This window comes from Chiloscyllium plagiosum, unplaced genomic scaffold (genome assembly GCF_037043375.1).
Source record: "Chiloscyllium plagiosum isolate Xiang-an unplaced genomic scaffold, Cpla_swu_hap1 HiC_scaffold_39, whole genome shotgun sequence".
In the NCBI taxonomy this organism is placed as follows: Eukaryota; Metazoa; Chordata; class Chondrichthyes; order Orectolobiformes; family Hemiscylliidae; genus Chiloscyllium; species Chiloscyllium plagiosum.
Window position 1 is genome coordinate 66,514,776 of NW_028270177.1, and position 144,179 is coordinate 66,658,954.

General features: G+C 47.4%; 1 protein-coding gene across 1 annotated transcript; it reads right to left on the minus strand.

Moving 5' to 3' along the window:
- Window positions 1-29,919: 29,919 nt before the first annotated feature.
- LOC148138749 (putative G protein-coupled receptor 139) lies at window positions 29,920-102,561 on the minus strand. The gene is made up of 4 exons (XM_087981364.1): window positions 102,544-102,561; window positions 101,995-102,100; window positions 84,049-84,306; window positions 29,920-30,827 (listed from the first exon to the last, which is right to left on the minus strand). The coding sequence occupies exons 1-4, from the start codon at window positions 102,559-102,561 to the stop codon at window positions 29,920-29,922; spliced, it is 1,290 nt and encodes a 429-aa protein (XP_087837490.1).
- Window positions 102,562-144,179: the final 41,618 nt, after the last annotated feature.

The window sequence follows — 144,179 nt, forward strand, 5'->3', positions numbered from 1 at the left end:
TCTCTCTCTCTCTCCCCACCTCCCATCGTTTCTCTCTTCCTGAATCTCTCTCCCTCCTGTCCCGCCCTTCCTCTCTCTCTGACACACTCTGTCCCCCTGGTTCTTCCCTCTCCCTCTGACCCAGAGTCTGGGGAGTTGGTGGTAGTGAGGCTGCGTGTGGGGGGTGGGGGTGTGATGTGGGAGGTGGGAGGAGGGAAAATTGTGGAGAGACGGAATTGTGGGACGGAGACAGAGACGGCAGGAGAGGGGGGAGGCAGACAGGGAGCAGTGAAGGCAGGTGGAGAGACTGGGGTTGGGGGGTGTGAGAGAGCGGGGGATGTGGGAGAGTAAAAGGGAGAGGTGGTGAGAAATAGAGAATGCGCAGAACGAGAGAGAGGGAGAGAATTGAGGAGGAAGAGTAGGAGAGAGGAAATGGGGAGGACAGATTGGAGTGGGGGTGACAGAGGGAGTTAAACCCTGCTCCTGAGCTCAGGGCGCGGTGCCCTCCCCTTCCCTGAGGACCAGGACATGGAGCTGAGCCTGTCTCTCTCCAGCTCAGCTTCTCCAACACAAAGACACACAACAACATCGGTCACTCTGCTGCTCGGCACGCTTTAATCAACATTTTTATTGGTTACAAATGGAAGTGATGGATACAGTCAGTGGGATGGTGCCTTTTCTCACTGCCCACCCCTTCTCTGTCCCCTCTCTCTCTGACCCCTCTCTCTCTGTCCCCTCTCTCACTGTCCCCTCTCTCTCTGACCTCCTCTCTCTGTGACCTCTCTCTCTGTCCCCTCTCTCTGTGACCTCTCTCTCTGTCCCCCTCGCTGTCCATCCTCTCTCTGTCCTCTCCCTCCCGTCCCCTCTGCCCCCTTCTGTCTCCCACTCTCCCCATCCCCCCACTCTCTGTCCCCCTCACTCTGACCCATTCTCTCTCCCCCACTCTTTCTCCCACTCTCTGTCCCCATCTCTCTGACCGCCTCTATCTCCCCTTCTCTCTCCCCCTCTCTATCTCCCCCACTTTCTGTGCCCCTCTTTCTGTCGCCCTCTCTCTGCCCCCTCTCCCTCCCACCGACCTCTCTCTGTCCCCCTCTGTCCACATCTCTCTCTCTGCACCCTCTCACTCTGCCCCCTCTCTCTGTCCCCCTCTCTCTGTCACCCTCTCTCTCCCCCGCTCTCTGCCCCCTTTCTCTGTCGCCCTCGCTCAGTCACCCTCTCTCTGTCTCCCCTCTCTGTCTCCCTCTCTCTGTCCCCCTCTCTCTGTCCCCCTCTCTCTGTCCTGCGCTCTCTGCCCCCTCTCTCTCTGTCCCTCTCTCTCTGTCCCCTCTCTCTGACCCCCTCTATCTCCCCCACTCTCTGTACCCCCTCTCTCTGTCTCCCCCTCTCTCTCCCCTCTCTCTCTGTCTCCCTCTCTCTGTCCCCCTCTCTCTGTCCCCCTCTCTCTGTCCTGCGCTCTCTGCCCCCTCTCTCTCTGTCCCTCTCTCTCTGTCCCCTCTCTCTGACCCCCTCTATCTCCCCCACTCTCTGTCCCCCCCTCTCTCTGTCCCCCCTCTCTGTCCCCCTCTCTCTGTCCTCCCCTCTCTCTGTCCCCCTCTCGCTCTGTCCCCCCTATCTCTGTCCCCCACTCTCTGGCCCCCTCTCTCTGCCCCTCTCCCTCTTTACCCCTATCTCTATCCCCACTCTGTCCCCCTCTCTCTGTCGCACTCTTTCTGCCCCCTCTCTGTCACCGTCTCACTGTTCCCCTCTCTCTGTCCCTCTCTCTCTACCCACACTCTCTCCCCCCCCTATGTCGCCCTCTCTCTGCCCCCCTCTCTGTCCCCCCCGTTGCCCTCTCTCTACCCCCTCTCTGTAAACCTTTCTCTGCCCCCCTTCTCTGTCGCCCTCTCTGTGTCCCCCCTCTCTGTGTCCCCCTCTCTCTGTCCCCTCTCTGTGTCCCCCTCTCTGTGTCCCCACTCCCTCTTCCCCCTCTCTCTGTCCCCCTTTATGTCCCCCTCTTTGTGTCCCCCTCTCTCTGTTCCCCTTCCCTCTTCCCCCTCTCTCTGAACCCCTCTCTCTGTCCCCCTCTCTCTGTCCCCCCTCTGTCTGCCCCCCTCTCTCTGTTTCCCCCTCTCTGTTCCCCCCCTCTCTGTCCCCCTCTCTCTTTCGCCCTCTCTCTGCCCCCTCTCTCTCCCCCGCTCTCTGATGCCCCCTCTCTGTCCCCCTCTCTCTGTCCCTCCTCTCTGTCCCTCTCTCTCTGCCCACCCCTCTCTCTGTCGCCCCTCTCGCTGAAACCCTCTCTCTGTCCCCGTCCTTCTGTCTCCGCCCCCACCCTACCACCTGCCCCCTTTGTCCGCCTCTCTCTCTGTCCCCCTCTCTCTCTGTCCTCCCCTCTCTCTGTCCCCCCTCCCTCTTCCCCCTCTCTCTGCCCCCCTCTCTCTGCCCCCCCCCCTCTCTGTCCCCCTCTCTCTGTTCCACCCTCTCTGTTCCCCCCTCTCGGTCCCCCTCTCTCTTTCGCCCACTCTCTGCCTCTTTCTCCCCCGCGCTCTCGGACGCCCTCTCTCGGTCGCCCTCACTGTCACCCCTCTCTGTCACCGCCTCTCTGTCCCCCCCCCCCTGTCCCCGTCGCTCTGTGCCCCTACCTCTGTCCCCCTCCCTCTGTCCCTCACCCTCTGACCCTCCTCTCTCTGTCCCTCTCTCTCTGCCCACCCCTCTCTCTGGTCCCCCTCCCTCTTCCCCCTCTCTCTGTCCCCCTCACTCTTCCCCCTCACTCTTCCCCCTCTCTCTGTCCCCCCTCTCTCTGTCCCCCTCTCTCTGTCCCCCTAACTCTGTCCTCCCTCCCTCTTATCCTTCTCTCTGTCCCCCTCTCTCTGTCCCCCTCTCTCTGTCCCCCTCTCTCTGTCCCCCCTCTGTCTGTCCCCCTCTCTCTGTTTCCCGCTCTCTGTTCCCCACTCTCTGTCCCTCTCTCTCTTTCGCCCTCTCTCCGCCCCCTCACTGTCGCCCTCTCTCTGCCCTCGCTCTGTCACTGTCTCTCTGTCCTCCCTCCCTAGTCCCCCTCCCTCTGACCCCCTCCCTCTGAGCCCCTCGCTCTGTCCCCCTCCCTCTGTCCCTCCTCTCTGTCCCTCTCTCTCTGCCCACCCGTCTCTCTGTTGTCCCTCTTGCTGAACCCCTCTCTCTGTCGCCCACTCTCTGCCCACTCTCTGTCACCGTCTCTCTGTCCCCCCTCCCTCTGTCCCCCGGCTCTGTCCCCCTCCCTCTGTCCCTCTCCCTCTGCCCACCCCTCTCTCTGTCCCCCCTCTCTGCCCCCCCCCCCCTTGGTCCCCCTCCCTCTTCCCCTCTCTCTGTTCCCCCTCTCTGTTCCCCCCTCTCTTTCGCCCTCTCTCTGCCCCCTCTCTTTCCCCCGCTCTCTGACGCCCCCTCTCGGTCGCCCTCTCTCTGCCCCCGCTCTGTCACTGTCTCTCTGTCCCCTCTCCCTCTGTCCCCCTCCCTCTATCCCTCCTCTCTCTGTACCTCTCTCTCTGCCCGCCCATCTCTGTTGCCCCTCTCGCTGAACCACTCTCTCTGTCACAGTGCTTCTGTCTCCGCCCCCCCTCCCACCCACCCCTCTCTCTGCCCCCCCGTTCCCCTCCCTCTTCCCCTCTCTCTGTGCCCCTCACTCTTCCCCCTCCCTCTTCCCCCTCTCTCTGTCCCCCCTCTCTCTGTCCCCCTCTCTCTGTCCCCCTCTCTCTGACCCCTTCTCTGTTCCCCTCTCTCTGACACCCTCTCTCTGTTGCCATCTTTCTGCTCCCTCCTCTCTCTATCCCTCTCTCTCTTTCCACCCCTCTCTCTCTGTCACCCCTCTCGCTGACCCCTCTCTCTGTCCCCATCCTTCTCACTCGATCCCCTCCCTCCCACCCGCCCACTCTGTCCCTCTCTCTCTCTGCCGCCCACTCTCTCTGTCCCTCTCATTCTGTCCCCCTCTCTGTGTCCCCCACTCTCTCTGTTCCCTCTCTCTCTGTCCCCCCTCTCTGCCCCCTCTCTCTCTGCCCCCTCTCTCTCTGCCCCCTCTCTCTCTGCCCCCATCTCTCTGTCTCCCTCGCTCAGCCCCCCATCTCCCCCTCTCTCTGCCCCCCCCCTCTCTGTCACGCGTCTATCTATCCACCCTCTCTGTCCTCTCTCTATCTGTCCATCCTCTCTGTCCTCTCTCTATCTGTCCCCCCTCTCGGTCCCGCCTCTATCTGTCCACCCTCTCTCTGCCGCCCTCTCTCTATCCCCCTCTCTCTGACGCTCTCTCTCTGTTCCCTTCTCTCTGACACCCTCTATCACCCCCAATCTCTGCCCCTCACTCTGTCCCACTCTTTCTCTGTCCCCCTCTTTCTGTCCCCCCCTCTCTGAACCCCTCTCTCTCCCCCACTCTCTGTCCTCTCTCTCTGTCCCTTCTCTCTGAAACCTTCTATATCGCCCACTCTCTGTCCCCTGTCTCTGACCCCACTCTCTGTTCCCTAATCTCTGTTCCCCTCCCTCTGTCCCTCTCTCTCTGTCCCCCTCTCTCTGTCCCCCTCTCTCTCTGTCCCCCCTCTCTCTGAACCCCCTCTCTCCCCCATTCTGTACCTCTCTCTGTGTTCCCTACTCTCTGTTCCCCCCCTCTGTACCTCTCTCTCTGTCCCCTTCTCTCTGTCCCCCTCTCTCTGTCCCCCCCTCTCTCTGTCCCCCTCTCTCTCTGTACCCCTCTCTCTCTGACCCCCTCTCTCTCCCCCACTCTATACTTCTCTCTCTGTCCCCCACTCTCTGTTCTCCCTCCCTCTGACCCCCTCTATATACCCCTCTCTCTGCCCCCTCTCTGTCACCGTCTTTCTGTCTCCCCTCCCTCTGTCCGCCTCCCTCTGACCCCCTCCCTCTGTCCCCCCTCCCTCTGTCCCTCTCTCTCTGTCCCCCTCTCTCTATCCCCCTCTCTCTATCCCCCTCTCTCTCTGCCCCCTCTCTCTCTGAACCCCCTCTCTCCCCCATTCTGTACCTCTCTCTCTGTTCCCTACTCTCTGTTCCCCCCCCTCTGTCTCTCTCTCTGTCCCCTTCTCTCTGTCCCCCTCTCTCTGTCCCCCCCTCTCTCTGTCCCCCTCTCTCTCTGTACCCCTCTCTCTCTGACCCCATCTCTCTCCCCCACTCTGTACTTCTCTCTCTGTCCCCCACTCTCTGTTCTCCCTCCCTCTGACCCCCTCTATATACCCCTCTCTCTGTTCCCCTCTCCCTCTGTCCCCCTCTCTCTGTCTCCCCCTCTCTCTATCCCCCCGTCCCCGTCTCTCTGTTCCCCCTTTCTCTGTTCCCCATCTCTCTGTCCCCCTCTCTCTGTCTCCCCCTCTCTCTATCCCCCCGTCCCCGTCTCTCTGTTCCCCCTCTCTCTGTCCCCCCTCTCACTGCACCCCTCTCAGGCCCCCCTCTCTGTCGCCCTCTCTCTGCCCCCTCTCTGTCACCGTCTTTCTGTCTCCCCTCCCTCTGTCCGCCTCCCTCTGACCCCCTCCCTCTGTCCCCCCTCCCTCTGTCGCCCTCTCTCTGTCCCCCCTCATTGTCCCTCTCTCTGTCCCCCCTCTTTCTGCTCCCTCTCTCTGTCCCCCTCTCTCTCTGGCCCCCCTCTCTGTCCACCCTCTCTCTGCCCCCCACTCTCTGTCCCTCCCCTCTCTGTCCACACTTCTTTGTCGCCCTCTCTCTGACCCTCTCTGTCATCATCTCTCTGTCCCCCCTCCCTCCGTACCCCTCTCTCTGTCCTCCCTCTCTCTGCCCCCTCTCTGTGCCCCTTCCCTCTGTCCCCCGTCTCTCTGTCCCCACTCTGTGTCGCCTCTCTTCCCCCCGTCCCCCTCTCTCTGTCCCCCCTCTTTGTCCCCTCTCTGTCCACCCTCTCTCTACCCCGCTCTCTATCCCTCCCCACTCTGTCCACCCTTCTTTGTCGCCCTCTCTCTCTGCCCCCCCCGTCATCAGCTCTCTGTCCCCCCTCCCTCTGTCCCCTCTCTCTGTCCTCCCTCTCTCTGCCCCCTCTCTGTCACCTTCTCTCTGTGCCCCCTCCCTCTGTCCATCCTCCCTCTGTCCCCCTCTCTCTCTGTCCCGCACTCTCTGTCCCCCCTCCATCTGTCCTGTGGGATATAAATGAATTAATGTTATTTCTGCAAGTATAAATTCTGATACAGAATAGGAATGAGAAAATACATATTCAGCAAAAAGAAAGGATATGTGAGCATGAGACGTGAATACAGAACAATGGTGGATATATGGGCAAACAGGAAAACATCTGTTCTCCTCGCTTGTACAGAGACACAGGAACAAACCCTAATCAAAGAGGTCAAAGTGGCCTCTGGATGGAAATAGATGCTGATAGAAGAAAAGATATGCCTAATCAATAATCTATAATAGACTGACGTCAAACACCCTTATGGGAGTCAGAGATAAGAGTTTGTCACGGACAAAACAGGATAAACAGAAGTTGTGGGATCAGTCTTAAGGAAATGAGTGACGTAAGCGAAGCAGGGAACAGACAATGGAATAAGGAAAAATATGGGGATTCAAACTGTATAAATTTCGAGAGTTTGTTGGATTTAGTGTGCATTTTGTCATTACCTTACCTGGTAATGAGACAGGGCACCCACCTATAGGTGTATAAATAAATGGCGGATTCAGATATTTGTCTCGGACTGAAATTATTAAAGTGAGTGAGCTTTTGTTTCTCACAGTCCCCTTCTCTCTGTCCTCCCCCTCACTGTACCCCCTCTCTGTCCCACTCTCTCTGTCCCCCCTCTCTCTGTCCCCCTCTCTCTCTGTCCCGCCCTCTCTGTCCCCCCTCCATCTGTCCCCCTCTCTCTGTCCTTCCTCTCTCTGCCCCCTCTCTGTCCCCCTCTCACTGGCCCTTCTCTCTATCCCCCCCTCTGTCCCCCCTCTCTCTGCCCCCCTCTCTCTGCCCCATTCTCTCTGCCCCCCCCTCTCTGCCCCCCCCTATCCCCCTCTCTCTGTCCCCCTCTCTCTGTCTCCCTCTCTATGTCCCCTCTCACTGACCCCCTCTCTGTCCCTCTCTCTGCCCCCCCCCTCTTTCTGCCCCCTCTCTCTGTCCCCCTCTCTCTCTGGCCCCCCTCTCTGTCCACCCTCTCTCTGTCCCCCTCTCCCTCTGTCCCCTCTCTCAGTCACCCTCTCCGTGCCCCCTTTCTCTCTGCTCCCCCTTCTCTGTCACCCCCTCTCTCTGTCCCCCATCTCTCTGACCCCCCTCTCCCTATCTCCACTCTCTGTCCCCCTCTCTCTGTCGCTCTCCTTCTGCCCGCCTCTGTCCCTGTCTCTCTGTCGCCCCACTCTCTCTCAGTCCCCCTCTCTCTGTCCCCTTCTCTCTGTCACCCCCTCTCTGCCCCTCTCTCTGTCCCCCTCTCTCTGTCCCCCTCCCTCTCTCTCCCTCTCTCTGTCTCCCCCTCTCTATCCCTCTCTCTGTCCCCCTCTCTCTGTCCACCCCTCTCTCTGTCTCCCCCTCTCTCTGGCCCCCTCTCTCTGTCCCTCTCTCTCTGTCACCCCCTCTCTACCCCTCTCTCTGTCTCCCACTCTCTCTGGCCCCCCTCTCTCTATCCCTCCCTCTGTCCCCCTCTCTCTGTTTCCCTCTCTCTGAACCCCTCTCTCTCCCCCACTCTCTGTCCTCGCTCTCTGTCCACCTCTCTCTGACACCCATTATCTCGCCCACTCTCTGTCCCCTCTCTCTGACCCCACTCTCTGTTCCCCACTCTCTGTTCCCCTCTCTCTGTCCCCCTCTCTCTGTCCCCCTCTCTCTCTCTGACCCCCACTCTCTGTTCTCCCTCCCTCTGACCCCCTCTCTCTCCCCCTCTCTCTGTTCCCTTCTCTCTCTGACTCCCACTCTCTGCCTCCCTCTCTGCCCCCTCTCTGTCAGCGTCTCTCTGTCCCCCTCTCTCTGCTCCCCCTCTCTATCACCGTTTCTCTGTCCCCCCTCTCTCTATCCCTCTCTCTATGCCCCCTCTCCCTCTGTTCCCCCTCTCTCATTCACTCTCTCTGTGTCCCTTTCTCTCTGCCCCTTCTCTGTCACCCCCTCTCTCTGTCCCCCATCTCTCTGTCCCCCCTCTCTCTATATCCCCACTCTGTCCCCCTCTCTCTGTCCACCCCTCTCTCTGTCTGCCCCTCTCTCTGGCCCCCTCTCTCTGTCCCTCTCTCTCTGTCACCCCCTCTTGACCCCTCTCTCTGTCCCCCTCTCTCTGTCCCTCCTCTCTCTGTCTCCCTCTCTCTCTGGCCTCCTCTCTCTATCCCTCCCTCTGTCCCCCTCTCTCTGTTTCCCTCTCTCTGTCCACCCCTTTCTCTGAACCCCTCTCTCTCCCCCAGTCTCTGTCCTCGCTCTCTGTCCACCTCTCTCTGACACCCATTATCTCGCCCACTCTCTGTCCCCTCTCTCTGACCCCACTCTCTGTTCCCCACTCTCTGTTCCCCTCTCTCTGTCCCCCACTCTCTGTCCCCCTCTCTCTGTCCCCCTCTCTCTCTGTCCCCCTCTCTCTCTGACCCCCACTCTCTGTTCTCCCTCCCTCTGACCCCCTCTATATCCCACTCTCTCTGTTCCCCTCTCTCTCTCTGACTCCCACTCTCTGCCTCCCTCTCTGCCCCCTCTCTGTCAGCGTCTCTCTGTGCCCCTCTCTCTGCTCCCCCTCTCTATCACCGTTTCTCTGTCCCCCCACTCTCTATCCCTCTCTCTATGCCCCCTCTCCCTCTGTTCCCCCTCTCTCATTCGCCCTCTCTGTGTCCCTTTCTCTCTGCCCCTTCTCTGTCACCCCCTCTCTCTGTCCCCCCTCTCTCTATCTCCCCACTCTGTCCCCCTCTATCTGTCCCCCCCTCTCTGTCACCCCCCATCCCCCTCTCTCTGTCCCCTCTCTCTACCCCCTCTCTTTGTCACCCCCTCTCTGTCACCGTCCCTCTGTCCCCCCTCCCTCTGTCCCCCCTCTCTTTGCACACCCCTCCCTCTGTCCCTCCTCTCTCTGTCCCGCACTCTCTGTCCCCCCTCCATCTGTCCCCTTCTCTCAGTCCTCCCCCTCACTGTACCTCCTCTCTGTCCCACTCTCTCTGTCTCCCCTCTCTCTGTCCCCCTCTCTCTCTGTCCCGCCCTCTCTGTCCCCACTCCATCTGTCCCCCTCTCTCTGTCCTCCCTCTCTCTGCCCCCTCTCTGTCCCCCTCTCTCTGGCCCCCTCTCTCTATCCCCCCCTCTGTCCCCCCTCTCTAAGCCCCCCTCTCTGTCCCCATCTCTCTGTCTCCCTCTCTATGTCCCCTCTCACTGACCCCCTCTCTGTTCCTCTCTCTGCCCCCCCCTCTTTCTGCTCCCTCTCTCTGTCCCCCTCTCTCTCTGGCCCCCCTCTCTGTCCACCCTCTCTCTGTCCCCCTCACCCTCTGTCCCCTCTCTCATTCGCCCTGTCTGTGCCCCCTTTCTCTCTGCTCCCCTTTCTCTGTCACCCCCTCTCTCTGTCCCCCATCTCTCTGACCCCCCTCTCCCTATCTCCTCTCTCTGTCCCCCTCTCTCTGTCGCTCTCCTTCTGCCCCCTCTCTGTCCCTGTCTCTCTGTCGCCCCTCTCTCTCTGTCCCCCTCTCTCTGTCCCCCTCTCTCTGTCACCCCCTCTCAGCCCCTCTCTCTGTCCCCCTCTCTCTGTCCCCCTCCCTCTCTCCCCCTCTCTCTGTCTCCCCCTCTCTACCCCTCTCTCTGTCCCCCTCTCTCTGTCCACCTCTCTCTGTCTCCCCCTCTCTCTGGCCCCCTCTCTCTGTCCCTCTCTCTCTGTCACCCCCTCTCTCTGGCCCCCTCTCTCTGTCCCTCTCTCTCTGTCACCCCCTCTCTACCCCTCTCTCTGTCCCCCTCTCTCTGTCCCTCCTCTCTCTGTCTCCCCCTCTCTCTGTCCCCCTCTCTCTATCCCTCCCTCTGCCCCCTCACTCTGTTTCCCTCTCTCTGTCCACCCCTCTCTCTGAACCCCTCTCTCTCCCCCACTCTCTGTCCTCGCTCTCTGTCCACCTCTCTCTGACACCCATTATCTCGCCCACTCTCTGTCCCCTCTCTCTGACCCCACTCTCTGTTCCCCACTCTCTGTTCCCCTCTCTCTGTCCCCCACTCTCTGTTCCCCTCTCTCTGTCCCCCTCTCTCTGTCCCCCTCTCTCTCTCTGACCCCCACTCTTTGTTCTCCCTCCCTCTGGCCCCCTCTATATCCCCCTCTCTCTGTTCACCTCTCTCTCTCTGACTCCCACTCTCTGCCTCCCTCTCTGCCCCCTCTCTGTCAACGTCTCTCTGTCCCCCTCTCTCTGCTCCCCCTCTCTATCACCGTTTCTCTGTCCCCCCTCTCTCTATCCCTCTCTCTATGCCCCCTCTCCCTCTGTTCCCCCTCTCTCATTCGCCCTCTCTGTGTCCCTTTCTCTCTGCCCCTTCTCTGTCACCCCCTCTCTCTGTCCCCCATCTCTCTGTCCCCCCTCTCTCTATATCCCCACTCTGTCCCCCTCTGTCTGTCCACCCCTCTCTCTGTCTTCCCCTCTCTCTGGCCCCCTCTCTCTGTCCCTCTCTCTCTGTCACCCCCTCTCGACCCCTCTCTCTGTCCCCCTCTCTCTGTCCCTCCTCTCTCTGTCTCCCCCTCTCTCTGGCCTCCTCTCTCTATCCCTCCCTCTGTCCCCCTCTCTCTGTTTCCCTCTCTCTGTCCACCCTTCTCTCTGAACCCCTCTCTCTCCCCCACTCTCTGTCCTCGCTCTCTGTCCATCTCTCTCTGACATCCATTATCTCGCCCACTCTCTGACCCCTCTCTCTGACCCCACTCTCTGTTCCCCACTCTCTGTTCCCCTCTCTCTGTCCCTCTCTCTCTGTCCCCCTCTCTCTGTCCCCCTCTCTCTCTGACCCCCACGCTCTGTTCTCCCTCCCTCTGACCCCCTCTATATCCCACTCTCTCTGTTCCCCTCTCTCTCTCTGACTCCCACTCTCTGCCTCCCTCTCTGCCCCCTCTCTGTCAGCGTCTCTCTGTCCCCCTCTCTCTGCTCCCCCTCTCTATCACCGTTTCTCTGTCCCCCCCTCTCTCTATCCCTCTCTCTATGCCCCCTCTCCCTCTGTTCCCCCTCTCTCATTCGCCCTCTCTGTGTCCCTTTCTCTCTGCCCCTTCTCTGTCACCCCCTCTCTCTGTCCCCCCTCTCTCTATCTCCCCACTCTGTCCCCCTCTCTCTGTCCCCCCCTCTCTGTCACCCCCCATCCCCCTCTCTCTGTCCCCTCTCTCTACCCCCTCTCTCTCTGTCACCCCCTCTCTGTCACCGTCCCTATGCCCCCCTCCCTCTGTCCCCCTCCCTCTGTCCCCACTCTCTTTGCACACCCCTCCCTCTGTCCCTCCTCTCTCTGTCCCCCTCTCTCTGCCCGCTCCTCTCTCTGTCAATCTTCTCGCTGAAACCCCTCTCTCTGTCCCCGTCCTTCTCTCTCCCCCGCTCTCTGTCCCCGCTCTCTCTGCCCCCTCTCTCTGTCCCCCTCTCTCTGTCCCCCACACTCTTTGTCACCCCTCTCTCTCTCCTCCTCTCTCTGCCCCATATCTGTCTCCATCTCTCTGTCCCCCCTCTCTCTTTCGCCCACTCTCTGCCCCCGCTCTCTCTGCCCGCCCTCTCTGTCACCCCATCTCTCTCTGTCCCACCTCTCTCTATCCCCCTCTCTCTATTCCCCACTCTCTGTCCCATTCTCTCTGTCGCCCTCTTTCTGCCCCCTCTCTGTCACCGTCTCTCTGTTCCCCCCTCTCTGTCCCCCGCTCTCTGACCCCCTCTATCTCACCCGATCTCTGACCCGCCCCTCTCTTTGTGCCCCCTCTATCTGTCCCCCCCGTCCACCCCCCTTGTCCCCCCTCTGTCCCCCCACCTTTGTCCCCCTCTCAATTCCCATTCTCACTGTCCCCCTCAGTCCCTTCTTCTCTGACTCTCTCTGTCCCCCCTTCTCTCTGCTCCCACACTCTCTGTTACCCCACTCTGTCCCCCTCACTCTGTCCCCCTCTCTCTGCCCCCTCCCTCTGTCCCCCTCTCTGTCACCGTTTCCCTGTCCCCCCTCTCTCTGTCCCCCCTCTCTCTGCCCCCCCTCTCTGACCCCCCCCTATCTGTTCCCCCCGCTGTCCCCCTCTCTTGTCCCCCTCACTCAGTTCCCCGGTCCCCCTTCTCTCTGTCCCCCCCTCTCTGTCCCCCCTCTCTGTCCACCCCTCTCTGCCCCCTCTCTCTGTCCCCCCTCTCTCTGTCCCCCTCTCTTGTTCCCCTCACTCAGTTCCCCGGTCCCTCCTCTCTCTGTCCCCCCCTCTCTGTTCCCCCCTCTCTGTCCACCCCTCTCTGCCCCCTCTCTCTGTCCCCCCTCTCTCTGTCCCCCCTCTCTGTCCCCCCTCTCTGTCCCCCCCTATCTGTTCCCCCCTCTGTCCCCCTCTCTTGTCCCCCTCACTCAGTTCCCCGGTCCCTCCTCTCTCTGCCCCCCCTCTCTGTCCCCCCTCTCTGTCCACCCCTCTCTGCCCTCTCTCTCTGTCCCCCCTCTCTCTGTCCCCCCTCTCTCTGTCCCCCCTCTCTCTGCCCCCCCTCTGTCACCCCTCTCTCTGTCCCCCTCTCTCTGTCCCCCTCTCTCTTTGCCCCCTCTCACTGTTCCCCCCTCTCTCTGTCCCCCTCTCTCTGTCCCCCTCTCTCTTTGCCCCCTCTCACTGTCCCCCCTCTCTCTGTCCCCACCCTCAATGTCCCCCTCCCTCTGTCCCCCCCTCTCTGTCCCCTCACTCTGCTCCCTCTCTGTCACCGTCTCTCGGTTCCCCCTCCCTCTGTCCCCCTCTATCTGTGGCCCCCTCTTTCTGTCCCCTCTATCTGTTCCCCCCTCTCTTTCCTCCCTCCCTCTGTCCCCCATCCGTCTGTCCCCATCTCTCTTCCCCATCTCTCTCTTCCCCCCTCTCTGTCCCTCTCTCTCTTTCACCCTCTCTCTGCCCCCTCTCTCTCCCCTGCTCACTGACGCCCTCTCTCTGTCGCCCTCTTTCTGCCCCCTCTCTGTCACTGTCTCTCTGTCCCCCCTCCCTCTGTCCCCCTCCCTCTGTCCACCCTCTCTCTGTACCTCTCGAACGGCCCATCCCATTCTCTGTCACCACTCTCGCTGACCCCACTCTCTGTCCCCCGTCCTTCTCTCTCCCCAGCTCTCTATCCCCCCTCCCTCTGTCCACCCTCTCTCTGTCCCTCTCGAACTGCCCACCCCATTCTCTGTCGCCTCTCTCGCTGACCCCCTCTCTGTTCCCCGTCCTTCTCTCTCCCCAGCTCTCTATCCCCCCTCTCTCTGTCCACCGCTCTCTGCTCCCGCTCTGTCACCGTCTCTCTGTTCCCTCTCTCTGTCCCCTCTCTCTGCCCCCCACTCTCTTTCGAACTCTCTCTGCCCCCTCTCCCTCTGTCCCCCTCTCTCTCTCGCCCTCTTTCTGCCACCTCTCCATCACCGTCTCTCTGTCGTCCCTCTCGCTGTCGCCATCTCTCTGTTCCCCTCTTTCTGCCCCGGCTCTCGGTCCCCCCTCGCTCTGTCCCCCCTCGCTCTGTCGCCCTTCGCTTTGTCCCCCTCTCTCTGTCCCCCCTCTCTCTATCCCCCTCTCTCTGTCCCCCCTCTCTCTGTCCCCCTCTCTGTCCCCCCTCTCTGTCCCCCCCTATCTGTCCCCCCCTCTGTCCCCCTCTCTTGTCCCCCTCACTCAGTTCCCCGGTTCCCCCTCTCTCTGTCCCCCCCTCGCTCTGACCACCCTCGCTCTGTCCCCCTCTCTCTGTCCCCCCTCTCTCTATTCCCACTTTCTCTGTCCCCCCCTCTCTGTCCCCCCTCTCTGACCCCCTCTCTCTGTCCCCCCTCTCTGTCCACCCCTCTCTGTCCCCCCCTCTCTCTGTCGCCCCTCTCTCTGTCCCCCCTCTCTATGTCCCCCTCTCTCTGACCCCTCCCTCTGTCACCCCCTCTCTGTCCCCTCTCTCTGCTCCCTCTCTGTCACCGTCTCTCTGTTCCCCCCTCCCTCTGTCCCCCTCTATCTGTGCCCCCCTCTTTCCGCCCCCTCTATCTGTTCCCCCCTCTCTTTCCCCCCTCCCTCTGACCCCCGTCCGCCTGTCCGCTCTCTCTGCCCCCCCTCTGCCCCCTCTCTCTGACCCCCTCCCTATGTCCCCATCTCTCTACCCCATCTCTCGGTTCCCCCCTCTCTGTCCCCCTTTCGCTTTCACCCTCTCTCTGCCCCCTCTCTCTCCCCGGCTCTCTGGCCCCCCTCGCTCTGTCCCCCTTTCTCTTTCCCCCCTCGCTCTGTCCATCCTCTCTCTGTCCCACCTCTCTCTGTCTCCCTCACTCTCAATCCCCTCACTCTCTGTCCCCCCTCACACTCTCCCCCTCTCTCTGCCTCCCTCTCTCTGCCCTTCTCTCTGTCGCTCTCTCTCTGCCCCCTCTCTGTCCACCTCTCTCTGCCCCCCCCCCTTTCTGCCCCCTCTCTCTGTTCCCCCTCTCTCCGGCCCCCTCTCTCTGTCCCCCCTCTCTCTGCCCCCTCTCTCTGTCGCCCCCCTCTTTGCCCCCCCCCGTCCCTCACCTCTCTGCCCCCCACCTGTCCCCCCCTCTCTGTCCCCCCGTCTGTCCCCCCCTCTCTGTCGCGCTTTCTCTGTCCTCCACTTTCTGTCCCCCTCTCTCTGCCCCCCTCTCTCTGTCCCCCTCTCTCTGGCCCCCTATCTATGTCCCCCTCTCTCTGTCCCCCTCTCTCTGTTCCTCACCTCTCTGTCCCCTCTCTCTGACCCCCTCTCCCTGTCTGCCCTCTGTCTGTCCTCCCTCTCTTTGTCCCCCGTCTCTGTCACCGTCTCTCTGCCCCCCTCTCCCTGTCCCCCTCTCTCTGTCCCCCCACTCTCTGTTCCCGTACCCTGTTCCCCCCCTCTCTGTCCTCCTCTCTGTCCCCCCTCTCTGTCCCCCCCCTCTCTGTCCCCCCCCTCTCTGTCCCCCTCTCTCTATCCCCCTCTCTCTGTCCCCCTCTCCCTGTCCCCCGTCTCTGTCACCGTCTCTCTGTCCCCCCTCCCTCTGTCCACCTCGCTCTGTCCCCCTTTCTGTCCTACCTCTCTCTGCCCACCCCTCTCTCTGTCCCCCTCCCTCTGTCCCCCCTCTCTCTGCACCCTCTCTGTGACCGTCTCTCTGTCCCCCCTCCCTCTGTCCCCCTCTCTCTGACCCCCCTCTCTCTGTCCCCTCTGTCACCGTTTCTCTGCCCCCCTCCCTCTGTCCCCCTCTCTCTGTCCCCTCTCTGTCCCCGTCTCTCTGTTCCCCTCCCTCTATCCCCCTCTCTCTCTCCCCCTCTCTCTGCCCCCTCTCTGTCACCGTCTCTCTATCCCCCTCCCTCTATCCCCCGCTCTCTGTCCCCCTCTCTCTGCCCCCTCTCTGTCACCGTCTCTCTATGCCCCTCCCTCTATCCCCCTCTCTCTGCCCACCCCTCTCTCTGTGCCTCCTCCCTCTGTCCCCCCCTCTCTCTGCCCCCTCTCTGTCCCCGTCTCTCTTTCCCCCTCCCTCTATCCCCCTCTCTCTGTCCCCCCACTCTCTGCCCACTCTCTGTCCCCCTCTCTCTATCCCCCTCCCTCTGTCCCCCTCTCTCTGTACCCCCTCGCTTTGTCCCCCGTCTCTGTCACTGTCTCTCTGTCCCTCCTCCTTCTGTCCCCCTTGCTCTGTCCCCCTTTCTGTCCTGCCTCTCTCTGCCCACCCCTCTCTCTGTCCCCCCTCCCTATATCCCCCTCTCTCTGTCCCGCCTCTCTCTGCCCCCTCTATGTCACCGTCTCTCTGTCCCCCTCCCTCTGTCCCCCTCCCTCTGTCCCCCTCTCCCTCTGTCCCCTCTCCCTCTGTCCCCCTCTCTCTGCCCACCCCTGTCTCTGTCGCTCCTCTCGCTCTACCCTCTCTCTGACCCCCCTCTCTGTCTGCCCCCCTCTATCTCCCCCATTCTCTGTGCCCTCTCTCTCTGTCCCCTCTCTCTGTCCCCCTCTCTTTGACAACCTCTATCTCCCCCCCTCTCTCTGTCACCCCCCTCTCTGTCCCCCCTCTCTCAGTTCCCCCTCTCTCTGTCCCCCCTCTCTGTCTCTCTCTGCCCCCCCATTCTCTCTGTTCCCTCTCTCTCTTTTACCCCCTCTGTCCCCCTCTCTCTGTCCGCCCCTCTCTGCCCCCCTCTCTGTCCCCCTCTCTCTCTCCCTCTCTCTCTGTCCCCCCTCTCTTTGTCCCCCGTCTCTGTCACCGTCTCTCTGTCCCCCCCACTCTCTGTTCCCACCCTCTGTTCCCCCACTCTCTGTCCTCACTCTCTGTCACCGTCTCTCTGTCCCCTCTCTCTGTCCCCCCTCTCTCTGTTCCCCCTCTCTTTGTCCCCCGTCTCTGTCACCGTCTCTCTGTCCCCCCTCCCTCTGTCCCCTCTCTCTGTCCCCCTTTCTGTCCTGCCTCTCTCTGCCCACCCCTCTCTCTGTCCACCCTCCCTCTGTCCCCCCTCTCTCTGCCCCCTTCCTGTGACCGTCTCTCTATCCCCCTCCCTCTGTCCCACTCTCTCTGAACCCCCACTCTCTGCCCCCCCTCTCTCTGCCCCCTCTCTGTCACTATCTCTCTGTCCCCTCCCTCTGTCGCCCTCTCTCTGTCCCCCCTCTCTGTCCCCCCTCTCTGTCACCGTCTCTCTGCCCCCTCTCTGTCACCGTCTCTCTGTCCCCCTCGCTCTGTCCCCCCTCTCTCTACCCCCTCTCTGTCACCGTCTCTCTGTCCCCCTCCCTCTGACCCCGCCCTCTCTGTCCCCCCTCCCTCTGTCCCCTCTCCCTCTGTCCCCCTCTCTCTGTCCCCCTCCCTCTGTCCCTCCTCTCGCTGTGCCCTCTCTCTGCACACCCCTCTCTCTATCGCCCCTCTCGCTCTACCCCTCTCTCTGTCCCCCCTCTCCGACCCCCTCTCTCTCCCCTCTCTCTCTGTCCCCCTCTGTCTCTGTCTCCCTTCTCTCTGCCCACCCTCTCTCTGTCCCCTCTCTCTCTGACCCTCGCTCTGTCCCCCTCTCTCTGTCCCCTCTCTCTCTGTCCCCCTGTCTCTCAGCCCCCCTGTTTCTCTCTCCCCCCTCTCTCTGTCCCCCTCTCTCTCTGTCATCCTCTCTCTGCCCCCCTCTCTCCGCCCCCCACTCTCTCTGTCACCCTCTCACTGTCACCCTCTCTCTGCCCCCTCTCTCTGTCGCCCTCTCTCTGCCCCCCTCTCTCTGTCCCGCTCTATCTCTGCCCCCCTCTCTCTCTGTACCCCCTTTCTCTCTCTGTCCTCCCTCTCCCTGTCCCCCTCTCTCTGTCCCCTCTCTCTGTCCCCTCTCTCTCTCTGCCCCCTCTATCTCCCCCATTCTCTGTGCCCTCTCTCTCTGTCCCCTCTCTCTCTGTCCCCCTCTTTTTGACACCCTCTATCTCCCCCTCTCTCTGTCCCGCCCCTCTGTCTGTCACCCCCCTCTCTGTCCCCCTCTCTCAGTTCCCCTCTCTCTGTCCCTCTCTCTGTCTCTCTCTCTCTCTCTCTCTCTGTCTCTCTCTGTTGCCCATTCTCTCTGTTCCCTCTCTCTTTGTTACCCCCTCTGCCCCTCCTCTCTCTGACCCCTCTCTCTGTCCCCCCTCTCTCTTTCCCCACTATCTCTGCCCCCCTCCCTTTGTCCCCCTCTCTGTCCCCCTCTCTGTCCTTCTCTCTCTGTCCCCATCTCTCTGTCCCTCTCCCTCTGTCCCCATCTCTCTGTCCCTCCTCTCTCTGCCCCCTCTGTCCCCACTTTGTCTGCCACCCTCTCTCTGTCCCCCCGTCCCCCCTCTCTGCCCCCTCTCTCTGTCTCCCCTCTCTCTTTCCCCCCTCTCTCTGCCCCCTCTCTGTCACCGTCTTTCTGTTCCCTCTCCCTCTGTCCCCCTCTATCTGTGCACCCCTCTTTCTGCCCCCTCTCTCTGTCCCCATCTCTCTGTCCCCCCTCTCTGCCCCCCTCTCAGTCTCCCCCCTCTGTCCCCCTCTCTCCCCCAATCTGTACCCCTCTCTCTGTACCCACTCTCTGCCCCGCTCATTCTGTCCCCCTCTCTCTGTCCCCCACTCTCTCTGTCCCCCCTCTCTCTGTCCCACTCTCTCTGTCCCCCTCTCTCTCTGTCAACCTCGCTCTCTGCCCCCCTCATTCTGTCTCCATCTCTCTCTGTCCCCCTCTCTCTGTTACCCCCTCCCTTGTCCCCTCCCTTTGTCCCCTCTCTCTCAGTCCCCCTCTCTCTGTCATCCTCTTTCTGTCCCTCTCTCTCTGTTGCCCTCTCTCTGACCCCTCTCGCTCCCACCCGCCTCTGTCTGTACCCCCTCACTGTCCCCCACTCTCTCTGCCCTCCCTCTCTGTCACCCTCTCTCTGCCACCCCTCTGTTCCCCCTCTCTCTGACCCCCTCTATCTCCCCCACTCTCTGTTCACTGTCTCTCTGTCCCCTCTCTCTCTGTCAGCCTCTCTCTGTCCCCCTATCTCTGTCCCCCTATCTCTGTCCCCTCTCTCTGTCGCCCTCTCTCTGACCCCATCTCTCTGCCCCTCTCTGTCTGTCCCTCTCTCTCTGTCCCCCTCTATCTCCCCCACTCTCTGCCCCCCTCTCTCTGTTGCCCTCTCTCTGCCCCCTCTCTTTCTGTCCCCCTCTCTCTCTGTCGCCCTCTCTCTGCCTCCTCTCTCTCTGTGCCCCTCTCTCTCTCTCTGTCCCCCTCTCTCGGACCCCCGCTATTTCCCCCCTTCTCTGTCGTCCTTTTTCTGCCCCCCTCTCTCTGTGTCCCTCTCTCTGTCCCCCCCTCTCTGTCCCCTCTCTCTCTGCCCCCTCTCTCTGTACCCCCTCTCTGACCCCCTCTCTCTGTCCCCCCTCTCTCTCCCCTCTCTCTCTGTCCCCCTCTCTCTATCCGCCCCTCTCTCTGACCCCCTCTCTGTCCCCCTTTCTCTGTCCCACTCTCTCTGTCGCCCTCTCTCTGCTCTCTCTCTGTCACCATCTCTCTGTCCCCCTCCCTCTGTTCTCCTCTCTCTGTCCCCTCTCTCTGTCGCACTCTCTCTCCCCCCTCTTTGTCACCATCTCTCTGTCCCCCCTCCCTCTGTCCCCTCTCTCTGTCCCCCTCTCTCTGTCTCCCCTCCCGCTGCCCCCACTCTCTCTGTCACCCCCTCTCTCTCTCCCCCCCCCCTCCCGGTCCCACCTCTCTCTGCCCCTCTCTCTCCCCCGCTCTCTGTCCCCTCCCTCTGTACCCTTCTCTCTATTCCCCCTCCTTCTGTCCCCTCTCTCTGTCCCCCCTCTCTGTCGCCCACTCTCTGCCCCGTCTCTGACACCGTCTCTCTGTCCCCGCTCTCTCTGTCCCCCCCACTCTCTGTCCCCCATCTCTCTGTCCCCCTCTCTCTGTCGCCCTCTCTCTGCCCCCTCTCTCTCTATCCCCCTCTATCTCCCCACTCTTTGTCCTCTCTCTCTCTGTCCACTCTCTCTCTGTCCCCCCTCTGTCTGTCCCCCCTCTCTCTGTTCCCCTCCCTCTGTCCCCCATTCTGTACCCCTCTCTCTGTCCCTCTCTATCTCACCCTCTCTCTGTCCCCCTTTCTCTGACCCCCTCTATCTTCCCTTCTCTCTGTGCCCCTCACTCTGTTCCCCTCTCTCTCTGCCCCCTCACTCTGTCACTCTCTCTCTGCCCCCTCTCTCTGCCGCCATCTCCCTCCCACCCACCACTCTCTTTCCACCCTCTCTCTGTCCCCCTCTCTCTGACCCCCCTATCTCCCCCTCTCTCTGTGCCCCTCACTCTGTTCCCCTCTCTCTCTCTCTGCCCCCTCACTCTATCGCCCTCTCTCTGCCCCCATTTCCCTCCCACCCGCCTCTCTCTTTCCCCCTCTCTCTGTCCCCCTCTCTCTGTCCGCCTCTCTCTGTCCCACTCACTCTCTGCCCCCTCACTCTGTCCCCCCTCTCTGTCCCCCTCTCTCTGCCCCATCTCTCTCTGCCCCTCTCTCTCTCTGTCCCCCTCTCTCTCTGTTCCCCTCTCTCTCTGTCCCCTCTCTCTCTGTCCCCCTCTATGTTCCCCACTCTCTGTGCCCCCTCTCTGTCGCCCTCTCTCTGACCCACTCTACCTCCCCCTCTTTCTGTCCCCCTCCCTCTGACCCCCTCTATCTCCCCCACTCTCTGTCACCCTCTCTCTGTCCCTCTCTCTCTCTCCTTCTCTCTGTCCCCCTCTCTCTGCCCCTCTCTCTCTGTCCCCCTCTCTCTCTGTCCCCTCTCTCTCTGTCTCCCTCTATGTCCCCCACTCTCTGTGCCCCCTCTCTGTCCCCCTCTCTCTGACCCACTCTACCTCCCCCTCTTTCTGTCACCCTCCCTCTGACCCCCTCTATCTCCACCACTCTCTGTGTCCCTCTCTCTGTCCCTCTCTCTCCCTCTCTCTGTCCCCCTCTCTCTGCCCCTCTCTCTCTGTCCCCCTCTCTCTCTGTCCCCCTCTCTCTCTGTCCCCTCTCTCTCTGTCCCCCTCTCTCTCTGTACCCTCTCTCTCTGTCCCCCTCTATGTCCCCCACTCTCTTGCCGCTCTCTCTCTCCCTCTTCCTCTGACCCCCTCCAGCTCCCCCTCTTTCTGTCCCCCTCTCTCTGACCCCTCTATCTCCCCCACTCTCTGTGCCCCTCTCTCTGTCGCTCTCTCTCTCTGATCCCCTCTACCTTCCCCTCTTTCTGTCCCCCTCTGTCTGACCCCTCTATCTCCTCCACTCTCTGTCCCCCTCTCTCTTCCCCCCTCTCTCTGATCCCCTCTCTCTTTGCCCCCTCTCTCTTTTCCCCCTCTCTGTCGCCCTCTCGCTGATCCTCTCTCTCTGCCCCCCTCTCTAACCCCCTCTCTCTCTGTACCCTCTCTCTCTGTGTCCCCACTCTCTCCATTCCCCTACTCTCTGTGCCCCTCTCTCTGACCCCCTCTATCTCCCACCCACCTCTCTCTCTCGCCTCGCTCTCTGCCCCCTCTCTCTGTCCCCACTCTCTATCACCCTCTCTCTGTCGCCCACTAACTCCCCCTCTCTCTATCCCCCTCTCTCTGTCCCCCACTATCTCCCCCTCTCTCTGTCCCCCTCTCTCTGTTCCCCCTCTCTCTCCTACCCGCCTCTCTTAATCCCCCCCATTTGTCCCCCTCTTTCTCTGTCCCCCTCTCTCTCTGTCCTGCTCTCTCTGTTCCCCGTCTCTCTGTCCCCGTCTCTCTCTCTCACCTGCCTTCTCTGACACGCTCTCTCTCACACCCACCTCTCTCTCTCTGTCACCCCTCTCTGTCCCCCTCTCTCTCTGACACCCTCTCTCTCCCTCCCACCTCTCTCTCTCCCCGCTCTCTGCCCCCTCTCTCTGTCGCCCTCTCTCTCCAACTCGCCTCTCTCTATCCCGCCTCTCTGTCCCCCTCTCTCTCTGTCCCTCTCTCTCTGTCTATCTCTCTCTCTGTCCCGCTCTCTCTGTCCCGCGCTCTCTGTTCCCCTCTCTCTGTTCCCCTCTCTCTGTTCCACTCTCTTTGTCGCCCTCTCTCTGACCCCTCTCTCTCTGTCCCCCTCTCTCTGTCCCCCTCTCTCTTTCTGTCCCCCCCTCTCTCTGACCCCCTCTCTCTGTCCTTCACTCGCTGCCCCCTCTCTCTGTCGCCCTCTCTATGTCGCCATCTCTCTGAACCCCTCTCTCTCCCACTCGCCTCTCTCTATTCCCCTCTTTGTCCCCCTCTCTCTCTGTCCCCCTCTCTCTGACCCCCGCTATCACCCCCACTCTCTGTCCCACTCTCTCTGTCGCCATCGCTCTGACCCCCTCTCTCTCACACCCGCCTCTCTATCTCCCCGCTCTCTGCCCCCTCTCTCTGTCACCCTCGCTCTCCAACCCGGATCTCTCAATCCCGCCTCTCTGTCCCCCTCTCTCTCTGTCCCCCTCTCTATCTGTCCCTCTCTCTCTCTGTCCACCTCTCTCTCTGTCCCACTCTCTCTGTTCCCCCTCTCTCTGACCCGCGCTCTCTCCCACACACCTCTCTCTGACCCACTCTCTCTCCCACGCGCCTCTCTCTCTGTCCCTCTCTCTCTTTCCCCCTCTCTCTGCCCCCTCTCTCTCTGTCCCCCTCTCTCTGTCCCCCTCTCTCTGTCCCCCACTCTCCCAACCGCCTCTCTCTATCCTCCCTCTTTGTTCCCCCTTCTCTCTGTCCCCACTATCTCTGACCCCCCCCCTCTGACCCCCTCTCTGTCTGTCCCCCCTCTCTCTGTCCCACTCTCTTTGTTCCCCCTCTCTCTGTCCCCCTCTCTCTCCCACCGGCCACTCTCTCTGTCGCCCTCTCTCTGCCCCCTCGCTCTCTGCCGCCATCTCTCTCTCTGCCCCATCTCTCTCTGCCCCTCTCGCCGTGTCCCCCTCTCTCTCTGTCCCCCTCCCTCTGACCCCCCTCCAGCTCCCCCTCTTTCTGTCCCCCTCTCTCTGACCCCCTCTATCTTCCCCATTCTCTGTGCCCCTCTCTCTGTATATCTCTCTCTGATCCCCTCTACCTCCCCCTCTTTCTGTCCCCCTCTGTCTGATCCCCTCTATCACCCCCACTCTCTGTCCCCCTCACTCTTTCCCCCTCTCTCTGTCCCCCTCTCTCTTTGCCCCCTCTCTCTGTCCCCCCCCCTCTCTGTCGCCCTCACTCTGATCCTCTCTCTCTGCCCCCCCTCTAATCCCCTCTCTCTCTGTACCCCTCTCTCTCTGTGTCCCCACTCTCTCCATCCCCCTACTCTCTGCGCCCCTCTCCCTGACCCCCTCTATCTCCCACCCGCCTCACTCTCTCCCCGCTCTCTGCCCCGTCTCTCTGTCCCCCTTTTCTGTCGCCCTCTCTCTGATCCTCTCTCTCTGCCCCCCCTCTCTAACCCCCCTCTCTCTGTACCCATCTCTCTCTGTGTCCCCACTCTCTCCATCCCCCTCTCTGTCGTCCTCTCTCTGAACCCCTCTATCTACCACCCGCCTCTCTCTCTCTCCCCGCTCTGTGCCCCCTCTCTCTGTCCCCACTCTCTATCCCCCTCTCTCTGTCCCCACTAACTCCCCCTCTATCTGCCCCCTCTCTCTGTCCCCCTCTCTCTCCTACCCGCCTCTCTTAATCCCCCCCCCCTTTGTCCCCCTCTCTCTCTGTCCCCCTCTCTCTCTGTCCTGCTCTCTCTGTTCCCCGTCTCTCTGTCCTCCTCTCTCTCTCACCTGCCTCTCTCTGACACGGTCTCTCTCACACCCACCTCTCTCTCTCTCCCCCCTCTCTGTCCCCCCTCTCTGTCCCCCTCTCTCTGTCGCCCTTTCTCTCCAACCCGCCTCTCTCTATCCCGCCTCTCTGTCCCCCTCTCTCTCTGTCCCCACTCTCTCTGTCCACCTCTCTCTCTGTCCCTCTCTCTCTGCCCCCCTCTCTCTGTCCCCCTCTCTTTCCCACCCGCCTCTCTCTGACCCCTCTCTCTCTCTTTCCCCCACTCTCTCCATCCACCCACTCTCTGTGCCCCTCTCTCTGACCCCCTCGCTCTCTCCCCCACTCTGTACCCCTCTCTCTGTCCTCCTCTATCTCCCCCTCTCTCTGTCCTCCTCTCTCTGACCCCCTCTATCTCCCCCACTCTCTGTGTCCCTTCCTCTGTCACCCTCTCTCTGCCCCATCTCCTTCCCACCCACCTCTCTCTCTTTCCCCCTCTCTCTGTCCTCCTCTCTCTTTGTCCCCCTTTCTCTCTGCCCCCTCTCTCTGTCCCCCTCTCTCTCTGCCCCCCTCACTCTGTCCCCCTCTCTCTGCCCCCATCTCTCTCTGCCCCCCTCTCCCTGCCCCCATCTCTCTCTCTGCCCGTCTCTCTCTCTCTCTGTCCTCCTCTCTCTTTGCCCCCCTTTCTCTCTGCCCCCTCTCTCTGTCCCCCTCTCTTTGTCCCCCCTCTCTCTGTCGCCCTCTCTCTCTGTTCCCCTCTCTTTTTCGCCCTCTCTCTGACCCTCTCCCTCTGTCCCTCTCTCTCTGTCGCCCTCCCTCTGTCCCTCTCTCTCTGTCCCCCTCTCTCTGTCCCCTTTCTCTCTGTCCCCCTTTCTCTCTGTCCGCCTCTCTCTCTGTCCCCCTCTCTCACTGTACCCCTCTCTCTGACCCCCGCTATCTCCCCACTCTCTGTCCCACTCTCTCTGTCGCCATCTCTCTGACCCCCTCTCTCTCCCACCCGTCTCTATCTCCCCGCTCTCTGCCCGCCTCTGTCTGTCGCCCTCTCTCTGTCCTCCTCTCTCTGCCCCATCTCTCTCCCACCTGCCTCTCTCTGTTCCTCCTCTCTTTGTCCCCCTCTCTCTCCCACCCTCCTCTCTCTGACCCCCTCTGTCTCTGTCCCCCACTCTCTTTACATCCCCCCACTCTCTGTGACCCTCTCTCTGACCCCCTCGCTCTCTCCCCCACTCTGTACCCCTCTCTCTGTCCTCCTCTATCTCCCTCTCTCTCTCTGTCCCCCTCTCTCTGACCCCCTCTATCTCCCCCACTCTCTGTGCCCCTCTCTCTGTCACCCTCTCTCTGCCCCCTCTCCCTCCCACCCGCCTCTCTCTTTCCTCTCTCTCTCTGTCCCTCTCTCTCTGTCCCCCTCTCTCTCTGCCCCCTCACTCTGTCCCCCTCTCTCTGCCCCATCTCTCTCTGTCTCACTCTATCTCCCCCATTCTCTGTGCCCCTCTCTCTGACCCAATCTACTTCCCCCTCTTTCTGTCCCCCTCTCTCTGACCCCCTCTATCTCCCCCTCTCTCTGTCCCCCTCTTACTGACCCCCTCTCTCTCTGGCCCCCTCTCTCACTGTACCCCTCTCTCTGACCCCCGCTCTCTGCCCACTCTCTGTCCCACTCTCTCTGTCGCCATCTCTCTGACCCCCTCTCTCACCCACCCGCCTCTCTCTCTCCCCCGCTCTCGGACCCCCTCTGTCTGTCGCCCTTTCTCTGTCCCCCTCTCTCTGCCCACTCTCTCTCCCACCCGCCTCTCTCTATCACCCCTCTTTGTCCCCCTCTCTCTCACCCCCTCTCTCTCTCAATCCCCCCTCTCTCTGTCCCGCTCTCTCTGCTCCCCGTCTCTCTGTCCCCCTCTCTCTCCCACCCGCCTCAATCTGTCCCCCTCTCTCTGTCCCCCTTTCTCTCTGCCCCCTCTCTCTGTCCCCCTCTGTCTGTCCCCCTCTCTCTGGCCCTTCTCTCTCTCTCCCTCTTTCTGCCCCCCTCTCTGTCGCCCTCTCGCTGCCCCCTCTCTCTCTGCCCCCCTCTCTGTTGCCCTCTCTCTGCACCCTCTCGCTCTGCCCCCCTCCCTGTCCACCTTTCTCTCTCTGTCCCCCACTCTCTCCACCCGCCCACTTTCTGTGCCCCTCTCTCTGACCCCCTTTCTCTCTCCCCCACTCTGTACCCCTCTCTCTGACCACCTCTATCTCCCCCACTCTCTGTGCTCCTCACTCTGTCGCCCTCTCTCTGCTCCCATCTCCCTCCCACCACCTCTCTCTCTTTCCCCCTCTCTCTCTTCCCCCCTCTCTCTGTCCCCCCTCTCTCTGCTACGCTCACTGTGCCCCGCTCACTCTGCCCCTCTCTCTGTCCCCTCTCTCTGTGCCCCTCTATCTCCCCCACTCTCTGTGCCCCTCTCTCTGACCCCTCTGTCTAACCCACTCTGCCTCCCTGCTTTCTGTCCCCCTCTCTCTGACCCCCTCTATCTCCCCCACTCTCTGTGCCCCGCTCTCTGTCCCCCTCCCTCTGACTCCCTCTCTCTCCCCCTCTCTCTTTCCCCCTCTCTCTGACTGCCTCTCTCTCTGTCCCTCTCTCTCTCTGTCCCCCTCTCTCTGTCCCCCTCTCTCTGTCCTCCCCTCTCTGCCGCCCTCTCTCTGTCCCCCTCTCTCTCTGTCCCAATCTCTCTGACCCCCTCTATCTCCCCCACTGTCTGTTCCCCTCTCTCTGTCGCCCTCTCTCTGACCCCCTCTGTCTCCCACCCGTCTCTCTCTCTCCCCGCTCTCTGCCCCACGCTCTCTGTCCCCCTCTCTCTGTCCCCCTCTCTTTGTCGCCCCTTCTCTGACCCCGTCTCTCTCTGTCCCTCTCTCGCTGCCCCTCTCTCTGTCCCCCTCTCTCTGTCCCCCTCTCTCTATACCCCTCTCTCTGTCCCCTCTCTCTGTTCCCTCTCTCTGACCCCCGCTATCTACCCCACTCTCTGTCCCTCTCTCTCTGTCCCCCTCTCTCTGTCCCCCTCTCTCTGTCCCCCTCTCTCTGTCCCCCTCTTTCTGTTCCCCTCTCTTTGTCGCCCTTTCTCTGACCCCGTCTCTCTCTGTCCCTCTCTCGCTGCCCCTCTCTCTGTCCCCCTCTCTCTGTCCCCCTCTCTCTATACCCCTCTCTCTGTCGCCCTCTCTCTCTGTCCCCCCTCTCTCTGTTCCCTCTCTCTGACCCCCGCTATCTACCCCACTCTCTGTCCCACTCTCTCTGTCACCATCTCTCTGACCCCCTCTCTCATCCACCCGCCTCTCTCTCTCCCCCCTCTCTGAACCGCTCTGTATGTCGCCCTCTCTCTGTCCCCCTCTCTCTGCCCCTCTCTCCCACCCGCCGGTCTCTATCCCCCCTCTTTTTCGCCCTCTCGCTCAGTCCCCCTCTCTCTCTGTCCTGTTCAATCTGTCCCCCCCTCTCTGTCCCCCTCTCTCTCCCACCCGCCTCTCTCTGACCCCTCTCTCTCCCAATCGCCTCTCTCTCTGTCCCCCTCTCTCTGTCCCATTTCTGTCTGCCCCCTCTTTGTCCCCCTCTCTCTGTCCCCCTCTCTCTGTCCCCCTCTCTCTCTGTCCCCCTCTCTCTGTCCCCTCTCTTTGTCTCCCCCTCTATCTCCACCCTCTCTGTCCCCCTCTCTCTGTCCCCTCTCTCTGTATCCCCCTCTATCTCCCCCACTCTCTGTGCCCCTCTCTCTGTCAACCTCTCTCTGCCCCATCTCCCTCCCACCCGGCTCCCTTTTTCCGCCCTCGCTCTGTCCTCGTCTCTCTCTGTCCCACTCTCTCTGTCCCTCTCTCTCTCTTCCCCCCTCACTCTGTCACCCTCTCTCTGTCCCATCTCTCTCTGCCCCCTCTCTCTCTGTCCCCCTCTATCTCCCCACTCTCTGTGCACCTCTCTCTGTCCCCCTCCCTCTGACCCTCCCTCTCTCTGTCCCTCTCTCTCTGTCCCCCTCTCTCTGTCGCCCTCTCTCTGCCCCCTCTCTCAGTGTCCCTCTCTCTCTGTCCCCATCTCTCTGACCCCCTCTATCTCCCCCACTCTCTATTCCCCTCTCTCTGTAACCCTCTCTCTGACCCCTCTCTCTGTCACCCTCTCTCTGTCCCCCCTCTCTGTCCCCTTCTCTCTCCCACCCACCTCTCTATCTGTTCCCCTCTCTCTGTCCCCCTCTTTCTGTCCCCGCTCTCTGCCCCCTCTCTGTCTCCCCCTCTATCTCCCCCACTCTCTGTGCCGCTCTCTCTGTCCCCCTCCCTCTGACTCCCTCCAGCTCCCCCTCTTTCTGTTCCCCATCTCTCTCTGACCCCCTCTACCTCCCCCTCTTTCTGTCCCCCTCTCTCTGACACCCTCTATCCCCCCCACTCTCTGTGCCCCTCTCTTTGTCCTCCTCCATCTGACCCCCTCTATCTCCCCCTCTCGCTCTCCCCCTTTCTCTGTCTCCCTCTCTCTTACACCCGCCTCTCTCTCTATCCCCCCTCTTTGTCCCCCTCTCTCTCTGTCCCCATCTCTCTTTGTCCCGCTCTCTCTGTTTCCCCTCTCTCAGTCCCCCTCTCTCTCCCACCCGCCTCTCTCTGCCCCCCTCTCTCTGCCCCCTCTATCTCTGTCCCTTCTCTCTCCCCCGCTCTCTGCCACCCCTGTCCCCCTCTCTCTCTGTCCCCCCTCTCTCTCTGTCCCCCACACTCTCCATCCCACCACTCTCTGTCCCCCTCTCTCTGTTCCCCTCTATCTCCCACTCTCTATGTCCCCTCTCTCTGACCCCCTTTATCTCCCCCACTCTCTGTCCCCCTCTCTCTGTTCCCCTCTATCTCCCGCTCTCTATGTCCCCTCTCTCTGACCCTCTTTATCTCCCCCACTCTCTGTCCCCCTCTCTCTTTCGCCCTCTCTCTGCCCCTCTCCCTCCCACACACCTCTCTCTTTCCCCCCTCTCTGTCCCGCTCTCTCTGCCCCCTCTCTCTGTCCCCCTCTCTCTGCCCAAATATCTCTCTGCTCTCTCTCTGCCCCTCTCTGTGTCCCTCTCTCTCTGTGCCTCTCTCTCTGTCTCCCTCTCTCTCTGTCCCTCTCTCTCTGTCCCCCTCTATCTCCCCCACTCTCTGTCCCGCCCTCTCTCTATTCCCCTTTCTCTCTCTCCCCCTCTCTCTGTCGCCCTCTTTCTGCCCCCTCTCTCTGTCGCCCTCTCTCTGACCCGCTCCCGCTCCCACCCGCCTCTGTCTGTACCCCCTCACTGTCACCCCCTCTCTATGTCCCCCCTCTGTTTCCCCCTCTCTTTGAACCCCTCTATCTCCCCCACTCTCTGTCCCCTCTCTCTCTGTCGTCCTCTCTCTGCCCCCCCTCTCTCTGTCCCTCTCTCTCTCTGTCCACCTTTCTCTGTCCCCCTCTCTCTGACCCCTCTCTCTGTCCCCTCTCTCTCTGTCCCTCTCTCTCTGTCCCCTCTCTCTCTGTCACCTCTCTCTCTGTCCCCCTCTCTCTCTGTCCCCCTCTCTCTACCCCCCTCTCTGTCCCCCTCTCTCTGCCCCCTCTCTCTCTGCCCCCTCTCTCTCTGTCCCCCTCTCTCTGTCCCCCTCTCTCTCTGTCCCCCTCTCTCTCTGTCCCCTTCTCTCTGTCCCTCTCTCTCGGCCCCACTCTCTGTCCCCTCTCTCTCTCTGTCCCCTCTCTCTCTGTCCCCCTCTCTCTGTCCCCCTCTCTCTCTGACCCCCTCTCTCTGGTCCCCTCTATCTCCCCCTCTCTTTGTCCCCCTCTCAGTGTCGCCCTCACTCTGACCCCCTCTATTTCCCCCCTCTCAGTCCCCCCTCTCTGTCCCCCTTCTCTTTGCCCCCTCTCTCTGTCCCCTCTCTCTCTGACCCCTCTCTCATTATGTCCTCCCCTATTTCTCTCTCTCCCTCCCTCAACTTATCTTTCCCTTCCCTCTCTCTCTCCCTCTGTCTCTCCCTGCTCCTTCACTCTCTCTCCATCTTCTCTCACTCCCGAACCCCCAACCTTGGTCTCTCTCTCTCCCCACCTCCCTCCGTTTCTCTCTGAATTAATCTCTCTCCCTCCTATCCTGCCCTTCCTCTGTCTCAGACACACTCTGTCTCCCTGGTCCTTCCCTCTCCCTCTGACCCAGAGATTGGGGGGTTGGTGGTGAGGCTGCGTGTGGGTGACATGATAAAGAGATGTCGGAAGTGGGAGGTGGGGAAAACGGGGTAGAGACGACATTGCAGGAGGGAGAGAGAGACGGCAGGAGAGAGAGTGAGGGTGAGGGGGAGAGAGAAGAATGGAGGCAGGTGGATAAACTCATGGTGGGTGTGAGAGAGAGAGAGGGAGAGTGAGGCAGAAAGAATAGTGGAGGGAGGTGGAGAAACCGGGGTTGGGGGGGTGTCTGAGAGGGGACGAGAGAGAGTGAAAGGGAGAGGAGGTGTGAGAGAGAGACAGTGTGCAGAAAGAGAGAGAGAGAGGGAGAGATTTGAGGAGGAAGAGTGGGGGTGAGGAACTGGGGAGGCCAGGTGGAGTGGGGGGGGGGGGTGACAGAGGGAGTTAAACCCAGCTCCTGAGCTCAGGGCCCGGTGCCCTTCCTTTCCCTGAGGACGAGGACTTGTTATTGAGTCTGTCTCTCTCCAGCTCAGCTTCTCCAACACAAAGACACACAACAACATCGATCACTCTGCTGCTCGGCACGCTTTAATCAACATTTTTATTGGTTACAAATGGAAGTGGTGGATACAGTCAGTGGGATGGTGCCTTTTCTCACTGGCCCCTGAGTTGTGAGAAACATTGAAATGTTTCCCTGTAACCCCCCTGTGGGATAAGGATGGACAAACCAGCGCTACCCTCAGTCTGTTACCATAGCGACAGGCTGCTCCATCGCTGAAACACTGAACTGAAATGAGAAAATCCCGGATGGATTGATTAATGAGGGAATTTGATGGATGGATGCATTTGGGTGAAGGGATATTTCAGCACATTCTTCAGCTGCTGCCTGAACTTAGTCTGGGTCACGGCATAAATCGCAGTGTTTGTGCAGCAACTGAGGAGCTGCAGCATGAAGCCCAATTCCAGCACAAAGAGATGCAGATACACAGACCGATAACCAATCCACCACATCCGGTTCCATATAGAATACAGCATGAACGTTGACCATAACAGGGTGAAATTGGCCGAGATCACAAACAGTAAAATGATGGATTTTTTTCGGTTTCTCATTTCAGTGTCAGACTGAGCGTCCCCATTGGTGTGAGCGCGGAGTCTCCTGCGGGCTCTGCTGGTCACTAAAATGTGTCTGACGGTGAGAACATTGAGCAGCAGAATCAGGAGAAATGGGACACACGGGGTTAGAATGTGGTGGAGGAACTCGATTGTGACCCAAACACTGGAGTAATAAACAGCGAGTGTTAGACCACAAAACCAGGGGGTGTTCATCAGCCCATACCGAGCCGTGAGCATAAAATACCAGAAAATGTTCTTTAAACAGCTCAGCACAGTCACTGCTCCCAGAACCACAGCCGCCGTTTTCTCACTGCAATATTTACTTTTCAGCTTCTGGCAACAAATGGCCACAAACCGATCAAAGGTGAAAGTGACGGTGAACCAGACAGAGCAGTCAGTGGCTGCATAAAGCAGGACGGCGTGGATATTACACACAGGGACGGAGTACAGGAAATAAAACTGTTCCTCATAAACAACGGGAATGTGTCTCAGGATCAGGTCGAGGATAATGACCAGGAGATCCGCCGCTGCCATGGCCCCCAGGTAACGTCTGACACATGGAGACAATCCACAATCTTTATAAAGCAGGACGTAGATGGTCACTACGTTAACTGTGAGGAAGGAAAACAAACTCATTATCCATCAGCCTGGAGGCAAAGGGACCCGTTTGATCGGGGACCCAGTGAGATTTTCAAATGTGTCCCTGCATTCAGGGATTTATTAAAATAATTGGAGCTGGAATAACAAATGGGAAGGTCGGAATTACTGACAAAAATGTGACATAAACCACAAGAAACCCTCCCTCCCCAAACACACAGAGACACATCCATAAGGTCAGATGGTTTCTAGAACATTCTCACACACTCGAGAGCAGACACAGGTCACTCCTTCCCAGTTCCTAATACGGAGGGTATCCTGAAGGATTCTGTCCCAGTTCCCTGAAGACAAACAGAGTTTGGGAATTTCTCTATTTTGGTCTAAATTGTGTTCGATCCTGGAGAAATGTAAACGCAGGGAAAACGTATTCACTCCTTTAACTGCCTGAGGGGCCTTCGGAACAGTGTCTCCTTCTCCCTGGAACGGGATCTCTTCCCTGGGGATCTTATCGTTTGTTCAATTCACTGACGTCCGACCGTTCACAAACAATGTTGGGGACAGAACGTTCCAGGGAATGGGAGTTATAGAATGTTGGGGACAGAACGTTCCGGGGATTGGCAGTTATAGAATGTTGGGGACAGAACGTTCCGGGGATTGGCAGTTATAGAATGTCAGGGACAGAACGTTCCGGGAAATGGCAGTTATAGAATGTTGGGGACAGAACGTTCCGGGAAATGGCAGTTATAGAATGTCGGGGACAGAACGTTCTGGGGAATGTCAGTTATAGAATGTTGGGGACAGAACGTTCCGGGGAATGTCAGTTATAGAGTGTCGGGGACAGAACGCTCCAGGGAACCCCTTGACCTGTCCATGACCTTTCCCCTTACCCACCCCACCAACATGATGTACTGTACCTGGGCACACTGTAACATTAATGAGGTGAGAGACGGAGGGTAAAATCACAGGGATGGGAACTAAAGGCATTGCCAGATCAGCTGAAATGGTTAGATATACCACATTCTCAATCCACCGCACAGAACCAGCCCAGACACCATCAACCCAGAGGAGATATCTGTTCACCGTGGAACACTGTGCAGACCAGGCCAGTGTCCTGCTCAGTACAACCCAGCAATCTGTCCAGATTCATCCATTGCACTGGTCAATACAAGCCATCAATCTGTCCAGAGTGGAACACTGCACAGACCACAGCAGTTCATTGATCTATAAACCCGGACTAGGTATCTATCCGTCACGGGGAGGTGTGCAGACCACAGCAGGGCACTAATGTGTGAACCTGAAACAAATATCCATCCAGCACGGGGAGCTGCACAGACCACATCATTGCAGTATCTATAAACCTCAACCAGAATGACTGACCAGCACAGTGACCTGTGCAGTGATCACCTGGGAATTAATCTGTAACCCAGGAGCAGTTACCCTCCCAGTATGTAGGGCTGTGTACCCCACCCCAGGGCATTGATCTGTAACCAACGGCAGTTACTCTCCCAGCATGTAGGGCTGTGTACACCAAACAAGTGCATTGATCTGTAACCCAGGAACAGTTACCCTCCCAGTATGTAGGGCTGTGTACCCCACCCCAGGGCATTGATCTGTAACCAACGGCAGTTACTCTCCCAGCATGTAGGGCTGTGTACACCAAACCAGGGCATTGATCTGTAACCCAGGAGCAGTTACTCTCCCAGCATGTAGGGCTGTGTACCCCACCCCAGTGCATTGATCTGTAACCCAGGAGCAGTTACCCTCCCAGTATGTAGGGCTGTGTACACCAAACCAGGGCATTGATCTGTAACCCAGGAGCAGTTACTCTCCCAGCATGTAGGGCTGTGTACCCCACCCCAGTGCATTGATCTGTAACCCAGGAGCAGCTACCCTCCCAGCATGTAGGGCTGTGTACACCAAACCAGGGCATTGATCTGTAACCCAGGAGCAGTTACTCTCCCAGCATGTAGGGCTGTGTACCCCACCCCAGTGCATTGATCTGTAACCCAGGAGCAGTTACCCTCCCAGCATGTAGGGCTGTGTACACCAAACCAGGGCATTGATCTGTAACCCAGGAGCAGTTACTCTCCCAGCATGTAGGGCTGTGTACACCACCCCAGTGCATTGATCTGTAACCCAGGAGCAGTTACTCTCCCAGCATGTAGGGCTGTGTACCCCAAACCAGGGCATTGATCTGTAACCAGGAGCAGTTAACCTCCCAGCATGTAGGGCTGTGTACACCACCCCAGTGCATTGATCTGTAACCCAGGAGCAGTTACCCTCCCAGCATGTAGGGCTGTGTACACCAAACCAGGGCCTTGATCTGTAACCCACGAGCAGTTACCCTCCCAGTATGTAGGGCTGTGTACACAAAACCAGGGCATTGATCTGTAACCCACGAGCAGTTACCCTCCCAGCATGTAGGACTGTGTACCCCAAACCAGGGCATTGATCTGTAACTCAGGAGCAGTTACCCACCCAGCATGTAGGGCTGTGTACACCAAACCAGGGCATTGATCTGTAACCCAGGAGCAGTTACCCTCCCAGCATGTAGGGCTGTGTACCCCACCCCAGTGCATTGATCTGTAACCCAGGAGCAGTTACCCTCCCAGCATGTAGGGCTGTGTACACCAAACCAGGGCATTGATCTGTAACCCAGGAGCAGTTACCCTCCCAGTATGTAGGGCTGTGTACACAAAACCAGGGCATTGATCTGTAACCCAGGAACAGTTACCCTCTCAGCATGTAGGACTGTGTACACCAAACCAGGGCATTGATCTGTAACCCTGGAGCAGTTACCCTCCCAGCATGTAGGGCTGTGTACACCAAACAAGTGCATTGATCTGTAACCCAGGAGCAGATACCCTCCCAGCATGTAGGGCTGTGTACACCAAACCAGGGCATTGATCTGTAACCCAGGAGCAGTTACCCTCCCAGCATGTAGGGCTGTGTACCCCAAACCAGGGCATTGATCTGTAACCCAGGAGCAGTTACCCTCCCAGCATGTAGGACTGTGTACCCCAAACCAGGGCATTGATCTGTATCCCAGGAGCAGTTACCCTCCCAGCATGTAGGGCTGTGTGCACCAAACCAGGGCATTGATCTGTAACCCAGGAACAGTTACCCTCCCAGCATGTAGGGCTGTGTACCCCATCCCAGTGCATTGATATGTAACCCAGGAGCAGTTACCATCCCAGAATGTAGGACTGTGTACCCCACCCCAGTACATTGATCTGTAAATCAGGAACAGTTACCTCCCAGCATGTACGACTGTGTACTCACCCCTCTGCATTCCTCAGTAACACTGTTAGATCCCTGCCCAGTGTGGGGAAACTTGCAGCCCATGCTGTGAGTGACAGGTTGTCCAGCTCCCACCCATCTACAGCTCCACATCTCCATTGTGCCCTGACAAGGGGTTGCTGTGGGTGTGGACACACCACAGGACTGTATACACCACCCCAGTGCATTAGTTGCCAGAGAGAAATGGGGGGGAAATCAGTTTAAATATCGATGAGCATTTGTTCTGCCTCTTTGTAACTGGAATTAGTTTCAACCGAATCTATGACTCATTGGGCAGATTCTAACAATAATTTATCTTTGTTTGACTTTCCTTGAGTATGACGGGGATCGTCCACATGACGCTGAGCTACTTTCCTGATGCTATCGTATCGAACTCACCTCATCAACTACCCACCCCACCCCATGGTGTCACCCTCATTCAATACCTGCCTGATTCTCCCACCCATCATGACTGGAGGTACTCACCATCGCCTGGGTGACCCTGGACATTCCGTGATCCCTGACACTGGTGCCATCTTTAAAAGGCCAATGGGCACACGGTTGAGCTTTCTCAGTAAGGAGCTGGCCTGAACAGTTTACCCCGAGCATGACAGATAAGGGGCAATTACACCACAATTAGTCGACAGGGGCACGGAGGTCCTGGTGGATGCCCAGCAATAGAGGACAAGAATCACTAACCTTCTCCGCTCTGTCAGGATAAGGGTCACCGTATTCTCTCTGCTCCCTCACACTCACTGTCCATCTGTTATAGCACGGACCCCCAAACAAGGTTCATGCTCCACCACTGTCACTGCTGCATGCAGCACCTTCCCCCTTTCCGCCTCTGTCTCTGTCTCTCTCTCTCTCCCTCCCTCCACTTTACCCCCCGCGCACACATTAATAACACTGTGGACTGACTCCCTCTGGACACCTCACCATGACCCCCTCCCCACCTGCACCAGCACTAACAGCAGGGCCACCCACTCCCACCCTCCCTCTCTCCCTCCCTTTCTCCCATTTCAGGAGAAACAGACTGGAATAGGACAGGAAGGGCCTATCCGGGTGGTGGAGTGCACATATCCTTTCCCTACCCCCCTCCCCCTGCCATGTGGGGAGGACCCTGGTATGAGCTGAAGAGGACCGGGACGCCTCGTGTGGAGATTCTGAAACATCCACGTCCCACCGACCGAGTAAGGAGCAATGTTCAGTGAAGGGCAATTCTCACTTTAAACCCACTGGCAGCTCCGTTTCCCCCCGGCACAACTTAGAAGCCATGGCCCTGATGCCATCTCCGTTTTGTGTCGAGCTGGTACAAATGGAATCCCCATGGTCTCGGTGGGCAGGAGGGTGGGCTCACAACACATCGTCACCACCACCTCCCAGGAAGGGAGCACGGAGGCTCCCTCCTACACCTCCTCCTGTAAACAGCTCAGATACTGAAACTAATCTGTGACAGTTACTGCTCTCCCCACTTCTCCTGACATCTTCAACAATCTGTGCTCATATACACGCAGTGCTCTCTGGTCCTGCAGCTCCATTGTAATGGCACAGCCTGTTTTAAACTGTCTTTCATTGTCTTTCCTACCAAAGTGTATCACCTCACACTGCTCTGCACTGATCCCCATCTGCCTTACACCTGAACACTATGTCAATGTGTGATTGTACAGTTAGAGTTCCACACTGTCCTCCATAGACTGCAGACTTCTTCCAGGTTCGGTGCCATCTACAAACATTGAGATTGTTACAGTGTCACAGTCCCCATGTAACAACTGAAATCCTGCCCCACATACACGAGTGTGAGCAAGTGAAATACTGATATATTCCCACGGACAGAGTCGAATAATGACCTGCTGTCAATGGAGCAACAAAAATCCTGACATATACGTGACAGAGTAGATGAAACATTGATGAACCACAGAGCAAAAGAAATCCGGATAGGTTCCACTTATCGATATTCATCAGGGTCTAATGTGATGAAGTTGAAAGTGTTTACTGTACTTTTAAGAGAGAGGGAATGCTGTTCTGAACTGAGAGCTTACAAGCACCTGAGATATGAGAGGATGGCAGACCCAGACACAGTATATTGCTATCGAGCTGTAATCGGGTAATAAGCAATTAAGAGAAAGGGGGTCTCAGAGTTGTGAACAGTTGATGTAAAATGTTCACTTTCAGAGTGAAAAAAATAAATTGATGTTTTTTTTATTTAAACAGTCGAATTTGGCAGATCTGTCCCTCATATTTTAACAGTTTACGAGACAAATTGAGCATTTCTTTATGTTTCATTTAAGTTACCAGATGAGCTTCACGCCGCGCCCTAACCATCCCCGTGTGTGTATCTGTGTGTCTCTGTGTGGGGCAGGTCTGGTAGTCTCTGTGGGGCTTAAAGTGATGCAATGCCACCCTCTGCTGGCCTCCACACACCACTGCACAGGCATTGGCAGAGGGTGAAAACCAACAGAGAGGGGGAGGGCGAGGGCAGCTGCTCACAGCACCATCCAAACTGATGTCTTATCCATGTACTGATTTAAATGTCCTTTAAACGTTGTAACTGTCCCTGCTTTCACCACTTCCTCTGGAAGTTCATTCCACACACAAACCAGACTCTGTCGAACACAATTACCTCTCATGACTTTTGTAAATCTTTTTTCCTCGCACCTTAAAAATCCCTCAGTTTTGAATCCTCAACTCTAGAGAAAAGACATCAGCCCTACAGCTTATCTGTACCCCTCATTATTTTATAAACCTCTGTAAAGTTACTGCTTAATCTCATATTCTTCAGTGAAAAAAGTCCCAGCCTATCCAGCCTCTCCTTATAGCTCACTCCCTCCTTTCCCAGCAACATCCAGGTTAATCTCTTCTCAATCCTCTCCAGCTTAATAATATCAAGGTCAGTAATATCAAAGTGAATAGTAAAGGTATTTCTAAGGGTATGGGGAGTCCAAAACTAGAGGACATAGGCTTAAGGTGAGAGGGGAAACATTTAAAAGTGACCTAAGGTGCAACTTTTTCACCCAGAGGGTGGTGTGCCTATGGAATGAGCGGGCAGGGTGACCAGACTGGACACAATATTCCAGAAGAGGTCTTACCAATATCCTGTACAACCTCAACATAACGTCCCAATTCTGATACTCAAAGGTCTGTGCTATGAAGGCATGTGTGTTAAACACCTTCTTAACCACACTATCTATATGAGATGCAAATTTTAAAGGATTATACCTGACAGCCTAGGTTTCTGTACTACAGCACTGCCAAAGGCTCTACTTTTAATTGTATACGTCCTGCTGTTGTTTGATTTACCAAACCCAATACCTCGCATTAATCCAAACTAAACTCCATCAGCCACCCCTCAGCCCAGTGAGTGATATTACTGTCACCTTACCCTCTCCCTTCAATTTTAAAACGCCCACCTGTCTCCAGGATGCCTGCACACTCCGGCCTTGATTTTCACAAAGACCCTGAGCTTGGTATACCTTGTATGGTTAGGGGGAGGAGGGACAGATTGCAGAAACAGTCAGTGGGGAAGAGAGGCTGGACAGTAATCAGCGGCCTGGTGTCATTTCATGGTTTTAGGAAAAAGGGAGTCGCACGTGAGAGTTGCGTAAGAGTGATCGGTGTTTTGGGGTCAGAAATTAAGCTCTTCCTTCATCTCTGATCTTCAGTAATAAATATCTATTTGAGACCCTTCATTGGGTAGAGTGTGTCTGCAGGATTTTTTCCTTAATATTGCAGACTACAGATAATAGCAATTAAAGATGTTTATAGTTAATTTCGATGGCGCAGCACATACACTCAATATCCTACAGTTGAGACAAATATCTTGCATTTGTTTAACAATACATTGTATTATTAAATTCAGTAATGGTAACCTGATTATAATAAATCCACACCAAGATGAAAGTGGGCACTAAAATATGACCCAAATCTGGGTATGGTAGTGTGCTGGGTAGTGTCCCTGTCTCTGAGCCAGAGCTCTGGATTTGATTCCAATTCCTGAACCAGTGCGGCAGTGTTCCTAGCTCAGGGCTAGAAGGTCTGGATTGAAGTCCTGCCTGTTGCAGAGGTATGTCCCATCATATCAGGACAGTCTGATGAACAAACACACAGGAGAATAATGTTACAGCTTTATGGGTATTGCTGAGTGATGCTAGTGTCCCTCGCTCCGGGCATAAAGGTCCAGGTGTAAACTCCACAGAAGTGTCTCAGGATACATCTGAACAAACTGATTAAAATTGATTTAGAATTGTGACTTGATGGAGAAGGAAGAGGTGTCAGTATTGCATTTCAGAATTTAGGCCCAGGATGACTGAAAGTACAGCCATTCGTGTTGATTGGGGTCACATTTTACAGCAGTAAAGGTTTATAAAATCAAAATGGTCATGGATAGAGTGAGTAGTCACGTGTTTTTCCCCAGGTTAGGGGCGTCCAAAACTAGAGGGCATTGGTGGAAAGTGAGAGGGGCAAGGTTTTGAGGAGGCCTTAAGGGCACCATTTCACACAGAGGGTGGTGTGCGTATGGAATGAGCTGCCAGAGGAAGTGGTGGAGTCTGGTACAACTACAGCATCTTGGTACTGAGAGACCTGGCGAGCTTTTCCAGTAATTTCTGTATTTCTTTTAAAAATGCATTCAGTTTAACACAGTTATTCTGAATAAATTTAACATTTTTATTTTTTAATGATGCAGGGACATATAAACATATCTTCAAATTGACCGAAACCATTTTCTGCTGAGGGTATGGCTCTGTGTATGACAGCAGCAATGATGCACCCACATGGAACAGGGAATGTGATGGAGACATCGTTTGGGCAATGTACAAGGAGACCTCACATGGTCCAGTTTGGGAGAGGATGACATTACTGTGGGACTCAGCTCAGAGAGGGAGAAAATGTAATCTGCCTGAGAAGGAACGGCCTATTGCACTCTCTCTCCTTCATTGTTCCTCATCACAGCAATGTGTGCGAGCTAAAAAAAAACCTCTACAGTCATCGTTACCATTCTTATTTTTATGGAATCCCTGCAGTGTTGAAACAGGCCCTTCGACCCAACAAGTCCATACCAACCTTCCCAACCCATTTCCCTATATTTACCCCTGATTATTGCACATAACCTAGAAATCCCTGAACACTACGGACAATTTAGCATGACCAATCCACCAAACCTACACAGTTTGTGATAGGAAACGGAATCACCCATTAGAAGCTCACACAGACAAGGGGAGAATGTGCAAACTCCACCCAGACAGTCACCCAAGGCTGAAATCGAACCCAAGTCCCTGGTGCTGTGAGGCAGCAGTGCTAACCACCGTGTTACCCTTTGGATGATCCCTGACCAGAATTCACTGGAATCTACTCACTACCTAAAGCAAAGGGAATTCAGCCAAATCCAAACTCTCCCAGGATGGAATCCCATTGCTAGCAGCTTGTGTGAGTACAATATCTAAAGAAGCAGAATAACGTTTTGGACAATCTCACAATTTTTCCATTGTCATGAATTCCATTAATATTTGGACCAAGCTTTTTCAAGTTAAAATTGCAGAGGTTTTGTGTGTGTATGTCAGCATTTTTAGAAAGGAAAATATTGATGATATAATTGCAATGCCCCAAACAGTTTGCCATTCGTCTTTCTAACATTGTTTGAGTAACATTGCTCTGGTTCATAAATGTGTTGTTTTAGCAGATTAAAGAAACTAGCCTGACTTGTTCCTAAAACTGACCCTGACCCAATCTGAGACCGATATCATCGGCCATAACACTGACCTGGTTACATTTAACATCTGATGTGACCAGTGGAGGAGTGGGACTAGTAAAGGGAACAGTGACCCAAAAAGCCGGGGAACTACAGGCTGGTGAGCATGATGTCAGTGGTGGGTAAGTTGATGGAGGGGATTCTGAGGAATACCTTTTGCATACATTTGGGAAGGCAAGGGCTGATCGGGGTAGACAACGAGGCTATCTGCATGGGAAATCATGGCTCGTTAATTTGGTTGAGATTTTTGAAGAGGTGACAAAGAAGATTGATGAAGGCAGTTTGGTAGATATTGTCTATATGGACTTCAGCAAGGTGTTCATTTAAAGAACAAAGACCAAAGAAAATGTACAGCCCAGGAACAGGCCCTTCGCCCTCCAAGCCTGAGCCGATCCAGGTGCACTGTCTAAATCTGTCGGTCAATCCCTAAGCATCTGTATCCCTCTGCTCCCCACCTACTCATGCATCTGTCCACACGCATCTTAAATGAATCGACCGTGCCTGCCTCTACCACCTCTGCTAGCAACGCGTTCCAAACGCCCACCACCCTCTGTGTGAAGTACTTACCGCGTGTATCCCTCTTAATCCTTCCACCTCTCACCTTGAAAGCACGACTTCTCGTTATTCAATCCTTCAACCTGGGAAAAAGCTTGTCTCTGTCCACCCTGTGTATATCCTTCATGATTTTGCAAACCTTAATCAGGTCCCCCCTCAATCTCCTTTTATCTAGTGAAAATAAACCTAACCTACTCAACCTCTCTTCATAGCTAGTATTTCATTCTGATTGGTAGGCAGATTAGTAAGTTTCAGTCACATAAGATACAAAAGAAGCTAGTCACAAATTGCTTGAAGGAAGAGGGATATTTTTCAGACTGGGAGGCTTGTGAGCAGCAGTGTGCTGTAAGAATCAGTACTGAGTTCACTGCATTTCATCATTTATGTAAAGGATTTAGATGTGAATATCGGGCCATAATTAGTAAGTATACAGTTTACATCAGAAAGGTGGTGTAGTAGAATATCTCAGAGTACAACAAGACCGCAATTAGATGGGACAAAGAGGCAAGGAGTAACAGATCAAGTTTAATTTAGATAAATATGAAGATTTGCATTTTGTGAAGGCAAATCAGGGCAGAATTTATATACTTCATGGTCAGGTCCTGGGGCATGTTGTGAAACAAAGGGGCATAGGGCTGCAGGTGCATTGTTCCTGTTCCACAGGATTTTGGTAAGGCCGCACTTGGAGTATTGTGTTCATTTTTGTCAACTTGTTATAAGGAGGATATAATGAAATTAGAAAGAGTGCAGAAGAAATTTACAAGGACATTGCCAGGACCCAATGGTCTGAGTTATAGGGAGAGGTTGGACAAGCTAGGACATTTTCTTTAGAGTGTAGGAGACTGAGGGGGGCGCCTTATAGAGCTGTATAAGATCATGTGGGATATGGATAGGGTGAATGCTCTCAGTCTTTTCCAAAGTTTAGAGAATCGAGGACGAGAGGGGATCAGTTTAAGATTAAAGGGGAAGGAATAAAAGGGAACCTGAGGGACCACTTATTTACATAAATGGCTGGTACGTGGATGAGGTGCCAGAAGATGTGGCTGAGAGGGGTGTATTAACAACATTTCAAAAGCATTTGGATAAATATGTGGATAGGAAAGGACTGGAAGGATATGGGCCAACTGCAGGGAAATGGCGTTAGTGTGGATGGACATTTACAAGGTGGAGTCGAACCCCTCTGTTAATTAAAACCAAACACCCAGAAAAGCTCGCCTCACATCGTAATCTGTTAAAATATGAGTGACACAGATCTCCTACATTCCACTATTTAAACAAAAAAATAGCAAGTTAATTTCTTTATTTAATAGTGAACACTAAACAAAAACTATTCGCAAATACAAGCCCCTCTTTTCTTTACAACTTACTATCTGACTCCAACTCTGTAAAAAATATGCTGTTCCAACAACCCAAATAATAAATGTACAATCTCAAGACCACACAGTTTCTATTTTCCCCGCTGTGTTCACTCTTTCAGCTGCTGATCTCCCTGGGTCATGTTTTTTTTAAATGCAAGTATGTTTTACATGAACATGGGTCTTTGATAGAGAGTGTTTGAGATGGTCAGTTAGCACTCCTGCTCTACAGCAGTTAATCTGTTGTTGGATGGCAGTGGCTCTCCCTCTATTTTCAAAATGCTGGCTTTATTTACTTCCTATGATACAATAATTCTCATAATTTGATTGATTTCCAGGTGTACGAACAGCAATATTCAAATTCCATTGGCTTCTGATATTCTGAGCATTATTTAAAGTCTTTGATTGCATTTGTATTGCTGTCAAAACAGAAACCATAACTCAATCTTCCATTTCCCAGCTAATTGTTACATTTGGAACAGTCTGACCTTTAGCTGGCATCTGTGGCTGTACTTTCGATTCAGCAAAATCCGTCCTATCTTAAAGTGAACAGACATTGATTAGATTCCAAGCAGTAACACACCCCGGGCTATCTGTTATTCTGTATACTAACCTCCTTGAACCCCTCGATTAGATTCCAGGCCGTAACTCACTCTGGGCTATCTGTTATTCTGTATCTTACCCACCCTGAACACCTCGTTTCGATTCCAGGCTGTAACTCACTCCGGGGTATCCGTTATTCTGTATATTATCAACCCTGAACCCCTCGATTACATTCCAGGCTGTAACTCAGTCCGGGGTATCTGTTATTCTGCATCTAAATCACACTGAACCCTTCAATTAGATTCCAGGCTGTAACACACTCCAGAATATCTGTTATTCTGTATATAAACCACCCTGAACCCCTCGATTGGATAGCAGGCTGTAACTCACTCCGGGGTGTCTGCTGACTTGTATATAAACCACCCTGAACCCCACGATTAGATTCCACGCTGTAACACACTTCGGGCTATCTGTTATTCTGTATATAACCCACCCTGAACACCTCGATTCGATTCCAGGCTGTAACTCACTGCGGGCTATCTGTTATTCTGTATATAAACCACCCTGAACCCCTCGATTCGATTCCAGGCTGTAACCCACTCCGGGCTATCTGTTATTCTGTATATAACCCACCCTGAACACCTCTATTCGATTCCAGGCTGTAACTCACTGCCTGCTATCTGTTATTCTGTAAATAAACCCCGTGATTAGATTCCAGGCTGTAACTTCCTGTCAGGGTTGAAAGGGAAGGCTGGTAGTTATAGGGAATGCTGGCTGACTAAAGAAATTGAGGGTTTCGTTCAGAAAAGGAAGGAAGCATATGTCAGGTATAGACAGGATAGACCGACTGAATCCTTAGAAGAGAATAAAGGAAGTTGGAGAACACTTAAGAGGGAAATCAGGAAGACAAAACGCAGACATGAGATAGACTATTTGCTTTGGCAAATAGAATTAAGGAGAATCCAACGTGCTTTTACAAATATATTAAGGACAAAGGGTAACTAGGGAGAGAATAGCGCCCCTCAAATATCAGCAAGGCGGCCTTTGTGTGGAGCCACAGAAAATGGGGGAGATATTAATTGAATATTTTGCATCAGTATTGACTGTGGAAAAAGATATGGAAGATATAGACTGCAGGGAAATCGATGGTGACATCTTGCAAAATGTCCAGATATACAGAGGAGGAAGTGCTGGATGTCTTGAAATGGTTAAAGGTGGATAAATCCCCAGGACCTGATCAGGTGTACCTGAGAACTTGTGGGAAGATAGAGAAGTGATTGCTGGGCCTCTTGCTGAGATATTTGTATCATCGATAGACACAGGTGAGATGCTGGAAGACTGGAGGTTGGCAAACGTGGTGCCAATGTTTAAAAAGGGCGGTAAAGACAAGCCAGGGAACTATAGAGCGGTGAGCTTGACCTCGGCGGTGGGCAAGTTGTTGGAGGGAATCCTGAGGGACAGGGTGTACATGAAGTTGGAAAGGCAAGGGCTGATTCAGGATAGTCAACATGGCTTTGTGCATGGGGAATCATGTCTCACAAACTTGATTGAGTTTTTTGAAGAAGTAACAAAGAAGATTGATGAGGGCAGAGCAGTAGATGTGATCCATATGAACTTCAGTAAGGCGTTCGACAAGGTTCCCCATGGGAGACTGGTTAGCAAGGTTAGATCTCATGGAATACAGGGGAAAGTAGCCATTTGGATACAGAACTGGCTCAAAAGTATAAGACAGAGGGTGGTGTTGGAGGGTTGTTTTTCAGACTGGAGGCCTGTGACTAGTGGATTGCCACAAGGATCGGTGCTGGGCCCTTTACTTTTTGCCATTTATATAAATGATTTGGATGCGAGCATAAGAGGTACACTTAGTAAGTTTGCAGATGACGCCAACATTGCAGGTGTAGTGGACAGCGAAGAGGATTTCCTCAGATTACAACAGGATCTGGACCAGATGGGCCAATGGGTTGAGAAGTGGCAGATGGAGTTTAATTCAAATAAACGCAAGGTGCTGCATTTTGAGAAAGCAAATCTTAGCAGGACTTCTACATTTAATGGTAATGTACTAGGGTGTGTTGCTGAACAAAGAGACCTTGGAGCGCAGGTTCATAGTTCCTTGAAAGTGGAGTCGCGGGTAGATAGGATAGTGAAGAAGGCGTTTGGTATGCTCTCCTTTATTGGTCAGAGTACCGAGTACAGGAGTTGGGAGGTCATGTTGCGGCTATACAGGACATGGGTTAGGTCACTCTTGGAATATTGCATGCAATTCCGGTCTCCTTCCTACCGGAAAGATGTTGTGAAACTTGAAAGGGTTCAGTAAAGATTTACAAGGATGTTGCCAGGGTTGGAGGATTTGAGCTACAGGGAGAGGCTGAACACTCTGGGGCTGTTTTCCCTGGAGTGTCGGAGGCTGAGGGGTGAACCTATCGAGGTTTACCCTGGGGTAAGGGAGTCCAGGACTAGAGGGCATAGGTTTAGTTTGAGAGGGGAAAGATATGAACGAGATCGAAGGGATAACTTTTTCACGCAGTAGGAGGTACGTGTATGGAGTGAGCTGCCAGAGGAAGTGGTGCAGGCTGGTACAATTGCAACATTTAAAAACAATTTGGATGAGTATATGAATAGGAAGGGTTTGGAGGGACATGGGCCAGGTGCTGGCAGGTGGAACTAGATTGGATTGGGATATCTGGTCGGCATTGACAGGTTGGACCGAAGGGTCTATTTCCATGCTTTACATCTCTATGTTTCTATGACTCTATAACTCACTCCGGACTACCTGTTATTCTGCATAAAAACCTCCCTGAAACCCTCAATTAGATTCCAGTCCGTAACTCACTCTGGAATATCTGTTATTGCACACATAATCATCCCGAATCCCATTGATAACATTCCAATCTGTAACTTACTTCCAATTTTAAGGGACTCTGTACATTAGCCACTTCAATCGTTTGATTAGATTCCAGTCTGTATCACACTCCTGGGTATCTGTTAGTCTGTGTATTAACTATTCAATCCAAACCCTGTTAAAATTGCCCACAGTGTTCAGGGATGTCTATGTGACGTGCATTGGTCAGGGGTAAATGTGGGGAAATGGGTCTGGATGGGTTATTCTTCTGACGGTCAGTGTGGTCTTGTTGGGCTGAAGGGCTTGTTTCCTCACTGTCAGGATTATATAAATCACCCGGAACCCTCTCGATTACATTCCAACGTGTAACTCACTTCCATGTATGTGTGACTGGCATGTTTCAAAAACACCCCAAAACCTTCAATTGTATTCCACTTCAATAAACACGAGGCCCTGCATTTTGGGAAAGCAAATTTGAGCAGGACTAATACCTTAATGGCCAGGTCCGAGAGAGAGTTGCTGAACAAAGAGACTTTGAAGTGCAGGTTCGTAGCTCCTTGAAAGTAGAGTGGCAGGTGGATAAGATAATGAAGGCAGCGTTTGGTATGCTTTCCTTTATTAGTCAGAGTTTTGAGAAAAGGCATTGACAGGTCATGTTGTGGCTGGACTGGACGTGGATTAGGCCACTGTTGGAATATGGCATGCAATTTTGGTCTCCTTCCTCTCGGAAGGATGTTGTGAAACTTGGAACGGTTCAGAAAAGATTTACAAGAAAGATGCCAGGGTTAGAGGATTTGAGCTATAGGGAGAGTCTGAATAGGCTGGGGTTGTTTTCCGTGGAGCATCAGAGTCTGAGGGGTGACCTTATCGAGGTTTATAAAATCATGGCTGGCATGGATCGGATAAATAGACAAAGTCTTTTCCTTGGGGTGGGGAGTCCAGAACTAGAGGGCATAGGTTTAGTGTGAGAGGGGAAAGATATGAAAGAGACCGAAGGGGCAACTTGTTCACTCAGAGGGTGGTACATGAATGGAATGAACTGTCAGAGGAAGTGGTGGAGGCTGGTACAATTGCAACATTTAAAATGCAGCTCAATGGGTATATGTGAATGGGAAGGTTTGGAGGGAGATGGGCCAAGTTCTTGAAAAAGAGACGAGAGTAGGATAGGATATCTGGTCAGCATGGACGGGTTGGACCAAAGGGTCTGTTTCCATCTATACATCTGTATGACTGTATGACTCCGCGATTTTGTGATTCACTACTTGTTATCTGTTATTCTGTATGCAAACCACCTCAAACCTCTCGATTAGATTCCACTCTGTCCCTCACTCCTGGGTATCTCTTATGCTGTATGTAAACCCTAAACCCCTCAATTAGATTCCAGTCTGGAACTCACTCCTGGGGATCTGTTATTGGATCTGTGAATTGATCCTTGTTGGATGTTAGACTGAAGACAAGATAAACTAAATGGTCAAATGTTACATTGGGAGCAGGAACACAGAAAGCTGCTGGTTCATTTCTGTTCTGTTACATATCTCCAAGTTTAAGATTGGGGCTGAATTTCTGTCACAATGGGGAAAGTCTCAAAAGCTGTTTACTGTCCTGCATGAATGCATCATCATAACATGAATTCCCTTGCAAGATAGGAAATGGAGACAGCTCCTAGAAGGTATCTGTATATCTTTGTCTGTGATTCCCTGTGTCTGTGTATGTCTGTTTGTGTGTGATTCTGTGTGCATGTTCAATGTTTTATATATTTTCATACTGTATTGATGTTGCCAGTCTCTTTTGCTTTTCCTTATTTATAAACTCAATGCCATCGTTTTATTGATATAAAATGGTGGGTGTGGACAAATCTAAAATGTCTGCCTGACTGATTTGTGTCAGGAATACTTTCAGCAAGGGAGAGGGGGCAATGTGTCAAAAGCCATTTTCATTCATTGATGCTAGCACAGATAGGAAATAGAGACAGCTCTTTGAAGGTGCTTAAAATACAAATCACAGAACCTGTTTACAGTGAATGCGGAGAGACAATGTGACATTCCAATAAGGTCTGCCTTACTTTCCAAGCTCCTAATATATGAGAGAAACATAATAGACAAAACCTGATGGAGCTCAGCCACTGAATTGTAGATTTGAAGCGTTGGATCAGAATCCTGCCTGGCTAGGCCTCATCCCAAATTGAAGGGTTTCTCAAATCCCACACTGACCTTCTGTGGTATCAAATTGTGTGTTGTCTACAAATAAAAGAAAATAATGCACCTGCAGTTGAACAAAACTCTTTCTGGAACTTTGTGCATCTGTTGGTTTAAGTATCTTTCAACAGAATTGAAGATAAATGAGTCAGTGAGAAATAGGCAGCACTGTAACCAGAATGGCAGTGCAGTATAAAAGCTATATTAATACTTTCAGTGAAAGGGGAAAACTAGGAAAGTTGGGAGTCAGTAAAGTTGTGTAGTTTGTGACTGCATTATGTTTATGTGAGTCAAGATTTGAAACCAATTGGCCAATAGTACACTTTGTGACTCACTCCCAGTTACAAGTTATTTCACATAAAAAGGATAACATATCCCTCGATTAGGTTCCAGGCTGTAACTCACTCTAGACTATTTGTTATTCTGTATATAAACCACCCTGAACTCCTCGATTAGATTCCAGTCTGTAACTCACTCGGGGCTGTTATTCTGTATATAAACCACTCTGAACTCCTCGATTAGATTCCAGTCTGGAACCCACTCCGGGCTATCTGTTATTTTGTATTTAAAACTCCCTGAACCCCTCGATTAGATTCCAAGTTGTAACTCACTCCAGGGGATCTGTTATTCTGTACACAAACCATCATAAATCCCTCGATTGGTTTCCAATCGGTAACACACTCCAGGCTATCTGTTATTCTGTATATAAACCACCCTGAAGTCCTCGGTTAGATTCCAGACTGTAACTCACTCCGTGGCATCTGTTATTCTGTACATAACCCATCCTAAACCCCTCGATTAGGTTCCAACCAGTAACACATTCCAGGCTATCTGTTAATCTGTAAATAAACCACCCTGAACCCCTCGATTGGATTCCAGGCTGTAAATCACTCTGGGCTATCTGTTATTCTGTATATAAACCACCCTGAACCCTGCAATTAGATTCCAGGCTGTAACTCACTCCGGGGTATCTGTTATTCGTATGTAAACCACCCTGAATCCCTTGATTAGATTCCAGATTGTAACTCACTCCGGGGTATCTGATATTCTGTATATTAACCACCCGAACCCCTCAATTAGATTCCAGTCTGTAACTCACTCCGGGCTATCTGTTATTTTGTATCTTAACCACCTTGAACCCATTGATTTGATTTCACTTCCTGACATTGAAAGCTCATGTTCCCAACACAATCTAATTTCAATAATGTTCAATGTATCACTGGTCTTCCAATCTGCTGAAACTACCATCATGTTAACTTTCTGATGTTTACGTACATGATTAAATGTAGCAGTGAATCGCAGGTCGACAGAGTGGTGCTGACCACATTTGGCACATTTGCCTTAATCAGTCAGAGCATTGAGTATAGGAGTTGTGGTGGCATGTTGCATCTGAACAGAATGTTGGTGAGGCCACTTTAAGAATACTACGTACAACTCGGTTTTCTGCAGAAATGACTTACATGTATGTTCCAGGACTGGAGGCTTGAGCTAGAGGGAGAGGCTGATTACGTTGAGGTGTTTCCCCCTGGAGTGTCAGAGGTAGCGGGGTAACATTATAGAGGTTTATAAAATCATCAGGGGCATGGATATTCTGAACAAACATGTTCTACTCCCCAGGTTAGGGGAGTCCAGAATAAGAGGGCATCGGTTGAAGGGGAGAGGGCGAATGATTTAGAAGGGACCTGAAGGTAAATATTTCACACAGAGAGTAGTGTGTGTCCAGAAAGTGCAGTCAGAGGAAGTGGTCAAGTCGGGTACAATCACAGGAGGAATATTGGCCAAATGCTGGCAAATGGGACTAAATCAGAATTGATATCTGATCGGAGAGAACAGATTGGACGAATGGGTCTGTTTCCGTTCTGCATGACTCTCTGATTCTAAAAGAGGGATGACGAATAATTCTGAAAGGATCTTTCAAGTCGGAATTCTCTTCAGTGGAAAGTTATCGTGACTCTAAGTTCACATTGATTGAAAGCTGCGTTAATTAAATATTTGACAAAGAAGTGAGTCGTGCACAATGGGACACAGACAGGAAAGTGGGGCTGAGACCACAACCTGATCAGCTACAATTTTAGTACCTGGTGGAGTAGGCTCAAAGTATCTAATGGCCCACTCCTGCTCCTCAGTCCCATGTTCCTGTGTTCCATTCAGCCCCTCAAACCTGCTAGACAGGAGCAGTTGGAGGCTACTCACTCCTATAACCTGTTGCACAGAAACACAGGAGACCATTCAGCCCCTGAAGGCTGTCCCACATGGTTTGAGGTGAATTGGGAAATGTAATTGTAAAACCCAGGCTGGGTACGAAAGAGGCCCCTCATCTCTCTTCACAGAGCTTCCCCTCTCTGCAACTTGTGCTTCATTTGTTGGTCATGTTGTAGACCCAGATTCAGTGCGAATACAGCCCCCATACCTCACTCGGGGATCGCTCACAAAATCCTCTAGGTTCCCTGTCTGCAACATTCAATAACAGAACATTCATAAAAATTACACCCACGAACTTTCCAATAACAGAATGTGAGAACATCAGAAACAGGGGATTGTTGTTCACCCCCAAGTCTGCCTTGCCCTTCTTTAAGATCATGACTGATCTGCTCTTCGTCTCAAATCCTCTTTCATATCCAATTCCTCACAGCCCTCAACTCTCTGACAGGTCACTTTCCATCTACCTCCTCTTCAAATACGTTCAGTCATCGAGCTCCCCAAACACCCTTGAGGAGAGAAATCCTGACATTCAATGTACCTGTTTGAAGAAAACACTTGCTGCTCATTGGCCTATTGATATGAACAAAAGAGGTTGTCACAAGGGTTCAGGTAAAAATGACTGGCCCCGATATCAAGGCAGTGGTTGACTTCTGTTGACATAAAGGAGCTTAACAAAACTGAACTTAATGGGAAACAGAGTAGACTCTCCAGTGTTTGGAGTCAAACATGGCACAAAGGAAGATGGGTCACCTCTGTGCGAGATCCTCAGTGTAGCTTCCCCTTCACAAACATCTTCACATGCTTCATCAATGTTTCCCCGCCCCCACTCTCCCCACCAGAAGATCAGAAGTGGGGATGGTCGCTGAAGATTCCACAATGTCCCCAGTCAGCTCCTGAACTGGTCTGTGTCCGTGTGTAGCAGGATCCAGACTCCATTGAGACTTATGCTGTTAACGTGTCTGGAACATTCATGTAACAACACAGCCGGACACTGCACATTGTCAAAGTTAAACAAGAGTTCATTCAGCATTTCATGCTGTTTTCACAGTAATATGAGGAAGTCGTTCAACCCATTGACACTATTGGAGAAGAACAGGGATAGCCCATTCAGTGCCTCCAAACTATTACTCATGAAGAGAAGCAGTCTAGTGTGATGGGCCACACCAGAGCCCCTCAAAAATATTTAAAGGCGGTAGCCTAGACTCTAATTTTTTTTTTTTAATTTTAAAGCAAATGTAAAGTGCCTGTTCCAGATGCAATGTAACTGGTCAAACTAGTCTCTGTGAAGCAAAACATTATTTATTTAAACACGAAAGAGAAAATGAAACCAAAGAAAGAGGAATTTAGAATAACATAATTCTATTGGACAAGTTAACAGAATAATAGATCTAGGAACTATTGCTAATAAACTGTTCCAATATAGGGAAATCCCATAAACACAGCCCCTGGCAAAAAGAAATATTCAGACACAGATTGTCACAAGCATTTCTCCAATCCAGGAATTAAAAACAGCATCAAGAGAAATTTCAGAGAGGGAGGCAGCCAGGAGACATCCACTGAAGCTTCCAACTCTGTGGAGACCCCAATAGTTTCTGATGTTGCCGAGAAACCAAAACACAGAGATCCTAATCTGTGAGAGCTGGCCACACCCATTCAGGCTGCATTAAAATAAATACAAGGCCTCCCTAACTATTACTCAAGTGGTCTTAACTAGCCAGCTTGGTAACGATCGTTCAATCTCTCTCTTAAAATAAACCAGGACAAAATAACCTCTTACAGTTGCAGCACCATCACACTAGTCAGTACAATCAGCTGTCAAACAGGAACCAGGGGTAACCAGTCAGGCCCTTGGCCCTGTCCAATTTGACGAGGTTGAAGCCAATCACTCCCTTGAGACACTTATACAGGAACAGAAGGAGGCCATTCCCACCTCAATGAACTTACACGGGGGCAGAATGAGGTAATTTATGCTGATTCCTGATGAATGTCTTATGCTCAAAACGTCGATTCTCCTGCTTCAAGGATGCTGCTTGATCCGCTGTGCTTTTCCAGCAATTGACGATCTACTCTGATCTCCAGCGTCGGCAGTCTTAAGTGCCTCCAGATTGATGCTCTAACATGCTGAACAAAAGGGACAGAGTCTGCACAGAAAGACTGCTCCACGTTGTTCCTCTTGGCTCCGTTGCTGATGATACACATATGGGACTTTAACGTGGTTTTCTAGTGGTGAGCAGGGAAGCCATGCGTTTAGTGTGAAGTCTCAAGAAGGCATCTTTCATCTCTGAGAAGACAGCCTGGTGTTCTCTATGTAGGGTGGAAGCTGGTGGGAATGGCTATCTGTTTCAGATGGAAGGTATTTGGCTGCTGCTGTGGATTGTGAGCAACCTGACGTTCAGTACGGGTGCACACGTCGACTGCACAATAACGTGAGGAGAGTTAATTTAGGCATATCAACTATTAGGAAACTCGCGTTAGACTAATGAATGGACTCTCTAAGTTCAAATAATGGTGATCTTGTTCATGTTGATCTTGTCTAGTGCATGTCCTATTCAGTGTATCCTGTATGCCTTACTCTGTCCAAGTCTATTTCCACCCTATGATCTGTCTGGCCATGCTTACTATGATCTGTCTCCAATGCTCATAAATAAAGTCATGATTTGGAGATGCTGGTGTTGGACTGGGGTGTATAAAGTTAAAAATAGCCTGGTGTTGTGTGATTTTTAACATAAATAAAGTGTTTTCCTGTACTGACGTACACGTGACAGTAAATGAAACTAATCAATCCTGGGTAAAGTATGGAATTTCTCTCCCTGTCAATGTCTGTTTTGGAAATGAAAGATCGCTGCCACTTCTCGTGTTTCAGCATCACCATTTCTTCGTCTCTCACAGCTCTACTGATTTAACACTCAGCTTATTCACTCTATGTTTGTGTGAAGATTTGTAGCACAGGTGCTCGTTGCTGTGGTTCTGTTCGCCGAGCTGGAAGTTTTTGTTGCAAACGTTTCGTCCCCTGTGATTGGGAGCCTCCTGTGAAGTGCTTCTGTGGTGTTTCCTCCGGCATTTATAGTGGCCTGTCCCTGCCGCTTCCGGTTGTCAGTTTCAGCGGTCCGCTGTAGTGGCCGATATATTGGGTCCAGGTCGATGTGTTTGTTGACTCTATCCTCATGTTACCATCACCGGTGTCTGTGGTAAGGGAATCATTCCTTACAAAGGACATCAAATCTGTACAGAGTGTCCCAAATTCTCTCTCAGCAAGGTTCTACAAAAGCCGGAAGATGGCTTTACTTATGTACTCGAATCATCTTACAATGAAGGACAGCCTACCATTGACTGCACACATTACGTACACAGGGTTTGATTCGGAACAGTCAGCATAGACTTGTCATTGGGAGATCATGCTTCCCAAATTTCATAGAGACCTTTGATGAAGTTACCAGGACGTTTGATGAGGTTTGATAAGGTTCCACATGGAAGGCTGCTCAGGAAGGTTACATCACGTAGAATGCGTGGGAACTGGCCAGTTGGATACACAGTTGGCTTGATGGTAGGAAGCAGAGGGTTGAGTGGAAGGATGTTTGTCAGACCGGAGGCTTAGCCCATTGCTGTTTGTTATCTATGATTTGGTTGAGAATGTACAAGGCATGATTAGTAAGTTTGCAGATGACACTAAAGTAAGTGGGAGCATGATCAGTGAGGAAGTTTATCAGAAATTGCAGCAGGACCTTAATCAGGTGGGAAATGGGCGGAGAAATGGCAAATGGAATTTAATATAGAAGTGTGGGGGCTTGCATTTTGGAAACTCAAATCAAGGTAGGAGTTTCACGGTGAATGGGAGGGTCTTAAGGGGTGCAGTGGGCAGAGAGACCTTGGCGTTCAGGTGCACGGTTCTCTAAGAGTGGAATCACAGGTAGACAAGTTAGTGAAGAAGGCGTTTGGCACATTGGCCTTCATCAGGCAGGATGTTGAGTATAGTAGCTGGGAATTTATGCTGCAGTTACACAGGACTTTGGTAAGGCCGCATTTGGAGTATTGTGTTCAGTTTTTTCACCTTGTTATGGGGAGGATGTTATTAAATTAGAAAGAGTGCAGAAGAAATTTACAAAGACGTTCCCAGGACCCAATGGTCTGAGTTATAGGGAGAGGTTGGACAAGCTAGGACATTTTCTTTAGCGTGTAGCAGACTGAGGGAGTCCTTATAGAACTGTATAAAATCACGAGGGGTAGGGATAGGGTTAATGCACTCAGTCTTTTTCCAAGGTGTAGGGAATCGAGGATTAGAGGGGATCAGTTTAAGGTTAGAGGGGAAGGAATAAAAGGGAACCTGAGGGGCCACTTCTTTACACAGAGGGCTGGTACATGGATGAGCTGCCAGCAGATGTGATTGAGGGGGGTATTTTAACAACATTTCAAAAGCATTCGGATAAATATGTCGATAGGAAAGGACTGGAAGGATATGGGCCAACTGCAGGGAAATGGGGTTAGCGTGGATGGACATTTACAAGGTGGAGGTGAACCATTCTGTTAATTAAAAACAAACACCCAGAAAAGCTCATCTCACCTCGTAATCTGTTAAAATATGAGTGACACAGATCTCCGACATTCCACTATTTAAACAAATATTAACAAGTTAGTTTCTTAACCTTAATAGTGAACACTAAACAATAACTATTCACAAATACAAGCCCCTGTTTTCTTCAGTTACTTACGATCTGACTCCAACTCTGTAAAAATATGTTCCAATAACCCACATATTAAACATTACAATCTCAAGACCATACAGTCTCTATCTTCCCCGCTCTGTTCACTCTTTCAACTGCTGATCTCCCTGGGTAATTTTTTTAATTGCAAATAGGTTTGCATGAACATGTGTCTTTGATAGAGAGTGTTTGATATGGCCAGTTAGCACTCATGCTCTTCAGCAGTTGCTCGACTGTTGGATGGCAGTAGCTCTCCCTGCAGTGTTCAAACTGCTGGGTTTATATACTCCCCATGATTTAATAATTCTCATAATTTGCTTGCTGTCCAGGTGTTCAAACAATAATATTCAAATTCTGTTGGCTTCTGTTATCCTGAGCGTTATTTAAACTCTTTAGTTGCATTTGAATAGCTGTCAAAACAGCAACCAAAACACAGGAATCCATTTCTCAGCTATTGGTAACATGTGGAACAGTGTGACCTTCAGCTGGCATCTGTGGCTTTAATTTCTATTCAGCAAAACTCCATCTGTCTTAAAGTGTCCGTACATGTTTTTGTCTTCATGACATCTCCCCGCTTCAGAAAATAAAATGAACCAGCAGAATGAAAAGATGGCTACATTTCATTTCCTCTAATTCCTAATCCTAATTATATGAAATACAAAGGTATTAATCTCAGTTATATCATTCATATTAATTCTGCACACCAATACAACACTGGAATAAGTCAAATCTTATCTACACTGCTTTCCTTTAAATCCGCGAAAACACATCTGCTATCACATTGTAGGAGCCACAGCATGTACATTTTGTGAGTTTAAGATCGGAAAGGTAAGACTCCAATTAAATAGTCTCATATTCTGGTCTTTAAATATTCCAAAAACTGCGAGAGATTTGTCATTGTCCACAATCATCTCCGATAATTTGTTTGTCATATACACATTAAAATATTGTCAGGCCAGTGTGAAACTTAATCATTCTTGTTCAATAATGGAGATTTTGTATTTGTTTCTGGTGGATATTGAGTTTTTTCGACAAGTAGCCAATTAGCCATTCAGAAATTCCATCATCCTCTTTCTGTATCAATACATCTCCGAGCCCTATATCCCGAGCATCAAACACAATTTTCAAAGGGTTTCAAAACATTTATTGTAGCTAAAACTTATGTGGTGATTAATCCTGCTTTAAAATTCTCAAATGCCTCCTGGCATTGTTCTGTCCACCACAATTCTGTGTTCTTCTTCAGTAAATCCATCAGTGGTGCCAAGACGCTGCAGAAGTTTGCAACAAACTTTCAATAGAATCCACTCAGTTCCAAAAATCGAAGCACCTCTTTCTTCGAGAATGGTAGTGGAAATTCCTCAAAGCCCTTCGTCTTTGTGTTCCATGGGGTCAACCTTCCATGGCCAATGTAATGCCCCAAGAACATCACCTCTGCCTTCGCAAATTCTGTTTTCTTTAAGTTTATTACCAAGTTTGCTTCTTGTAATCGTTCAAGATGCTCTGGAAACTGTAACATGTGAGCTTTCAATCACTTGCTAAAGATCACTACATCATACAGATAAACTGCACAATTTGTTCATATGGCCACACCTCTGTTCTTGAGTCTTAAATGTGGCTGGTGCATTATTCATCCTTATGAAATACTCGATAACGTTTTTTGTCATCTTCGGTATCTTTACCAGATAGTTTAACTGACTCCACATTTTTTTTAATTTGAGAGGGGCCACTAAACCTGGCTTTGAAGGGATTTCTTACCACTGGTGGTAATACTAATACGTCATTCCCACGGGAAATCGTCAAAGTTTCAGAGTTTTTATCTGCCACCTGCATCACTCTATGCTGTGCCCTCTTCAGGTGCTGTTTAGCTAACTCACCTACTCCATCTACTCTCTCACTCACCTCAGATACAAGTGTGAGATCTCCGACTTCGGTCCTGTCAATTTATATTTAATTAATTTCAAAGGACCTCTCACTTCATGTACGAATATTAACTCAAAGGAAGTAAAGTGAGTAGATTTATTTGGGGCATCTCCACTGGCAAAAAAATTAATGGGGCACCTTTATCCCAATCATTTGGCTAACCCTGACAGTACGCTGTTAACATAGTCTTCAGCGTCTGATGCTAACTTTCCAAGGCTCCCTGGGATTCAGGATGGGACGCCCTTGATTTGAAGTGCTGTATGCCTAAAACACCCATGATTTCCTTAAACAGCTGAGCGGTAAAATGAGACCTTTGGTCTAATTGAATCTCTCTGGGCAGTCCACAGTGAGTAAAGAAAGCTACCAACTCCTCCACCTCCCTTTTTGCCTTGACACTCCAATAATGGAATTGCCTGTGGAAATCTGGTAGACACATCCATTACGGTCAGCAAATATTGGTTTCCACTTTTACTTCAGAAAGGGGAGCTACACAATTAATCATAACCGACGTGCAAGGTTCTTCGAATGCAGGAATTGGCAAGGAAGGTGCTGGTTTTATTACTGCCTGTAACGTACCTACCATTTGGTATGTATGTCATGTACAACAAAAATTAACAGCGTCCTTGTGCATTCCAGGCCACTAGAAATGCTTCTGTACCTTAGCCTGTGTCTTCTGTACACCTAAGTGACCGCCTGCAGTTAGTTTATGGGCTACCAGTAACACTGTACGTTACTGCTAACACAATCTGGTGCACTTCGACCCATTTCCCTTCTACAGAAACCTATCGGAGTCTCCATTTTAATTTTATGATTCTATCTTTAAGTTAATAACGTTCAACAATATATTCTGATTCCTTTTCTGTGTGTGTGCATGTGTATGTGTGTGTGAATGTGTTTGTATATATCTGTTGTAAGTCCATTAGCCTTTCTGGACTAAACACCTCTGCCTGATCCTCTGCCTGTTCAGGTTTTTCCTGCACCGTTCCATCAAACAGGGTGTCAGTTCACTGAGCATCAACCCATTTGTCTTTTTCCTTCGTTTTTTCCTTCCTGCTGTAACTTATGACAGTGGGATCTTGTTACTATATAGTCTGGAAAAATTCCTGGGTAATTTTCTTTTAACTCACCAATTCCCTAGTCTTCCTTTGGTATCTCCACCACAACGGGTGTCTCTCCCACCTCGCCTCCTGCTAACTCGTTCCCAAGAACAAACTGTATTCCTGGAACTGACATTCTGTTACTCACTATCACTGTTACTTCCCTAATCCTGATTTGGCATTCCATCCTGATGTTACACAAGGGAATGCTTAATTTCTGTCCCATTCCACAAATTATCACGCTTTTGATTAACATGCCAGAAAGAGTGAAACAAACTTTCATCTCTTACTATTGGAGGGTGAGAGAAAGTGAGGGCTGCAGATGGTGGAGATGAGAGTTGAAAAGTGTAGGGCTGGGAAAGCACAGCACGTCGGCAGCATCCGAGGGGCAAGAGCGTTGACGTTTCAGGCATAAATGCTTCATCAGAAAAGTGGGAGGTAAGTGAGGGGGAAGGAGGTTGAGAAATAAATGGGAGGGTGGGGTGGAGCTGGGTGGAAGGGAGCTCGGAAGGCGATAGGTAGATGCAAGTGGGGTGTGTTGGTGATAGGTAGAGGAGGGTGATAGGACTCCTATCGGTGGTAGGACAGCTGGAACCCTCAAGCTGTATAGCATCAACGTTGACTTCACCAAATTCTAAATTTCCCCTCCATCAACCTTTCCCAGATCCAACCGTTCAACCTAGCACTGTCCTCTTGGACTTCCCTAACTAGCCATTTTCCTTTCCACCTATCGACTCCACCCTACCCTCCGACATATCACTATAACTCCCACCTACATCTTCTTATTGCCTTCCCGGTGACCCTCCCACCAGCTCAGCTACTACCCTCGTATTTATCTTTCAGCCCCATTGTCCCCCCACCATGTTCCTGACGATGGGTTTCTGCCTGATATTCGATTGTCCTGCTGTTTGGATGCTGCCTGATGTGTTGTGCTTTTCCGGCGCCTCAATTCTCAACTATTAGAGACTGAGCGGATCTCGTATCTCACAAAATTATAACTTCTTGTCCTTCTCCCCCTGTTCTTTCTGAGTAAACTTTATCTACAGAAGTGAATTCTTTAGAGAGATCAGGCACTGCCTCCATACCCAGTCCTTGCCAAGGCTGTGCAATTTCCTGCAGCTCCTCGGCTCCACTTGGGGTCTCCTTTACCAGTTTCACTAATGCCACTGGGCTTAGCCTCTTCTACCGCATCTTTCCCCAACGTGTCTTCCTTTAACGCCCAGCATGGTGTGTCCCAGCTTACTGCAGTGAAAACAACTTTTTCCCTGTGCCCTTCTTGAACTACCAGCACTATAATTTTATGTGTTCCACTCCCTTATAGTGAGAGCACCTGAGGCCTTTCACCATCTTTCAACCCCCTTCGGCTTCTTTCTTCACCTGTGGTAAACTATTGTGAGCCACTGTTCGCTTTGTAATGTGTGATCGTCCCTTCTCCCAATTTCTAACCCTCACAGGATGAAATTCCTGCCAGAAGCTAAATTTCATCACATGCCACAATGCATATTTACCTGCCATTTCTGCCGCAATTCTCACTTCTTGAACTTTCTATTCATTCACATGAATTCTTACTATCTCTGGAAGTAAGCCTTTTTTTCTTCTCCAGCAGAATAACCTCCCTTCAAGCCTCACAGCTCTCATCCATTTTTAAGGCCAGCACCCACCTGTCAAAATGACTGTGGTTAATTCTTTCAAACTCATAATAAGTCTGACCTGGTTCCATCTCTATTTTTCTGAACTTCTGTCTATATGCTTCTAGGACCAATTCATAACCAATCAAAATAGCCAATTTGACATCTTGATAATCTCTTGATCCCTCATCTGACAGCGCTGCACATACCTCACAAGCTGTGCCCACCAGCTTAGTCTGAACTACATTACCCACAAGTTCACTGGACACGTCATCTGCCGAGCCATTTTTTCAAATGAAATAAAAAAGTTTTGACATTTTTCTCACCGAAATATGGCAAGTTACTAACCTAGTTGCATACATCCCTACATTCTCCCTTCATCTCCACCATCCTGTTAATTTAACTTTCTTGTCTCATTCCCAAATTCTGAATTTCAAATCCCCTCTCTCTTTCTTTTTCCTCTCTTTCTCTTTCGTCTCTCTCTGTTTCCGTCCCTTTATTTACCTTCTAACTCCAGTTGCCACATTTGCAATTTAAGTTTTTATAACTCTACTGCAGTTGCCTATTTCTCTGATACATCAAAGCGCTTAACCAACTCCATTACAATTTCAACTTCCCTTTTCTCCCTGGTTAAACCCAATTCCAACCTATTTGCTAATTCTAAAAAATGTCCTCCTTCTGTCTTTCTAAACTTTTTGGAAAACTTGGGAACCTCTTTAGTAATGTTAAAAGCCATTTCCCTCACTTTTCATTTAACCAACCACAAGTAACAAAATTAAACGAATTTTCCCACTGGTCTTATTTGAAGATCAAAGTCACTAATTGCAACGAGTTGGAATTTGCTGGGACCTGTTGTATCTCAAATCTGGTCAAGTCGGTCCAAGTGCCACACGGCAAGGCCCCAGACTGTTATCAATATCGAACCGCTCTGTTAATTAAAACCACACACCTAGAAAAGCTCACCTCACATCATAATCTGATAAAACGTGAGCGACAGAGAACTCCTAAATTCCACTAATAAACAAAAAATAACAATTTATATGTGTGCAAGTTAGCTCGCTGACTTTGAAGTTTCGTCACCATGACTAGGTGACATCATCAGTGAGAGTATCTGCTGAAGTGCTGGTGGTATGTCCCGCCTCTCTATTTATAGGTCTTGGTTTCTTAAAGTGGGTAATGTCATTTCCGGTTATTTTAACAAGAGAATGTAGACAGGATCTAAATTGATGCGTTTATTGATGGACTTCTGGTTAGAATACCATTCCTCTAAGAAGGTCCTTGCGTGTCTTAGTATGTGCGTGTGCTTTGTCCCAGTCAAAGTGGTGCCCTTCTTTGTCTGTATGTATTGAACCTAGTGATAGTGCGTCATGTCTTTTGGTGGCCAGTTGGTGTTCATGTATCCTCGTAACACGAAAACAGGACAGTTTCAATGGCGGAAAAATGATGTTATATGCACTGTTTAATCAATGTGTGTGTTCAGATAAGTCGCATTTTTCACATGTGCACAACAAATTGTAAATGAACAACAGAGACACAGTTAACGAAAAATGATGCATATGGTGTATAAAATTGATCAAACATTAAAACATGATTTGATCCTCTCAACGTTCCCTCCTTTTCTGGGATTCCCAAATCTAATCTCTCATTCTTACCAGGATGTGTGCTCCAAATTCTTGATTCTGGTGTCCCAACTTATTTCAGTTAATCCCCTTTCTACCGAGACTTCAATATGTTGGCCTGCTGGGTTCTTTCCAAAGCTAGTGTCTGTCATATTATTGCAGATAAATATTCTGGCATCAGACTCAGCATTTGAATATATTACTCTGTTGCCCATGCACTGTACAAAGGACCACAGCACACAGGCATTGCCCAAACATTGGGGGATGTTCATCTACTTCTTTCAATAATGTAGTTTTCTCATTTTCCACATCTCCATATCTATATCCTCTCTCTCGTCCTCCCTTTGTATCTAGTTAAGAAATTCTTCGTGGCCCATCTCCCAAAACGCCTTAGAACATAGAACATAGAACATAGAACAATACAGCACAGAACAGGCTCTTCGGCCCACGATGTTGTTCCGAACATTTGTCCTAGCTTAAGCACCCATCCATTACCTATCCAATTGCCGCTTAAAGGTCACCAAAGATTCTGACTCGACCACTCCCACAGGCAGCGCATTCCATGCCCCCAACCACTCTCTGGGTAAAGAACCCACCCCTGACATCTCCCCTATACTTTCCACCCTTCACCTTAAATTTATGTCCCCTTGTAACACTCTGTTGTATCCGGGGAAAAAGTTTCTGACTGTCTACTCTATCTATTCCTCTGATCATCTTATAAACCTCTATCAAGTCACCCCTCATCCGTCGCCGTTCCAATGAGAAAAGGCCTAGCACTCTCAACCTATCCTCGTACAACCTATTCTACATTCCAGGCAACATCCTGGTAAATCTTCTCTGCACCCTCTCCAAAGCTTCCACATCTTTCCTAAAGTGAGGCGACCAGAGCTGCACACAGTACTCCAAGTGTGGCCTAACCAAAGTCCTGTACAGTTGCAACATCACTTCACGACTCTTGAATTCAATCCCTCTGCTAATGAACGCTAATACACCATAGGCCTTCTTACAAGCTCTATCCACCTCAGTGGCAGCTTTCAAAGACCTATGAACATAGACCCCAAGATCCCTCTGTTCCTCCACCTCACTAAGAACCCTACCGTTAACCCTGTATTCCGCATTCATATTTGTCTTTCCAAAATGGACAACCTCGCACTTGGCAGGGTTGAACTCCATCTGCCACTCCTCAGCCCACCTCTGCATCATATCCAAGTCCCTTTGCATATGACAAGAGCCCTCCTCACTATCCACAACTCCATCAATCATCTGCAAATTTACTGACCCACGCTTCGACTCCCTCATCCAAGTCATTAATAAAAATTACGAACAGCAGAGGACCCAGAACTGATCCCTGCGGAACTCAACTTGTAACTGGGCGCCAGGCTGAATATTTACCATCTACCACCACACTCTGACTTCGACCGGTTAGCCAGTTTTCTATCCAATTGGCCAAATTTCCCTCTATCCCATGCCTCCTGACTTTCCGCATAAGCCTACCATGGGGAACCTTATCAAATGCCTTGCGAAAATCCATGTATACTACATCCACTGCTCTACCCTCATCCACATGCTTGGTCACCTCCTCAAAGAATTCAATCAGACTTGTAAGGCAAGACCTACCCTTCACAAATCCGTGCTGGCTGTCCCTAATCAAGCAGTGCCTTTCCAGATACTCATAAATCCTATCCCTCAGTACCCTTTCCATTACTTTACCCACCACCGAAGTAAGACTAACTGCCCTGTAAAAACTGGCCTTCTTTCAGTTTATATCTAATACTCTCTTCAAGATGTAATGTGGTTATAATTAAGCAATGTAACTGCAAAGACATGCGGGCGTAGCCGGCCAGCGTTAATTGGAAGGGGAGCTGAGCAGGAAAGACCATGGAGCAGCAATGGGAGGAAGGTCTGGGGATGATTCGGAAGATAATACCAGAAATGCCACCCCAAGAACTTGAAACATACTCATGGGAGAACAAGGCAGCCATGAGTGATAAGACATCAAACCAAAAGAGAAAATATACAATGTGGTGAAGATGATTGGGAATCCTGAGAATTCATTGGCTCTGCAACTACATAACGCTGGCATCACTGACACTACAGAGCTCTTAGTCATGGTCAGGGAGAGAAACAGAGGAAATACATTCACTTTAAACACAGAAGATGGTATTTCTCAAGGAAAAAGATTCAGGTGAATTAAACATTTGAATTAAGATCAATTAAATGCTTTTGCAGAATGTGTCAGATTGGAATCAAGACCCGGGGAGACAGACCCTCAGCAGAATGAGAGTATGAAAATGGAAGTATTTCCACATCAGAAACCCGGTTAGGTCACTGAGTGTAGGGCTGATGGGTGAATGGGTCTCACTGAGAATTGGGGAACAGACAACAGAATTGCTTTGCAGATATTGCAGCTCGAAACTGCATATTCATATAGTGCTGTAGACCACAGCAGCAGGAGAAGCAAATCTGCATTCAACCACAACCTGTAACTTTTTGCCAGGGTAACACCTCAGTCTGTCATTACCATCAACACCATCTATGGCTCAGAGACGAGTGTGGGTGAACATATCAGAATCAGCATCACATGAACTTTAACCTGATGCTAACTCATTAAAGCTACCAGACTTGACCAACAGATCTGATCGAAGCCCTGCAGTCCTGTCACATTCAGTTATAAATGGTGATGGACGATTTAACAAATGACTGGAGGAAAGGGATCCACAAATATCCCCATCCTAAATAATGGAACAGACCTGCACATCAGTGTAAAAGAGAAGGATGTTTTGTCTGCACCATCTTTTGCCAGAAGTGTTGAGTCGATGATACACCTCATCCTCATTATGATGCCCACAAAATCACAGATGCCAGTTTTCAACTAATTTGATTCGCTGCATGTGACGTGAAGAAACAGCTGGACACAGTAAATACGACAAAGGTAATGGGCCCTGACCCCATTCCTGCAATAGAACTGAAGCCTTGTGCTGCACAACAAGCCATGTCCCTGGGGAAGCTGTTTCATTCCAGCTCCAACTCTGACATCTCCCTGGCAATGTGGAAAATTACTCAGCTAAGTCCCGTCCCCTAAAACGGGAATCATTACAATCTGACCATTTACCACCCCCTCAATTCCATCACGACAGTCACATTGGTGGGAGTTCTTTTTGACAGAGCTGTCAAGCAGCACAGAAATAACCTGTTCAGTCTGGTTTCCGACAGGTTCCCATGTGGACATTGTGCTGCTGTGGAAATGTCACTGGATTACTAATCCAGACCAGGCTAATGCTCTGGCAGTGGGTGGAAGTTAAAGACAATTAATAAAATATCGAGATCTAAAATCTGGTGAAAGTAACAGTGACCTTGAAGCCAATATCAATTGTAAACAGAATTTCCTTCTCCAATGTACTTTTAGGAGGTGAATCTCCCATGATATCCTAGGCTGGCCGAAAAGTGACTCCAAAGACCCTGACATGTGATAAACATTTCAATTGTCTCTGAAACGGCCAAGCAACGGCACTCATTTGTATCAAACTACTCCGAAGTCTGAAAGGATGAAACAGGACAGAAGACCCAGCCTCAACATCAGTATCGGAAAAGGGAATGGGAACACAGTCCTGTCGACCCTGCAGCGGCCTCCTTCCTTACACCTGAGAGCTTGTGACAACATTTACAGAGCTTTCCCACAGACTGCACAAAAACATCGGGAAAGGAGTAAGTCATACAATACATTTAGCCTCCCCATTCTAGTTCATGGGAAAAATCTCCTCAATGCACTTACCCCACATGATATACATATCCGTTACGGTGAGTAACCTTGGGAAGCTATAAAATAGGCGGTGCAGTCGTACGTTTGGTCCATCGAGTTTGCTAACCAATTCAATATAATGATGGTTGGCCTTTCATTTCCACACCGTACTTCTGCTCTCCCACCATCCCTTTACTGTCTCTAAATCCTTACTTATAATCAGTGTCTTGGTTTCCAGGTGCGAGCGAATTCCCCAGGTTCCCCTGTCAGTGAGAGAAGCCAGTTATTCTCATCTCAATGCAGAGTGACCTTCCTGTACCTAATACTATGGCCCCTTGTTTTAGATGACCCAGGCAGGGGAATTATCATCCCTGCTTTCAATCTGTCTCACCCTGTCAGAGTTTTGTCTATTTCACTGAGATCGAAACTCAATTTCCTAAACCCCATGGAATACTGGCCCAGTCTCCCAAACTCTGCTCCCACAACAAGCCCGTCATCCCAGAGACCAGTCTGGTCATCCTTCACTGCTCTCCCTCAATGTCAGGTTTGTCCTTTATTTGGTAAGGACACCAAAACTGCACACAATACTACACAATTTTCGAGATGATATCTCACCAAGGTCCTGTACAGCTGCAGTAAGACACCCTTTCTCCTGGTCTCACATCTCCCTGAAATACATTTGAAGGTCAGCACACCATTTATCTTCCTCACTGGTTTCTGTTTCTGCAATATTACTTTCAGCGACTGGTGTCCAAGGAGATGCAGATCCTTTTCAGTGTTACAGCTCCCCACTTGGTGGGTCTGTGTACACTGCTCAGCGTGCCAATGCCAAGCCCAGTATTGACTTCTGGTTACAGGACTCACTGCGCTGCAGGGGCCTCAGAGGTTTATGAAGAAGGAAACAACAAAAAGGAGCATACGTCCCTTTGTAGATCAACATGTTTCAACCAATCCCTTTCAAATGGTCGGCTGCCAATTTATCGTTTCCACCAAAGAGCACACCGTCATCTCTATCCACATTGTTCTCCCTCTGTCACGTATTTACCCATTCACTCCACTTGTCTTAGTCTTCTCGGTGCTTTTTTACATCCTCCTCACCCACTCACAATCCCACATCCGTTAGTGCTGTCAGCAGGCTGGGATATATTGTATCTGATTCCAGCAACCAAATGTTTAATGGGTATTGTGAACAGCTGGGCCCCAAGCACCGATCCCTGCGACACGTCAGCAACCGTCCTCTGTTAATTTATATTCATTTATTTCGTGAATCTAGGAGTCACCGGCTGGGCCAGCATTTATTGCCTGTCCCTAGTTGCCCTTGAGAAGGTGGTGGTGAGCTGCCTTGTTGAACGCTGCAGTCCACCAGCTGTGCTTGACCTCCAATGCCATTAGGGAGGGAATCCCAGGATTCTGACCCAGTGACTGCGAAGGAGCGGTGATATATTTCTAAGTCAGGATGGTGAATGGCTTGGAGGGAACCTGAGGATGATGGTATTCCCATACATCTGCAGCCCTTGTCCTTCTAGGTAGACATGGTCGTGAGTTAGGAAGGTGGTCTCTAAGGATCTTTGGTGAATCATTTCATTGCAGCATGTAGATAGTAAAACACTGCTGCTGCTGAGCGTCGATGGTGGAGCATTGTGGATGAAGGGACAGTCAGACTGGCTGCTTTGTCCTGGATGGTATAAAGCTTCTTGAGTGTTGTTGCGGCAAATTGGGAGTCTTCCATCGCACTTCTGACTTATGCATTTTAGATGATGGACAGACTTTTGGAAGTCAGGATGTGAGTTACTCGCCGCAGTATTCCTAGCTTCTGACTGGCTCTTGTAGTTACTGTGTTTGTGTGGCGAGTCCAGTGAGTTTCTGAGGAATGATTACTCACCAGGATTTTGATACATGGGGATTCAGTGATAGTAACATCATTGAATACCAAGGGGCAGGTTAGATTGTATTTTATTGGTGATGGTCACGGTCTGGCATTTGTGTGGCCAGTATATTACTTGCCACTTGTCAGCCTGGATACTGTCCAGATCTTGTTGCATGTGAACATGGACTGCTTCAGTATTTGAGGAGCCACCAATGTTGCAGAACATTGTACAATCATTGACGAAAATCCCCAATTCTGACCTTAAAATGGAGGGAAGGTAATTGATGAAGCAGCCCTAAAGACGTTTTTGGCCGAGACCACTGCCAGAGGGACTTCCACAGATTTTTCCTGGAGCTGAGTTGACTGACCTTCATCAACCATGAGCATCTTCCTACGTGTCAGGTATGATTCTAACCAGCGGGGTGTTTGCCCCGATACCCATTGATTGCAGTTTTGCTAAAGCCCCTTGATACCTCACTTGGTCGAAGGCAGCCTTGTTTTCTGGGACTGTCACTCTCGCCCCAACTCTGTAATTCAGCTCTGTTGTCCATGTTTGAACCAAGGTAATGATGTCAGGAGCTGACTGGCCCTGGTGGAGCCCAACCTGGGCATCATTGACCAGGGTATTGCTGAGCAAGCGCTGCTTAACAGCACTGACACCTTCCACCACTTCACTAATGATCGAAAGTAGACTTATGGGGTGGTAATTGGCCAGATTGGATTGGTTCTACTTTTTTTATAAACAGGAGATACTTGGGGTAGTTTTCCACATAATCGGGAAAAGCCATTGTAACTGTATTGAAACAGTTTGGCTAGGGGAGTGGCAAGTTATGGAGCACAAGTTTTCAGTACTATTGCCAAAATATTGTCAGAGTATGGATCCTTTGGAGTATCCAGTATATCCAACCGTTTCTGGATATCACATGGACTGAATCGAATTGGTTGATGACTGGTAACTGAATTGCTGGGGACCACTGGCGGAGGCTGAAATGGATCATCTCCTCAACACTTCTGACTGAAGATTGTTGCGAATGCATCAGCCTTATCTTATGCACTGAAGTACTGGTCTCTTCCATCATGGAGGAAGGGGTTATTTGTGGATTCTCTTCCTCCAGTGAATTGTTAAATTGTCCCCAACATTTCTCAACGAGATGTCAAAGGACTGCAGAGCTTAGATCTGATCCTTTGCTTGTGGGATCACTAAGCTCTGACTATCACTTACTGTTTATGCTGTTTGGCACACAATAGTCCTGTTTGGTGGCTTCAACAGGCTGAAACCTCATTTTCAGGTTTGCCTGATGCTGCTCCTGCCATCCTGCACACTCCATTGTACCAATGTTGATCCTGTGGATTGTTGGTAATTGTTGTGAGGGGTATATGCCAGGCCATGAGGTTGTGTGGCTGCTGCTGCTTCTGCTGCTATTGATGTTCCACAACACCTTATGGACACCCAGACTTGAGCTGCAAGATCTGTTCGAATTCTGCCCTATTTTGTACCGTGATAGTAGCACCCACAATGGTGGAGGTTATTCTCAATGTGAATGTGTGACTTTGTCTCCACAATGACTATGAGGTTGCCGCTCTTACCGATACTGTCATGGACAGATACTTCTGCAACTGGCAGAATAGTAAGGCTGTGGTCAAGTATGTATATTCCTCTTGTTGGTTCCTTCACCACCTGCCGCAGAACCAGTCTAGCAGTTATATCCTTTAGGACCAGTCCAGCTCGATCAGTAATGCTGTAACTGAGATAATCTTGGAGGTGGACATTGAAATCCTCCACCCAGAGTGCATCTTGCGTCCGTGCTACCCTCAATGCTTCCTTTTCATCAGTTGAGAGAGGCTATTACATGGTAATCAGCAGGTGGTTTCCTTTCCCATGTGCAAACTAATGCCATGAGACTTCATGGGATACAGAGACATTGTTAAGGACTCCCAGAGCAATTCCCTTCCAACTGTATCCCACTGTGCCGCCACTTCTGCTATGTCTGTCCTGCTGGTGAGACAGGAGATATCCGAGGAAGGTGATGGGCTATCTGGGATATAGTCATGCTCACAGAATCATACCTTACAGGCAATGTCAGGCTGTTGCTTCACGAATCTGTTTATTTCAATTCACTGTTTCCTGCCAGCTGTCCCATTCTAGAAACATGTGCATATACTAGCCCCAATCCACTAACAGTTACACCATAAGACCATAAGACATAGGAGTGGTAGTAAGGCCATTCAGCCCATTTAGTCCACTCCGCCATTTAATCATGGCTGATGGGCATTTCAACTCCACTTACCTGCATTCTCCCCGTAGCCCTTAATTCCTTGTGACATCAAGAAGTTATCAATCTCTGCCTTGAAGACATTTAGCATCCCAGCCTCCATTGCACTCCACGGCAATGGATTCCACAGGCCCACCACTCTCTGGCTGAAGAAATGTCTCCGCATTTCTGTTCTGAATTGACCCCCTCTAATTCTAACGCTGTGCCCACGGGTCCTAGTCTCCTCACCTAACGGAAACAATTTCCTAGCATCCACCCTTTCAAAGCCATGTATTATCTTGGAAGTTTCTATTAGATCTCCCCTTAACCTTCTAAACTCCAATGAATACAATCCCAGGATCCTCAGCCGTTCCTCATATGTTAGATCTACCATTCCAGGGATCATCCGTGTGAATCTCCGCTGGACATGCTCCAGTGCCAGTATGTCCTTCATGAGATATGGGGCCCAAAACTGGACACAGTACTCCAAATGGGGCCTAACCAGAACTTTATAAAGTCTCAGTAGCACAACGGTGCTTTTATATTCCAACCCTCTTGAAATAAATGACAACATTGCATTCGCTTTCTTAATCACGGACTCAACCTGCATGTTTACCTTTTGAAAATCCTCGATGAGCACTCCCAGATCCCTTTGTACTTTGGCTTTATGAATTTTCTCACCGTTTAGAACGTAGTCCATGCTTATTTTCTTTTTTTCAAAGTGCAAGACCTCGCATTTTCTCACATTGACTTTCATCAGCCATTTCTTGGACCACTGTCCCAAACTGTCTAGATCCTTCTGCAGCCTCCCCACTTCCTCAGTACTACCTGCCTGTCCACCTAACTTCGTATCATCAGCAACTTCGTTAGATTGCTCCAGTCCCCTCATCCAGATCATTAATATATAACGTGAACAGCTGCGGCCCCAACACTGAACCCTGTGGGACACCACTTGTTACCGGCTGCCATTCTTAAAAAGAACCTTTTATCCCAACTCTCTGCCTTCTGTCAGACAGCCAATCCTCAATCCATACCAGTAGCTCACCTCGAACACCATGGACCCTCACCTTGCTCAGCAGTCTCCCGTGTGGCACCTTATCATAGGCCTTTTGGAAGTCTAGATAGACCACATCCACTGGGTTTCCCTGGTCTAACCTACTTGTCACCTCTTCAAAGAATTCTAACAGGTTGGTCAGGCATGAGCTCCCCTTACTAAATCCATGTTGACTTCTTCTAATCCGACCCTGCCCTTCCAAGAATTTAGAAACCTCAGCCTTAACGATGGATTCTAGAATTTTACCAACAACCGAGGTTAGGCTAATTGGCCTATAATTTTCCATCTTTTGTCTTGCTCTTTTCTTGAAAAAGGCGGGTTACAACAGCGATTTTCAAATCAGCCGGGACTTTCCCTGACTCCAGTGACTTTTGATAGATCTCAACCAACGCCTCCGCTATTTCCTCAGCCACCTCCCTCAGAACTCGAGGATGTAGCCCATCGGGGCCAGGATATTTATCAATTTTAAGACCTTTTAGCTTTTCTAGCACTTTTCCTTTTGTAATGGCAACCATACTCAACTCAGCCCCCTGACTCCCTTTAATTGTTAGGAGATTCAGCATGTCTTCCACTGTGAAGACTGACGCAAAGTACTTTTTACGTTTTCCAGCTATTTCCTTATCTCCCATCACTACCCTTCCAGCATCAGTTTGAAGTGGTCCAATGTCTACTTTTGCCTGTCGTTTGTTTCTTATATATTGAAAGAAACTTTTCCTATCATTTCTGACATTACTGGCTAACCTACCTTCATATTTGATCCTTTCGTTCCTTTTTTCTATCTTTATTTTCCCCCTCCCACTCCACCAAGGACATACAGGTCCTTGGACTCCTCCATCGCCAGACCATAGCAACACGACGGCTGGAGGAAGAGTGCCAAATCTTCCGCCTACGAACCCTCCAACCACAAGGGATGAACTCAGATTTCTCCAGTTTCCTCATTTCCCCTCCCCCATCTTGTCTCAGTCAAATCCCTCAAACTCAGCACCGCCTTCCTAACCTGCAATCTTCTTCCTGACCTCTCCGCCCCCACCCCCACTCCGGCCTATCACCCTCATCTTGACCTCCCTCCACCTATCGCATTTCCAAAGCCCCTCCCCCAAGCATCTCCTCCCTACCTTTTATCTTAGCCTGCTGTACACACTTTCCTCGTTCCTGAAGAAGGGCTCATGCCCGAAACGTCGCTTCTCCTGCTCCTTGGATCTGCCTGACCTGCTGCGCTTTTACAGCAACACATTTTCGTTCCTCACTTCCTTAGTCAGCCATGGCTGTATAATCCCTCCCCGGAATGTCTTTTTTTTTCTTGGGGATGAACCTCTGTACTGTGTCCTCAATTATACCCACAAACTCCTGCCATTTTTGGTCGACTGTCTTCCCAGCTAGGCTCTGCTTCCAGTCGATTTTCGTCAGTTCCTCTCTCATGCCCTCATAGTTACCTTTATTTAACTGTAACACCATTACATCCAATTTTGCATTCCCTCTTTCAAACTGAAGACTGACCTCTACCATATTATGATCACTGCTTCCTCAGTGTTTCCTTACTTTAAGATCTTTTATAAAGTCTGGTTCATTACATAGCACGAGGTCCAGAATAGCCTGATCCCTTGTAGGCTCCATGGCAAGCTGTTCCAAAAAGCTATGCTGTAAGCATTCCATGAATTCCCTTTCTTTGGATCCAACAGCAACATTATTTACCCAGTCCACCTGCATATTGAAGTCCCCCACGATCACTGTGACCTTGCCTTTCTGACATGCCTTCTCTATTTCCCAGTACATGTTGCGCCCCTGGTCCTGACCACTTTTAGGAGGTCTGTACATAACTCCCATTCTGGTTTTTTGCCTTTGTGGTTCATGAATTCCACCCACACAGACTCCACATCATCCGACCCTTTGTCATTCAGTGCCATAGATTTAATTTTATTCTTAACTAACAAGGCAACCCCGCCCCCTCTACCCACCTCCCTGTCTTTTCGATAAGTTGTAAATCCTTGGATGTTCAACTACCAGTCCTGAACCCCTGCAACCACGTCTCTGTGATGCCTACCACATCATAATCATTCACGATCATCTGTGCCATTAGTTCATCTACTTTATTACGAATGCTACAAGCATTCAGGTAAAGTGCCCGAATGCTAACTTTCTTATCGTTAGAGATATTGGAAGTCATACGATGTCCTAAGTTATCCTTCCTTTTTGCTGTATTCCTCGTCTGCCTCAAGCTTAAATCCACCTGCACACATACTATCCTGCTGCATATCTTTCCATTAACTCCAAGCTCCCTGTCGCTTTCACTTTCCCTTCCACCCCAACTCAGAAGTTTAAAGTCCTACTGACCACCCTATTTATCCTCTTCGCTAGAACATTGGTACCTGATCGGTTCAGGTGGAGACCGTCCCAACGGTACAGATCCCCCCGGTTCCAAAACTGATGCCAATGCCCCATGAAATGGAATCCCTCTTTCCAACACAAATCCCTCAGCCAAGTGTTTACTTCCCTAATTTTCTTCTCCCTATGCCAATTGGCACATGGCTCGGGCAGTAATCTGGAGATTATGACCTTTGAGGACCTGTACTTCAAATTCCTTCCTCGTGCTTGATTATCCCCAAACAGGTCCTCCACCCTAGCTTTGCCTATGTTGTTCGTCCCAACATGGACCACAACAACTGGATCCTCCCCCTCCCGCTCCAACAGCCTTTCAAGTCAGTCGGAGATGTCCCACACCCGCAGATGTCCCGCAGTTTGATTTTGAAATCTGGGCTTGGAGCTTTACCAAAGTTTTTCTAAAAATCCACATGTTTTACATCCATTGCTTCTCTTTCGTTTGTCTCTCAGTCTGTTTCTCAAACATAATTCCCATTTCATAAATCTATGTTAGTGTTGTCTATGACCATTTCTTTCAGCCCCAATAATTTCTCCTAAACCATTTACTTACTATGTTCTATGTTCCATGTACTCTATCATTTTCCCACACCAGACTTGGTTTTCCTTGTAATGTTAGAAAGTTCTGTGAAGACAGAACTGAAGTAATATCTTCATAGTTCTGCCATTTCCCTGTTCCCCATTCAGCATTCTCTGGTTTCAAACTGTTTGGAAACTGCACTTGTTTCCTCATATTTCTCACATTGACATAATTTAACAAGTTATTACAGTTCATTCTTATAACCCTTGTGAATATACTCTTCAGAAACTCATCAATTCCTGCCTTAAACTGCTTAATAATTGACCTTCCACACCATTCACTCACAGGAGCATAGACTTTGTGCTGACAGAAGTACAGCACGATCTATATTAGTCTCACTTTCCTACAGCAGGCCCATAGCCTGGAATGATATGACACTTCCAGCTGCTTATCCAAGTACTTTTTAATGATCGTGAGATTATCCATGATAATTCCCCTCTCAGGATGTAATCCCAGAACCCAACACCCTCCAGGTGAAAAAAAGTTCATATCCTCTCTGAACCTCAAACTTTTCGCTTTAAAAGTGTGCTCCTTTGTTCTTGACCCTCTGACTAAAAGGAACAGCTGCTCTCTATCCACCCTGTCCGTGTCACTCATAATCTTATCCTTCTGAATCACTGACTCCTCAGCTTTCTCTGCTCCAAAGTAACCAACCCGAGCTTATCCAGCCTCTCTCCATAGCTGATATGCTCCATTCCAGGGAACATCCTGGTTGAATCACCCCTGCACCCTCTCCAGTACAATCACATCCTTCCTGGAATGTGGCTCCCGGAGCTACATACAGTACTCCATTTTGGCCGAACCAAAGCCCTGTATTGTTCTTATAATCTACCAAGGTCCAATTCTTAACTAGCCCATTAACCTGTCCAGCCACATTCAGGGATGTGTGGAGAAGCACACTCTGTGGCTCCCAGTGTGCTGCCATTCATTGAGTCCTCCCCTGCCTGGTTCCTTCTCCCAAAGTGCATCACCTCATATTTATCAGGGTTACATTCTATCTGCCATTGATCTGCCCATCTGGCCATTCCATCTGCATCTTCCTGTAACTTTCGGCTTTCCTCCTCACTGTTAACCACCCAGCCAATCTTTATGTCAAACATACACTTACTTATCACACCTCCCCCAATCTACACCTAGCCCCCTCCACTTTCACATCTATATATTTTTTTATGAATAACACAAACAATAAGGGACAGACCACTGATCCCTGTGGTACACCAGGGGACACTGGTCTCCAGTCACACAAACAGCCTTTTCTCACCACCCTCTGCCTCCTGCCACTAAGACAATTTTCATTGTAACTTGTCAAGTTTTGCTTCATATTGTGAGATTTTACTTTATCTTTCAGTTTGCCAGGTGGAAATTTGTCAAAGGGCTTCCTAAAAATAATCTCAAACTCATTCAATCAAACGCATTGGATGTGACTTCCTTCTGATAAAGACATCGTGATGATCCCTGATCAAACCTTGCGACTCTGATTGGAGTTCAATTTTCTCCTTTCCTATTTTCTCCAGTAGTTTCCGTAACAGGATCTAATACTCGCTCGTCTATAGTTCCCTAGTCTATCTCTCCCACCATTACTGTGAAGAGGAATCGTATTAGCAGCGCTCCAGTTCTCTGGTACCTCCCCTATGGTCAGATTCTAATTAAAATATTCAGTCAGGGTCTTTCCTCCCTTGACCCCAACAGCCGCCTGTGATACAACTCAGTCAGACATGGAGATTGGTCCAAATTTATACAGAACAAAGCCTCAAAAACCTGCTCGTATTTTACGTTCATCTGTTCAAGAGCTTCCCCGTCCACCTTCTTGAATTCTGTACCTGCATCCTCCTTCGCCCAAGTAAAATAGATGTGAAGGTCTCATGTAACAATCCGTCAATGTTCTCCAGCTTGACACACAGATTGCTCCTTTGGTTTCTCATGAACACTAACTGTTTGCTGATTATTCTGTTCTATTTGTCTGTGTAGAATATCGTGGGATTCTTCCTGATCTCGCCTACTTGTACTGCTCCATGTCCCTCTGTTCTTCAGTCCACTCTATGTTTCTAAGTTTCACTGCAATTACCTCTCAATTTTTGAAACTTGAGATCACAGGCTGAGTTTCCACATTCGACAATCTTGCCATTTTAGGGATTAATCTTGATAATACCTTTTGAAGCCCCTCTGCACTCAGTATATTCTTTGTTAGATTGGGACTCTGAACGATACACAATACCCTAAGTGTAGCCTCATGAACACTCGATGCAACTGGTGCACGACATCCGTGAATAAAGTGAAAATCCGCGATGCAATCAACATGTCTATTGCTGCTTCCTCTGAAATTCTTGCATGCAGTACATCTAGTCTGTCAGATTTATAAATACTCAATCCAGTTTTTTTTTCCAAAGTTAACCTCAACAATGATAAGAATGAACTTAGACTTTACTTACACATGGTCACTTGGTATTTCTGGAAGAATTTCTGGACATTCTTCCATGAAGATAGACGCAACAAAACTGTTTCTTTTCCCTGCGATTTCTCTGTTCTCTGCAATAAATTATCCTGAACGCACAAGAACTGTTCCACATTTGACCTTGTTTTTTTAATTTTTTTTCATACATTGATATACGCTTTTTAGCAGTCTTTATGTTTTTCTTTCGTTTGCACGCTTTTTCTCTTTTTGATTTTCTTCTCAGGTTCTTGGTCATCCTTTGCTGGGTCCTACATTTCACTGAATCCACTGGCTCACTGCAACACTTGGCATTTTTCTAAGCTGCCTCCGTTCATCTAATAGCTAGATGAAGGTGGGGTTGAAAGTGATAGTCGGAGAGCAGGGTGGACCAGCTTGATAGGAAGGGAGGTGCTGACTTGGAAGTTTGGAGTGAGATAAAGTGGGATTAGGGGAAATGGGGAAATGGTGAAATCCACTATGATCCCCTGTGGTTGGAGGGTCCCAAGGCAGAAGAGGAGGCTTTCTTCCTCCAGGCTTCTGGTGGCTCGGATTTGGTGATGGAGCAGGCCGAGGTCCCTCATGTCCTTGGCAGAGTGGGAAGGGGAGTTAATGTGCTCAGCCACAAGACGATGGCCTTGATGCTGTTTTTGCGCTCCTCCTTACGAGATTCTGTGGAATCTGAGCGACTTGGGCTCTGGGGAGGTTAATGACAAAGATCATCTTGCCACATTATTTATGATCTTCTCAAACTTTAATTGCTCCATATCTCCCGTGATGCTGATGGAGTAAAGAAGGACAATGATCTTCCAACAATGCTCTGTATTCCCCCAAAGAGCTGAGACAGCTCTAACCTGGGTGGGAACTTTACAGCAGGCTGGTAAAGTGTTGCTGCAGCTGTAGAGGGTCTTCGTGTACAGATTTAATCTCTTCAATGAAGAAAGGATGTTGTTATATTGGAAGCAGCTCAGAGATAGTTCCCTCAACTGATTCCTGCAATTAAGGTATTAGGTTATAACGAAAGGATGATTAGGTTGACGCAGTCGCCATTGGAGTTTACAAAAATAAAGGATGATCTTATTTCAACATAGATGACAGAAGGAGTCAACAAGTGAAGTGAATTACACAGATAGTGGAGGAATCCATTCTGTTCTCCAGCCTGTTACACAGGAACAACAGGAGGATATCCAGGCCTTCAAACCTGTTACACCAAAACAGGACGAGGCTATTCAGTCCCTGGAGCCTGATAAACATTTACAGAAGGAGGCCAATCAGCCACCCGAGCCTGTAACAGTAGGCCATGCTGCACCAGTATCCTGTTAAACAGCAACAGGATCAGTCCATTCAGCCTCCTCAGGTCTGTAACATAGGAACTGGAAGAGGTCACACAGTGACTGGAGATTGTTACACTGGGATAACAGGAGGCCATTCAGACTCACCGAGCCTATTGCAAGGGAATTGGATGAGGATAAAAACTATCTGAGACTTCTTTCATGAAAAAGGAAGAGGTAATTTAGACATGTGTCTGTTGTAGGGAACAAGAGAAGACCAATCAATCCCTCGGTCCCATCTCCGGGATTCATGAGGAGACCGTTCAGTATTTTCATCTGTTATGGAGAAGTATGAGAAGACCCACCAGCCTCTCAAAATGTTAGACAGCAACAGGAAGATTCCATAATCTCCCAATCCTCTAAAGCATCAACAAGAGGAGGTCATTCTGACCGTGGAGATGGCAACATGGGAACATCAGAAAGACGTCAACCCATCGACTTTGTACACCAGCTGGATGATGAGTCCATTCAGCCACACATGGCTCTTACACAGCATTTGGAGCTGTGTAAAAACGTTTGCCCATTAAATAGGAATTCAAAGAAAACGCAAAGGCTTTCGTAAGGGAAGAACTTATATTAACGGTATACATTAGGGACTAAAGTGTAACAATAAACTATTGTAATTTAAGGCAAATGGCTAGAGTCCATTGTTCAGGACATTTGCAAAGTTAAACCACAATTCGTCAGAGTCAACATAGTTTTACGAAGGCTAAATCGTGTTTGAATTGTTTGCTTGAGTTATTTGAAGATGTCACAAACAATATGGATCGTGGGAATCCTGGTGATGGAACATATCTGGTCTTCCTGAAGGCATCGGGTATGTCGCTTCTCCAAAGAGTAAGTGGTAAGATCAGACAACATGGGTTTAGGAGTAATTTATTAGCTTGCATGAAGGATTGGTTAACCAACAAAATGGAGTCAGATGGAATATATGTGTCATTTTCTTTTGGCAAATGCAATTTGTGGGGTGCCATCGATTTCAGTTCTCATGTCTCAACCATTTGCAATCGATGGTATTACTGTACTCAGTTGATGGGATAGAAAATACGGTGCCACATGTTCAGATGACACTAGCATTGGTAGGAAATTAATTCGGAATGATGATGTAAGAGATTTTAAATCTATATGGATAGGTTGGGTGAATGGGCCAACATTTAGCAAGGAAAACTAAAGTGAATAAATATGGGGCTATTCAAGTTGGCCAGTATAATAGAAAGACAAATTATTATCTAAATGGAGATAAAGTTCAAAGTGTTTAGGTGCATAGGGATCTGGGTGTCTGCTTGCATATCACACAAAACCTGCATGCGGGTACTGTGCAAGTAATGAGAAATGCAAGCATAATTTCAGTGTTTATTTATAAAAGCATAGAGTAGAAAGGTAGGGAGTGTTGGTGTAGCTATGCAAGGCATTAGTGAGGATGTAACTGGAGTACAGTTTGGGTGTCCTGCAGAATGAGGTTTTCCATTGGAGGCAATTCAGAAGATCTTCATTAGATTGATTCCATATTTGAAGTGTTTGTCTTATGAAGAGTAATTGAGCAGTTTAGGCCTATACTCTCGAGTTTATAAGAATGAAAGGAGATCTCATTGAGGTCTGTAAAATGCTAAAAGTAATTGAATGTGTAGATGTGGAGTGGATTTTGTTTCATGTGTCGTAATCTACAACAAGAGATTAGAGTTTTAGGATGGAGAGATGGCAGGAAAGTGGAACTGAGGCCGTGTAGACATCAGCCTCATCGAGGGGTTGGATTCCTCAAAGATGCTCCTTATTCTTATTCAACGCTTCTACTGTGTTGCACAGGAATGGGGGAGGAATGTGTATCATACAAGATGCAGGCACTCAGGATAAATCAGTCTCACTCAGTGAGAGAGAACGTAACCAGTAAGGTCACACAGTGACCAGCGCTGGGTTCTCAACTACTTACCATCTATATTAATGAACAGGAGGATGGAACAGATATACAGATGCTGAGTTTGGTGATGTCGTTGCGGTCAGCAAGAGATTAAATTATCAAGAGAAGGTGGAGAGTCTGCACATAGATTCAGAGAGGTAAAGGCAATAGATAATAGTTTGGAAGGTGGAATTTAAGATGATATAAACTGTCATTTCATTTACTGGAATAATAGAAAGCAATATGTTACTGAAATGGAGAGGGATTACAGGACTTAATGATACTGTGTACTGGGGGGTTCACTCAGGTCCGTTCAGACATGGGAGGTTTTTCTCCATCCCTGATCGTCAGCTCCCAGACACTCCAAGTGACCCTTTTGCTCTCCGTGCACATGGAATACTTTGTTGTGGTTGATTGGCGGTGGGGATGGTGTTTTTAAACGTGCATCAAGGGGACGTAAATTATCCAAGATGTATTCAATTCTTTCTCCGTGAAGACGCGATGACGATGGGAATGGCTGACTGCTTCTGAATGAAGAGGCCGTGACTGCTGCCAGGGCAGGGGGCATTTACCAACATGATGTACTGTGCATGGGCACGCTGCAACATTAATAGAGAAAGAGAGAGAGCTCGTTCAGTTCCTCTACCTCTCCCCATTGACAGGGATACCCTGCAGATGCCATTTACACCATTGGGAATCCCACTATACTGAATACACCCAGCAGCTCCCTGCTGAGGGAGAAACAGTGCTTCTCATCCATCATATATATCCTCCATCATCGAACGGTTAACATTGATGTTGAGATACTGGGAAATGATGGACATGTCACCTCGTCCTGCCTGGAAAGTTCTGGATCATAGAAGCTGAACGAAACAGTGACCCTAACAGCCACTGGCAGCACCATCCTCCCCCTGGTGTGAAGCTGCAGGTCGCGTTGAAGGAGGTGACACCATTCTATGATCAGCTCCTTGTTCAGTCAGGGCCCCCTCACACTCTGCTCCTGGGTCAAGTGGAGCTTGGGAAGCTGGTCCTGGAAAACCCGGGGTTGATAGAGCAGATCGCTTTCCCCCCACACACTCACTGCGTTGTTTCAGAGCTTCCCCTCTCTGCAGCCTCTGCTCCATTTGTTGTTCATGTTACACACCCAGATGTTGTAACTACAGTCCCCATGCTCCATCCCGAGTTGGGTCGCCAAATCCTCAGGTCTCCCTGAATGTCTGAGGCAACTTACAGCACAACTTCCAGCAAAACATCCCAGCCCCTCCACTAAATTTTCAATTACAGGAGCCAGTCACAAACCCCTCGGTACAAGTGTTGTGAACCAGACCAGATCCCCACAAAATATTGTAAGAAGGCCGCTTAGACCCAAACCTTTCCTTATTTTGAATATAGATGGGAAGTGTGCCTTACAGATATATATCTGGGCGGCACGGTGGCCCAGTGGTTAGCACTGCTGCCTCACAGCGTCTGTAGACCCGGGTTCAATTCCCGACTCAGGCGACTGACTGTTTGGAGTTTGCACATTCTCCCCGTGTCTGCGTGGGTTTCCTCCGGGTGCTCCGGTTTCCTCCCACAGTCCAAAGATGTGCGGGTCAGGTGAATTGGCCATGCTAAATTGCCCGTAGTGTTAGGTTAAAGGGGTAAAGGTAGGGGTATGGGTGGGTTGCGCTTCGGCGGGTCGGTGTGGACTTGTTGGGCCGAAGGGCCTGTTTCCACACTGTAAGTAATCTAATCTAATATGTTGTGACTGGTCAAACCACTCGTTATTAAGCAAAATATAATCTATTCAAATGCTTCAGTTAAAATACAATCAAAGAAAAGAACATTTTGGCATAGCTTATATGTTGGAACACTTACACAAATAATAGATACAGTACCTTCTTGGTTTACACCGCTTGGCACAAAGATATATTTAAATACAGATCCTTACAGCAGTTTCCCAATCCAGGCGGAAACAACATCAACAGAGATCTCAGAGAAAAGCAGCTGGGGATCATGTATTAAAATTTCCAACCTTTTTTGGGATCCCCAGCAGCTTCTGAATGCTGCAGCAAAAAACAAAATGAGAAACCCTGGTCTGGGAGAGCTGGCCACTGCCCTTCCATTGTTACCACCGTTTTAATGAAACCTAAAATCTCAGTTATTTACTTAAACTGTTTTCAGTCAGAAGTTCTGCACCTCTGCCTATAAAACCTCTCTTCAAAAAAAAAACAAGAGAAAATAACCTTTTTACAGTGATAGAATTCTCACAACTCCATCTTTAATACAATAATCCATCAATATACAACGATGGATTCATTTTAGACCTCCTAATATTCCTCTATTAGTAGACTGAAATGCATATACATTACATTGACTGTGAGCATATAAATGTTCAGAACTAGTTTCAATTTCAGGCATTTTATTCCTGCCAAGTCTCCACAACGTGTCAAAACGTAGGGTTTCTCGCCCTGTCACCTGTATAATTTCAAACTGAAGGGCAGCAATAATAAGCTCAATCGAAACAGACTGGTATTTTTCTCCCTAAATTTCTCCAAAACCTTGAAGAGGTCACGATCAGTGATAAAGGTTTGTCTCATGTATGTTATTCGCAATTTAAATGCTGAAATGTTGTAACACCAACACTAAGCTCAAGGTCTCCTTCCCCATTGTGAAATAATTCTGTTGATATTTCCACTGGACACTCCAAACACACGTTACATAACGGAGCACTTCTCATCTCTCCAATAGTCCTTCTGAAAGACATAGCTACTCATTTTTCAGCATAAAAGAGTTACATACTTCTGTACCTCTTAATGCTCTAACCTCTTTACCTGCTATTCCTGACTTATGCCAGTTACTCTTACTCTCACAGGTATATGTTTTAAGAAGATCTCACATATTCTTCACAACCTCTCAAAGAAACCAATCTTTGATTTCTGAACCCAATCATCATCAGCAGCCATTTCTAAGCTTGCCATTTTAACTCTCTTCTCTTCCACACGACTTCTCACGACTGCAGGAAGTGAATTGTTGAACTTCACCAAAATAAGAATCTCTCTAAGAGTGTCATAGGTTTGCTCTGTTTTTCATACCCTTACCCACCTGTCAAAGTTACTTTGTGTGATCCTTTCAAACTCAATGTGCGTTTAACCAGGGACCCTTTTTTAGATTCCTGAAATGCTCTCTGTCGGCTTCTGGCCCAAGCTCATATGCACTTGGCTTTCTTCACCACCCCATACTAGCCAGATACCTCCTCCGATGGGTATGCAAATACCTATCAGCTTTGTTTGGATCAACTAAATCCACATGGTCACTGGGTCACTGCATTTGTTTAGCCACTTTCTCAAATGAAATTCAAAAAGCTTCCCCATTCTTCTCATCAAATTTAGATAATGCCTGGATGCATTTAAACAGAACCCCATTCTGCCATTGGTTACAATAGGGTTGTTCAACCTCACTATTCTCCTCATCCCACCGACCATATGCCTTCATCTCCGCCTTCTATGTCAACTTTCCTCTCTAACTGTTAACTTTTTAAGTTGAAACTCTCTGTTTTTCTTCTGTCCTATTCTCTCTTTCTTCTTCATTTCCTTTTTTTATTTCTACTTTTCATCATAATTCAAACTGTTTCAATTCCTTCTCATGTTCAAAGTGCCTCATTTGAAATTGAATTCCAGCTGTTTCCAAAGAGTCTGATGGCAGTTCTACCAAATGTAATTGCCGAGCTATAGCTGTAATTATCTCTCATTTTCTCACAGACAAACGCAACCCCAACTCCAGCTTGTCTGTCAATTCCAACAGCTTTGCCTTCATTACCTTTTGTAAAACCACCAACTTCACTTCCACCACACCCAGTTAATGACTGAAAGAATCTTTATACACAAACCAATATTTAAACCAACCGAATTCACATCCACAACAAAAGACACTAACAGCTACCATACACGACCTTTGAACGCAATAGTCTCCCGGTGTATAATCTCCAGTGTCTGCATGACCTTATTCTGGATTCTCTGGTTTCCTCCCACAATCCAAAGATGTGCATGTCCGGCAAATTGACGATGCTAAATTGTTCATAGTTTTCAGGAATGTGTGGGTTGGGTGCCTTAGTCGGGGAAGATGTGTAATAATAGGGTAAATGAATGGGTCTGGGTAAGTTACTCCTCGGAAGGTCGGTGTGGACTTGTTGGGTCGAATGGCCTGTTTGCACACTGTAGGGATTGTAATTCTCAACCCAATTTGGTATTACCGATTTAGAACCAGACAAGAGACCCCAGTTTGCAACAGACCAACCAGACTGCCTCAAACTATTTTAAGCGGGTAGCTTGGATGCCAAACCTTTTTTTATTTTAAAGGTAGATGTGAAGTAGGTGTTCCAGATGTGATGCAACTAGTCAAACCACTCACCATTAAGAAAAACACAATATATTTAAACACTCTAATGAAAATCCATTCAAAATGACGAGGAATTTAGAATAATTTAACTATTGGAAATTTTAACTGAATAATGGATACAGTACCTTCTACAGACGAACTGTTCCAATGTATTAATATCCCATAAACACAACCCTTGGCAAAAAGATACATTCAGGCATACATTCTTGCATACAGTTCTCCAATCCAGGAGGAATCAGCATCAAGTCAGGTGTCAGAGAGAGTAGCAGCTGGAGATACGTTACTGGCCGTTGTTACTCCTATTTATTAAAAACCCTAAAACGCGTCGTAAGTTATTTACTTGAGCCGTTTTCAGCAGGCAGTTTGGTATTTAAGATTTCTTATTTTAAAAAAGAAGAAAATAACATTTTTTTAAATGACAGCATTGTCACACAATTTAGATGCCTGGTCCTTTACTCTAGGGGCTTTCTCGTGCTACTGATCGCAAGGTCGCCCCGAGAGAGACAAATACAGGTACATACCAAGTTACAAGGATGTGTCTCATAACTTCTGAAACACACCTGTCCATGGACCATCTCATGGGATATAGCGGGAAGTGAACAACAGCCTGACACACACCATTTCACTGTTTCTCAGCTTCACAATGATTGCACTCGATACACTAGGGAGCCAAAATCAAAGGCCATGGAAAGATACAGATGAACAGAAAGATTCACATTAAACAGACAGTTAATTAACTGAAAAGATGTTGTGGATATATGGGGAGAAAGACAGGGCAGTGGGACTAACTGTAGAATTGAGATCTTCGACAGAAAACTTACAAGAATGAGAACATTGAATAAAGGCGTTGTCGAATGCGAAACTCATTGTTTGAGAAGGAACCACATGGAGGAAATTATTTTAAATAAGAACAACTGGCAGGCTTTTTGTTAATCAACAGAGAGAGAAGAAGTTTCATGGACAGATGAGGTAAAGTGTTTGAGAATGTCAAAATAAAGGCATTGCCAGAGGCAATAGCAATATACATCAGCATACACATGAATTACAGATGGATGGGAGTTTGGTGTGAGTTCGAATCAGATTTGCTTCGGCAGGTTTGAAGCCGGAGCGTCAGTGGCAGATTTTCGGCTTCCTTAAGCCTGTATTTCATAGCTCAAGGTTTAAAGAGGAGATGGAATAAGCTAGTGAGATATGTTCTGGAGTGGTGAGTATTTCAAGTTAGAAATGGTCAGGATATGGTGTCATGAATCAGCTCATGGTCAAAGGGATCACCCACAGTTGTGACTTGTCTGCTTCAGCCGCAGATATTGGCCAGGGATGGGAGGGAAACAGTGGAAGGAAGTGGAGTTTGTAACCAGAACAGTAGAGAATGATCTCCATGCTGTTAATACTTCAATAACAAGGGTATTGATACAATAAATTGTAGTTCTCCGCTGAAACTGAGTAGGTCAACATAGAGACCCATGAGTAACAATGTCAGAGCAGAGAGGGAGACAGTAATTGAACACATTAATTGATGTAGTTAGCAGTAGTCTGTAGAGTGAATCTCTGGATTGAGAGTTTCAACAGGAAGATAATAAGGACAAGAAGTGTAGACTATATGAAAGAACAGTAATACAGTCATAACTGGTTTATAGAAAGAAAAATCTGGACAGTGACACTTACCAGGAACACCGACGATAGCCAGGAAAGGATAATAAAAATATTGAATAATGAGAAGAACGTAATAGATTCGCCAAGATAATTGCCACCAATTAAATGCAGAAAGATACCAAACATAAATGGATAAACTCCTGTCTATTGTTGGAACATTCCAGTCTAATATTCCCAGATTATGATACATTTTTGGAACATTCCAGTCTAATGTTCTCAGATTCAGATCTCTCCTCCCCCTCTCTCCAAATCTGCTGATCCCTGTCAGTGCTGTCAGTGATGTTCCCGCCCATGTTATGGGATAACACATTGAACGGCGCCCATTTATCATTTAAAGATGGAAACCCTCCACTGGAAAAATTAGAATCCATGGAGATTGGCATTAATCACAGTCACTGAACAAACACTGGGAAACCGAGCAAAGGCTACAACAATGGATGAATAGACACCGCACAACAATCAACAGACAGGAGGGTCCTTCAGTGGTCCAGGATATTCAACCTCGGACATTCTGTGACCATCCTCCAAGGCGGACTTCAGGACAGGCAGCAGCGAAAAGTGGCCGAGCAGAGGCTGATAGCTAATTTCGATACACATAGGAAGGGCCTCAACCGGGACCTTGGGTTCATGTCACATTACAGGTGACCACCATTGCAATGTACACACACAAACAGAGACACTCCTATACACATACATACATACGGACACACATGTACGCAGACACGCACACAGACACTCACACACACCCTTAAAGACACACACACTCCCACATTCACACGGCACTCTCTCAGAGATTTAGACCACTCTACATTCATGCACACACATATACACTCTCTCTCACTGATAGTCAAAATCCCCCACCCCATTCACGCACACACAATCACACACTCACACATGCACCCCGTCACAGACTTAAGACACTTTATATCACTACACAAATATATACATTCTCTCTCACACTCACAACCCCCCAACCCAGACAGACACAGACACACATATACAAACCGATAAAGACCCACATGCACACATATATTTTGTGGGGTGAATTTGTACTTGCAGAGTTACATTGTAGTTTGCTCAAAAACTGCATGAATTCATGTAAAACTCTGAGCTCAAAAACTGTATGGCTTCATGTAAAACTCTGTTATCTCACTTTTCAGATTAGAATCAATCTAAACATCATGGCATAGACAGAGAACACAGGGGGATAACACCTTCAACATATTGTCTAGCTTTAGCTCAGTCATGATTTGTAGATGCCGGTGTTGGAGTGGGATGTACAAAGTTAAAAGTCACACAACACCAGGTTATAGTCCAACAGGTTTAATTGGAAGCACACTAGCTTTCGGAGCGACGCTCCTTCATCAGATGATAGTGCAGGACGCACTTCTGAGGCACACAATTTATAGCAAAGATTTACAGTGTGATGTAACTGAAATTATACATTGAAAAATACCTTGATTGTCTGTTGGGTCTTTCATCTGCTCGAATACCATGATAGTTTCACTTCTTTCATGTGTAAATCACAATTGTTTTTTTTTAAATGTTGCATTCTCAGGTTAGCTTTTAACCAGTTCCACACATCACTTTTCATATAACTACAAAAGAGAACATTTACTGGGTTTGGATGTAATGGATAATACAAAATGGAATGGACCATAAATCTTTAAATCTTTTTTTAAATTGGATATGAGAGTACTAACAGAACACTGCAGGGGTCTATATATGTTCCACTCTGTTTATGAAAGAAGCCGTTATAAAATATCAGATCGGTTGCATAAAGAAAGGTCGGGTGGGCAAGTTTCTAGATTCCTTATTGACCAGTGTGAGGCTACTCCTGGTTTTAAGTGTCCTGCTCCCAAATCCTTTCATAATCTTAAGACAGAGCATTGAGACTGCTGCTCAGCAACAGGCCGAAGCAATTCTGCCCCTATGGGCCCCTTACAGAGGTATAATAGAAGGCCATTCAGCCCATATTAGCCTGTTGCTACTTGAAAAGGTGGAAATCTAGAATATTGGCACATTTTGCCAACAAGGAGAAAGTGAGGACTGCAGGTGTTGGCGATCAGAGTTGAAAGCTGTGTTGCTGGAAAAGCGCAGCAGGTCACGCAGCATCCAAGGAGCAGGAGAATCGACGTTTCGTGCTTTTTCAGCAACAGATTTTTCAGCACATTTTGCCAACAGAATCATTCAAAACAAAGAGATGTGCCATTGCAGCTGTATGAGGTGTTACTGAGTGGGCACCGGGTTTACATTGTGTTGGTTATGTTTCTGTAACTGAGAAGGGATGGACCTCCATCAGATACAGTTTAATGGTTGTTCGTCGTCCACGGGCTGCTGTCTCATTTAATGTCTCGGGTCTGTTACACAAAGACAGGAGAAGGCCATTAAGCCTTTCCAGTCTATTACAGAGGGCCACGAGGAGCCCATTCAGCCTCTCGAGCCTGCTGCAGAGGGGCAGGAAGTGTTTCTTTAACTTTCTGTTACGCATAAATATTAGTTTTAAATTAGTTGTGGAATAGGAAAGACCTGATGTAAACATTAAAATTCTAACTTTGAACAAGGCCAATTTTGAAAGTTTTAGGCGAGCCCTGTGAAAGGCTAATTGGAATACCCTATTCACAGGTAAAGGGATGGTTGGAAAATGCAAGGCCATCAAAATTTGGTTTCAGAGAGTCCAGAGCCAACGTGTTCCTATTAGTGAGAGGGGCAAGGCTGGTGGGTGCAGGGAGTGCTGGATGGCTAGATATATTGATGCTCTGGTCAAGGTAAGGAAGGAGGCATATGTCAGGTAAACAGAGCAGAGATCAAGTAAATTCGGAGACGTGTATAAGGGCAGAAAGTGCATAGTCAATGCGGAAAGCTGGCCAGAAAAATATGGACATGAGATGGCTTTAGAAATACGGTTAACGAGGCATTGAAGAAATTCTACAGACCACTTAATGGTAAAAGATTAACTAGGGGGAGAACAGGGCCCCTTAAAGATCAGTAATACTACCTATGTGTGGAACCACCCGAGATTGGAAGGATACGAAACAAAAATTTCTCCACAGTATTTAATGAGGAGGAGGTTACAAGAGCAAGAGAATGAATAAATATATAGTGATACATTGAATGTTGTCTATATTACAAGGGGATGTTTGACATTTTAAAACACATAAAGGTGAACAAATCCCTGGTACCTGATCAGTTGTATCCCAGACGATTGTGGGAAGCTAGGAAAGAGATTGCTCAGCCTTTTGCCGATATATTTGTATCATTGATTTCCACAGGTGACGTGTCAAAAGACTGGAGGGCTGCTAACGTGGTGTCATTATTTAAGAAAGTAAGGGAAAAATAATCAGGTAACTATAGATCGGTGCGCATGACGTCAATGGTGACCAAATTGTTGGAGGGGATTTTGAAGGAAAGGATATATATGCATTTGGAAAGACAAGGATTGAAGAGGGCTTTGTACAATGGAGATCACGTCTCATTGACTCGGTGGAATTTTTTGCGGAAGTGATGAAAATGATTGATGAAGGCAGAACAGTGGATGTTGCCATTATGGAATTCAGTAAGAACACCAAAATGGTCTACATGGTAGACTGGTTAGCAAGGTTAGACTGCCTGGGATCCAGGGAGAGCTCGCCATTTAGATCCATTTTTTTCTGGAATATTGGAGACAGGGCGTGACAGTGGACATTTGTTCATTAAACTTGGAGACCTTTGACCAGTGGCGTGCTGCAAAGATCAATAGTGGGTCCACTGCCTTTTGTCACTTATACAAATCATTTGCATTTGAGTATACGAAATATGGTCAGTACGTTTGTAGATAATACCAAATTTGGTGGTGTAGTCGCCAGTGAAGAATGAACTCTCAGACTATAATGGGACTTTGCTTAGGTGAGCCGAGGAGTGGCAGATGGGGTTTATTTTAGTTAAATGTGAGGTGTTGCATTTTGGCAAGTTAAATCAAGGCAAGACATGTCGGTAGGGTTCTGTCGAAAGCTGCCAGTCAAGGAGAACTCCATAGAAATGATCGAATCCTTACAATGAGGAAACAGCCTATTCGGCCCATCGAGGCCACACCGACCCTCTAAACAGTATCCCACTGGACAAACCCTAACCCTATCCCTCTGAACCTGCATTTCCCATGTCTAATCCACCTCGCCTCTACACATCCCTGGGTACTATATGCAATTTAGCATGGCCAATCTACCCTTATCTGTATATCTTTATACCGTCAGAGGAAAACATAACATCCAGAGGAAACTCATGCAGACATGGTGAGAATATGCAATCTCCACACAGGCAGTCATTCAAGGATGGAATTAAACCCAGATCGCTGCGCTTTGAAGCAGCAATGCTAGTCACTGAGCTACTGTGTCATCTGGTGGTGCAGGGTCTCCGTTCCTTGAAGGTGCCGTCACAGGTAAACAGCGCAGTGAAGAAGGCACTTGGTGATCTTCCCTTTATTGGTCCGTGCTTAGAGTCTAAATATTTGCATGACATGCTGCATCTGTACAGGACATTGGTTTGGCCACTTTTGTAATACTGCCTTTAATTCTGGTCCCCTTGCTGCCGGAAAGATGTTGTCAAACTTGAAAGGGTGCAGAAGAAATTTAAAAGAATGTTACAGGTGTTGGAGGGTTAGAGTTACAGGGAGAGTTTGAAGAGGCTGGGGCTATTTTCTAGTGTTGAGGCTGAGGGGTGACCTTAAAGAGGTTTATAAAATCATGAGGGGCATAGATAAGGTAAACATTCAACGTCTTTTCCCAGGATAGGCGAGTCCAAAATTAGAAGTCAAAAGTTTAAGGAAAGGGGGGAAAGTTTTAAATAGGGACATGAGGGACAACATTTTCACACAGAGACTGCTGTGTGTATGGATTGAACAGCTAAAAGAGGTGGTGGAGGCAGGTACAGTTACACCATTTAAAAGGCATTTGGATGGATACATGCATGGGTCGTGCTTCGAGGGGGATGGGCCAAGTGCTGGCAAGGGAGACGAGATTTATTTAGGGTATTTGGTCGGTATGGACGATCAGACCGAAAGGTCTTTTTCCGTGCTGTATATCTCTGAGACTCCATTGCCTCTTGAGTGTATAACACAGGAACAGGAGGAGGATATTCAGCTTCTGAATTCTGTCAGTCAGCTTGTTTGCTCAATTACTGAGAGTAAAATACAAAAATACATCATTCAGATTTTGATGGTGTTTTACAGAAACAGGAGAAAGGCTTTTAGTCAAGAGAAGCTGTAAGGAATATGGAGAGGCCATTCAGGCCCTCAATTCCATTCCACAAGAACATCAGGTGAGCACAGAGCCATTGGAGCCTGTTAGCCAGTAGCAGGAGAAAAACATCTACTTTCGCAAACCTTGGATCAGGAGGCAGTCACTCAGCTGCTCAAGATTGGGACACAGGAACAGGAGGCAGTTATTCAACTGCTTGATATTGGGACACAGAAATAGGAGGCAGTCATTCAGTGCTCGAAACTGGGGCACAAGGAAATCTGGAGGTTAGTGAGGCCCCAGGATCCTGTTACACAAGGACTGCCGGAGGTGACTCACTCCCGACCAGTATGGGACACTGGGAGAGAAGGGGAGTTTGTTTGTAACAAACAGAAATATATGAATAAGTTGCCTTAGTGGTCCTTTCAATCCTGCCCCACCATTCACAAAGACCACGTCTGATCTGATTGTGATTCCCTCATTCCATTTTATGGAGACTCCCCTTTCTGCAGCCTCTGCTCCATTTGTTGGTCATGTTGCAGACTCAGGTGCTGCAACAACACTCACCATGACTCATCCAGAAAGATGGGTCTAACAGGATAAGTCATGATTTGAAGTTCCAATCACAAGAAGGAAAACACAAAATCAAGGTATTGTCAGATGTTTAGTACACCAGCCCATCCATTACATATTCAGGATGGAGCACTGTGCAGTTCCGGCTAGTGCACAGCTGTATGTAACCCCGCAATGTCCAGAGTGAAACTCTGTGCAGTCCACACCAATGCTTGATCTATAATCCTGAGCTAAATGTCCAGTGTGGGAAGCTGTGCAGTCCGCATTGGTTCATTCATATACAAACCCAGGCTATCGCATTGTGCGGTAACACTGTATTAGATCACTATCCAGTGTGGATAAACATGTAACCAATGCTGAAAGTGACATGATTTGCAGTTCCCATCCATTTACAGCTCCATATCTCCACTGTGCCTTGACAAGGGATGCTGCGAATGTGAAAGTCACTGCGAGGAAGAGATGTAAACGGAAACAATTTACATACCAATAGTTCTGATTAAGGCGAGTATCACTCTAGTATTTAAAGATCAAATAACTGAGATAATATCCAATAAGGTTTTGTGAACAGTGCAAAGAAGTAAGAGGGGGGTGGTGATGTTATAGTTGTTGCACTATAAGCCTCCAAATAATCAATGGGAATTAGAGGAACAAATATGCAGGGAGACTGGCGAGACTTGCAGGAGCAATAGGGTTGTCAATATAGGTGATTTTAATTTTCTTAACATAGACTGGGACTTCCAGATGGTTATGACCTTAGATGGAACGTAATTTGTTAAGTGTGTTCAGGGAAGTTTCCACAAGCAATATATCGAGGGTCCTACTGGGGAAGGGACAAACTCGACTTACATTTGGGAAATAGGGTAGAATAGGTGACGGAGGTAAAGTGGGGGAGCATTTTGGGAAAAGTGACTAGAGCTGAATTAATTTTAAAATAGTTATGATAAGGACAAAATTGGTCCACAGAATCAAATTCTAAGTTGGGGCAAGGCGTATTTTGTTGGAATTAGACAGGGGATGGCAGGGGATGATTGGAGTAGTTTGTTTCCAGGTAAAAGGATCCCGGGCAAGTGGGAGAGCTTCAAAAGTGAGATAGCTCGAGTTCAAGGTCTATATGTTCCTCTGAGGGTGAAGGGAAAGTGAGGCTGGAAGAGAGAACCCTGGATGACAAGAGATATTGAGTCTCTGACCAGCACAAAAAAGGAGGTGTGGCTCACGTACAGGCAGCTGGGACCAAGGGAATCCCTGGAGGTATACAGGGGATACAGGAGTTTAGTAAATAAGGAAATCAGCAAGGCGAAAAGTGGGTATGAGATAGCCTTGGCTGAGCAGATTAATGTGAATCCACATTCAGTATAGGAAAGAAAAAGAACAACCAGAGAGAGAATAGGACGTCTTAAAAACCAAAATGGGCATGCATGTGTAAAACCTCAAGAGATGGGTGAGGTCCTCAATTTCCCCTCTGTGTTTGCCTGAAGAAAGACTTGAAGATCTGTGACATTTGGGGGGTTAATTGTCATATCTTCGTACAGTCCATATCACAGTAAAGGTGTTGATGCACATATTAGAAATCATAAAGTCAGATAAATCTCTTGGTCCTGACCAGATATATCCAAGAGCACTGCAAGAGGCGAGATAAAACAGCTAAGGGGGCAAGGACCCGGAAGACTGGGCGGTAACAAATGTGCCCTTATTCAAGAAGGGCTGCAAATATAAGCCTAGGAAATATACACCTTTAAGCTTCACATCTGTTTTCGGTAAACCGCTTGAGAAGGTTCTAAGATATAAGATATACATGCATTTGGAAAAAAACAGAGTTTGACTTGGAGCAGTCAGCATAGCTTTGTGCTTGGCAGATCATGCCTTACAATTTTGTTAGAGCTTTTGAGGAATTGACCAGGAAGGTTGACAAGGGTGGGGTGGTGGACATAGTCTATATGGATTTCACTAAGGCCTTTGATAATGTTCCACATGGTAGGTCGCTCGAAAAGGTTAGATTGCATGGACTCTAATGTAAACTGGCAAATTTGCAACACAATTGATTTGACGTTATGAAGCAAATGGCTATGGTGGAGGGATGCTTGTCGGACTGGAGGCCTGTGACGAGTGGAGTGCCTCAGTGGTCGGCCCTGAGCCCATTGCTGTTTGTTATCTATATCAATGATTTGGACCAGAGTGTACAGTGCAAGGTTAGTAAGTTTGCAGATGATTCTAAATTAGGTGGCATCATTTACAGTGAGGAACATTATCAGATATTGCAGCAGTACCTTGTTCAACTGTGGAAGTGGGCTGCGAAATAGCAAATGGCGTTTAATATCGATAAGTGTGACGTCTTGCATTTTGGAAAGTCAAATCCAGGCAGAAGTTTAATTATGAATGAGAGGGTCTTAGAGATCAGGTGCATGGTTGTCTGAAATTTGAGTCACAGATATACAGGACAGTGAAGAAAGTTTTTGGCACACTGGCCTACATCAGCACATTGAGTATAGAAGTTGGGACGTTATGATGCAGTTGTACAGGATGTTGGTAAGGCTACAGTGGGAGTATTGTGCTCAGTTTTGTTCACCTTTCTCTGGAAAGGATATTATTGAACGAGAAAGAGTGTAGAAGAAATTTACAATGATGTTTCCTGGGCTAAAGGCTCTAAGTTATAGCCAGAGGTTGGACAGGTTAGAACTTATTTCTTCACAGCGTCGGAAACGAAGAGGGTTCTTGTAGAAGTGTAACTCTTATAAAATCATGAGAGGCGTGCATGTGGTGAATACTTCAAAATTTTTCCCAAGGTTGTGGAATCGAGGACTAGAGGACATCCATTAATGTTTGGAAAGGAAAAAGATATATAAAAAAGGAACCTGTGCAACTGTTTTTTACACAGAGTGTGATACGTATATTAACTGAGCTGCCATTGGAAGTGATTGAGGTGGGTACAATAACAACATTGAAAAGGCATTTTGACAAATACACAGATAGGAAACGTTTATAGGGATACAGAGAAGGGGCAGGGAAATGGGGTGAGTATGCATAGACATTTTGGTTGGCATGGACCAGCTGGGCAAATGGTCAGGCATACTGGCAGTCTCGTGCAGTATGACTGTAAGTGAGTGTGTTTTGGAGTGGAGGCAGAGTGGGGGAGATTGAGAAAAATGTCATGGAAGGATATGTTCACAGGTTTCAGAATGCTGAAATGAAGACTTTTCGATAGTATCATGCGACACCAGTCAGTATTATGAAGAATTATGAGTGAATGGGATATTGTTGTGAGTTGAGGCGATGGAGAGTTTTGGATGAGCATTTGTTCTGCAGCTTTGTAACTGGGAGTGAGGACAGCAGAGTCTTCGCCTCATTGGGCTGAATCTAACAAAAAACTGTCTCAGTGACATTTTTATTGAGTGTGACAGAGGGATTGTCTGCACAAGGCCGAGCTAGTTTCCTGGTGCTGTCTTACCAAACTCATCTCATTAACTACCCACCCCACTCTATTGTGTCCCTCTCATACAATGCCAGACTAATTCTCCCAACCACCAGGACTGGAGGTACTCACCATCGCCCATATTCCCCCTGGATATTCCTTGATCCCTGACACTGGGGTCATCTTTAAAAGGCCAATGGGCACACGATTGAGGTTTCTCAGTTTGGAGCTGCCATGCACAGTTTGCCACGAGCATGCCAGATCATGGGCAATTACACCACGGTTTCTTTACAGGGGCACGGAAGTCCTGGTGGATGGGCTAGTACAGAGGGGAACCATTCTCTTCCCAGAGGGATCACACCACCCATCGAGCCCCTGGTCTGAGCTCACCATCCACCTCAGTGCAGTATCTGCGGTCTGAAGAAATGTCCAGCAAAACAGGACAAGGATCAATAACCTTTCCCATTCTGTCAGGATAAGGGTCACCGTATTCTCTCTGCTCCCTCACACTCACTGTATATCTGTTATAGCACGGACCCCCGAACAAGGCTCATGCTTCACCAATCTCACCACTGCATGCAGCACCTTCCCTGTGTTTCTCTCTTGCATTTCTAATGCCCCCCCACCCCCCACACACACAGTTATCGAATATTCTGGAGAATGCCAATTATGGAATGATTCAGATAGTGTTCCAACTTATTCCCAGTTTCAGTAAAGCGGCAGTGCCCCAGTGTGTAACACGTAAGAGGATGGAGTAGAGATGTACGTTTTTCAAATCATACACAGTTAAAATCTATGATGAGGCCATTCTGTACTTTAAACATGCTCCAACATTCAATACGTTTGGGAGTGATGTGATGATTTTCTCAGCATCATGTTACAGGAACTTTCACTCATTCAATCCCCAGCTTCCTATTACTGAGCAGATGATTCTCAGACAAGTTTTACCCCGGGTTTCTTCTAGCATGTGTTCAGAAGGCATTTCCCATGGGGACGGACTCTCCTAACAATATATTTTATCTGCTTTATAAATTCATACAACAGTCAGCATGCTTTCCACAGAACAATCAAAAACATGCACTTATTTTATGGTTATCGATATTCATTCACAATTAGTCATTCTGGTTATTTCACTTGTCTCAGCTTATTGTATTCAACCAAAGACACCTTCCAAACACTTGTCTCATTATATTATACATTTTCTAGCAGCGAACGTTTTTATCCTCAGCCATTATCATGACCGTTATCTCAAATATACATTTTTCCTTGTCATGAATGTTTCTCTTGCTCTTTGTCTGTGACTGATTCTGAGTGTAACAGTTACACAGTCTCCCACTCAATTGGTTGGATGTTTGGTTTGTGATGCAGAGGTAGAAACCAGCGCAGGTTCAATTCCCCATATTGATCGAGGTTACCATGAAGGGGATGCTCTCTCAACCTCACCCCACCACCCGAAGTGTGGTGACCTTCAGCGTAAACCACGAGTGGTCTATCTAATAAGAGTTCTTTGGGACTCTATTCTATCAATGTTAGCATTTTAATTTTTAAAACAACTTTTTTACTGAAAAATAAATTTTTATTATTATATTTGACCAATAACAAAACAACTCAAAGCTAAACAAAATTACATCCATGTGCATGTACATGCAAAACAAGTTAAAGTCTTTTAATGGACTGAAGAAAATAAAAAATAAAAATAAATAAATAAATAAATAATACGGTACAGAATAACAAAACGATAGCTCTTGTTCTTCGAGAGCATTAACTTATACACATTCATATGTTCACAATTTTTAATATTTGATTCATTAAACAATATCCTCATGGCTATATAAAAGCCCTTTTTAGAGTGGCAGATAAGCCTGCATCGCGGTGATCCAAAAAGGGTTGCCATATCTTATATTAATCTGCTTTTTGGTGCACCATATACTGGTGAGAAAGTCCAAAGGGATATTCTGCATGACGAACTTATGACGACCCAACAGACCCGGGGGTTTTCAGAAATTCCACACAACAGAATATTTTTCCTGGCACAGAAAGTATGGGGGAGATACTAATCGAGTACTTTGCATCAATATTTACTGTGGAAAAGTATATGGAAGATATAACATGCAGGAAAATAGATGATGACACCTTGCAAAATGTTCATATTAAAGAGGAGGAAGTGCTGAACGTCTTAAAACGGGTAAAGGTGGTTACATCCTCAGGACATGATCAGGTGTACCTGAAAACTCTGAGGGAAGCTAAAGAAGTGATTGCTGGGCCACTTGCTGAGATATTTGTAACATGGATAGTCACAGGTGAGGTGCCGGAAGACTGGAGGTTGGTTAATGTGGTGCAACTGTTTAAGAATGGTGGTAAGGACAAACCAGAGAACTATAGACCCGTGAGCCTGACATTGGTGGTGGAGAGAATCCTGAGGGATAGGATGTGCATGTATTTGGAAAGGCAAGGACTGATTAGGGATAGTCAACATGACTTTGTGCGTGGGAAATGATGTCTCACAATCTTGATTGAGATTTTTGAGGAAGTAACAAAGAGAATTGATGTGGGCAGAGGGGTAAATGTGATCTATATGGACTTCAGTAAGGCGTTCGAGAAGGTTCCCCATGGGAGAGTGATTAGCAAGGTTAGATCTCATGCAATACAGGGAGAACTAGCCATTTGGATACAGAACTGACTCAAAGGTAGAAGACAGAGGGTGGTGTTGGAGGGTTATTTTTCAGACTGGAGGCCTGTGACCAGTGCATTGCCACTAGGATCTGTGCTGGATTCACAACTTTTTGTCATTGACATAAATGATTTGGATGTGAGCATAAGAGGTATAGTTAGTAATTTTGCAGATGACAGCAAAATTGGAGGTGTAGTGGACAGCGAAGAGGGTCAACTCAGATTACAACAGGATCTTGACCAGATGGGCCAATGGGCTGAGAAGTGGCAGGTGGAGTTCAATTCAGATAAATGCTAGATGCTGCATTTTGGGAAAGCAAATCTTAGCAGGACTTAAACACTTCATGGTAAGGTCCGAGGGAGTGTTGCTGAACCAAGAGACCTTGGAGTGCAGGTTCATAGCTCCTTGAAAGTGGAGTTGCAGGTAGATAGGATAATGAGGAAGGTGTTTGGTATGCTTTCCTTTATTGGTCAGAGTATTGAGTACAGGCGTTGAAAGATCATGTTGCAGCTCTTCAGGATATTGGTTAGACCACTGTTGGAATATTGCGTGCAATTTCTGGTCTCCTTCCTATCAGAAATATGTAGTGAAACTTGAAAGGGTTCAGAAAATATTTACAAGGATGTTGCCAGGTTTGGAGGGTTTGAGCTATACAGAGTGGCTGAATAGGCTGGGACTGTTTTCCCTGAGCATCGGAGGCTGTGGGGTGACATAATAGAGATTTAAAAAATTATGAGGGGCATGGATAAGGTAAATAGGAAATGCCTTTTCCCTGTGGTTGGGGAGTCCAGAACGAGAGGGCATAGGTTTAGGGTGAGAGGGGAAATATATAAAAGATACCTACGAGGCAACTTATTCACACAGAGTGTGGTACGTGTATGGAGTGAGCTGCCAGGTGAAGTGGGGGAGATTGGTACAAGTGCAACATTTAAGAGGCATTTGGATGGGTATATGAATAGGAAGGGTTTGGAGGGTCATGGGACGGGTGATGGCATGTGGGACTAGATTGGTTTGGGATATTTGGTCGGCATGGATGGGGTGGACCGAAGGGCCTGTATCCATGCCGATCATCTCTATGACTCTATGACTTATATTAATCTTTGTTTTTTGGTGCACCATACTGGTGAGAAAGTCCAAAGGGGTATTCCCCATGATGAGCTTACAAAGACCCAACAAACCCGGGGAGTTTTCAGACATCCAACACAACAGAATATTTTTCCTAGCCCAGAAAGTAAAGATATATTTTTCCCATATGCATCTGCGTAAGAAACTCTGGGCATGCCCACGAAAGAGAAATCGGGTCCATCTCCAATTCGGTCCCCAAGACCCACTCTATCACACCTAACACAGTGTTCCACTATAAACGAAGCCTGCAGCAGGACCACATGCAATGAGTAAGAGTGCCTGTAGTCATTCTGCATTTAGGACATGCTGAAGATAATCCCACTTTGAATTTTGAGAGAAAATCTGGTGTCAGATCGACCCTATGAAGGATTTTCAACTGCATGAAATGGGTCCTATTACAGATCAAAATCCTTCGAGCATTTTCACAAATATCCTCCCATGTCTCCAAAGAGATATAAACCCCCCAACTCTCTCGCACAGACGTCAGGAAGCTGCACAGTCTTTTCTGAGGGGACACTATCCAACTAATGATAAAGGGTACTGACACAGTGTATTCTTAACAATAAGCAATGGCTTCTCTCTATCGGATCTGTAAGAGTCTGTTGAAAGTATTTTAAAATCAAATCTCTAATCTGGAAAAAAATGAAGAAGTCTCTACTAGGTAGTCCATATTTACGAGTTATTTGATCAAATCATATTATTGTTTATCCCTCAAGTAACACGTGGTGCTTCAGTGGTTGTACTGCTGACTCACTGCACCAGGGTCACGGGTTTGGTTCCTGTCTGGGGTGACTGGCTGTGTGGAGTTAGTATATTCTCAACTGTGTCTGCGTAGGTTTCCTCCCACAGTCACAAAGATGTGCAGGTTAGATGAATTGTCAATTGCTAAATCGCTCATAGTGTTCCAGGATCTGTAAGTTGGGGCATTAGTCAGGGTAAGTATAGGATGGTAGGGGAATGGGTCTGGGTGGGTTACTCTTCAGAGGATCAAACGGGACTTGTTGGACCCAAGGACCTGTTTCCACACTGTAGGGATTCTACTAATTCGAAATCATCCAAGCAAGGTAACCCCCCCCCCCCCCCCCCCCCGCTGCCCGCAGTTTAAAACTGGAATCCATTATCCCCGGTTGACAACCCGGTATACCAATTAAAGGGGTAAGAAACATGGTAATGGCTGTAATGCCCTCGATCTGACGCCTTGTCCTTAAAGTTTTAACAGTATTGATCATCATTAGTTTTTGACAATACTCCATTAATGTTGTCATTTTATCTAAGAATAACAGACTAATAAGGGTTCACTTTGTCTGAGATGGCCTAATGTCTAGCTGTATTGACGCCAAGTCCTCGGCGGCCCAGGCACTAACATGGGATGATAAAAGAGCTTAATTGAATGCTTTTAATCGGGGAGATCTACCCCTCCACAATCTGTGGGGCAGTTGCAATTTTGTTAGCTTGATAAAGAATTGCTTGTGGTACAAAATAAAAGAGCTAAACCAGCCATTCTGTTTCCGAAATATCTGTCTGGGAAACATCAAAGAAAGCATTCGCACGGGGCCTAGGAAATGAGGAAGGACATTCATTTTAATAACAGCTATCTGACTTAGCCAGGATTTTGGAAATGGCTCCCATCTTTGAAGGTCTTGTTTAATTTTGTCAAACAAATGGACATAGTTCACGTTAAATAAATGATCAAAGACAGATGTAATGAATATACTGAAATAGGGAAACTACCCCAGTGACCATTTAAAAGGAAACCAGGATTTGCCCTCAGTATCACGTATTTCCCTAAGACCTCCCATCGGCATGGCCTCCAACTTTGTAAAATTAATCTTATCACCCAGAAAGGCAACAAGCGAATTAATGAATTGCATCAAATGAACTACCGAAATTGCGGGATTTGACAAAAAACGTAAGACCCTCATCTGCATACAATGTAATCTCACGTTACTTCTATCCCACTTCTGGGGCAGATATGTTGGCATCCCTACGGATGGCCTCCGCCAATGGCTCAATCACCAACGTAAACAATAATGGTGAAAGGTGTCAGCCTTGTCGGCTGCCTGGAGAAATATTAATATTACTGGTTGGCCACACCATTAGTGAGAAATGCAGCCAGAGGATCGCGGTAAATGACCCTCACTCACTTGATAAAAACTGTGCGTAGACCAAACCGTTCTAATGTACAGAAGAGATCCGGCCACTCAACCCAATCAAATGCCTTCTCTCATCTAAAGAGATCAATAATCCCTGTACAGATTGTTGTTGAGACTCTTGGATCATATTGAGTAACCTCTTAACATTGTAGGAAGATCTGCGGCCCTTTATAAAGCATGTTTGGTTCTCTTCGGCAATGGAAGGTAGCAAAGTTTCCAGCCTTAATGCACGGATCTCAGACAGAATTTTGAAATCAACATTTAAAAGTGAGATTGGCGTGTAAGAAGCACAATCTTCCAAGGTCTTCCTTTCTTCAGCATCAGAGAGATATGAGCCTCTAAAGGATGGAGGGAGGGGTTTGTGACGGTATGAGCGACAGAACGTGTTAAACATCTACCCTGACAATAGGTTTATAAATTATTTGTAAAAGTCACGAGGAAATCCGTCAGGAACGTGCATCTTTACATTCGGAAGCTGCTTCACACCCTCCTGCGCTGACAATGGTGCATTAAGACACAACACTTATTCAGGGGTTACTCCTGGAAGACCCAGGTTCTTGAAAAATGACTCAATCTTAATCCATCTATCCTCACAATGTTCAGTCTGAAATAATTCGCAGAAAATCTCGGACTGGAGGCATTAATCTTTCTGGAATGAAAGGTAAGGATCCCAGTAGCTTCCCTTGTTGAGGTAATGGCTTGAGAGGGGCACTCTTGTTCCTGGCAAGATAGGCTAAATACTTGCGCAGCTTATCACTATGTTCAAACAGCCTTTGTTTTGCAAAAGTAAGTTCCTTCTTGGCTGTCTGTTTGAGTGTAGAATCCACTGTAGACTGAAGCGTTATAATCCTCTGCAGCTTAGCCACTGAGGGTCTGTCACAGTATGCCTTCTCTGCTGCCTTCAGCTGTGCCTCAAACCAGCATTCCTGCACCCACTTCTACTGCATCCTAAGGAATAATTATCCCTTGGCATAAGCCTTAGCAATTTCCCATAGAATGGATGGGTTACTGGTTGAAACTGAATTAATGGCTAAGAAAGATCTGAATACATTGCAGAAATATTCAATGAACTAACTAGCCTTAAGAATAACGGGATACATTCGCCAGTGTCTCGAATCTGTTATATTACCCTTAACCTTAATCAATAAGTATACTGCTTCATGGTCAGAAATGATAATACTCCCAATAGTGCAGGATGCCACCAAATCTAAGATTGCTGCAGGGATGTGGAAGATATCAACCCTCGTTCGGCATTTCTGCTGGTTAAAGAAGAAAACAAAATCCCTACTTGTGAGGTAGATTTGCTTCCAGACATCCACCAGCTCTAGTTCTGCACAGAATTCCACTAATTGCTTACATTATAACCTGGGTATTGGGGGACCTTTGGACATTCAGTCCACTGTGGGGTACGTAAGACAGTTGAAATCGTCTACAATAATGTGCCACGAGGCAAGATAACCTAATTTAGAAAATGCATCTATCAAGGTTTTAAGAGGGTGCGCCAGGAGGCAATAATCATTCAAAATACTGTATTCTTTTCCATAGTTCAAGGATTTCGGGATTATGATCCTCCTGTGAGTGTCAAATATAATCTAGTAATTTAACTGGAAGTTTCTTCCTATCCAGTATGGCTTCTCCCCTACTCTTACAATAAAAAAAAATCGAGAAATAAACCCGATCAAACTCGCCCTGCTGTCATGTCCAATGTTCCTTGTCATCACGGTACATCTCCTGCAATAGGACAACATCCACCCTCTCCTTCCTAAGACTAGAAAGTACACATTTCCTCTTGACTGGACGATGACTCCCCTTATTGTTCCAGGTACACCATTTAAGAACATCATTATCCATTACACACCGTAGCGACATTTGAGCTCTAGAGAGGAACAAATTGAATTACACATCACTGATCATGAATGAAAAAAGACTCATAGAGCTTAAAAACAACACAAACTAAGACGACTACAACTAACAAGCTCTAAAAACATTCCAAAACTAAACACATATAAAAAAACAAAAAAAAGAAACAAAATCCAAAGTGCCAATGACATTCGATAGGAAATTTACCCCACGCTCACCCAGTGGGCACTGTTACATATCACAATACTTTATCTTCTGCCCGCTACCAATATGACATTCATGGCAATTAACAACAAAAATCGGGCTTCAACTGCCCTTTGGTCGTTATTTAGTCATCACAAGTACCTTTGTAACCCACTCCAGCTTGTGCCGCACCCCATATACAAGCAAGGAAAGAAAAAAAGAGTAGTAATACTAATGAAGAAGTTAAAAGTGAATACTCTACCCATCCCCGACTACAATTTAACACTGGTTAATACCAGAAAATTCCAAGAAAATTTCTTTGAGAGAGAAACATGATTATCTAAATATTCAGCTTATTTTAAAATGTCCATAAAGTTTTTGCTTTCTCTGGAGAGTCAGACGAGTTCGTGGATCCATTGAAAGCAATACAGAGCACAGCTGGGTACCGTAGGGAATACTGAATCCCGAGTTCCCTTATTCTTTTCTTGACGTCATCAAAAGATTTTCTTTCCTGAATCACCACCGTTGAAAAGTCCTGAACGAACATAATACTGGAGCCCTCGTGAATTAAAACCATTGGATCTTTCCCCTGTGTTCTGGAAGATTCCATCAGTCTTTGTTTATCCCCATATCTATGTAACCACACAAGGACAGGGCGAAGGCGTTGGTCTGAGTCTGACCTGTGCAACGTAACTCGACGAACTGTCTCAATCTTCACCTGTCCCTTTTCAGTTTTGAAGTGAAGGAATCGCGGCAGCCAGTTCTCAATAAACTCACCCGCTGACCACCTTCCGTCCTGTCCCGTCCAGCAAACCGACGATGTGAACATCCTCATCCTATCCCTGTTCTCGAGGTCGTCGTCATGCTCAGTTACGGTACGGACCTGGTTTTCAAAGAAATCAAATGAAAGGAATTGATCGCGTTCTCTGTCGCTGCATCATCTGTTCTGTTTCCAAGGCTGTCAAGTTGCTGCTCATGTTTTTGGTGCACGGCTGAAAGCAGCTACAACCACTGCTGAACCCTTCTTCAATCATTTTACGTAACTTGATGAACTCAGTAACCAAGGCCTGGTGAGTAACTGGGTCTATTGAACGAGCAGAGTGGGTTGCAGCTACAGCCTCAGGCATGCTTGATGCTTCTGACGGGTGCACAGTGTGTTGGGACTTAATCGATCCTTTCCCATGTTTTCTCATTTCCATTTGACAAAACGGGATTAGTAAAGATTCTATCACTCTTTTAGTGTTGAATTCCAATTAACTGGCTGGGATGGGGTGGGTTAGAGAACCACTTTGCCCGTGTGTTGATGCAGAGCCCAGCAAAACAGACCGTCTGGATCGTCGCCATCTTGTATTCCCCCTCAACATTTTATTGATATTATCATTTCATTTTGCATTATATTCCTGGATGTTCTGGACCCGTGTAATTTGATACCACTGTCTACATTTCCCCCTACGCTGCAAATTGCTGCCCATTTCTCGATAATCCTTGACTCTGTTGTTATTCATGAACTTCTGTCTGTGCCTCAAAAATATTCAATAACCCTTGCTCCAAAGCTCTGCGAGGAAGAGTGTTCCAAAAACTCACAGCACTTTGAGAAAACAATTATAAACGTTATGATCTGAGTGTGAGATTAATTTTTTGTGTATCTGAAAAAAGATATAATTACGTTGAAAGCAGTTTAGCGAAGTTTCATTTCACGTATTCCTGGGGTGAAGGGCTTACATGATGAAGGTTTTAACAGGTTACTCTTGGAATGAGAATGAAACATACAAGACCTTGAGGAGAGTGAATTATGTATATACCCGCTGGGTTGAAAATGTGTTGCTGGAATTCAGGTCTGATCTCCAGCATCTGCAGTCCTCACTTTCTCCTAGAAGATATACCCGCTGGTGTTTGTATAGTCCAAATTTGTTGTCATTGTCATAGAACCTCTACAGTGTGGAGGCTGGCCATTCCATCCATTAAGTCCACACTGATCCACCAAACCGCATCCCACCTGGACGTGCCCCCCCCCTACCTTACCCATGTAACCCTGCATTTCCCATAACTAACACTCATGCTCATCTTTGGACTGTGGCAGGAAACTGGAGCACTGAGAGGAAACACGCACAGGCACGGCGAGAATGTTCAAACGTCATATGGAGGATCACCCGAGGTTAGAATTGAACCCAGCTCCTTGGTGATGTGAGGAAGCAGTGCCACCCACAGATCCACCATTCTCCTCCGCTAATTTTGTTAGTAACTTGTGGCTGACTAAAGAAATCTGCCTGACTTGTTCTTATCACTGAACCTAACTCAGTCTGAGATCTTAATCATCGTCCAGATCACCAACTTGGTTACATTTAAAATTTGTTGTGAGCCGTGGAGGAGTGAGACTAGAAAAGGAAGGTGTGACACCCTCCAACCTCAGTCACAACCGGAGTGAGAAGAAATTCACAAAGTGGGAATTCATTCAAGTGGGAATCCTTTTTCCCAGAAGTTTGGGATGGCGGAATCTTTGTATTATATCAAGGCTGGCTTCGCCTGATTTTCAATAGACATGGATAATGGTGCATGGAGAGAAAAGTGCAGCTGGGACCACAATGAGATGAGCCATGACATACTTTACTGATGGAGTAGTTTGAAAGGGCCGAATGGCCCCCTCGTGTCCCTCAGTCCTATGTTCTGATGTTCCAATCAACCCTTCGGACCTGCTATACTGCGGCAGATCGAGGCCACTCCGATGGTTAGGTGTAGTTTTGGAAATGTAATTCGAAAATCCAGGCTGGGCCAGGAAGTGACCCTCACACCCCAATTCCTGTTTCCAAGCTTCCCCTCTCTGTAACTTCTGCTCCAGATGTAAGTCATGTCACAGACCAAGATTCGCTGTGATTACAGCTCCCCCACTCCACTCAGGGTTAACTCAAACTTATTCTTTGCTCATCCGAATGCAGCATTACACAACACAGCTTCCAGGAAAATAACCAGTTACTTTCCAAAAGCATAACATGTGAAATTAATAAGTAGGAACAAGAGTAGGTTATTCGGCCCCTCAAGCTTGCCCTGTCATTTAATATGAACATGGCTGATCTACTCCAGGGCTGGACTCCACTTTCTTCCTGACTCCTTGTATCCCTCCACAGCTCTCCGGGTTAGGAAATTCGCGACATTCACTACTTTCTGAGAGAAGGCATCACATTGCAACTCAGACAGAAATCGATGTTCCATATTCGGTATCTATGTCCTCGAGTTCGAGACTCTGACCAGGAATGGTAACGACTTCTCAACATCTACCTTCTCAAGTCCCTTCTGTGTCTTGTATTTTTCAGCAGTATCACTCCTCATTCATTTAAACCCCAATGAATAATCGCCTCACCATTTTAGAGATTCTCAATAACACAGCCCTTTCATACCAGGAACCCGTCTTTTGAACCAACCTAGTTACTTGCTGCATCAGCATGCTGACTTTATGTTTCATACACTGGAAGACTACAATCCCTTTGTACTGCTCCTTTTCTGGAAGTCCTCTCCATTAAATAACACCCTGTCTTTTGGTTCACAGCGTCAACCACAAACTTGGATGTAAATTGCACTCAGCTCCCTCCTTCAGGCTATCAGTATAGATTGTAAATAACTGATGCCATCGGTCTCATAGCTGTGGTACTCCAGCAAATACACCTTTATCATGAAGATTCATTAATCCTGACTCTCTGATTTCTATGGGCTAACCAATCAACTTCCCATGTTAATACATTATCCATCATCCTACGATCTTCTGTTGTGTGTAAGAACTCTTATTTTGTAATACTTTGTGAAAAATCTCTGGAAAGCCTGGTGTCTAACAGATCCCCTTTATCAAATCCGCTTGTTACATTCTCAGGCATCTCCAGAAATACTTTGCATGATTTTACAGGGAAAAGTATAATTTCCCGTTCACAAACCACACCGAACGGGAAATCACTGCGTGAAGCTTTTTTAAATGTTCATGCTGGCCAGGTTTTCCAAATTAAGCTCGTCCCTTCTGCTTTCGTTTGGCCAATATGTGTCTAACTGTTTCCCATTCATATGGTTGTCCAAATGAGTTTTAAATGTTGTAGCTGTATTGGCATCTACCACTCTTCCTCTGACAGTTCATTCCATACCCAACCACCCTCTGTGTAAAAAAAAATGCCCCTTCGTTCCTTTCAAAGCTTTCCTCTTTCACCTTAAACCTATGCCTTCTATGGCTGAACTCCCCATGTCGTTGGAAAGATCTTGGCTATTCACCCTATCCATATCTCTCAGGTTTTAGAAACTTTTACAATGTCACCACCCAACCTCCTACACTCCATCTGATACTAATTTCAATGAAAAGTATTTAAAGATAAGCATTGCAAATTTAAACAATATTAAACATAACAGGTAAACAATACTCAGCCCAAACCTTGTATGGTGATTTGTTTTTCTCCATATTGCAATACGAAGGCAGCACGAAATGCTTACTAGTGCCAATAAGATGTCAAGCACCTGGATTCCTCTGTCTAAAGGGGGCGATGATCTCAACAGTGAAAACATATTCATGGCCAGATCTATATAATGTCACATAGTCAGCATTCTCCCTCCTGGCCTCCCTATGACCTTGTGTGGTTGCGTCTTCTTTATCTTGCACTCAATAGAGAGAACCCTTTTCCTCCATTCACACCTTAATTTAAACACATTTTACATCATCCACTCGTTCACCTGTGCTAAAAGACCATTTATCTTTGCCACACCCTCTTTTCCCTGTCACCCATCGCCCAAGTCTGACAAGGGATTGAAAATCCCAGTTTCCAATCCTTTTCAGTTCTGAAGAAGTGTCACACTGGGCTTGAAATGCGAACGCCGTTTCTCTGTCTCTGCAGATGATGACAGACCTGATGAGTTTCTCCAGAAGTGAATAGGCACAGAACAAATTTTCACAAAAAAACAGTAACTATGGATACGGGAAAAACATACAAAAATTGCTGGAGAAACTGGGAGCTTTGTAAGGGTCACTGGACCTGAAAGTTTAACTCTGCATTCACTCCAGAAGATGCTGCAACATTTTCAGTAATTTCTTCAGCAATGTCTGTTTTTGAACAATGTCTAAAGAAGAATGTGAAAGATGCTCAAACATCCTGTCCAACATGGAGTGCCGTACACTGGGAACTGAGCAATAACGCATGGTGCATAAGTACCTTGACTCTGAAACTGAAAAGGACTGGCATCACTGACACTACAGAGCTTTTAATCATGGTCAGTGAGAAAAATAGAAGGAAACACATTCACTTCAAATACAGAAGTTGACATTGTGGAAAATGAACGATTTAGATTATTACTTAAATGAATTGATTTAAAGTAACAAATTGGACGTGTGACACCAGGGAAATGCCCTCAGCAGAATGAGAATATGAACATGGAAGTGTTACCGCATCAGAAACCAGGTTAGGTCACTGGATACAGGGCTGATGCCAAGATCAAAATCACGTGCACCTAAACCTGTTGACAACCCATTAAAGCGACCACACTTGACTGGTTGCATTCCAAAAAGCAGAATTACCTTCTGACGGAGAGGGGGAAATGATCCCAAGAATAACAGATCGGATCTAAGCACTGTCGCCCTGCTGAATCCAAGCGTAAGTGTCGGTGGACTGTCAAACAATTTACTGAGGAGAGGACTCCACAAATATCCTCATCCTAAATATCGGAGCAATTCTGTACAACAGTGAAAAAAAAAGTCAAGGACGTGGTGTCTGCATTATCCTCAGCCATAGGTGTTGAGTGGATGATCCAACTCGCACTCATCATGATGCCCACAGACTCACAGTTTTCCAACAACTAGATTCGCTGCAGGTCACATGAAGAAACAGATGAACTCTGTAGATATGACAAAAGCAATGGGCCCTGACCACATTCCTGCAATAGGACTGAAGACTTGTGCTGCACAACAAGCCGTGTCCCTGGGGAATCTGTTTCATTCCAGCACCAACTCTGACATCTCCCTGACAATGTGGAAAATGACTCAGCTATGTCCAGTCCCCGAAGAGGAGAATAATTACAATCTGACCAATTACCACCTCGAAGTCCCATCACGACAGTCAAATTGGTGGGAATTATTTTTGACAGTGCTGTCAAGTAGCACCGAAATAATCAGGCCAGTGTGGTTTCCGATAGGTCCCCATGTGGAGATGATGTTGTTGTGGCAATATCATTGGATTACTAATCCAGAGCAGGATAATGCTCTGGTAGCTGGTCGAAGTGATCTTGTGTCCAATGTTGATTGTAAACATCAATCTCCTTCCCCAATGTACTTTCAGGAAGTGAATCTGCCGTACTTTCCTGGTCTGGACTAAAAGTGACTCCAGGCGCACAGACATGTGATAAAACTTTTCAATGGTCTCTGAATCGGCCAAGTAAGACACTCAATTGTATCAAACTGCTCTGAGGTCTTAAAGGATAAAACTGGACAGAGCACCTGGCACCAGCCTTGTTATTAGAAAAGGCAATGGGAAACGCAGTCTTGTCGACCCTGCAGAGGCCTCCTTTCTAACGTCTGAGATTATGTGACAACATTTACAGAGCTTTCCCACAGACTGCACAGAAACATCAGGAAAGGAGGAGGTCATTCAATACATTGAGCTTTCCCCATGTTAGTTCATGGCCGAACATCTCGTCAATGCACTTTTCCCCTACAATGTTCATATCCCATAGTATGCTTACACATCAAGTTTGCTCCTCTATTCAATATACACGCGGTTCTTTGATAACACTTGTGTATTACATATGATTTGACTGTTTTCTATTAAGTGAACTATCATCCCGGCCTCCAATCTGTCTCACACTGTCAGAGTTTGATATATGTCAGTGATGTCTCCACTCATTTTCCTAATCCATATGAAATACAGGCCCAGTCACCCCAAAACTCTGGTCCCACAACAAGCCTGTCCTCCCAGAGATCAGTCTGGTCACCCTGAACTGCTCACCCTCAATGTCAAGTTTATCCTTTACTAGGCAAGGAGACCAAAACTGCAAAAATACTGCACAATGTCCGAGATGGGGTCACACTAAGGCCCTGTACAGCTGCAGTAAATGACCCTTACTCCTGTATTCAAATCCCCCTGAAATGAAGGTGAATACACCATTTATCTGCCTACCTGCTTTCTGCTCCTGCAATATTACTTTCGATGACTGGTGTACAGGGAGATACAGATCGTTTTCAATGTTACAGCTCCCCACTTGCTGGGTCTACATACACTGGTCAACGTGTCAATGCCGTTCCCAGTATTGACTTCTGGCTTCAGAATCTCTGCCTTAAATGGATTCGGAGGGCTGCGCAGAAATAAAACAAAAATGCAGCTAAAGTTCCTTTATAGATCAACATTTTTCAACCACTCCATTTGTAAATGATAGGCTGCCATTCTATTGTTCCTATCAAAGTGCATAACATCTCATCTCTCCCATTGCTTTCCATCTACCACGTATTTTCTCAGTCTCTCCACTTGTCTCAATCACCTTGGAGTCTTTTTTACATCTTCCTCATCCACTCACAAGCTGACATCGTTTAGTACTGTCAGCAGACTTGGGAATATTACATTTGAGCTCCTCCATCAAAGATATGATGTGTATTGGGAATAGCTGGATGTCAAATCTCGTTCCTTGTTATATTCTCTAAGCCTTCCATTAAAAAAAAACATGGTTTTATTCTTACTCACTGTTTCCTGCCAGTCTCCCATTCTAAAACCATGACCATATATTATCCCCAGTCCCACAGGATTCGAATTTGCAAAAACGTCTCGGGGCTTTATCAAAAATCTTTCTGAGATACCAAACGTATTGCATTGATACCTTCCCCATAATTTTGCTAAAAGCATCTTTCCCAAATATGATTCCACTTTCATAAATCTCTGTTGACTTTGTCTATGCCCATTAATTTCAGTCCAAAATTTTGTATAAAATTGTTTAGTTGCTATATTAGTTGCTATTCCCTTTTTCTCACCAGACCAAAGTTCTCTAGTATTTCTAGGAAGTTTCGTTTGTTTTTTTTTCTTCTTCTGTGAAGGCATAACTGAAGTATTTATTCCATAGTTCTGTTATTTCACTGTCCTAAATTATCTGGTATCAGACTGTAAGAAAGCTGCAACTTTTTCTCTTAATTTTGCCATTGACATATTTTCAGAAGATATTACAAGTTCACTCTTATATAGTTTGATAAGGTATTCTTCAGAAACCCATCAATTCCTATCTTAAGCCACTCCAGGATTGACCTCCCACATCCATACAATAATAGAAGCACATTCTTTGTTCCATCAGAAATACAGCACGACCTACATTGGGCCCACTTTCCGACACAAGGCCTGTAGCTGTGAATCTTATGGCATTTCAACTGCACAACCATGTATTTTCTAAAGGTTTTGAGGTTACCATGACAACTCCCCTCTTAAGAAATGCATTCCGGACCCCAACACCCTCTGGGTGAAACCCAGTCCTCAAATCCTCACTAAAACTCAAACCATTCACTTTAAATGTGTGGCCATTTAACTAGAAGGAGCAGCTGCTGTCTATCCACCCTGTCCATGTCCCTCGTAATCGTATCCTTCTGATTCACGGAGCCCTCAGCCTTCTCTGCTCCAAAGTAATGCACCCGAGCTTATCCAGCCTCTCTCCATAGCTGATATACTCCTTCTCAGGGAACATCCTGGTGAACCTGATTTGCAACCCCTACAGGACAATCACATCCTTCCTGTAATGTGGTTCCCAGAACACCACACAGTATTACATCTTGGCCTAAACAAAGCTCCGCATAGTTCTTATAATATACGCTTCGATGTATAAAGGCTGTGTTTACACTCCCCTAGGCGTTCCCAAATTGTGCAATAACCTGTCCAGTAGCATTCAGAAATGTGTGGAGAAGTACCCTCTGAGTTTCCTAGTGTGCTGTCACTCATTGAGTCCTCCCCTGTCTGGTTCCTTCTTGCAAAGTGCATCACCTCATATTTATCAAGGTTACATTCCATCTGCCATTGATCCACCCATCTGACCATTCCATCCGTATCTTCCTGAAACATAAGGCCTTCCTCTTCACTGCCAACCACCCGGCCAATCTTCGTATCAATCACAAACTTACTTATGGCACCCCCACCCCTCGTCCATATTCACAGCTGCATCATTTATGATAAGATTTAAAATCACAAAACATCAGCTCTTAGTCCATCAGGTTTATTCGGAGGCACGAACTTCTGAAACGCTGCGTCTTCATCAGGTGGTTGAGCGCTATGATTGAGCACTTCGAAAGCTAGTGCCGCCGAATAAACCTTTTGGACTATAACCTGGTGTTATGCAATTTTTAGCATTGTCCACCTCAGTCCAACACTAACACCTCCGAATCAGAAATAATAAGAGACACAGCACTGATTCCTGTGGTACACCATTGGACACTAGCCTCCAATCACACAAACAGCCTTCTACCACCACCCTCTCTCTCCTACCACTAATGTTGATTTGGATGCAACTTGGCAAGTCACTAATGAGTCCTACCTGTTCCCTGGTTATTCTGTTCCGCTGGACACACTGGGAGAAGATCTGGACATTCTCCCTAATCTTGCCCTGCCAGTAGGTTTCCATGCCCCTGTGTTAGTTAGTCCCCTCCAAGTGATGAATTTCCTCCTTATTGCAGTCTTAACTGGCCTGTCCCAGATCCTGCCATTATTTGCCTTGAATGTGGAATAGACAGCGAGGGAAGCGTTCTGTTAATTTCCAACTTGTCAGATGTTTTGTGAATTTTCTAAATTTCACTGTGACCCACCTCTCAGTTTTGAATCTCTCGAGAACAGAGGCCGAGTTTCCTCATCAGGCAATCTCACCATCTGAGGGATTCATCTGGGGAATACCCATTGCACACCCTCTTCAGTCAGTATATTCTTTCTGAGATTTGGTCACCTGTACACAAATCTGTACACAAAACTCCAGGTATAGTCCCACCAACACGCTGTGAAACTGCTTCAAGATGTCTTTACATCAATGTTCTGACTCTCTTAAATGAAGGCGAACCAAACTTTAACTTTCCACTTACATATATTCCTCCAAATACCCTTCACATTCATGGCATTTACGAACTCACTGACTTCGTATAGAAACCCTTCCAAAAATCAAATATATACCAATTCTACTGGTTCCCCATTACCTATGCTGTAAGAAACAACTTGTAACATTTCCGAAGTTTATCAAGTATGATTTCTCTATCAGATTCTCTCCATTGTTGCTGTTAATTTCCAGATATCAAAAACGTCATCCTGTGCAATAGATTCTAACAGTTTCCCTACAAATGTCAAGTTAATTGGTCTGCAGTTCTCCACACTATGTCTGTTTTCCTTTGTAGCTTTTTGGACCCGTTCCATTCATCCATAGTGCTTGGACCACGTTTATCCACAATAGTTTCCGGTCTCTGCGGAATGTACAGGAAAATAAAACAAAGTTATCGACAGTGCAATTAACTCTACTATTGGTGACTTATTTCTGACATTTTGATTGGAAATACATCTGTTCCGTCAGACTTAGCAATGCTCAATCCAGCTCTATGTTCAAGTACTACCTTGTTACTGATATGAATTGACATTATTTCTTTAGCTCCAGGAGTCCGATATGATCACTTGGTATTACTGGGGGATTTTCTGGATCTTCATCCATGAAGACAGATGCAAAGTAACTGGTTATTTTCTTGGTCATTTCCCTGTTTTCCACAATGAGCTCTCCTCTCCCGATTACAAATTTCCACATTTGACCTTGCTTTTATTTTGTTTCCTTTGAAATATAGATCGTAGACTGATACACTCTTTGTGTTCCTGTTTGTTAGCCGGTATGTTCTCTTTTTGATTTCCTTATCAGTTTCATGGCCTTCCTTTCCTGGATCGTTCATTTCTGAGAATTCTCAGTTTACCAGAATATCTGGAATTCTTCTGAAGTCACTTTCTATGATTAACATATTTTCTAATTTGTGATGTTAACCATCATTGACTCACTTTCTCACTCTTTCGTGTTTGTACCTGAAATAAATAGACATATTTTTTCAGACTTTGCAGTATTTCTAAAATCTCCTTGTCCTGACCAGATACATTCAGGAACACTGCAGGAGGAGAGGAGGATAGAGAAGAAATTGCGGGAGCGCTGCTTGGCTTTTTTCTATCATTGTTGGCCAACGATTGAGGTCCTGGACGACTGGAGTGTAACGTATGCTGAGCCCATATTCAAGAAAGGCTACAATGATAAACCTGGGAACTAAAGACCAGTAAACCTCAAATCTAGTGGGTAGGTTACTTGGGAGGATTCACAGCGATTGGATGCACCTGCATTTGCAAAGACAGGGTGTGGTTCGGAGTAAGATGAAAATGTTTCTGAAAAAGCAGAACAGGTCAGGCAGCATCCGAGGAGCAGGAAAATCGATGTTTCGGCAAAAGCCTTTCATCAAATTCAGCACGGCCTTGTGCATGGGAGATCATGACTCGTAAATGTGCTGGAGTTCTTTGTTGAAGTGACCAGCAACGTTGAGGAGGGCAGGGTGGTATACGTAGTCTATATGGATTCCAGTCAGGTCTTCAATAAGGTTCCACATGTGACACTGCTCTGGAAGGTTAGATCACATGGAATTGAGGGGAAGCTGGCAAATTAGGTACAAAATTGGCTTGATGTTAGGAAGCAGTGGGTAATATTGGAAGAACGCTGGTCAAACTGGAGGACTGTGATTGGTGGAATGCCTCAGGGGTTGGTGCTGGAACCACTGCATATTACATATATCTGTGATTTAGATGAGAATGCACAGACATGATTTATAAGTTTGGAGACGACACTAAAATGGGCAGCAGCATGGAGAGTGAGGAGGTTTATCATAAATTTCAGAAATTACAGCAGTACTTTGATCAGCTGGGGAAGCCGCCTGAGAATTTGCAAATGGATTTCAATATAGATCGGTGTACGTTTTGCATTTTAGAAAGTCAAATCAAGGTTGGAGTTTCATGATGAATGGTTGGGTCCTAAGGAGTGTAGTGGAACAGAGGGACCTTGGAATTCAGGTGCATGGTTCTCTGAAAGTTTATTCAGAGGTGTACAATGCAGTGAAGAAAGCTTTTGGCACACTGGCCTTCATCAGTGTATTTCACTGAATATCAAAATTAGGCAGTTATGTTGCGATTATACAGAACGCTGCTGAGGCCATATTGGTAGCTTTATGTTCAGTTTTGTTCACTTTGGTATAGAAAGGATGTTATTAAACTGGAAAGAATGCTGAAAAGAATTATAACGATGTTGCCAAGGACTCAAAGAACTGAGTTATACGGAGAGGTTGGACAAACTTGGACTTCTTACTTTTATGTGTGTGAGACTGAGGGAGGATCATATTGAAGTTTATCAGATCATGACAAGCATGGACAGAGTGAATGTGCACAGTTTTTTTTTATTCACAGGGTTGGGCAATTACAGACTAGAGGGCATCAGTTTCAGGTCAGAGGAGAAAGAATAAAAGGAAACCTGAGTAACAACCGTTTTACACACAGGGGCTGGTATGCATATGGAATGAGTTGTCGAGGAAGTGATTGAGGCGGATACATTAACAACCTTTAAAAGACATTTTGACAAATACACGCATATGAAAAGATTAGAAGGATACGGGGCAATCGCAGGGAAATGGGGTTAGCGTGGATGGACATTTTTGCTGGAATGGACAGTTTGGGCTGTCGGTCTCTATGACTCGAACAACCATTGCTTGTCTCCCACTGAATGTTATATTGTACTTTCCCAATTCACTGGAGCTATCTTGACCCTTTAGCCTCCAGTGCTCCATGATGTTAAACTAGAAAGTTCAAGCATTCTATATTGTACGCAGACGCCTTGTAAAATGCACCTTATTAATGTTATTATTCCTTAAAAGCTGCTTCAGTACAAGGTTATTCTGACCACACAATACCAAATCCAAAATAACCTGCTCTCTAGTTTGATTCACAACATACTCTTCAACCCATCTCTTCAATGCATTTACAGAATTTATTTTTCACAACATGAGCAGTCACTTAGTTAATGCAGTTTAGATGCAACTTGAGACCATCCAATAAGATTGCAGTATCCACAATACTTGCCTATCTAATTTTTGGAGCATATGATGTTGAGACTTTCTGCTCGCGTTTTGATTTTGATATATAACACACCAATATTTGCTTCTCCTTGCTATCTGTAAGATCTAACTAATTGATTCTGTGGAAGCTGAGGAAAAGGTCTGTGTCGTTATTAGTGACAGATTTGGACAAGACATTCGGTGAGCCTCACCTCGACGCTGAGATGATCTGAAGAAATATCCTGCAATACAGGATAAGCATCGATATCCTCCCCGCTCTGTCAGGATAAGAGGTACCGTATACTCTCTGCTCGCTCACACTCACTCTACATCTGTTACCCCCGAACAAGGTTCATGCTTTCTTTCCAGATAAGGCTCAGGTACTATCACTCTCACCATTGAATTCAGTAACTTTCTTCCTCACTTTCTCTGTTACCTAGCAATACCCCCCACACTAATAACACTATATGGAATCAAAACTGTCGATTGACTCATTCCAGACACCTCACAATTCCCCACAAGTACACCAGCACTAACAGCTGGGTCACCCATTCCCACACTCCCTCCAAACCTCCCTTTCTTCCATTCCAGGAGGGAGAGCCTGGAATAGGACAGAAAGGCAAAGTCGGGTGGTGGAGTGCCCGATATCCATTCTCTCAGCCCCTCCCCCTGCTATGTAGGGAGGACCCTGGTATGAGCCGGAGAGGACTGGAATGCCTCGTGTGGAGATTCTGAAACATCCACGTCCCACTGACCTATTAAGGAGCAATGTTCAATGAAAGGCAATTCTCACTTTAAACCCATTGGCAGTTCCTTTTACATCCAAAAAACAGACACAGATACTTAACTGTACAGTGACGCAGACACAAAAATACACCCCAATATACGATCCACATACAATACTTACAAGGAGATAGGCATACACACAGGTAGAAACAACAGACACATACAGTCACGTACGAATAGACGCAAACACAGTTAAGAAACACACAGGCTGATACACAGACGGACAGACATAGACACACAAACACACAGATAACAAGCACATGGATACACAGTATATATCTACACACATACACATACACACAGACAGGCATGCACATGCATACGCGCACACACATACACACACAGAGGCACACACACACATACAGACGCACACACACAAATACACATAGCCATAGAGGAACAGAAACTAATGTCATTAAGAAGCAAATCGATATGCTTTGGATTTGTAATGGGATCAAGGATTCTAGGGAGAAGGCAGAATGAGGTTGAGGTACATATAAGAAATAATTGAACGGAATTTTAAGACTCGATGGGCCGAATGGCCTCATTCTACTTCTTGCTTTAATGTTCTTGTGATGTTATGCTATCAGGTATTCTCTTCCTGAGACAGCAGCAGATGCTGGGTTTGATGCATATTTGACTGGAAAGGGTCAGCGGGAATGTGGGACAGGTTTGAAGTCCAGAATGCATTATGTTTATTCCTAATTATTCTGTTCTAATGTCTGAAGAGAAGTTGTAATTTGATGTGAGGTTAACACGGTTTAAAATAACGGGTCCCACAATGAAATAAAGACATCCCTTTCACTTTACTGTTTTGCTATCTGTGGTGTCCTCATACTCAGGGAGCAGTGAAGACTCGGTTATTGAAGATATTCAACGCTGAGCTTGACTGATCTTTGCTGGACAGGAGAGTCAATGTTTATTGGGAACAGACAGGAGACGGATAGTCAGACACAATCGGATTAGTTATGAGCATTCTGAATGGTGCAGCCAAAAGGCCAACTGCTGCCCCTACCCTATGCGCTATGCCCTCAATCCACCCTCGAGGCTGTTACAGAGATATACTGCTGCCCCTATCCCATGCCCTGTGCCCTCAATCCACCTTTGAGTCTGTTACAGAGATATACTGCTGCCCCTACTCCATTCGCTGTGCCCACAATCCACGCTTGAATCTGTTACTGAGATTCACTGCCGCCCCTACCCCATATGTTGTTCCCTCAATCAACCACTCGATGTTGTTACAGAGATATACTGCTGTCCCTATCCCAGGTGTCGTTCCCTCAATCCACCTCTCGAGGCTGTCACAGAGATATACTGCTGCTTCTACCCCATGCGCTGTTCCCTCAATCCACCCTTGAGTCTGTTACTGAGATTCACTGCCGCCCCTACCCCATATGTTGTTCCCTCAATCAACCACTCGATGTTGTTACAGAGATATACTGCTGTCCCTATCCCAGGTGTCGTTCCCTCAATCCACCTTTCGAGGCTGTCACAGAGATATACTGCTGCTTCTACCCCATGCGCTGTTCCCTCAATCCACCCTTGAGTCTGTTACTGAGATGCACTGCTGCCCCTATCCCCGTGTTGTTCCCTCAATCCACCCCTCGATGTTGTTACAGAGATATACTGCTGTTCCTATCCCATGTGTTGTTCTCTCAATCCACCACTCGAGGCTCATCCGGAGATGTACTGCTTCACCTATCCCTTGTGTTGTTCTCTCAATCCACCCCTCGAGGCTCTTACAGAAATATACTGCTGCCCCTACCCCATGTATTGTTCCTTCAATCCAGCCCTCGTGACTGTTACAGAGATATACTGCTGTCCCTATCCCATGTGTTGTTCCCTCAATCCACCCTTGATGCAGTTACAGAGATATACTGCTGCACCTACCCCATGTGCTTTCACTCAATCCACCCTTCGATGCTGTTACAAGGTAGGGGACCACCCCTTTCAGCCAGGTAGGATCGTTACAATGAGACTGGAGAAGACCATTCTGCCCCTCGAATGAGTTACACAGCAATAGAGAATGAAGTAATTCAGCGCGTTGAGTACATTACACAGCCCAGGAGGAGACCATTCAACCTACCTTAGTTGCTACACAGGAACGGGGAAGCTGTCGCTAACAGGAAATAAAGAGTAGAGGTAAATATTCATTTTCAGGTTGCAAAGCTGTAACTAGTATAATGCTCTAGAGATCACTGTGGGATCATCAATGACAAATAATCTGTATCAAAGATCTGGAGGAAGGGAACTGAATGGCACGAAGCTCAATTAGTGCATCACCCAAGATGATCGTTCAAGATGTCGTCAAATGGAGGTACTGAGTCTGCAATGTGATACAGACAGGGAAGGTTAGTGAGCAAACCTTCAGCAGAAAGATCATAAGGTGAGCTGACAGTAAGGACAAAACAATGGCGATCAATTTAAATGGAGAGAGATTGCAGAACCCTGTGATGCAGGCCGTTTCCATGTTCCTAGGACATGAATCATATGGAGTCAGTCTGCAGATGCAGCAAGTGATTTGGACGGGAAGTGGAATGGTGCTGTTTTTGGCAAAACGTATCAGGATTAATGAGGAATGTTTTACTGCATCTGTACGGGGCATTGCTGAGACCACATCAGATACACTGTGTGCAGTTTTGATTGCCTAAATTTAAAAACAAAGATATAATTCTTTCAGAAGATTTTCACAGATGTTTCCCTTCACACCTTCCTGGAGGGAAGGCCTTTTTAAAATGGGGATTATCAGTTTTGATCTGAGATGAGAGATCTTCTTGAACCATACATGACTTTCTGAAAGGTGTTTCAGCTGGACGCATATTTCCTCTTGTTAAGCAGTTTAAAGTATAGAATAAATTTAAGAATAAGATGTATTGATATCAACACACGTATTATACAGACATCGACCGATATTTACAAATTATACAGACGCATATAAACATGTCATCAGATGATAAAGCAGGGACATTTCCTTTCTAATGAAAGACACTATGTAAGAGAGAGGGATCAAACAGTAATGATGCACCTTCTATCGTCCATTATCAGCCGTTCCAGAGAATGCTCCAGGAGAGCACACATGGCCCAATTTAATATTCAATTGATATTATTGTATGGTTCAACACAGAGAGGGAGAAAAAATGTTCTCTGCTGATTGATCCCTCTCTCTTACATTGTCCACCAGATAGCAAAATGTGAGACAATAAAATCCCTGAGTTACCTTCACCACTTGTGAAGGATTCCTAGTGAGGACTCATGGAATCTCTCCACTGCTGGAAGCAAAGGGAGTTCAGCCAAATCCAACTGTTCCACAAATAAATCCCATTACCAGCAGCTTGTGTTAGCAGAATAATTTCAAAGTCCGAACAACATTTGGGACACTCTATCTTTTACCATTTTATTGTGAGTTCAACTTCCTGCATTTCACATTTTTCTCTAAAATGACCCAGTCTAAGTCCTATACAATTGGTCATATCACTAAACTGGCTACATTTAAAATTTGTTGTAACCAGTGGAGGAGCGGGACTGGAAAAGGACACAGTGACTCTCTAACATTTGTCGGAACACAAAGGAGAAATTCTTATTGGACTGTTCAAGTGGGAACTCCCTTTACCAAACGTTTGTGGTGCCTGGATGTTTGCATTTGTTCAAAGTTGAGCTGTATTCAAACATTTGACAGACAAGTGCATGTAGGAAAATTGTATGCAGACAGAAAAGTGCTGCTGAAACCACAATCAGAGCAGCTACGATCTTAGTGCCTTGTGGAGTAGTGACAACGTGTCTAATGACCCACTCCTGCTCCTCAGTCCTATGTTCAATTCAGCCCCTCAAACCACTTGCACTGGTGCTGACTGGGGCATCTTGCTCCAAATACCTGGTCCACAGTAGCACAGGATCTCATTCATTCCCTCCAAGCTGTCACGCACAGTTTGGTGTGGGTTGGAAAATGTTACTTCAAAACCCAGGCTGGGTTCGAAAGACAACTCTGGTCTCTTTATAGAGTGTCTCCTCTCTGGAACTTGTGCTTCATTTGTTGGTAATGGTATAGACCCAGATTCGCTGTGAATTCAGCCCCCAGACCTCACTAAGTGATGACTCATAAAGTACTTTGCTCTCTCTGATTGGAACGTTCAATAACAGAACGTGCAGGAAAATTACAACCATTAGCTTTGTAATTACAGAATATAAGAACATAAGGAACAGGATCATGTCGTTCGGATAATCAAGACATTTTTCCGATTATGGCCAATCTACTGTTCGTATTAACTCATCTTTCATGTCCAATTCTTCACACCCTCTCAGCTCTCTGGCAGATCAAAAATCAATCTACCACATTTTTAAATACTTTCAGTGATGTATCTCCCCTAGCTCTCGAGACAAGATAATTCGAGACATTCACTACCCTCTGTGAGAGGAAAACGCTCTCCACAAAGACACCGTTACATATTGATATAATTAAGAGGGGAACACAGGGGCTCAGCAAAGAGTGAATAGCCTTGCTATCAAGGCAGTATTTGACTGAGAATGTCATCAGAAGCGCCATCTTATTTGAGCTTAATGGGAATCAGGTGTCCCCTCCCCACTGGCTGGGGTCTTTCAGAGCACAAAGGAAGATGCCTGTGGATGGGGGCCGAAAATCTTCTCAGTCCCAGGACATCTCTTCAGGACATCCTCAGGGTAACTTCCTCAGCACAAACATCTTCAGCTGCTTCATCAATGTCTTTCCCCATCATAAGGCCGGAGTTGGGGATGGTCACTGAGGGTTACACAACGTTCAGAATATTTTGTCTCCCATCAGCCCCTGATGCAGCCTGTGTATGTGTTCAGTAAGACCCGGACAGCATTCAAGCTTGTGCTGTTAAAGTGTCGGTAACATTCATGTAACAGTGCTGTCAGACACAGTTAAAAGAGGAGCTCATTCAACATATCAAGCTGGTTAGGTACAGAAATGTGGAAGCCATTCAGCCCATTGAAACTACTGAACAGAAGAGTGACAGCCCATTCAATACTCCTGCTTATTCCACAGGAAGAGAAGGGGTCTGGTCAGCACATCGAGCTGTTAAACAGGATCAGGTATAGCCCAATCAGACCCTTGAACCTGTTCCATGGGACTTGGAGGAGGCCATTCAGCCCATGAGATAGTTATACATGAACAGGAGGGTGTCATTGATGCTCCAATATGATAAACCAATGGAGCAGAGACTGCACTCATGGATGGATCTACGAGGTTCCTCGTGGGCCCATTGCCGGTGGAATGTTTGCTACTTTAAAGTGAATTACTGGCAGAGAGGAGGGAAGCCAGATGTTTTGTATCAAGTCGCAAAGAGGCATCGTCCTTCTCTGAGTAAACAAACACATGTTCTCCATGGAGGTCAGAAGATGATGGGAATAGTTAACTGTTTTAGAATGAAGGTATTGTGGCTGCTGTCAGGATTTTGGAAAACGTGATGTTCAGTCTAGGATCACACACACCAAATGCACTAAATTCAAATTCTGACTCTCTGTCTCTCTCTCTCTCTATTGATATAGGTAGTGGGGGTAGGGTGAGGGTAACGTCCTCAAAGGCTCTTGTAACCCGAGTAAAACAAGCCATGGATTTTATCACCGTATCAATGTCTGTTTAGAACATCATGAGAGACTGTCCATTCCCCTTAAGTTTCAATGCAATCATCTTTTATTCTCTCACAGCGCTAAAGATTAATCTTCGTTCACCCCTCATCTTACCAACATTCCAGGGATTAACCTGGTGAAAAACCTTTGCAGTCTGTCTGTGGCAGAGCGATTATTTCTTATAAAGGAAAGAAAACCTGTTCACAATGTCCCAAAGACTGCCTCAACAACACTCTCAAGTTTGATCACAAGAATTAATTTTCCTCACTGAGACACCTCCGTTTCTTTCCTCTGGCGTAAAAAAGTCTTTTCTTCTCGCTACACTGCGACTGACGTGGAACTTTAAAGCTCCTAATATCTATATGTGAGCATCAACAAAGTCAACACCAGAGGTGCTACGGGAGATGAACATCACACTCAGAGGAAGACTAAGAAAGAGTGCACTTGAAATAAGGAATGGTCACCACATGAATGGAAATGAGCTGTAGGAATATGGGAAACAGGCAGAGGAAGGGAGCTATCTTTCCTTTTGTTCCTCCCTCATAGGTCAGGCCAGCATGTAATGCCTATCTTGAACTGAGTGGCTGGTTCAGCTGTTCCACAGGTCAGTAAAAAGTAAAACACATTGCTGTGGGTTTGCAGTCACACAGAGACCTGATCAGCGAAGGATGACCCATTGCCTTCACTAAAGGACATGAGGCAAGCCGATGGGCTTTTTATTTTCTTTTTAAGGGGAGGGTAGGGACGAAATCAAAATAGAGTTGGAGAGGGAAAATTTCCTGTTTTTTTATAAGAGCGGTAGTGCTTATTTGATGTCCTCTTTTTTTCCCCATTTTTTTCTTAACCCCCACACTACCACCTAATTGCGGGAGTGCTTATTTTATCCCCAGCACCCATGATGTGTGTGTGCAGGTGTGAGACACAGTGAAAGACACAAAGTGCACGAATCTTTATTCAAATTCCACCACCAGGAAGATAGGAAAACACCCGGGTGGCCAGTGACAAGCACTGCCCTTCACATCAAAGGGTAGTGCTGTGTGATCAAAAACAGTGAAGGGTAGGGTAGGAATTAAATCAAAATAGAGTTGGAGGGAGAAATGATGCACTCCACTCCCTGCGGCGCCCACCTCTCCCTGAACAACTCCAGGGTGTTGGTCGACACCGCGTGCTCCTTCTCCAGAGACATCCGGGCCCTAACGTAACCACGGAAGAGGGGCAGGCAGTCGGCCCTAACGACCCCCTCCACGGCCCGCTGCCTGGACCTGTTGATGGCCAGTTTGGCCAGGCCCAGGAGCAGACCCACGAGGAGGTCTTCAGACCTGCCCTCCCTCCTCCGTACCGGGTGCCCAAAGATCAGGAGCGTGGGACTGAAGTGCAGCCAAAAGCAGAGGAGAAGATTTTTAAGAAAATCAAAAAGGGAGTGCAAACGCCCAAACCCAATATACACGTGGTCCACGGACTCCACAGCGCCACAGAACAAGCAGTTGGGCTGGGAGTCCGTGAACCACCGCAATCTGCGGTTGCAGGGGACTGCTGCGTGCAGCACCCTCCACCCCACATCCCCGAGAGAAAGGGGGAGGACTCCAGCGTAGAGAACCCTCCACTGGGGATCCCCACCGTTCGGTGGCAACTGGGCACGCCAAGGCGTGTCCGGACGGTGGATGAGGGAGAAGAGGTGGACGGTGTGCAGCAGCAGTCTATACAGGGCCCTCCTTTTTAGATCTTTGAAAGAGACAAACTTAAAATTTCGGAGGCGCCGATGGGCTTTTTATACTTAATGATGATGGTTTCACTTCAATGCTACCAATTTACTTCATATTAACAGATTATTATTCTGTGGCTCTAGATCATGAGTCAATGACTTGAGCACGGTGCATTATCTTCCCGTCAGACAGTTTCTGTGCAGAGAACAAGTTAAATATTTCAAGTGCCATTATTTTGTGATTGACATGTGGTTAGAAGGGGTTTGAAACAGGTGATTCCGGATTTAACAGAGGCCCAAATGATAGTTTACTCAGAAGGTGCACTGTGGCTAAGGAGGAGACGGGGATATCATGATGGTGTTATTGGACAGAAGTAGCGAGTGGGGACGATATGGAGATATCGATCTGTGCGGGGCTAGAAGGATTATGGAGTTTTAGAGTTTCTCCTCACATATTGATGAGTCATTTGAAAGTAGTAATTTGCTCATTATAATTTCTAAGAAATTGAATTTTTCATTGGAGCTGAAAACGATGACTTCCACATTTCCTAATTTCAATAACATGAACAACAATTCAGATTAACCTGCTTTAATAGACAGTTAGAATGACTTACCAGGAACACCAACCATAGCGAGGATGGGATAGTAACCAGCTTGAATAACTATCAGTACATCATAGATCCTCCATACTAATGACACCCCAGGTTGGGAAAGCCAGTAAAGACTAGTGGAAAAACTCCTCTCCATTGTTGGATCATTCCAGTCTAATGTTCTCAGATTCTGATATCTCCTCCCTGTCTCTCTGGAGCTGCTGATCCCTGTTAGTACTGTCGGCGATGCTCCCATTCATACTATGGGATAACACATTGAACTTAATCCTTAATTAATAAAAGAGGCAAGCCCTCCAGTGACACATTTAGGATCCACGGAGACTGACATTAATCACAGTCACTGAACAAATAGCTGCAGCCAACGCCTTTCAATTCAATACTGTTTTATTACAATTCAAAATAATGATTAACATTTACAAAGTCTGGATTGGATATGCGAGGGTGACTGAGGGAACGAATGTTGAGTCTGGTAGATTAATTGTCTAACCATTCACTCTGCATTGGATATGGAAGTAATGCCAGAGGTTTATCGGAGCACCAACATGCTGCTCTGCTTATAAATGGAAACATAGACCCTGTAACTACTGCTGAAGCATGACAATATCAGTAAGAGATTGAGAGAACTTTTATAGGCCATGATCTGGAGAGAATATATACTTAAGGCAGCGTGAGGTTATAACAGACAAGTGGGGTTAACAGAGAATTGTACCTCAGAGACAATGGGGACTCCAGATGTTGGAGAATTAAGTGTAGATAAAGCATGATAGTGGAGAAGGCACAGCAGGTCAGGCAGCTTCCGAGGAGCAAGAGAGGCAACGTTTCAGGCAGGGCCCTTCGTCAGAACTGCGGAGGAGTAAAGGGGCTGACAAATAAATGGTGGTGGGGGTGAGGCTGGGGGAAAGGGTGGTGATAGGTGGGCGAAGGTAGAAGGTGATAGTGATAGGTCGGTGGGGAGTTGGAGTGGATCGGTGGAAAGGAAGATGGACTGGTAGGTTCCCACAAGAGGGCGGATCTGAGTCGGAGGGTCGGATCTGGGTCGTCGAGGGGAGATTTGTAAATTAGTGAGTTCAATGTTCATGCCGTGTGTTTGTCGGATCCCGAGGCAGAAGATGAGGTGTTCATGGCGACATCCCGGTATATCTCTTCTGAACCCTCTTCAGCTTAATAATCTCCTTCCAATAACAGAACTTCACACAGTACTGCAGAAGAGGCTTCATAAATGTCCTGCACAATCTCAGCATGACTTCTCAATTTCTAACCCCAAATGTCTGAGCAATGAATTAGCCTTAAACAGCTTGTCTATAAGTGCCACAAACTTCTGTGAATTCGATCTGCACCTGTGGGTCCCTCTTTTCTACAACACTACCAACGCACTACTATTAATTGCATAAGCCTTCCCTCTTTTTATTTTACCAAAATGCAATACCTCGCATTTATCCAAGTTAAACTTGAACTGCCACGTCTCAGCCCAGTGACTGATATTACTGCCCCCTCAACCTCCTGCTTCAGGTTTAAAAGACCCTCCCTCTCCAGGAGGCCGACAAACACAGGCCTTGAGTTTCCCAAAGACCAAAAGCTTGATTTGCTTTGTGCAAGCAGAGGGAGGAGAGGGTAAGGAGAGGCTGGAAAGTAAACTGATGCCTTGTATCACTTAATAATTTCAGGAAGAGGGAAGCCACATGTCAGAGGTTGGAAATAATGGCCAGTGTTTTTGTCCAGAAATTGTGCTCTTTCCTCATCTCTGGTGTTCAGTGTTGATATCTATTAGAGATCCCTCATAGTGTAAAGTTTTTCTGCAAGATTCCTTGCCCTAATATTGAAGATTACAGATAATAGCCATTTAAGCTGGAAATCATAGTCAAGCAATTAAAGAAGTTCATTGTTCATCTCGATGGCAGAGCACGTGCACTCATCATCTTATAGTTGAGGCTCATACATTTTATTTGTTTAAGAATGAGAACTGTTGCCTGTGTTTTTCAGTTATGTTAATCAGAATGTAATAAATCCATGTAGAGCTGAAAACTGACACTTAACATTCTGGGCATGGTTTAAGTCTTGTGTAGTTGGTAGCACCCCTGCCCCTGGGTCAGAGCTCTGGATTCGATTCCCTTCCATGAACTTGTAGTAGTGTCACTTTCTCTGGAAAAGATTATCTCGATTCTGTTGTGGGGATGTGTCACAGTATGTTCAAAGAAAGCTGATGAACACACAGGAGAATCATGTTGCAGCTTTAGGGGCTATTTTTGAGTGGTGGTAGTGTCCTGACCTCTGAGCCTAAAGGTTGACATCCCACAGAGATGTTTCATTATATGTCTGAGCACGTGGATTAAAATGATTTTTGAAATGTGACTTGATGGAGTCCATGCAAGGACTGCACAAAACAGTACATCGGACAAACAGGGAGACAGCTAACGATCCATATCCATGAATACCAACTAACCACGAAACAACACGACCAGCTATCCTTAGTAGCCACACACGCAGATGTCAAGCAACATGAGTTCGACTGGGACAACACTATTATTATAGGACAAGCCAAACAGAGAGCAGCCAGGGAAATCCTAAAGGAATGGCACTCATCCACAGATTCTATCAACAAACACATCGACTTGGACCCAATATACCGGCTACTACAGCAGACAGTTGGAACTGACAACAGGAAGCGGCAGAGACAAACCACTATAAATGCTGGAGGAAAGATCACAGAAGGGCTTCACAGTCGGCTCCCAAGCACTGAGGATGTCACCGAGAGAGGGGACGAAACGTCTGCAACATAAATTCCCAGCTCGGTGAACAGAACCACAACAGATATACACAGAAGCACAGACAAACCACCCTCCACCACCACGTAGTCTCCTGCCAGTAAACAGTTGTACACAGAAATACACACACAACCCTGCACCACCAAGTTGTTTCTGGCTATTGATCAGATATATACAGAAACACACACACACACACACACAATCCCCCTCTACCACTCTGTCTCCTACCATTAAACAGAAATACACAGCAATGGACACACACAACCCTCTAACAACACGCTGTCTCCTGCAATTCAACTGATACATAAATAAAACACACATGCACACAACCATCCATCGCCACCCTGTCTCCCGCCATTAAACAGGGATACACAGAAACACATACACACCAACCTGCACCAATACCTGTCTCCTGTTATTATACAGTTATTGACAGAAACACAAGCACACAACCTTCCACCACTAGCCTGTCTCCTGCCATTAAACAGATATATTCGGAAACACACATACAACCCTCCATCATCACGCTGTCTCCTTCAATTAAATAGACATACACAGAACCACACACGCACAACCCTACACCAAAACTCTGTTTCCTGCCACTAATCAGATATGCAACGAAACACACAACACAACCCTCCACCACCACGTTGTCTCCCGCTATTAAGCAGATATACATAGAAGCACATACACGCACACACAACCCTCCACTAACTCCCTGCCTACGGTCAATAAACAGATATACACAGAAACACACAAACAATCATCCACGACCGCACTGTCTCCTGCCATTAAACAGATATAAACAGAAACACACATATACAACCCTCCACGACCATCCGATCTCCTGCCATTACACAGATCTACACAGAAACACACACTCACAACACAATGGTCCACCATCACACACTCTCCGGCAATTAAACAGGTATAAACCGAAACACACACACATCTCGACACCATCCCTCTGTCTCCTGCCATTAAACAGACATACACAGAAACACACACACACACACAACCCTTCACCATCACATTGTTTTCTGCCAGTAAACAGACATACACATAAACACAAACACACAACACTCCATCGTTGCCCTGTCCCCCACCATTAAATAGGGATATGCAGAAACACATACACACCAACCTGCACCAATACCTGTCTCCTGTTATTAAACAGGTTAGACAGAAACACAAGCACAAAACCTTCCAGCAACACCCTGTCTCCTGCCATAAAACAAATATATGCTGAAACACACACACACAAAACCGTCCACCACACCCTGTTTCCTGCCATTAATCAGATCTACACTGAAACACGCAACACAACCCTCCACCACCACATTGTTTTCTGCCATTACGCAGATATACACAGAAACACACAAACACAACCTTCCACTGACACCCTGCCACCTGTCAATAACAGATATACACAGAAACACACACAAAACTAAACCACATCTGTCTCCTTCCATTAAACAAATATACACAGAAACACACACACAAGCGTCCACGAACATCCTGTCTGCTGCCATTACACAGATATAACAGAAACACACACACACACATACACTCTCCAGCGATTAAGCAGGTATAAATAGAAACACACACACATCTCGACACAATCACCCTGTCCCCTGCAATTAAACAGACATACACAGAAACACACACACACAACCCTCCTCCACCACATTGTTTTCTGCCATTAAACAGATATGCACAGGAATACGCACACACGCACAACCCCTGACACCCAATTTGTTTCCTGTCATTAAGCAGATATACACAGAAACATACACACACAATCCTCCACGACCACCCTGTATCCTGCATTTAAGCAGATACATACAGAATTACACACACAAAACTCCAGCACCACCCTGTCTCCGACCATTAGACAGTTATACACAGAAACACACACTCACCATTCTCCACCACCAAGCTGTAAACTGCTATTTAACAGACATTTACAGAAATATACAGACAACCCTCCACCACCACCATGTCCCCTGTCATTAAACAGATAAGCACTGAAACACACACACACACCCAACCCTCCACCACCACCCTGTCCCCTGTCATTAAACAGATATGCACTGAAACACGCACACACACACACCCAACCCTCCATCACCACCCTGTCTCCTACAATTAAACAGATATTTCCAGAAACACGCGCACACACACACCCAACCTGCCATCCCCACCCTGTCCCCTGTCATTAAACAGTTATACACAGGAACACAAACACACACTACCCTCTACCACCGCCCTGTCTGGGTCATTAAACCGATATGCACTGAAACTTGCACACATACACCCAACCCTCCATCACCAACCTGTCTCCTGCAATTAAACAGATGTACACAGAAATACACACACAATCCTCCATAAAAACCTTGTTTCCTGCCATTAATCAGATATACACTGAAACACACAACTCAACCCTCCACCATCACGTTGTCTCCTGCTATTAAGCAGATATACACAGAAACACACACAGACACACACACACACTCTCTCTCTCCAGCGATTAAGCAGGTAAATACAGAAACACACACACATCTCGACACCATCACCTTGTCCCCTGCCATTAAACAGTCATACACAGAAACACACACACAACACTCCACCACCACATTGTTTTCTGCCATTAAACAGATATATGCAGGAACACACACATACGCAAAACCCTTGACACCCAATTTGTTTCCCGTCATTAAGCAGATATACACAGAAACAATCACACAACCCTCCACGACCACCCTGTATCCTACAATTAAAAACATACATACAGAAATACATACACAAAACTCCAGCACCACCCTGTCTCTGGCAGAAACACACACTCACCACCATCCTCCACAGTGTATCTAACACACCCCGGTCCCAGACAGAGAGAGGTGGGGGGGGGGGGCGGGGGGTGTGGTGAAGGACAGTGTATCTAACACACCCTGGTCCCAGTGAGAGACGGGGAAAGGACAGTGTATCTAACACAGCCCGGTCCCAGAGAGAGATGTCTCCTGCTATTAAACAGAAATTTACAGAAACATGCAGACAACGCTTCACCACCACCCTGTCTCCTGTCATTAAACAGTTATACACAGAAACACACACTCACCATCCTCCACCACCACGCTGTCTGCTGCTATTAAACAGAAATTTGAAGAAACATACAGCAACACTCCACCATCACCCTGTTTCCTGTCAATAAACAGATATACACAGGAACACAAACACACACAACCCTCCATCATCACCCTGTCTCCTACGATTAAACAGATATACACAGGAACACAAACACACCACCTTCCACCACCACCCTGTCCCCTATCATTAAACAGATATGCACTGAAACACGCACACACCACCCTCCTCCACCGCTCTGTCCCCATCATTAAACAGATATGCACTGAAACACGCACACACATACCCAACCCTCCACCACCACCCTGTCTCCTGTCATTAAACAGATATGCAATGAAACACACACATATCTCTCCACCACCTCCCTGTCCCCAGCACTTAAATAGATATACACAGAATCACACACACAACCCTCCATCACCACCCTGTCTCCTGCCACTGAGCAGATATACACAGAAATGCACACACATAACCCTCGAGCACCACCCTGTCTCCTGTCATTAAACAGATATACACAGAAACACACATACAACCTTCCACGAACGCTCTGCCTACTGCCCTTAAACAGATATACACAGAAACGCTCATACATGCACACCCTCCACCACCACCCTGTCTCCTGCCAGTAAGCACATAGACACAGAAACACAGACACTTTACATCCCACCACCACACTGTCCCTTGCCATTAAATAGATTTACGCCAAAACACACACACACCAGCCTCCTCCACCATTGTGTCCTGCAATTAAACGGATATATACTGAAACATACACACATATTTCCAGTGCCACCCTGTCTCCTGTCATTAAACAGTTATAGACAGAAACATGCACACACACTATCTTCCACCACCCTGTCTCCAGCCCTTAAATAGATGTATATAGAAACACACGCACACAACAATCCACGAGCACCCTGTCTCTTGCTATTAAATATGTACACACAGAAATACACACACAATCCTCCATCAACACTCTCTCCTGCCATTAAACAGATATACACAGAAACACGCACACATACAGAACCCTCCACCACCAGCCTGATTGCTGTCATTAATCAGATATACACGTTACCACACACACACCTCCCCAATCACACAGTCTCCGGTGATTAAATAGATATAAACAGAAACACACACATCTCGACACCAACACCCTGACTCCTGCCATTAAACAGACATACACAGACACACACACGCGCGCGCACACAACACTTCAACAGCAATTTGTTTCCTGTCATTAAGCAATTAAACAGATATTTACAGAAACATATAGACAACCCTCCACCACCACCCGGACTCTTGTCATTAAACAGATATACACAGAAACACGCACACCCATCCTCCAACAACACCCTGTCTCCTGTCATTAAACAGAAATGCACTGAAACACACACACATCCCTCCACCATCACCGTGTTTCCTGCCTTTAATCAGATATACACAAGAACAGACACTCAAGACGCTACACGACCACAAATCTGTCGCCAGCCCTTAAATAGATATTAACAGAAACACACACTCACGCAACCCTCCAAGACTACTCTGTCTCCTGCCATTGAGTAGATATACACAGAAATGCACACACACACATTACCCTCGACCACCACACTGTCTCCTGACATTAAACAGATATACACAGAAACGCACATAAAACCTTCCACGAGCATCCTATCTACGCACAAACCTCCAACACCACCTTGTTCTCTTGCCATTGAGCAGATATATGCAGAAATACACACGCACACAGCCCTCGACCACTACCCTTTCTCCTGCCCTTAAACAAATCTACCTAAAACACACACACACAAACCTCCACGACCACCCTGTCTCCTACCCATAAACAGATATACACAACAACACAGACACAAAACCCTCCACCACCACCCTGTCTCCTGCAATTAAACATATATACACAGAAAGGCACACACCATCCTCTTCCAGCACCCTGTCTCCTGCAAATAAACAGATATACACAGAAACATACACGCATATCTTCAGCACCACCCTGTCTCAAGTCATTAATCAGTTATATACAGAAACGCGCACACAACCCTCCAATACCACCCTGTTCTCCTGCCGTTGAGCAGGTATAAACAGAAATACATGCACACAAACCCTCGACCTCTACCCTGCCTACTGCCCTTAAACAGATATACACCGAAACACAGACACATACAGAACTCTCCACCACCACTCTGTTTCCTGCATTAACCAGATATACACAGAAACACACACACAACCCTCCACGAACACCAGTCTGTCTCCTGTCATTAAGCAGACATATACTGAAAAACGCACACAACCCTGCACCACCACCCTATCAACTACCATTAAACATACATGCACAGAACGGTCCACCATCACACACTCTCCGGCAATTAAACAGGTATAAACAGAAACACACACACATCTCGACACCATCCCCCTATCTCCTGCCATTAAACAGACATACACAGAAACACACACACACTCCTCAATCACACACCCTCCGGTGATTAAACAGATATAAACAGAAACACAAGCTTCTCGACACCAACACCCTGTCTCCTGCCATTAAACAGACATACACAGAAATACACGCAACCCTCCATCACCATATTGTTTTCTGCCATTAAACAGACATACACAGAAAATAAAAGACACACACAGACACCCCACCTACCAACATTCTGTCTCCTGGCATTAAACAGATATATACAGAAACACACACACCCAACCCTCCACCACCACCCTGTTCTCGTGCCAATGAGCAGATATACACAGAAATACACACATAAAACACTCGACCAATAGCCTGTCTCCTGCCATTAAACAGAAACACACATTTTTTTTAGATTAGATTACTTACAGTGTGGAATCAGGCCCTTCGGCCCAACAAGTCCACACCGTCCCGCCGAAGCACAACCCACCCATACTCCTACATCTACGGGGAATTTAGCATGGCCAATTCACCTGACCTGCACATCTTTGGACTGTGGGAGGAAACCGGAGCACCCGTAGGAAACCCACGCAGACACGGGGAGAATGTGCAAACTCCACACAGTCAGTCGCCTGAGGCGGGAATTGAACCCGGGTCTCGGGCGCTGTGAGGCAGCAGTGCTAACGACTGTGCCACCGTGCCGCCCGACACCAATACCCTGACTCCTGCAATTAAACAGACATAGACAGAAATACACACACACACACACACACACATCCACACACACATACACACACACACCTTCAACAGCAATTTGTTTCCTGTCATTATGCAATTAAACAGATATTTACAGGAACATATAGACAACCCTCCACCACCACCCGGTCTCCTGCCATTAAACAGATATACACAAAAACACACAGACACACCACCCTACTCCACTACCCTGTCTCCTGCAATTAAACAGATATATACAGAAACATAGACGGATATCTTCAGCACCACCCTGTCTCCTGCCATTAAACATACATACACAGAGACATACACGCGCACACACAACCATTGACCACCAATTTGTTTCTTGTCATTAAGCAGATATACACAGAAACACACACACAACCCTCCACTGCCTCCCTGTCTCCTTTGATTCCATAGATATATACAGAAATACGAACACATACAACCCTCCACTACCACCCTGTCTCCTACAATTCAACAGATATATACGGAAACACATGCACTCAACCCTCCATTATCACCCTGTCACCTGCCATTAAACCGATGTATGCAGAAACACACACACACAACCCTCCATTACCACCTTATTTCCTGCCATTAAGTAGTTATACACACAAACACGCATACTACACTCCACCATCACCCTGTCTCCTGCCACTAAACAGATATACACAGAAACACACACACACAAACAGAACCCTCCACCACCATCATGTTTGCTGCCATTAATTAGATATACATATAAACACACACACACAACCCTCCAGCATCACACACTCTCCGGCAATTCAACAGATATAAACAGAAACACAAACACATCTCAACACCATCACCCTGTCTCCTGCCATTAAACAGACATGCACAGAAACACACACACACACAAACATCCACCACAACCCTGTCTCCTGCCATTAAACAAATATACGTAGAAATACACAAACACACAACTGTTAACCATCAAATTATTTTCTGCCATTAAACAGATGGACGCAGAAACGCACACACAGACACAAAACCCCTGACCAACATCTTGTTGCCTGCCATTAAGTAGATATACACAGAAACACAAGCACAACCCTCAACCGCCACCATGTCTCCTGCCATGAAACAGATATAATCAGAAACAAATGCAGACCACCCTCCACCAAAACCCTGTCTCCTGCCAGTAAACAGATATACACAGAAACACACACATAAACCTCCACCACCAGCCTGTCTCTTGCCAGTAAACAGATATACACAGAAACACACATACAACCTTCCACGAACACCCTGCCTACTGACCTTAAACAGATATACACAGAAACACACATACATACGCAACCCTCCACCACCACCCTGACTCCTGCCAGTAAGCACATAGACACAGAAACAAATACACTCTACCCTCCAACACCAGCCCGTCTCCTGCCATTGAATAGATATACACAGAAATACACACACACACCATGTCTCCTGCAATTAAGCAAAATATACAGAAACAACCTTCCACCACCAACTTGCCACCTGCCAGTAAACAGTTATACACAGAAACACACACAGCACCCTCCACCACCACTCTGTCTCTAGCCCTTAAATAGATAGACACAGAAACACACACGCACACAACTCACCACAACCATCCTGCCTCCTGACATTAAACAGATGGACACAGAAACCAACACACACATCCCCCGACCACCACTCTGTTTCCTGCCGTTAATCAAATATACACAGAACCACACACGTATAACCCTCCACAACCACTCTGTCTCCAGCCCGAAAACAGATATACACAGAAACACACACACACAACCCTCCACGACCACTCTGCCTCCTGCCATTAAACAGATATACACAGAAACACACGCACAACCCTCCACCACAGCCCTGTTTCCTGCAATTAATCGAATATGCACAGAAACACACACGCACACAACCCTGCACCACCACCACCAGTCTGTCTCCTGTCATTAAGCAGATATATACAGAAAAACACACACAACCCTGCACCACCACCCTATCAGTTACTATTAAACAGACTTACACAGAAAATAAAACACACACAGACACCCCACCTACCAACACTCTGTCTCCTGGCATTAAACAGATATACACCGAAACACACACACACACACACACACACACACACACACACACACACACACACACACACACACACACACACACACACACACACACACACACACACACACACACACACCTCCACCATCGCCCTGTCTCCTACCAGTAGGCACATAGACACGGAAACGCAGACACTCTACCCTCCACCACCACCCTCTCTCCTACGAGTCAGCACATAGACACAGAAACTCAGACAACCTACTCTCCACCAACACCCTGTCCGCTGCCATGAAACAGATATACGCAGAAACTGACACACACACACACACACACAACACTCCATGTACACCCTGCCACCTGCCATTGGTCAGATATACACACAAAAACACACACACACAAAACTGTCTCATGCCATTAACCGCATATACACAGAAACGCATTCATACACACACTCACTCACTCAAACCTCCGTGACCACCCTGTCTCATGTCATCAAACAGTTATACACGGAAATATATATATATATATATACACACACACACACACACACACACACACACACACACACACACACACACACACACACACACACACACACACACACACACACACACACACACACACACACACACACACACACACACACACACACACACACACCCTTCCACGAAATTTAAAGCTGGGGGAACAGCAGTTATGATGCGATTAGGCAAGATTTAGGAAGCGTAGGATGGGGAAGGAACCTGCAGGGGTTGGGCATATTAGGAATGTGGAGCTTGTTCAAGGAAAAGCTCCTGAGTGTCCAAGATAAGTATGTACCTGTCAGGCAGGGAGGACCCTGGAGAGCGCGGGAGCCGTGGTTTACGAAGGACGTGGAATCTCTGGTCAAGAGAAAGAGGGAGGCTTATGTTAGGATGAGATGTGAAGACTCAGTTAGGGCGCTTGACCGTTATAAGGTAGCAATAAACGACCGAAAGAGAGAGCTTAGAAGAGCCAGGAGAAGACATGAGAAGTTGTTGGCGGATAGGATCAGAGTAAACCCTAAGACTTTCAATAGGTATTTAAGGAACAAAAGGATGACAAGAGTAAGATTAGGTCCAATCAAGGATATTAATGGGAAGTTGTGTGACGAGTCAGATGAGATAGGGGAAGCACAAAATGAATATTTTTCGACGGTATTCACTCTAGAAGATGACAGTGTTGCCGAGGAGAATGCTGAGATCCAGGCAACTAGTCTAGGTGGGATTGAGGTTCACAAGGAAGAGGTATTAGAAATCCTGTAGAGTGTGAAAGTAGATAAGTCCCCTGGACCGAATGAGGTTTATCCTAGGAATCTCTGGGAATCCAGGGAGGAGATTGCCAAGCTTTGGCATTGATCTTTAAATCGTTATTGTCTACAGGAATAGTGCTAGGAGACTGGAGGATAGCAAATGTGGTTCCCTGTTCAAGAATGGGAGTAGAGACAACCCTGGTAATTATACACCAGGGAGCCTTACTTAAGTAGTTTGTAAAGTGTTTGGAAAAAGTTAAAAGAGATAGGATTTATAATCACCTGGAAAATAATAATTTGATTGTGGATAGTCCACACAGTATTGTGAAGGTTACGTCGTGCCTCACAAACCGTATTGAGTTATTTGAGAAGGTGACCAAACAGGTAGATGAGAGTAAACCGGTTGATGTGGTGTATATGGATTTCAGCAACGCGTTTGATAAGATTCCCCACAGTCGGCTCTTGTACAAAATGCGGAGGAATGGGATTGTGGGAGTTATAGCAGTTTGGATCAGTAATTGGCTTGCTGAAAGAATACAGAGTGGTGGTTGATGGGAAATGTTCATCCTGGAGTCCGATTACTAATGGTGTGCTGCAAGGGTCAGTGTTGGGTCCACTGCTGTTCGTCATTTTTATAAACGACCAGGACGATGGAGTAGAAGGGTGGGTTAGTAAATTTGCAGATGACACTAAGGTCGGTGGAGATGTGGATAGTGACGAAAGATGTTGTAGGTTACAGAGAGGCATAGATAAGCTGCAGAGCTGGGCTGAGAAGTGGCAAATGGAGTTTAATGCAGACAAGTGTGAGGTAATTCACTTTGGTCGGAGTAACTGGAATGCAAAGTACTGGGCTAATGGTAAAATTCTTGGCAGTGTAGATGAGCAGAGAGATCTCGGTGTCCAAGTACACAGATCCTTGAAAGTTGCCACCCAGGTTGACTGTATTGTTAAGAAGGCATACAGTGATTTAGCTTTTTTTTAATACAGTGATAGAGTTCAGGAATCATTAGGTTATGCTACAGCTGTACAAAACTCTGGTATGGCCGCACTTGGAGTATTGTGTAGCGTTCTGGTCACCACATGATAAGAAGGATGTGGAAGCTTTGGAAAGGGTGCAGAGGAGATTTACTAGGATGTTGCCTGGTATGGCGGGAAGGTCTTCCGAGGAAAGTCTGAGGGATTTGAGGCTGTTTTCGTTGGAGAGAAGAAGGTCGAGAGGTGACTTAACTGGATTTTTAGATTACATTACAGTTTGAAAACAGGCCCTTCGGCCCAACAAGTCCATACCGACCCGCCGAAGTGCAACCCACCCATACCCCAACGTTTATCCCTTGCCTAACACTGCAGGCAATTTAGCATGGCCAATTCACCTGACGTGCACATCTTTGTGACTGTGGGAGGAAACCGGAGCACCCAGAGGAAGACACGGGGAGAACGTGCAAACCTCACACAGTCAGTCGCCTGAGGCGGGAATTGAACCCAGATCTCTGGCGCTGTGAGACAGCAGTGCTAACCACTGTGCCAACGTGCCGCCCACTGCCACTGTGCCTAAATAATCTAATTAATTATCTAATTAATAGAGACATATAAGATAATCAGAGGGTTAGATAGGGTGGACCTGGAAACTCTTTTTCCAAGTATGCTGATGGCGAGCACAAGGGGGCTTAGCTTTAAATTGAGGAGTGACAGATATAGGACAGATTCATAGGTAGTTTCTTTACTCAGAGAGTAGTAAGGGTATGGAATGCTTTGCCTGCAACGGTAGTAGATTCGCCAACTTTAAAGTACATTTAAGTCGTCATTGGACAAGCATATGGACGTACATGGAATAGTATAGGTTAGATGGGCTTCAGATTGGTATGTCAGGTCGGCGCAACATCGAGGGCCGAAGGGCCTGTACAGCGCTGTAATGATCTATGTTCTGCGAACACCCTGCCTACTGACCTTAAACAGATATACGCAGAAATGCACATGCATACACAACCTTCCACCACCATCATGTCTCCTGCCAGCAAGCATATAGACACAGAAACACAGACACTATACCCTCCATCACCACCCTGTCTCCTGCTATTAAACAGGTATATACACAAACACACATATCCCCGACCACCACCCTGTTTCCTACCGTTAATCAGATATACACAAAAACACACACGCGCAACCATCCACCACCACACTGTCTCCAGCCTTTAAACAGATATACACAGAAACATGCACACAGCCTTCTCCCACCACCCTGTCTCCTGCCCTTAAACAGATATACACAGAAACACACATACATATAGAACGCGCTCCACTGCCAGCCTGTTTCCTGCAATTAATCAGACATACACAGAAACACACACACAAAACACTCCACCACCACCAGTCTGTCGCCTGTCATTAAGCAGATACATACAGAAAAACAAACGCATCCCTGCACACCACCCTAACACCAACAGTAAACAGACAGACACGGAGAAAGAACACACAGACAACCCTCCACCAACACTCTGTCTCCTGGCATTAAACATATATACACAGAAACACACACACACACACAACCCTCGACCATCACCACCCTGTCTCCTGCTGTTTAACAGATATAAACAGAAACACACGTACACACAAACCTCCACCACCATCCTTTCTCCTGCCATTAAAAGGATAGACGCAGAAACACCCACACACACAACACTCCATGAACTCCCTGCTCCTGCCATTGGACAGATATACACAATATCATACACACACCAAACTGTCTCGTGCCATTAAGCACATGTACACAGAAACACACACATATACTCACCCAAACCTCCTTCACCACTCTGTCTCCTGCCATCAAACAGTTATACACGGAAATACACACACACAACCTTCCACGAACACACTGCCTACTGCCCTTAAACAGGTATACACAAAAACGCACATACATACAAATCCTACAACACCACCCTGTCTCCGGCCATTAAATAGATATACGCAGAAACACACACACACGCACAACATTCCATGAACAACGTGCCTCCTGCCATTAAGCAGATATACGCAGGAACACACACACAGAACACTCCATGACCACTCTGTCTCCTGCCATTGAACAGATATATACAGAAACACACACACCACCACCCAGTCTCCTGCCATTAAGAACATATACAGAGAAACACACGCACAAACCTCCACAACCACCCTGTCTCCTGTCATCAAACAGATATACACAGCAATACACACACAACCCTCCACCACAACCCTGTTCTTCTGCCATTGAGCAGATATACAGAGAGATACACACGCACAACCCTCTACCACCACCCTGTCTCCAGCCCTTTAATAGATATACACAGAATCAGACACACACTCCTCCACAACAACCCTATCTCCTGTCATTAAACAGATATACACAGATATACACACACAACCCTCCACCAACACCCTGTTCTCCTTCCATTGAGCACATATACACAGAAATATACACACAACCTTCAACCATCCCGGTCTGTCTCCTGTCATTAAGCAGATATATACAGAAAACACACACAACCCTGCACCACCACCCTATCACCGACCATTAATCAAACATACACAGACAACCCTCCATCAACACTCTATTTCCAGGCATTAAACAGATATACACTGAATTGGCTGGCTAACAGAAGGCAGAGAGTGGCTGTAGATGGAAAGTATTCTGCCTAGACGACAGTGTTGAGTGGGGTCTCGCAGGGCTCTGTACTTGGGCCTCTGCTCTTTTTAGTTTTTATAAATGACTTGGATGAGGAGGTTGAGGGGAGGGTTAGTAAATTTGCAGATGACACAAAGATTGGAGATGTCGTCGATATTATAGAGGGCTACTGTAGGCTGCAGCGCGACATAGACAGGATGCAGAGCTGGGCTAAGAAATGGCAGATTGAGTTCAATCTGGATAAATGCGAAGTGATGCATTTTGGAAGGTGGAACTCGAATGCTGAATATAGGATTAAAGACATGTTTCTTGGCCGTGTGGAAGAACAGAGGGATCTGAGTATGCAAGTACATAGATCCCTCAAAGTTGCCACACAAGTGGATAAGGTTGTTAAGAAAGCATATGGTGTTTTGGCTGTCATTAACAGGGGGATAGAGTTTAAGAGCCGTGAGGTTTTGCTGCAGCTCTACAAGTCCCTGGTGAGGCAATACTTGGAATATTGTGTCCCATTCTGGTCGCCCTACAATAGGAAAGATACAGAGGCTTGGGAGAGGGTGAAAAGAATGTTTACCAGGATGCTGCTTGGACTGGAGGGCTTGCCTTATGAAGAAAGGTTGAATAGGCTCGGACATTTCTTTTTGGAGAGGAGGAGGAAGAGAGGAGACCTGGTAGAGGTGTACAAAATAATGAGAGGAGTAGATAGAGTCAATAGCCAGAGCATTTTCCCCAAATGAGGATTGACTGGTACGAGAACTCATAGTTTGAAGATATTAAGAGGAAGGTATAAAGTAGATGTCAGATGTAGCTTCTTTTTGACACAGAGCGTTGTGAATGCATGGAATGCGTTACCAGAGGTAGTGGTGGAAGCAGAGTCATTGGGGACATTTAAGCGACTGCTGGACATGCACATGGATAGAAGTGAGTTGAGGGGTGCGTAGGTTGTTTCTATATTTTACATTAGGATTAAGTCTCGGCACAACATCGTGGGTCAAAGGGCCTGTTCTGAGCTGCACTTTCTATGTTCTATGTTCTCTGATAATGTGAGTTGACCTCTGACAAACTAATGCCAACTGCAAAAGATGTTCAAATACTTCATCGTGTTGCAAAGTTGTCAGCACTATAAGTCTGTTTTGGTCAATATTGATTTTTTTTTCCTTGATGGGTTGAAGCTTACCCCACTTCCAACGCGACTGCTAAAACTGTTGTAAATATTTTACTCAAGGAGATTATTGCCTGCTTTGGTATTAGCTTTTGTGTACGTTCTGACAATGCCTCCCATTTCATTAGAGATATTAATGAGGAATTATGCTCTCATTTTGGGATCCACCACTAACTTCATTGTGCTTATTGCCCACAGGCTGCAGGGTTCGTGGAGTCACTATGGTGACTATAGTCTGAAAACTAAACTTACCAAATGGACTTCTGAGACAGGTCTTTCCTGGGTTAGGGTGGAGCCTCTGGTATTGTTCCACCTACAAGGAACTCCTGTGGGGAAAACTCGCTTGACCCCAGCCGAAATAATGCGAGGTCGAGCTTTCCTCTTGCCTTGGAATAATGCTTCCTCCCCTATTCCTTTCAAATACATGACTAAGGATATGTCCTCCTGTGTTCTTTTTTTGACCAAAGTTTTGTGAGATCTTCACTCTAAGGTCTGTGCTACTCATGAGAAACTCCCCTCCCTCAACAATATCCCAACTGTTGAATATCCTAACTCTTTTATTCTCATCATGATTTGGACAAGCTGCAGCTTCCAATCTCAATGGCAAGGGCCCTTCAAGGGTTTCCACACCAGTCTGACTGCTGTAAAGGTCGCCGGGCATTCCGCCTGGGTTCACCTTCATCATTCCAAGGTCGTTAGATGAGCCCCTTCTGGGGTCGGGGGGGAAGGGGGTGGAGGATTGTGGTGGTGGTGATGATGGAGATGGAGACAATGGGGAACAATGGGGAACTGGAAGACAAACCAGAATCAGTTTGTGACAAACCAGTCTACTATGATATAGCTGCATGTTCCGAATCGTAATTTGCTTTTGCAAAGTCATCATAAAATATTCAGCCAGCATTAAGTGGTCTGTTAAGTCCTCACATCAGCAAAGGCCTCTTTGACCACTTTCCCCCTCCTGAATCCCAACTACGGAGTATGGAATACCTGTTAGGCACTTATCGGATATAATCTTTCCTTTGATTATTACTTATCCCCACCTGCTAGCCTGTGGAATTCCTATAATAAGTCCAGGGAAGCATATCCAATTTGTTACAACTGTACAGGATGGTAATGGACTTGAGTGAATGTGACTATGTTTATTCCATGTGGCTTGGTCCAATGTACCAACTGCTACTGCTTCACGATGGCAACTCGCATCTCATGCATATGCATACTGGAGGAGTCTGTCTCTGTTATTGTGGATATTCGGGCTCTTTGTGGGGTTTAATGGCACACACCTTACTATGAGACCCCTAATAGCATCTCCATCTTGTCAATTGTGGGGTGGCAGGAACCTGGCTGGGACAATAATCACATCTCTTACTGAAAGACCCAGCACTTTTTATTGAACAGCTTTCACCCTAAGAGCCCAGTGCGACCATATTTTGCAGCTATGGAATACCCATATTTTCAGGGTAGTCACAAAGACAGGCCTGCTTCATATAGGGAAGCCCCCTCCATTATCTAAACTAAACCCGGATATTATTTTTTGTCAGCCAAGACAAAGCGACTGTCTTCATTATTCTAAATGAAGTAGGTAATCCCTGTGCTGTAGCTGTAGGGGCACTATTCATAACTACTGCTCCCTGCCCAACTACCTGGGAATGGGGCTGGGGTTTCCCTACTAAACGTTCAGTTTCACCTGTAGAAGCGTGCATTGGAGAGGTGGGAAGGCTTTGGATAACAGCAAAGACCAGGTTCTGGCTTATACATTTCTCAGTACCTTTTCCTGAGGAGGATCTGCAGAAATTATTAGCAATGAAAATTGAAACTATCTTATTTATGGTCTAACCCGCTTGGGCAAGTAGACCGCTTGGACTTAGCAGGAGGTAAGGACATGCTCTTGGAATTACGTCTATCTCCTCAGCAAAACCGGTATGCCCTCGACTACCTACACGGCAAAGAGGGTCGGGCTTGTTCCATAGTAAAGGGCAATTGTATGATGGGGATTACTGACCTCATAGAGAACATTACCAAGCAGGTAGATAACATCTGCAACTTTGACAATCAAATGATGGAAGCTACTGCATGGCGAGATGATGTGGGCTGCTGTATCCACGAATGTCCCCCTGAGAGCAATATGGTGTGGGATGGTATAGCCCAGAGTGTTCCCTTGACAGTGACATGTGTGGGCTGGTGTAGCCCAGAGTGTCCCCCTGACAGTGACGTGGTGTGGGCTGGTGTAAGCCGGTGTGTCACTGTGTCACTGACTTAAATGGAGTGTCATTGAGTCATAGAGTGATCGAGCATGGGAACAGGTCCTTCAGCCCAAACTGGTCCGTGCTGAACATGCTGCCCACTCAACTAATTCCAATTGCCCCCATTTGAACCATATCGCTCTCAACCCTTCCCATCTATGTTTCAATTCATTTTTTACATGTTGCGATTGTACCTGCCTCAACCACTTTTTCTGGCAGTCCATTCCATTTAAAAAACATCCTCTGCATAATGAAGTTGGCCCTCTGGTCCTTCTTAAATCTTTCCCCTCTCACCTTAAAAAATGCCCTGTAGTTTTCCGTCCGTAGTCTCTGGAAAAATGACTCTCCGCATTCATCCTATCTCTGGCCCACGTAAAGTATGCATCTCCATGAAAACACCCCTCATTCTCCTACATTCCAAGGGATGATATCCGAACCTGGCCCAGCCCTCCTTATAACGCTGGCCTATTAGTCCTGACAACATCCTTGTCAAACTTCTTTGCACTCGTTTCAGGTTAACAGGATGACCAAAACTGTACACAATACTCCAAGTGTGGCCTCACCAACGACTTACAGAATGGTAGCATAATGTCCCAACTCCTATATTCAATGCTTTGAACGATGAAGGCCAGCATGCTAAATGCCTTTTTTACCGCCCTTTCTACCCGTGATACCTCTTCCAGTGAAATATGGACTTGTGATCCGAGTCCCTCTGTTCCACAACACTCCTCAGAACCTGACAATTTACTGTATAAGTTCTATCTTTGTTTTACTTTCCAAAGTGTACACCTCCGACTTATCTGTATTTAATTGCAGTTGCCAATCCTCAGCTCACTTCCCCATCAGATTAAAATCCCTCTATTATTTCTGATAATGTTCATCGTTATCAACGATAGCTCCTAATTGTATCATCCATAAATGTAGTAACCTTCTTGGGAGTGCTTGGAGTATGTTGTGCAGTTTTGGGCCCCTTATCTCAGAAGAGATGTACTGGCCTTGGAATGTGCTCAGAGGAGTTTCACGAGAATGGTCTTAGGAATGAAAAGCTTGACATATGAGGAAACTTTGAGGACTCTGAATCTTTACTCAATGGATTTTAGAAGGATGAGGGGAGATCTAATTGAAACCTACCGAATACTGAATAGTCTGGACAGAACAGATGTTGTGAAGATGTTTCCATTGGTAGAATAGACTAGGACCCAAGGGCACAGCCTGAGAGTAAATGGAACAGCTTTTAGAACAGAGATAGAACATAGAACATAGAACATAGAACATAGAAGAATACAGCGCAGTACAGGACCTTCGGCCCTCGATGTTGCGCCGATCCAAGCCCACCTAACCTGCACTAGCCCAGTATCCTCCATATGCCTATCCAATGTCCGCTTAAATGCCCATAATGAGGGAGAGTCCACCACTGCTACTGGCAGGGCATTCCATGAACTCACGACTCGCTGAGTAAAGAACCTACCCCTAACATCTGTCCTATACCTACCCCCCCCCCCTTAATTTAAAGCTATGCCCCCTTGTAATAGCTGACTCCATACGTGGAAAAAGATTCTCACTGTCGACCCTATCTAAACCCCTAATCATCTTATACACCTCTATCAAGTCACCCCTAAACCTTATTTTCTCCAATGAAAACAACCCCAAGTGCCTCAGCCTTTCCTCATACGATCTTTCTACCATACCAGGCAACATCCTGGTAAACATCCTCTGCACCC

Excerpts from the sequence above, each read along its gene's own strand:
- LOC148138749 (XM_087981364.1), bottom strand. Across the intron at positions 84,307-101,994 it reads GGACGGAAGGTGGTCAGCGG|CACTGACAGGGATCAGCAGA; the intron begins GTGAGTTTATTG and ends CATCACTGACAG. Across the intron at positions 30,828-84,048 it reads GGCTATCGTCGGTGTTCCTG|TTAACGTAGTGACCATCTAC; the intron begins GTAAGTGTCACT and ends CCTTCCTCACAG.